The sequence below is a fragment of the Paramormyrops kingsleyae genome, chromosome 14 (genome assembly GCF_048594095.1).
Source record: "Paramormyrops kingsleyae isolate MSU_618 chromosome 14, PKINGS_0.4, whole genome shotgun sequence".
Lineage (NCBI taxonomy): Eukaryota > Metazoa > Chordata > Actinopteri > Osteoglossiformes > Mormyridae > Paramormyrops > Paramormyrops kingsleyae.
In genome coordinates this window covers 16,916,355-17,031,123 of record NC_132810.1, presented here as the reverse complement: position 1 = coordinate 17,031,123, position 114,769 = coordinate 16,916,355, and the positions used below count along the sequence as shown (strand labels likewise).

The 114,769-nt window shown below is 52.1% G+C and overlaps 1 protein-coding gene across 3 annotated transcripts; it reads right to left on the bottom strand.

Annotated features, from left to right (window-relative positions):
* Positions 1–29,707: 29,707 nt before the first annotated feature.
* mdga1 (MAM domain containing glycosylphosphatidylinositol anchor 1) lies at positions 29,708–113,064 on the bottom strand. 3 transcript variants are annotated; one of them, XM_023793121.2, is made up of 18 exons: positions 112,040–113,063; positions 110,715–110,804; positions 93,742–93,881; positions 85,233–85,407; positions 71,206–71,402; positions 70,047–70,179; positions 65,080–65,349; positions 62,861–63,190; positions 60,799–61,095; positions 58,546–58,815; positions 57,198–57,346; positions 54,610–54,784; positions 53,989–54,012; positions 53,247–53,399; positions 52,734–52,895; positions 43,417–43,547; positions 37,686–37,794; positions 29,708–33,237 (listed from the first exon to the last, which is right to left on the bottom strand). In XM_023793121.2, the coding sequence occupies exons 2-18, from the start codon at positions 110,779–110,781 to the stop codon at positions 33,143–33,145; spliced, it is 2,877 nt and encodes a 958-aa protein (XP_023648889.2). In that variant the 5' UTR covers positions 110,782–110,804; positions 112,040–113,063; the 3' UTR covers positions 29,708–33,142. The 3 variants fall into 3 exon arrangements, with proteins under 3 accessions (XP_023648889.2, XP_072554820.1, XP_023648898.2); XM_072698719.1 differs by lacking the exon at positions 112,040–113,063 and adding an exon at positions 111,517–111,597; XM_023793130.2 differs by lacking the exon at positions 53,989–54,012 and having other exon boundaries at positions 112,040–113,064.
* Between the last annotated feature and the right edge of the window lie 1,705 nt (positions 113,065–114,769).

Sequence of the window (114,769 nt, the reverse complement as noted above, 5' to 3'; positions counted from 1 at the left end):
CCAGAGTGCCTCCTCCCTTGTCACTCAACGATTCAAAACATATCATTGGTTAATGATAAGGTCACCTCATCTACATGAATTATGGTCCCTTTTATGCCCCTCACCTTAAAAAAAATCTTAAAATCGCCCTTGATAAGCAGGCTTGTCCACAGCATCCACCAGCACGGTGATTCATGGAATCTCCATTCGTTGACGCGACGGCATCCCCCCGCAGAGAGAGACTGTGGGATCTGGACTTGATCATCCGATCAAATACCATCTGTCCAAGATTATCATTGCTGTTTCAATGTTTTTTTTTGTCTCAGAGAGGGGAGCTCATTTTTTTAATTCTCTGACAATGGCCGAGTCCTTCCTGGCTTGGTAATCTTTTAATGACACTAATCGTGTCATTTTTCTAAGCATTCAGGTTGGAATTCGCCCTGAAAAGTTACAGGTTTAAAGAGCTAAAGCAGCCTGACATCTCAAAGCCAGAGGCAAAAAGTAATTATATTCACAGGACAAAATATCCTATGTCAGATATTGGCAGCATTTCCTGTTTCTACTGTCAGTTTCTTGACTCGTGTCTGATGGAATTGACTGCTTACCTGGAAATATCTCCATGGAAACGCTTTACTATTTTCGGATGTATAATAAATTCTAAAAAAGTCACCTGAAATACTAGTGCGATTAAGTATTAAAGAATTTTTATGGAAATCATAGAGATTAAATTTTTATATAATTTTAAAAAGAACATGCAATCTTATCATATTTACCTGTGATTCTTGAGCTCTAAATGCTATATATGATTTTTGAAGTTGGTCTCCTGATAATTTATATCAATTTAGAAATATAATGTTTTCATATCCCCTTATATAAATTCTCTGATCGACACACATCACCATTATTCAAACCGACTGCCCATGCTGCTATTCAGAGGATATCCACCTCACCGCCCTAAAATGGGTGTGACAATAAGGACTTCCAGAGGTCGAGGTCACCTTCTTATCAGCCAATCACCTTGGAGCTTGGACTGATGTCGGATTGCAAATCAGCCAGTAAAAAGTTGCGATGCTAAAAAAAAAATTATCCTGTAGGCCGTATCTCTGCTGGAATGCGTGGATGAGATATTATAGTGAGGAAGCGGGCCTCGGTACAGCGTGACGCTGCCGGTCGCCATGGTTTCTGAGGCTGGAGCTGCCATGTTTCCGCACGGCCTTGCGTCGCCGACGTCGCCCCCGTTTTGAGAATCCGTGTCTGAGATGTGAACCATCGGAGCCCCACTCAGCCTCTCAGTGCCGCTTTTGTTCTTCCTTCTGAGGCACTTAATTCCCTCCTTGTTTCTCTCCCATTTACATTTGCTCGGTTTAATTTTATCTCCGCCGGCTTCTGCTTTGATTGCTATTTTCCATTCTCCCCCTACAAATGGCTTCTGACAAGACTCTCCAGAGCAGAACGAGTGGAATTTCAATGGCGGTTGGGGGACGGTGGGGGTGGGGGGCGAGCTTGGGATGCTGTTTTATCTGAGTCGCGCTGAGAGTCTCCACAATGTCAGCACACCTCCAGCATGGTCTCCTGACAAGCCAGGAAGCCTTTCATTCTCAGTGCCGACACCGAGCGATAAAACAGCCAATGTTTGCTCCGCTCCCAAACTGTGCGCTACTGGCATGGATCAGTACCGTCGCCCACCAGCGGGGGGTGCAGCTAAATTTCATGTTAATGGAAATGAAATGGTGGACCGCATGTAAGTGTGAGTTCTATAAAACCAGCTTTGGCATTGTGTTAAGCTGCTTTGATATCTGCCCCTGTAGGACCATGACATAACTCAAGATGACATAATTGCTAGTAAGATTATATAATGCAGGATATTTCAATGAGAAAAAAATGGATATAAAAGCAAAAAAATGATATATATACGGCTTTACTTGTAAATAAGTTGAAGAATATTTATATGCATACTGATAGAGTTAATGTACCCAAACAAAACAGCAGCGTGGCCTTATCAGACAGACATTTACATGACTTTGTATTTGTTGATTAATTTCAGTTTAAAATGCCCAGTTAAATAGCTTGCTGAAGTATCTCAGCGGTGTTTATTGAGCTATAAATACAGGTTTTAGGGCTAAACGATGACTTCTAAGGTACATAAACTCATTGTCCCTCCAGTCTCTGATACTGATGTGATTTGTACCTGCATGTGGCACTTGTGCGTTCAGAGTGACTTACATTGGAGGCTGTATCAGCAGGAATACTGCTTTGATCCCTTCTCTCTGGGTGGTATTAGACCCTCTTCCATGCAACATGAAGAACATGCTGTAGAAATATGAACTTAACATTTAATTACTCCTGTTTAAAAAAAAAAAAAAACAGCCCCACCTTTTCCATCATGCTTTTCATGCACCTTCCGCTGTTACGGCTCCCTGTTGTGTTTTTAAACCATCTCTAGCTTTTTAGATGGAATTAGGTAACAGACAACAACATAGTACGGAATAAATAACTTTTGCCTTAATATATATTTAAATGACTGTCAATTCGCTTTATGACGTTGCCTCTTTATTCGCGAGATGCAAAGTATTTTTACACTGTGTAGGAGGATAAAGTCGGCCTCTTAAAAAGTGTCTGTCGGGTCTGATTCACAAGCCAATTAATAAGCACCAAAAGCACCTCGCAGGTTTGATAGTTATTTGGCTTGTTTTTCTGACCGAAATGCTCTTTGATGATGTAAAGGGGCCAAGGTGTGGCTATTTTCAAATTGACTGTATCAGTACTGCAACAAAGACCTGATCGATATTAAACACCGTAGCTCACCCTTACTCATTTTATTACCTAAAGGGGAAAAAGCGGAAAACAAACCAGCAATCTGAAATGAGTTATTTTTAATGCAGCCTGGAATAATGAAACTGCTTATTTTACTTAGACAATCACTTTTATTTTCACTTCCCTGATTTCCTCCTTGACAGGAACACAGAGTGTTTCACATAACAATATGAAGAAAGACAAGATTTCACTTACTTGATTTCACTTGATTGGACGATACGCAGTAGCCCCGCCCACCTAGAACATAGAACCATAATTTAAGTTTAAGGCAGTATATAACTATATTAAGAAAACTACAAAGGAGTATTATTTGACTTTGTATGACTTAAGTCCTAATACAAATATTTTATAATACCTATTACAACTGTGCAGTATATTTAAAATTCTCAATATTGCTAGCAGGACTAAGTGTAGTACTATTTATACACTGTGTTTGAGTAGTGCTCCATTATATATAGCAAAAGCACCTAGAAAAACATACCAAAATGATAAATATTCTTTTTGATGGGTGGAAAAATATGAGAACACCTTCAAACAGGCAACTCAGCTCAAAGGTTTCCTCACAGCAACACGTGGAGCCTGCTATGGGACACCATTCCTCATACTCATATAAAAATCAGTATTTTTTAAAATTTTCCCTCCCCAGGAGATGGAGGGGTGGCGGTCCCCCGGCCACCGGGGCGAGAGGAGCGGGGAGCTGAGTGCATTCCATGCCCGCCGGAAAGGCTCAGCACCGGCGCAATCTTTCATCAACGCTAACGGCGCGACGCGGCGCGGCCCACGCACACAGGCCTGACGGCAGCCGCACGCACTCCCCGTTTTGATATATGATTCCCGACGCGCTGCTTGGGAATTCTGACAGGGCGTATCACTTCACAAGAAAGCGCTGTTTTGCAGAGGGAGAGAGAGAAAGAGAGAGACCGAGAGAGAGAGCGAGAGAGAGAGAGAGGGGGACAGGGAGGTGGTGCTGACGGCCTTATGTTTATGGAGGAATCTGTCTGAGAGGTTCAATGTTTCCCACAATGTAGTCTAATTATCTCGGACTATCTCATGCCGCTGTGGGCCAAGGAGTGACGGATACAAGCTAATAGGTGTCTGGGAAGCCTGCAGTAATTCATATGTTATCTGCACTCCTCTATTCACTTTAAATTGCTCCAAGGCTTAAAGGGCTTAGTTAGTTCTCTCACCTGGGATTTGGGCAGAGTCTGATCTATTTATTGTACGATTTTGACTCAAAGTTTCACAAGAAGCCGGCTAATTAAACCACCTCCCCCCCGCCCCCACCCGCCCCCTCCCCACTGTCGTTCTTCCGTTTTTTTATTGCCCATGTTCCTTTGTGATGAAAATAACACCCAGACATTTGCAGAATTACCCGTTTTTTTTTTTTTCTTGCTGGTACTGTCGTTGTGGGAGGTGGGCTCTGGTTGGCCAACAGCATAGAGGGTAGTGGGGGGGGGGGGGGGGAACGTGTATCAGGGCTGTCAAGTATGGTTAGCTGGAAGGCTGGTGTTTGACACATTAAACACCCAGGAGATGACACTAATGAACTCTGATTACACCAGTACACAGGAGCCGGTCCAAGCATTCCCTATTCCTCTTGTTCTGTTTCGCAGTTGGCAATAGCAAATCTTCTACGCAACCCAACCTTAAATTTGACAGAATTTGCAGAATCAACCTCATTAATGTGTACATCCATCCATCCATCCTCCAACTGCTTATCCTAGATGGTACTCGTGGGGTTCATTAATATGTACAGTATTTAATTAACTTTGCAACCAGCGTGGACATCTGTCAGGGTCGCAGACAGGCCAAAGGAGAGGTGCATCAAGGCGCCTGCTAGAGGAAGCGTTCTTGCCCCAGCCTCTGCCGCAAATCCACAGGCAGTCAGAAAGATCGATAAATACCGTGCACATCAGAGGACCTTAATTGGACGTGATGTTATGATCGGCTTTGAAAAGCGTAATACATATATAACTGTTTTTCTTGCATGAGCTCTGAGGTTTGAAAGTCTTCTGCCTCTATCAAAGTTTCAGAAGCGCAGATTAAACTGTTTTGTGGATATGCAGACCCCATATGAGCATTTCTACTCATGTCTCGCTGGGGAGACTTAGCTGCGGTGATTAATTCCCCTCATAGGGCTACTCGGTGTCTATCGTTTGCTGAGCTACAACCCCCCCGACCTTAGCTACCGCCGCGGCATGCCTCAGGACCGGAAAGGAGGCAGCCGGTACTGCCGTGTGCGCGGGTCTGCCCATCCAGATTAACCTGCTAACTGCTTAATGGGCCTCTGGAAACCCCAGGCAAACAGCCAGCACCGGTTTGAATGAAGGTATGAAGGTAAATACAGCCTGAACGAGCGGCCAGAGAACTTTCCAGGGGCTCTAGGGGCAACCTGTGTCTGATCTGCCCCTCCTATGTGCAACAGGAGCCTGCTGGAAGTGTTTACCTTCAGTTTGTTTACCTGGTGACATCGAAATGATGCCCATGAGCTTAAAGGGGACTAAGCTGGTTATAACACTGGGTAGCTTATCAACATTGTCCAGTCAGGGTGTAATTAACCCAATGAGAACTAACACAATAACACTGTGCAGTGTTAATGCTACTCAACACTGTCCAATCACTGCTTGGTTTAACCCAATGAGAACGAACATGTTAACACGGTGCCGTTTTCAATGCTGTTCTACACTGTCCAATAACTGTCTTGTTTAACCCAGTGAGAGGTCCAAATCATCCCCATCCCCCTAAACACACATGTTACTACCCCAAGACTGGTACGGACATGTTGCTACCATCCATGCTGAAATATATGCCCTTGATGAGATCCAACATATTAACACAGTGCAGTGTTAATGCTGCTCAATGCCCATCTCTGCTAAAAATGTGCCACTTTGTACGAGAACATTGTTGATTCGTCTTGAAACCTCTGCTGATGTGAGAATCCATGATAGATGGTGTTTGTGATTTTGCTGAATGCCTTATACTAAGTGGTTGGTGCCAGACTGTGATTGGATGCCCCGCAGTAAGCCCCCCCCCCCCCCCAGCACCTTTTCTCTCATCACTAGTACTGTCAAGAGTCACATGTCCATCAGTAAAACTCCAGCTAGTGTTTCAGCTTCAGTGGATTCTTGCCATTAAAAAAAAAAAAAAAAAACACATGGAAGAAACCATTTTACACATCGGGGGGGGGTCATGGCTTACGTTACCTCCACCATCAATCTTTTAATGGGGTCCTAAAGAAAACGTTGACTCTCAATGTCACCAACTCAGTCATTGTCACCATCGGCAGTGGAGAGGGACGCCCCCCAACCCTTCACCGGGCTCCCTGCCTTCACCAGAGTGATTAATTAGGTTTATCTCAATTAAACACTCAAAGACAACAAATGGCAGTTGCTATAATGAATAAAACAGCACGGAAAAAGGATTTGATCCCCTTGAAAACAAGTGGTGTCGTATAAATGGATTTTATGGGCTTTAATCTGGATCTTTTTGTTCAGAAATTTAAACACCTTTGTGCAGATGTTTGCAAAAAAATGCCCATGAAAAAGGCTGCTTGTGCAGGTGCTGGATTGGCTCTTGAGTTAATGAACTGCGCTGCGGCTCTGTGATCACAGTGGAGGTTTAACGTCGGAGGGGTTCACTCGAGCCGGGCTGTGAGGCAGGAGGCGCTGTGGAGCGTGGTGATGACGGAAGAGAGCAAGTGGGTGGAGTCACTCAGAGTGGGACCCAGGGATGCTCTGATTGTGCAAATCACTGCTAAGATTGACACCTGCATGCGCAACAAAGCTGCTGCCGGAATGGGGCTGATTTTGCCGTGAATTACCAACATCCCCTTGGCAGAAACAGTCTCTGTGGGGGTGCAAGCAGAGTTTCAAACCTGTTGCTTGGGGCACGTGGAGAGACAACCTCCGAATCCTCGACCTGCCCACCAATGTCTATCCATCCCTGAAAAATGACCCCAAGTGTCATCCGGTGAATTATATATGCAGCGTCGCCGCCACTGCACAGCTAAATCAATATATATTTATTGTTATTTACTGTTTTATGTTTCGGTTCTTTAACCTCGGAATGTGGGACAGGTAAAAACTGCTTAAGGTGTTCCCAGCTGCTCATTAACTAGCCATTAAAGATGGGAGCTGTCAGGTCAAGCCTAACTACAGTGAATTCCCGCAAGAAAATCCTCCATCCATCGTTTTCCGGAGCCTCAGCCTCCTGTCTGCCCTCTCGTTGAACACGTCCTGCCCCTCCGTGCCGGTCGGCTCCGCCCACACACAAACCATGTGACAACCCCTGGACCCTCACAGCCTCTCTCTGTTACCAAGGTCTTGGTGGCCCCTGGGTGTCCTTCTGAGCACTTCTGGGATATCTCCACCTGTTCGCCATGGCAAATGTGCCGTAGAAACCATTAACGATCCAGAACCATGGTACCACCTGGGAGTCCCTTCACGCTGCTGCATTTTTAAAAATGACAATCTGAGTGTGATTGTATCAGCAAGCCTTGGTACCAGAATCACATTGAAGGGTTTTAGAAAGTTTCTTAAATATTCCCAGAGTGTGGGGCTAGCATACTGGGTAGTGCTGTGGCCTCACAGCTCAAGCATCGGGGGTTTAAGTCCTGCCCTGGTGTGTAACTTGTGTCTTCAATATACATTACATTATTTTAGCAGACGCTTTTATCCAAAGCAACATACAACTGAGAAAGCAGGGCCAGGGATTAAGGGATGTGATCATGACCCCAACAGGGAAACCGCTCTACCAACCCTGGGATTTGAACCGACGACCTTTGCGATCACAGGTACAGCATGCTAACCTGTCCAGTCGCGCACCACCCCACATCCTGGCTCAGATTTTCTCTGGATGTTATATTTTACTCTGGTAACATAATGGTAATCTATGGTAACTAAAGTGACTGTACTGTGTAATTGTTTTTGAGTGCGTGCGCTCCCCACGATGGCGTACGAAAGGCTGCGGTTATGGAGCGAATTTGTTTTCCCGACATCAGCGGCGTCTCTGCTCTGCTCTCGGCTGAAAATGTGTCTTTTATCCAGCATCTATTATGCACCGAGTGTCTTTGCAGTCACTTCTAAATCACTACGGCGTCTCAGACCCCGCCAAGCATGACTCTTTCAGTGCTGAGACACACCGGAGGGAAATCTCCACAGCACATTAAGCGCGCAATCCTATTTTCTTGAAAAAAGGACATAATTTTGGAATAATAGGAAGAAACCACCGGTTTACAAACAGTGGGATCTGCGTGTCACTACAGAATTCAGGGTACCTGTATGAATATGTTATTACACACTACCTGTTATAAAAATGCATAAATTAAAAAAGTAAAATAAAAATTTTAAAATATGGAATACGACGGTGGCATTAAAAGTACTGCTTCAAAATAACAGTGCATGACAAAATCAAGAAGTTTTAGGATTTTTTGAACTTCCTTTTGACAACACAAGACGCCACAATCCTGCAGAATGAAATCGCAACTTCTTGTTTTTTTCAAAAGCTTCAGTTTGATTGGTCCATGAGAGCTCAGTCAAATGAGCGAATCAGATATAAGGCTTCTGCAGGTGCAGACAGAAGAAGCTCGACTTGGATAACCAAGTGAGATGCAACTTGGGGCCGCATTAGCTCATGCAGCGTGGCCTCCACATCGCAGCACTATGTGTCGACGGTCTTCGAGTTTTTCTACCGGAATCATGCTTATTTAACTGAAAAAAAACTATAATGAATCCATAAAACACATTCAATCTGTAAGTACTCAGTCCCCCAACAATACCAACTATCAAAATATTATTCAGAAAGCAGGTCTGCGGAATAATCTTTAGGGTAGTCAGTCAATGTTCTTTCCCTGTGAGATGCTGAAATTCTAATATTAAAAGTAAAACCCCAACTCCCACACTCGCATACCGGCAATCCTGAGACACTTTAGGTACGTATCAATTATCCAGAGGAACAGTGTGTTCCTATTTCCAAACACCGGCTGCCTGTCTAACGAAGCACTTGCCAGTCTTACCGAGAGCCAGATATTTGTAATGAAGGTGCAGGGACTCTCACCCCCTGGTAACTCTTCTTAACAGGACATTATTGAAGCAAACCAGAGAATGTTGTGGTGTCACCTGAGTCCATCGGAGTCATATTTACTTGTTTGGATTATTTAGATTTTTATGACATCGCTTCCTGAACTGCTGAGAGGATCCTCTTTTCCTGGCAAATAGACTGCGGAGAAAGGGGGGGGGGGGGTCGGGGGGGGGGTGGGCACTCCGTCATGCCAATCTCCCTGGAAAGCAGGGCCAATTCTAAGATTTTTTAAGATGGGGGGCATAAAAGGGGCCATAATCCATATAGAGGGGCCAACCTTATCATTAGCCAATGACATGTTTTGAATCAGTTGAGTGACAGGGGCGGGGCCACTATGAGGCCCAATCAGCTTTCAGCTGCCCCTGGGACCCTGCACCTATGTATATATATGCCCCAAATATCGCTTCACCTTGCCTCCCATGGACTCATCTGCTCTGGCTCCTCCCCGTTATCGTTGGTAAGCCTCAGAGGCAGCTGGCCACTCTACTGTTTCACATCCCTGGCAGTGGCACAAAATCAGCTGGATGACTAGCATGCGCCAGTGAACCTGTCACGGCCATCAGGGGGCGCCAGAGTCAGATACTCAAATTAACTTAAACCTTGGCACCCCCTGATCAGCCAGGCCATGGCATCAAAAGTGAGATCCAGAACCGGAGAATCCACACTGTAATGGGGGCTCAGAAATTGCTTCTATCTTGTGACATGTTCCCACATGCTCTTCTGCTGCCGTGGAAAGAGCTCCTCCAGATTCTCCGTTCCCATGTCTCTGTCACCCTCACTCGTGCCTCCAGGTCGATGACTTCCAGACGGCGAGGTCCTCTCCGACGGCGGGGTGACGCCCCCTTCCCATCCACATCACAGGGATTGCTGCGGGAGAGCAGAGGTAGACCAGACGCACGCGACGTGAAGAATCATCACCAGCTTTGTGTTCACGGTTGGCCATTTCAGGGATAACAGTGGGGGCTAGGGGTGGTGGGGGGACAACAGAAGACCAGCAGGCTTAGCCTGAAAAGAGCTGCCCTTTCAGCACAGGGGGGTAAAAACCACACGTGTAACTCTGTGCTGACGGTCTGTGTCCAAGACAGCAGGAGGCTCTGGTCTGGATTCACTGCCAGAAAGCGAAAGCACACACAGCCGTATAAACAGACAGCAGGAGTGGGGAACAGGTGGGGCGAATTACAGGGAAGGGGGACGGTCACCTGACTCACCCCCCAGAGATGGCTGACAGCCCCCCCCCCCCACCACCAGACTCATATAAACACACCATCTGTCCTCAGTTGCCTTTTCTTATGTTTTTTTACATATCGATCGCCGCTTTATGGACACGGAATATGGATAAAGTAAAAAAACGAAAGACCAAAGGGGAAGGTCAGAATGTAGACGGGGATCCACCATGATCCCTGAAAAAGCCCCGAAGCTCTATGAGTAACGGGGATCCACCCTGATCCCTGAAAAAACCCCGAAGCTCTACGAGTAACGGGAATCCACCCTGATCCCTGAAAAAGCCCCGAAGCCCTACGAGTAACATTACGCAGCTGCATTCGCCGCTGTAATTCTCCATATCGATATTCTGTGAAATGCTGAGGGTATAATGTAGTCACACCTCAAAAGGGAGGGGGAGTTCTGTCCACAATGGATCTCACTCATAAAAATACATATTTATTGTTTATGGGGGGAGTAAAAAACAAAAGATTGCCGTAAGCTCCTTAACGTGATGAATATGGGAGAGCTTTTGTTGTTTTGATTTTATCACGCTTCATCAATAATGGAGAAGGGTAAAAATAACTGATGTTCTGTCTATGGAGATGGAGATCATTGTGGTAGCACACACACACTCCAGTGTGATGCTAATGACTGCATTTTGCTTCTCTTTGTGTGTGTGTGTGTGTGTGTGTGTGTGAGCCTGCGGTGTCAGTCACGCGCAGTATCCTCTCAGACACCCCCCCCCCCCCCCACCACCACCACCACCCCTCCTTTGCTGCTCCCATAAGCGCCTGACTCGGTCACAGAACCAGAATTCACTCCTCGGTCTTCCGATACTCATGGCTGACACGCCTTCTCCAGCACACACGGGATATGAAACAATGCTGACTTCATCAAAAATTAATACATTTTCTAATCTAAAAACTGTCTGCTGTAACACCGACCATGACCCAATTAACATCGTGCCCTACAATATATATATAAAAAAGCTTTTCTATTCTATTGCTTTTGTCTACTTATACCAAGGATTAAGTGTGATATACTGTTTAGCTTCAGCTTTTGCTTAAAGACAGGATGAGCTTTTCACCGTTTTCATTCTATTTGTGAAGTCCCTTTTAAAAAGCCTTCAGTTTGGCTAAAGGTCGATGTAAAAGAGAAACGGTATCCATATTGCCCCTGCAGATTGTGTATATGCTGCCCAGCCTCTCGTCAGAATTCGCCTCACTGAAATCGCAGGCGCTCCCTGTTCAGCGGGAGACTCGTCGGTTAAGATTTAGACATAAACTCCAATTTGGTCTTGAGAGCAATTACAGTGCTTTCTAATGGCAAAACAAATGGTGAAGGAAGGTTAATGGGAAGGGAATTAAAAGCGAGATTGCTCTGATTAGTCGATCATATGGCAGCGCGGCACAGCGCTGATGGGGACTGGGGCTGCGTGTGCGTATGCAGAGCCGGCGATCGGGGTCTGCAGCTTGGGATGGATCAAAGCAAGCATGAGGAGGGTCGCAGTGGGACCACCCTGCTCCCTTTGAAGACATTGGGAAGGGAAAGGAGGGGGTCACGTCCAGGCAAACAGGCTGTCGGTAGCTTAGGGGCATCGGGGAGACCGAGTGGGAGGCAGGCCCATTCAAACAGGCCGGAGATGGGAAGGCAGCCCGAAGGAGGTGCCAAGTTGCTCATCCTGTTGCTGGGACATAGAGATCCGTAGGAACAAAACAAAGCCTGCTTTTTAATTAAGGGCTGACGGGCTTCACGGAATCCCCATGATACCACGAGGGAACATGAGCACAGACAGCTGTCCAGCCCACCATGTCAACCGTGGGCTTAAATTCATGTTTTCTTATACATCGATAATATCTAAAGGGCTTTGAAATGAAAACATGAAATGGTGATTTTTTTTTGTTGTCAAATTTTTAGATTTCAGATGTTGAAATACTGGGGTACTTTGCACTTATGTTTTTCCTCAAGAGCTGTAAACTATCATCAACACAAACATGAAACATTACATACAGAATTATGTGGGCAGCGGTACCTTTTTGTGTCTGGTGAAGGTCTGAATCTGAATTGCAGCTGTTTTTTTTTTTTTGATGGATCCTGAACGTTTACGACGCCAACAGACCCCCGCTGACCTGCGAGACGGGTAAGGCAGGGGGCCAGCGAAGACACCGCCTGTTTGCGGCGCGGTAATAAACTGGATGACCCATGAGTCACAGTTCCACTACGGCGCTGAGTGGCAAGTCCTGCCATAGCGCACGCCTCACGCCCATTGTGCTTTCTGATTGGACAGACAGACTGCTCCCCCCCAGCTGGGTAACAGGAAGGGGAGCAGGCTTTTTTTTAAACAGATGCAGGCTCGTGGTTGGCGGAAAAACCGGACCTGCAAATCAGGCTGGGGAACATATGATCCAGCTCCTGCCAGCCTCAGTCACCTTATCCTGTCCCTTAACCTCCCCCCTCCCCCAGCCCCCCAGCCACACACACATCATCGACCGCCACTGTCCTTCATTATCTCTCTCTTTTTCTTCTTATCTGCATTTCAGCTCGGGTCTGTTTGTTTATTTCAGAACCGGAGAAACGCGATGGCGACAGCGAGACAAGCGCCATTCCGAGAAAAGTACAGGAAGAATGAGAGAAACTTTAGTTAGAAAACAGTCCTGTCATTATGTGCTGCCACAGTCCATTTCTGCTTATCGGCTAAATCACAACGCTGCATGTCGGTGCTCTGTTTGGGTGGCGTGCTCTCTGCCTTTATTCCTGCATCACCACGGAAAATGTAATTACAAAGATGCAGATTTATGCAGAGACACATCAGGAACTATTTTATTTTGAGAGGCCGGGACCGGTAAACAGCCATCAATAGCTTAGACGTCACCTCAGTGAGGGAAAAGAGTGCGAGACTGAAAATGCCGGCCTGGGTATTAGAGCCTCAGCTTGAGTCTGTGGACCATCTCTGGAGAAAAATGTTCCTGAACCTGAATAACTAATAAAAATACAATTTCGCCAGAAAGGAAACCAGGGCCATCGATATACTGCATGAATATTAATACACCTTTATAGTATATTGACACGATGTTAAGAATAACCCTTAATGGCTGAAGTCTCTCAGCAGGTGACACCAGGACTACGGGAAGTGGTCAAACCAGGCATGAGATTCCCCGGAAAGGCACCCTGAAAACGGCACTGCAGATGGACACGTTTACAGATCCAGAACCATCCCTCAGTGACATATCGGCCTGCGACCCCTCCAGCACGAGGTACGATATACGGGGGGTATCTGTCATGCAAACCAAGCCCGGCTGTGCTATTTCCATGACCCGTCTCCTGCCATATCCTGCGGAGAGTGCCGACGTGTAACCGCTCAGCTATTTACGGCCGTATCGACACGGTAAATACACGGGGCAGAGCTCTGAACAGCGCTGGAGGCTCGGCTGCTAATTAATGTGCAAAGCCATGCTCGTTTTTAATGAAACCCAGACTGAGACCGTGATACAATGCTGCCAGTGAGCATAGAGGGACTCTTTACTGTCCTGAAGGCTTCAGCAGGAAATGAGACGGGAAAACAGGCATGTCCGACACGGAGCACACACACACACACACACACACACGTGTGCACGGTGCAAACACACACGCTGCCACGCAGTCTCCAATGCGCCTGACCTCCCGCGGCACCCTCGGATGTGACTGGGGGCTTCTACACCGCCAGACTCACACTGCCATCCACAATTAGCGTTAGAATCACACCTTAATTTCCATCAACGGCAAGTTTACCTGTTCACCTTTACTGATACTAAGACCATGTGTTTCCTACAGTATCAAAGCACATCATCAGTATTTACAGTATAAAAAACTCTTCTATAATATTTTATATTAATAAAGGAGGACTTTGTCCTTTGTTTAAAATGTGATTATGCTGCATTATATAATATAATAATACCAAGGTTTCAGGGTACACCTGATGCATTGTGTCAGCGCATTTTGTTACTGTAATGTGTGGTATTGTCAAGTTTGTGATTTATGACATAACAGCGTATTTATAAGGGCTAATTGCATCGCTGCATGCCCTCCTACCCTGCTTGCCATGCACCATTGCTGCTCTGTAAATGCAGGTTCGTAAAAATCGAGATCAGTACAGCAGCCACTCGTCAGAATCAGACCTGGTGGGGGCGTCATCTGTGCACACTCTCCAGGTGCCGAAGCCTCCCCCCCACTGCATCTTCACCCACCCTGCAGCGCTTCTGATGTGTTACTACGGTAACCCGCACCGCCCATGCATCCCGGGAAACGACCTTCTTTCCGGAACACTCTGTACGGACCGGGTTTCGAGCTGTGACACCGACGAGAGGTGACCGTTCCCTGTTTCTCCCCCTTCCGCACTCCTCCCAGGACCCCCGCCATCCCCACATGGATGGGATAGTAGTTATTCATCCATTTAGGGCTTATTTACCTTGTTCGTTACGAGGGCTGAAAATGTCAACGAGGACGCAGGGCATTGGAGTGCTGCCTTGTTTGCGAATTCGCAAATGTAAAATCGAGGTTAGGCCACTGCTTAAGAATAAGATCCGCTTTTTTATCTCCTCCTGGCCTTTGGTGAGTTACAGTGAGAGCTGACATTTGAGAAGGCGTGAGAAAGGTTAACACTGACTGGAAAGAGGCTCTCTTCTGTCTCTCTGACAATTAAAGCAGGAGAGTGTGTTCTGCTAGCAGCCACAATACGGCCTTCCCTCTTCCTGGCCTCATGTTAATAGGCCTCTTCTTCCTCTTCCTCGATTGTTAATAAATGATCAGAGAGGCAGGTTCCTGGCGGCAGTAAGGAGGAACGCTGGTGGAAGGTGGATGAAACCCGGACGTGGAGTGTGGCAGAGACCCCTGGGGACCCCCTTTTCAGTCAGCAGCAGAGTCTTCTCGTTAGTGGTGTGTCGAGGTTTAAGCATCTCCGAAATCTGCCTCCCCTGCCTTGAAATATCAAAGGCAGGCCGGGTGTAAACATGGCATGCAAATCAGCTCAGGTGCTAATCAAAAACGCAGGAAATGATCACAGAGACGTTCACCTGGTTGCATTTCTATCTCATCCTGTTTTTTAAGCATCACTTTATCATTTTTATAGTTTTATAAGGTCCCATTTTTGCGATTCCTCCAAATTCAAGGCTCTGCCCCAGAATTCAATACATGTAACTGTACAGTAGGCATTCCATCCATCCATCCATCCATCCATAACGGCAGCACAGGGGACACACGGCATTTCTATACTGTAGATGGAACACCAATCCATATCCATGTTATATTCATGGAGACTTTTCTGTCACCCGGAGAAGCTCTTTGTTACAATCTAGGTCGTTTCCACACCCGGCACCCACTTCCTGTCCCTCTCCCAGCTCCCAAATGCCACTTCCTCTCGCATCTCAGCGGGAAAATATTACTGACAGCCTGACATCTGCTGCCGCGTCTCTCGCGGCTGAGACACGCGTGGGAATCGGGTGATTCAGAGAGCAGCCTTCGCTACGGCCCTCTAACTTGCGTGGCCAGGGCCAGAGGGGATCCCCGTACTTCACATGGGATTACCCGACTGACAAGAGTGGGCATTAAGCCCCAGTCCAGAAAGAAAAAATGAATGGAGAGCTTTGGGTGGAGAGCTCTTACTTCCTTCACTTTGCCCCGTCGCAATCCGTCTACTAACTGAGTGAATTGGCTAGTTTATACTACTGTCCAATTACCGTGCGCTTTCCCTTAAAACTCCCCCGGAAAGTCGGGATTAAAGAGCAGCGAGGATAATAACTCAGACAGTGACCGCAAAAAAACAGACTTCATCAAAGCAAGAAACAAACTCACAGAATAATCAAAGCACAAAATTTCTGAACTGAAGTGTCAAGAAACCATCATAAATAAAAACAGAGGTGTGAGTACTCAGGTCAAGTCAGGAGAGTGAAAAGTAATTACTGAGAAAATCTTACGCGTTGTCTTTCTGATGTTGTTTCTCTTATAAGTATTGTGGGTGAGTATCTTCGTTGTGTTGGAGAAGCCAACCTTTAATCCAGTATCTTCATCTACTGTGGTGCTTAATCAAAGTATCTTCATTAAAAAATAAAAAAGAAGAGTTTCATCCATGCCCCAGGGATTTTTCTCAGTGGAAATGTTTCTCCCTGAAAAGTGAGTCTGTAAAAACATGGGCACCATTTGCTGAGTGGCGTCCATCTTGGCTAAAGCTCATCGCTCCTTGTGATCTGTTTATAGCTAAAATCATCAGTGTACTTTTATGATGAAGCAGATTAAAAACTGATGAGCATTAATTATGCAGAATCCCTTATGCTCAGACTTCCTTCCCACAATAAACAATAAAATGTGGCATCCATATTTATTATTGATGTGTTTTTCATACAGTATTTCTCTGTAAGATTTCTAGTAATTTCTGGGTGTGGTATATTATCCAGCTAAATACACGGCTCTTATCCAGGACTGAGTGAAACCATGAAAAGAAAACAGCTGTATCTCAGGAAAAACACGCAAACTCCACCTAAACTAGTGTTGTATCGAAGTTGCCGATCATTTGTATACACTATCATGTATAAAACGGATTCTCTCTTCTCATGGTATCGATTGTACAGCCTGCACTTCTGTTTGCTCTGACTAGCGAGGCGCTCAGCCTCCCAGTTCGCATGCCTCCGCCTGAGTGCAGTCTCACACGCGAGGTGTGACCACAATGACTAGTTCAGAGGTGTCGGGGCTTTCACCACCGCTCTTCATCGATAAATGGATATGCTCGGCCACACTGGCGTCTGAAAATACTTCGTGTGCCAAATGAAGACGGTAAACCACTGGATGTATGCAAGCCTGTATGCAAGCTGGGTATAATATTTACAAAGGGGACAAACATGGTTGGAGCAGAGATGTGATGTGCATTTTTTTCTATGGGTTAAAAACATTGTTGGAGTCGGGTAAACATTATTTCCACATTAAGATAACGTTCGGCAGTTATTTTACCTGTGGGTTGTGTTCCACTATATACAATCAGGTTGTGCTGAATAGTGTTATTTGGATACGTTTTACACTTAGAAGTGTTTGTGCTTTGAGATAGAAGATAAAGAAGGCATATAAAAGTAATGTACATCTGTTGTATTACACATTGTAACAATAATATAAAGTAGAATCTGATTTTAAGTAGTGTTTAATTATTTACTGCTCGTGAATATCTGGACCTCGCTGGTGGGAATGGATACCGACTAGATATAGTCGGGCTCACCACAACACAAGGCTCGGGCTCTGGAACCTGGGCTGGGTCTACTTATAGCCCCCCAGTTCGGGACCAGTGTGTTGGAGTTTACTCCAGTGCACGAGAGGGTCACCTCCCTTTGACTTTGAGTCAGCGGAAGGGCTCTGACTGTTGTCTGTGCATTTGCGCTGAGCACCAGTCCAGAGTATCCGGCCTACTTGGAGACGTTGGAGGAGGTGCTAGAAGGACTGCGGGACTTTAATACCCACGTGGGTAATGACGGTGAAACCTGGAAAGGTATTATTGGGAGAAATGGCCTACCCGACCGGAATCTGTCCTAACCATAACGAACACTGTGCTGGAACATAAAGGTGTTTATAAGTGAACTTGGCACCAGAGAGCACCCTAGGCCACATTGTGATGATTGTTTTTGTAATTGTATCATCGGATCTGCGTCTGCATGTTTCGGACAGTCGGGTAAAGAGAGGGACTGAGATGTCAAGTGATCACCACCTGGTGGTGAGTTGCATCCGACGGCGGGGAAAGACGCCGGATAGACCTGGTAAACCCAAACATATAATGAGATTGTGCTGGCAGGCTGAAGAAGGAGGCTTTCTGAACTTGGTTGGCTTGTGGGATTCCTGAAGCAGCTGGCAGGTACCAGCAGGCCAAGCGGGAAGCGGGTTTGGCAGTTACTGAAGCAAAAACTCAGGTGTGGGAGGAGTTTGGTGAGGCTATGGTGAAGGACTTTCGGTCAGCCTGAAAAAGGTTCTGGCAAACCGTCAGGTGACTTTGGATTGGGGGGGGGGGGGCTTTACCCATGCAGGGGATGGAGAACTATTGACCTCAGCTCAGGATATAGTCAGGTGGTGGAAAGAATACTTTGAGGATCTCCTGAATCCCACTGATACGCCTTCCTTAGAGGAAGTAGAGCTGGAAGATTTTGGGGGGGTGACTTCTCTAGGCCAGAGGTCACTGAAGAAGTCAAAAACCCCTTCAGTGGGTCACACTGCCAGCAGTAAGTCGGACTCTTTGGAGGTGGGTGTTGGACTCCGACAGGGCTGACCTTTGTCACTGATTCTGTTCATATTTTTATGAACAGGATTTCTAGGCATAGCAAAGGGGCAGAGGGGTTCTGGTTCAGGCGTCATCAGTCGGTGACCTGCAGTATGCACTGGGGCAGTTTGCAGCTGAGTGTGAGGCTGTCTGAGGTCACGGTTCTTGACCGGAAAAGGGTGGATTGCCCATTCTGGGTGGGGGATGAGATGCTGACCCAAGCGGAGGAGTTTAAGTACCTCGGGGTCTTGATAATGAGTGAGGGAAGAAGGAAGCGGATTACTGCCGAAGCTGTACCGTTCTGTCGTGGCGAAGAGGGAGCTCAACTGGAAGGCGAAGCTCTCAATTTTCCAGTCGATCTACGTCCTCCCCTCACCTATGGTCATGAGCTCTGTGTAGTGACCGAAAGAATGAGATCACGGATACAAGCAGTAGAAGTGAGTTTCTTCTGCAGGGCGTCTGGACTCAACCTTAGAGACAGGGTGAGGAACTCAGACATTGAGTAGGGGCTCAAAGTACAGCTGCTGCTCTTCCGCATCGAAAGGGGTCAGGAGAGAGCGAGCATCTATCTAGAGAGCCTCCTGGGGAGGTGCTTCGGGCATGTCCACCTGGGAGGAGGACCCGAGTGAGACCCAGGACTGAGAATGCCTTGCTATTCCCCTGGAGGAGCAGGAGGAGGCTGCAGGAGGCTCCTCTATTTTGAGATAAAGTGACATGAGTTTACAAAGAGTTTTCACTGCAAACAAAATTACAATTGAAATAGATTTTTCATTGAGTTACATTAAACCCTTAGTTTAGTATCGAAAATGGTATTGAATACTTTTCTCAGTATCGTATCGGAGCTTAAATTTTTTAAATCGCGACAACATTAACACAGACACACGCAGGGAGAGGAAAAGCAATCAAACACGCAACCCAAGAGGTGTCAGATCTCTATACTTGCCTCCAGACATTATATTAACCAGAACACACTAGATGGTGTTTTAAATCACATTCTAAGAAGGAGACATCTGTTTTAATATCTGCTTTAAAGCAATTTGAGAAAGTTTAGATATGATTTGAGTAGAAATGATAACTATCCACTCTTTGCTGTAGCCTTCTATTACAGCTCAGGAATGAGATGGTCAGCTCAAGTGTGATATGTATTCATTAGAGGCCCACTGCATGTGGATCAGCTTTTAAGGTGTTTGTTGTTGTATTTGATTCTGTCCTCATAAACCACAATGTTCTTTATCACAAAATATCAATAATTATCATTTTCGCCATTATCATTTTTGTCAGTGTGATGGATAGCACTGCACTGATATTTTTTTCTTACACATTGGAAGTATTGCGATAATTGCATCTCATTATGGCGCCATAAGTAACAAGTGTTCTCCTTTACATCAGCGATTTTGTTAAAAAGCCGTAGGTGTTAATTCCACCTAAGATTAATTAGTAATCGGGCCAGTCGTGACGAGAAGCGGCACACTCGCGGCATTGCAGGGAGCTGATTTTTCCCTGGAGAGGCTATTTGAGCTCAACACCTCTGAAATGAAAGCTCTTCCACACTGATCGATGGCCTCCGTTTTTGTCAGGGGACAGATTCCAGAAGCAGCAAACCCAGCGTCGATAAAACGGGGCCTCCCTTCCTCTCTGACCCCCAGCCTCATCGTGGGCACCTGGATCGAGCTTCTGCCCTCTGTAGAATCGCCACACCAACCAGGACGGCAACCAGCCGGTATAAGAACAGTCTCTCCCCCTCCGCAAGGAATAGCACCCCAATGGCTTAAAGGCACAGTTCACTTCGGTGGGCAGAGACACTCTTCCATCTGTCCTATTTCAGCCATTTCTCTTATTTATTTTTATTAATTTCATATCTTTATACTTTATCAGCTGCTCCCCTGAAGTAGATGACTTAGATGACTAACTACAAAACAATGCTCAGTAACACTTTACTTAAGGCCTTGTTTTTAGGAATTCATAAACACGTTCGTAACAAATAACGCATTCATAAAGCAATATAAAAAAACGGCTATAAATATTTATCAAAAGGCATAACACATTATAGCCATGTTTATTATGCATTATGAATGCTCTATGAAGCTCTGATCTATAATACACTATAGATACCTTTATAATGCAGTACAACGGCCAGTATAAAAAATTAAGGATGCTTTGTACTGCATTATAAAGGAACCTATAGTGTATTATAGATCAGAGCTTCATAGAGCATTCATAAAGCATAATAAACATGGCTATATTGTGTTATGCCTATTTTGAAATATTTATAGCCATGTTTATAATGCTTTATGAATGTATTACAATGCATTATGAATCTGTTTATAAATTACTAAAAACAATGCTCTTATAGAACAGCATCCCCCTTAGCGGCATCAGACTTGTTTACTTTGCCATCAGCTCAGACCTCTGACCATCTGTGTGCACAATACAATTGCACATTGCACGTGTTGTTTATACACTATATATAGATGCATGTTGTCTGTATTGTACCTGTGTCGATATCCAGTGTTGCACTATTTAAACTCACACAAGCCAGTGTTTATCTCCTACCTCTCATTTACGCCTCTCTGCTGTGTATCTTGTCTTGCATTTTTTCTGTCTGTCAATACCCTATGCCCTGCAGTTCCTCGTTAAATGTCTACTTTGGTGCCTTGTGAATGCCTTTGTTTTGTTTCGTGCTGTCTAATTGTGTTACAATATTATTATCCGGATTGTGTGAGGATTCCTATGCACTGATGTTCAAAAGGCAAATAAAGTCTGGAATGTTGAACTTGACTTCCTTCAAAGACCTTAACGCTCCTCATGTGGAGGTCCACCTTTCACCCATCGCGTCTGCGGCATGTCCGAGCTCCTCTGCATTTGCGGAGGAAATCGTCTCCGCATTACACATGCCGGCCACACATTTCCCACGTTTAGGCCTCCGGTGAGTATTACACTTTTCCAGTTCATTAGAAAAGTGATTTTTAGAGGGCTATGAATTAAAGATTTCTTTTTCATCTTTTCAGTCCTCCGCAAGGATTCACCCATGGCCGTGACTGAGTTCCTTGGCTCCTGATATGGTTCAGTCCAGGGGCATCGCGGAGTCCTTGCGGATTTAGCTGAAGAATCCGACGGCTTCATTCCGTGGCCTTGACAAAATTTCAAAAAGAGGAGAACCTGCCTCCCTGGGAGCCTGTGACCCTCTAAATGGGAAACACGCTGGTTTAAACACTAGTTTAATCTCATTGCTCTTTTGTGCTTTGGACATGGATGCCTGTGTTGTTGGGGACAGACCTGAAGGTGCTTTCGCTTAGGAAGAAAAGAATCCCAAAAAAGAAAGAGAAAGACAAAAAGACAAAAAGACAAAGGGATGGCAGGCACAGATATTTAAAAACCCACTGCTCTTGTGTCTATTGTTTCTTGGGGTGGGGGGGGGGGGCACAGATAGCCAGACCACAGAGGTGAGATGGTTACCTCTCCTTTCAGATGTCGACCTGTCCATCTTCCTGGTGCATCCCTTCATCTCCCTAGGCAACGCCTCACTTCCTGTGAGCTCCCCCCCTCCCACACCCCCCTCAAGCCCAAGGCCACCAGCGTCCGATCCGCCGGCACTGTTCTGACAGAATGGCAGTCATGAACCTTCATGCAGTTCCATTTCTAACCATTCTGTGGCTCACACTGACCTCTTATCCTCTCGCTGTCTCCTTGGACCCGTTTTCATGTTAGAAAAAGGTCATGTCCTGGTCTAAGGGGACATTATATAATATATATCTATATCTATATCTAATATATCTAGTCCCATGTAATCAAATTGATTAGTGATGGATGGAGATCACCCACCTTAAAATAAATAGTCCAGAGGTGCATCTCTGATTTAATGAGAGGTTTACGTTGCATGGGTTTGAGGCAGTGTCTCACAAACCATGATGGAGGTGGGTAGGTCTGGGGGGGGGGGGGGTCTCAGTGCTCCCAGCATTCATTAGAGTTCAGCTCTATCCATTGCGGTGCACTTTGTTAATGTATTTACAGACCTTGTGACATTCTGGATGAATCCATAGCAGCAGCTGGGTCATCTCACGATTAAGGGTCGTGTTTGTGTGAACTTGCAAGGTGACGGCCCCCCGTTCATTACGAGACGTGTAGCGCATGTATAGCGTGAGCAGCCGCCTCAGCTAGCGTGTGAAAACGCCTCACCAATAGCTGACCTGCTTTTGAGAGAGAAGCCAATTAAGCCCCTTTGGACGGACTGGCTGGCTAGTCGTGCGGCACTCTCTCACCCCAGCCACAGGAATAGCCTTCATGCTGGGGGAGGGCTGCTTTAATCACCTTTTTGTGAGGTCATTGTAATCTATGACTTTGCCCTCCGTGGCCCAGTTTTTAGCGCCTAGAAACCAGGTCTTTCCTCTTATCTTTGACTTAGGCGGTCAAGACACATTTCCACGTTTCCGGGAAGGAAATTTTCACGGTGAGAGTTTCACCAACACTACATGATCAGAGAGCTTTTCTGATTCATCACACCTGCATAATGTACAATGGGTAACGAGCTGTTCCTTCTGGTTCATTCTTTAACTTCCGGAAGAGTCCATCCTCATAAGTCTGGGAGTTAACGGTGATCCGACTTGGAAAAACTGTCTGCGAGAGTCGCGGTACCAACGCCCTGACGGACACGGGGAACACGGGGCACGTGAACGGCGTCGCGACAGCAGTCCGGGGAGCGGCTGCCGGTGACAGAGGATGAAACAAACAAGATGGATGCAGCGTGGTGATGTCTCAGGTGGTCCTGGTGACACACATACATATCACCCGACACAATGGGCCCCCGATAGATGACATGGCGGGGTGGGGGGGAGGTAGATGCCACCACACAGCCAGGGATGAGTAATAAATTGCCATGGGAACACAGCTCGAGTGGGGGGGCTTCGTGTTCGGGATCCCTAATTGTGATCTGCGGCCTCGCCGACTGGCCAGTGGAATCCGGAATTAAAACATCCGTCCTCGTTTCCCAGTCCGTCTCCCTCATCTGTCACATTATAGACACCAAGCGCAGTCCCCCCTGAATCCGTTCTGCCCCATTGGACGCATCCCAAGATGTCTGGCCTGCCCTGGAGATGTCAGCGGGTCCTCAGAGCAGAGGTGACCCTGAACGACAGGTAGCCCCAGAGACCAGAACCTCAAACAGCAAACAATTAAAGGCCGAGACGGAGACCCCCCCCGTAAGCCGGAGAGACTGATCCGACAGCAGGGGCTTCAATTAGGGACTGTTTGGCAACCGCTTCTGTTCAGAATCCCAACAGGGTCTCCCGTCTGGCTCTCAGCGGGGCAAACGATCCCACAGCCATTCATCCTTCTCATCCTGAAGTCTGGGGGAAACGGCAGGTCGTTAGGAGCGGCGAGAGAAATGAGAGGAGGCAGGCGAGAGGGCGGCAGCTTTGGCGAGGCACACCGGCGGACAGGCCGGCCCGCCCCAGGCCCAGCTTCCATTAACCGGACGCCCCCTGCAAGCCGGGCGCGTGTTAATGTGCATGCCGGACACGGAGGGCGTTAATAGTTGTGTTTTAAGCAGCACGTCGATGCTAACCGGCGCTCTGGAGCACTGTTAGAAACTCAATTCCTCCTCAATTTGGGAGCTTCAGCTCACCAGGCGCCACTAACCCAGCCTGTTAGCCGCATTTGTTGCCAAAATTGAGCCGCAGAGGGGGCTGCGGCTGGGCAGCGGGGGAGCGCAGCAGCACGCTTGAGATGCACAGCATGATGGTGGCGGCCCAGCGCAGTAAATCCACCTTAATAAAGTGCTGGGGGGAGTGAAGGCAAATCCGGACCCGCGCTGGTCTCGCACACACACACACACACACACACACACACATCTAAATGGGGACTTTCCATTCATTTCTATGGGGAAAAACCCTAATCCCAATCACAACAGATAATCTTAACCTTAAGCCTTAATCTTAACCATAAGGAACCAAACCAAATGCAAGTGTTTTGGCATTTTTACTTCTTTGATTTTGAAAATTGAGGTTATCCAAATGGGGACCTGAAAAATGTCCCCAAAAGTAAGGAAGTTTCAGGTTTTACCACACACACACACACACACACACACACACACACACGCACACACACACCGGCCAGTCTGAGGAGAGCAGTCAGCACAAGCGTGCAGTAGAATGTGTGCTGGCCCCCCCTCTAAATGCCACAGGACCCCTGGATTGCGATTCCCAGCCAGGCGTGCGGGTTCACTTCACACTGAAGTCCGTGCACCATCGTCTCCCTCTGTCCCTCCCCCCCCTCTGCCACGGAAGCCGCGGCTGACATTGTCCCGGGGTGAATGCGATTCGCCGTTATCAGCGGCGAGCGGCGGGCGGTGGGCAAACAGCAGCGTGCGGGGGCCGCCTTTATATCGCCTTATCTGCCGCGGGCCAGCCGGCCAGAATAATGTAAACACGCGGTAATTATGTACACACTGTGGTGAAGGGCAGCTTTGTCATACGGGTGGGAAACTTTGTCAAGTTTTAGGCAAATATGCAGCGGAACGTGTCTCTATTGAAGCTGACTCCAGCAAGAAGCATGTCCGTTACAGTAACCGGGGGGGGCCTGGCTGGACCCCACAGTCAAAGGGCCCAGTCATTAAATGGGCCGGTTTGGTGCGTCAGTACTGTCGGGGTGGGGCGACAGCCTGTAGAACCAGGCTGGTCCGGATTGGTGGGTCCACCCAGTGAAAACCAGAATCAATCACCATAAGTAAACTCAGTGTAACATTCAAATGTTAATGTTTTGGGAACTTTACATATTTTTTACCTTTGTTCACTTATTAAAAGACCTTTTTCTTATTAAATGTTAAAAGGCTAGCTTTGAACAGGGGTCAAAGGTCAAGCACGCTGATCTATTAATACGGCACCAGAGATTGACACTGGGGGACAGAGTAGAGGATGGGCCTGCTAGGCATGGAAGGGAAGGACGACAGGAAAAGGAAAAATGAACACATGAAAGATGAAACCAAGAGGAATGCCGACAGTCGGACGCAGATGAGGCGGTTGTGTTTAAACAGGCCAGGACTCGAAGCCTTGGTACATAGTCAACATTTTTTTTCTCACTTGGATGATGAAGTTTTAACAGTTATTCAGGTTCTGGTTGGTTGAGTGGGGGTGGGGGTGGGGGGTTTTAAAAAAAAAAACCTTATGAGACATTTATTATCATAATAATGCTCAGATTAATATGGTACCCAAGGCTGTCCTAATTCCTCTGTGCTTTTATTCAAAAGAGCTTTTTATCAACGAGATTCCCGTTGCAGGAACTTCGGGGTCTGCACAGCGGCGGAATTAATGCCGGACTGTTCTCTTAAGGACGCCTGGCGCTATATGATCTGTTTCATTAAGAGAAATTACAAACAAGCCGTAAAATATCGTTCAGCTTATCTTAATAATTATGCCGTCCATCCTAGAAATTAAGTGGATACATTTTAGGAGACTAAATAATGGATCGGTTGCCAGTTCCTGGGGAGGTTTGCAATCTGGTGTGTCCTGCGTTTTGGCAGTGAATATGAATATGAATGAGCATGAAACTCAGAGAAAGGGCTTCAATACACATTCAAATAAACATCCTCTGTTTTTTCTATCTAGCCGTCAGCACCGTTTATTATGCAAGATGATAAATGACGTCTTTATTAAGCTGGGTGTATGGGGAAGGGACCAGTAGCTTAATTTTTGTGACTGCAGCAGTTTCATTTCTCTGCGATCGTGCAGGAGAGGGGTGGATGCGAAGCGAGGCAGACCCAGAGCGGACCTGGAGCGGGGCGGATGCAGAGAGGGGCGGACGCGGAGAGGGGCGGACCCGGAGCGGACCTGGAGCGGGGCGGACGCGGAGAGGGGCGGACGCGGAGCGAGGCAGACCCAGAGCGGACCTGGAGCGGGGCGGACGCGGAGAGGGGCGGACCTGGAGCGGGGCGGACCCGGAGCGGGGCGGACGCGGAGAGGGGCGGACCCGGAGCGGGGCGGACCCGGAGCGGGGCGGACGCGGAGAGGGGCGGACCCGGAGCGGGGCGGACGCGGAGAGGGACGGACCCGGAGCGGGGCGGACCCGGAGCGGGGCGGACGCGGAGAGGGGCGGACCCGGAGCGGGGCGGACGCGGAGAGGGGCGGACGCGGAACGGGGCGGACCCGGAGCGGGGCGGACGCGGAGAGGGGCGGACGCGGAGCGGGGCGGACCCGGAGCGGGGCTCCCAGCATTGCATCAGGGTGGACGCTTTGGCCAAACAATGAACAAACTTTGTTTAAACAGATTTTTTGAGGATGACACCCAGTAAATGTAGTTAAAAACATTGGCTAATAAGAGTTTCAACGCCTGTGTTTTTTGCTCTGCAGATAGTTGCACTAGAGGGCGTTACCCTTCCGTCGGCCTGTTAAAGGAGTCCAAGTGAGCTTTCCAGGGCGCACCAACGCCAGAACATGGAAGGATGGATGGATGGATGCAGGTTCTTCTCCATGCAGGTAAAGCAGGGCACCGGGACCAGCACCCGACCCGACGGACCCGGCACTGACAGTGAAACGCCATGAGATCCTAATGGGGTCTTTAGGGAAAATTCACAAAAAAATAAAAAATACTGCAGATTCGCCTAAAACAGTAATTATTTGCCCTGTATCAGTGCCTCCTGAGCCTCCTCGGTTTGTGCATGTGTGTCGTGTGGCATCCCGACACCATTACGCTGGGAAAATCCGAACTGGACTGAGTGCTCCTGTAAAAGGCCCCTGTTTTCCCGTAAAAGGCCCCCGTTTTCCCACAGTCACCAGGACACCATTTGAATAAAAGATGCTGATATTAAACAGGGAAAAAAAACATTCAGACAGACATAAAGATTTATAGACATAGACAAGGCCCTCAGGAGGAAAACGCAATCGGGACGTATGACTCTGCCCATCTTCCAACCACTTACCCAGAGCAGGATTGTGAGGGGTGCAGGCAGCATGGGACACAAGGCAGGGGGACACCGTGGACGGGATACCAATCCATTCACAGGCACACAGTCAGAGGCCAGTTTATTAGGCACACCTACTCATTAAGCCAATCAGCTTGTTCCCGCAATCAGCCAATCACGTGGCTGCTGCAGCACGCAGACCGGAAGGAGCAGCTCCGTTAGCGTGAGGCTAAGCGTCGTATAACAAAGTGGCCACTGTGTGTGTCTATCAACTTTATCCTGCATCCCAGTTTAATGTATTTTGCTTGTGTTTTTTTTTTTTGCTCTGTACTTTTTTGGCTGTTTTTCTTAAGCGCATTAAAGAAAATAATGGTTTTACTCTGAGACTGAGAAAATTGCACCCACAAAACATCATCGCAATTATCATATCTGGCGGACTCCCAGGCACAATTACCACTCCAGTCATTATTTTCATTAAAGAATTTGCAGGAGAGTGATGCTATGGGTTTAAAAAACAGCACTGGCTGTAATTCTGTACTGGTCTCTGGGCCTGGGGACACGCAGAGTCATTATGATGCGCACTGAACGCCAACTTCCAGAGTTTTGCGCAGAAATAGACTGTAAGACTGCCATAACAATAATGGGGAAATTCCCCATTCCGAGGGACACATGCAGGCCACACAATCCAGGGGGGGGGCATTTTGGTACCTCTCCACCCCTGGCTCTTCGCAGTTGGGGTGTTGAACCACGACTTGCATCTCCACTGACCGTCCGCTGCTTTCCCACGATCCCCGATTTATGTCCCTGCCAGCGATTACCCAGAATGCCCCTGTTTCTTCCCCAGAAAGTTTCCCGTCGCCCGTGCCTCTAATCACTGTTGGATGAGGATCAGTCGGGAGCTCCCCTCTCTGCAAAAAGCCGATGTTCCAGAATATTCCCCCCTGCACAGGTGTCACACCACCTGCAGGAGAGGCCCAGTTTCAATGAGGCGCCTTCCCTTATGCGGAAGCGAGCCGCCGATCACCCTGCTGACAGACACGCGCCTCTGCGGCCTGCGAGGACCACTGGCTCCCTCCGGATAGGGCTGCTTCCTGTCTGTGTGGCTCAGGAGGTTAGGCCTCTGTGCATATCATCGGAAGGTTGTTGGTTCGACACTGAACCTTGCTTGCATTGGGCCCTTGAGCAAAGCCCTTAACCGCCTAAAAAACGCTCCAGGGTCACTGTGTAAATTCTCAGACCCCCACCTTTGTGTGTGTCTTTAAAAAGGAGAGTTAAGTGTAAGAGAACACATTCCAATTTAGCTGATCTCATTCTCGCACAAAAGGCAAATAAAGCTTCATTTCGTCTGTGCCTTCATCAGGGCTAAAAAACGGGTGAATGCAACATCCCTGACTGGAATCAGAGGTAATTGACGCCGGGGGAAGCCGTAAAGCACCGCGACTGTCGATTCAGGCCTTTAAAACTTAAACGAAAGCTTTCCATGCCATTAATTTTGGAAATTGGGATGAGATTTGGCAATTTTAATGCCGTTATTAAAATTTCAAGTGACCAACATTTGCTTTGTGGACGATTAAGCAAAACAGCAGCTAGAGTGGCCAGAACCTGGGAGTGTCCGCATCCAGCCAGAGTCCGACTCGCGGTTCCATCCCTCTGCTACCTCAAACATAACGTCCAGGCAGTTAATAACTTAATAAATTATCGTCATGGAAACAGGCACCATTTAGCAATAGCGGCTCTTTTTTTTTAAATGTCGATTTCCATATTTATTGAAAAAAAAAGATGAACATTAGATGAACCGAATAAAGGAGGCAGCGAGGTCCGATCGCCGTGCCGAGTTTCAGCAGGCTTGCGTAATGCGTACGATGGTTTCAGAACCGTGGCGGTAATTAAGGAGGGAACCAATCGGGGCGGAGCAGGTGCAGCTGGGTGCCTTCCCGCGAGGTCGGAGCCGTCGCGCCTTGGGCTCTCCCCCCCCCTGCTGGCAGAAGTGGGCCGGCTGGCATCCGCGTGTCGGCGGGATTGGCGGGTCTCACAGAGCCCACGCAGATGGCCAGCGGGCTGACCACGCCCACGTCCCCCCCCTCGGGAAGTGGGTGCCTCTCAGTCTCCTTGAACAAAGCCCGCTCCCCATGTAAACCTCCGCTCCAAAAACAGGGGAAGGCCCTGCGACCTACGATTCCGCCCCCGCGCATGCTCCGCCCCCGCGCATGCTCCGCACCCGCGCATGCTCCGCCCCCGCGCATGCTCCGCACCCGTGAAATCGTGAGGGCAAAACCTGCGACGCCGCACCTGAAGGCTGCAGATGGTCGACGCAGCAGCAGCGGCGTATGGAGACAGCGAGAGCCTGGCGACAGTCACCAGCATGTGGGACACCGTCAACATGGGATGGCCCCCGCCCCCCCGCCCCACAAAAGAATGAACCACCAAACACACACATCATGTTTTACAATTATTTATTTATACATTTTAAATTCATAGTTCAAATATATTTTTTCCTCTAAAATATTTCATTATGTGATATAGAGTATACACCATCCAGGACGATTGCGACATCCTCCGCAGGAACGTGTCACCTCAGGGGGGTTGGGGGGGCGGGGCTGCAGTGTGTGTGCGCAGGGGTGTACATCTAGCTGCACACGGGGGATTTGGAGGATGCCCACGATGTGGGGAGGGGGGGGCGTCTCAGGGGTCTGTGCATGTCTTGAGTGTGTGTGCCAGCTGGTTTAAACAGGTTCTGATCCGACGGGTTGTCCAAACCTTCGGGACAGAGTCTTCCAACCAAACAGTGCCACGCGTGTCATGTACGGTTAGGCGTAAAACATGCCGGGTGACGCGCAGGACTCCGACAGCGTGATTCTGGCATTCTGGAACGTCACACTCGGGTAGATCTGGACTGCTGGGGCGTGTCTGCCCCCCCTCCCGATCCTGCCGGGCTCGCCGAACGAGAGAGACCAGCCATCTGCGCTCGGAACAGGTTCTCCGGGGAACGCCGTCTGTGTCTGTGAGGAAACTGGGTGCCACGGCGACGACGGCGCGTTAAGCGGACGGCCCCCATCGGAGGCGTGGGGATTCCTGGTTAAAGTGCAGGGAAAAGGCCACGGAATTAGGTCTGACGCGAGCTCACGACTACTAAAGTGTAAAACGTGCCGATTGTGAGCCGAGATCTCGGCAGATGCGCCAACACACAAGAGGATTCGAGCTTGTTTGGTTTCCAGGAGAAATTATACTTATAAATTCTCACTTCCGGGGCCACATTGCTGATTTCGGTGGGCAACTTTCACCCAGGATTATAATGATATTTTAACATGATTATAGCCTAACATTAAAGAAGAATAAGGAAGCATAATTAATTATGCATGTTGATATTAAGGAATGGAAAGATTAATATTAAGCTAACAGTGATATTAATATTAAGCTAACAGCGCAGAGCAGTGCTTCTCGGGTGAGAACTCCGGGGTATGCATTGCTAATTCCCAGTTCATTCTCCCAGCATCTGCACCCTCGGCAGGGGGGGAGGGGGGTCACAGTCCACACCCATTATTCAAAAGTGCTTGTCTCGTCCCCTTACCCCGGAGGGGCCTGGAGTGTCACATGATACACATGGGCCACATGCCTTCTCCCCCCCCCCCCCCCCCCCATATCCAGGGGAGACAAGCATCTGCTTTGAAGCTAAAGACGTCAGCGATCTTGGTGGTCGACTCAGGAGGACACAGATCACAAAGCGCTCGAGACAGTGCAGGCTTTGATATTTTACCGAGGAGGTGAGGCTGAGGTCACTTCCTGTCGGCTTCCTGGCGGCATCGCACGACTGAGCCGAGCGGAATACGGATGTCCGCGGCCCGGCCAGGCGCTTCGCTCTTCCGAGATGCCAGTGAGAAAAACCTGCCGCTGCCCTGTGACTGACTCCGCCCACTGCTCCAGGTCACATGGGGGTGATGCGGGGAAGTCAAAGAGGAAGCACATGCGCGTACGCTGCCGCAAAGGACTCGTCACGTGACCGTGGGAAAGCAGACATACAGCCGATGAGTGACCTATGACCTATGGAGGCAGATCCGAGACGGGACGGCCGATTAACAACCCGCCTGATGCAGGGATCGAGATTAATAATGGGGGATGAAAAACACAATAACGAACAAGCTACCGTCAGCTTCTCTGGATATGTATCGGTTAAATAAATGCTTTTTACAAGCGAGGACAATTAAACTGCTCCAGACGACCATCTACATGTATTAAAGTCCTTATATGCGATATGTAATTTAATAGCTATATTACCAGGTAGGTTTAAAACACATACTTATCACGCCGCAGACACCAAGAAGCGTGAGCTGCATGAACCATCTGACTGACTTATGAAGATGCCGACTCAGAAAATCAACCATTCCTTCCCCAGTGTACGGTGCATGTCCGTAAAATACCTATGTGTGGTATATTATGCTATATAATGGTACAAAAGCTAGTGTATCTACTATATGCTTGTCGATAAGATGATTCGTTAAAAAGAATTATGGGTAATCATCGGCCCTGTCGGAGGTGTTCCTGGTCTTCTGCGATTCGAGCCCATTTGTGCACACGGCGGCGAGACGACCCCTCCCACGCTCACAGGAACGTGAGAAAGAGATGGTCCACACGTGACACCACGTTTAAGGATAGCACAGGTGATGTATATCTACTGCATAAGAAACGACTCAGACTTTTCCGGAATGAGACAATATATCCCTCCGTTTATGGCCTACAAATATGTACAGATAACTGAGGTGTGGAGAATGTTCAGTGAGACTCTCAGGCGACCCGTTTATGTGACGCGTCGTTGCTGATATGCTTCGGAGACATTACAGGGCTCTTCCCAGCAATGGCACTTTGGACATTCTGTTGGACCAGGATGTCACCAAGGTTCAGTGTTGACGACTGGGGCAGGCGGGGAGCCACAGGAAGTCCAAAGCGCAGCCCTTGGGTCTCCTGGTGGAACGGCAGGGGATGGCAGGGGCCAAGCGGCGAAGGGGGGGGGGGGGGGAGAAGAATCCGCGTCTTGGGCCTTGTGGGTGAGAGTTGCCCCCTCTCGCCCCCCTGGTTGTCCCCCATCTGCCCACGGCCCATTTACCCCCAAAAAAACAACACGCACCAGGTTTCCAGGCCAAAGGACGAAATACTGCAAGGTAAATAGGACAAAAAGTACCACAGAAAGAAAAAAGTATAAATTTGTGCTTATTCTGGTTCACTTTCGTGTTGCTGATTTTGTCCAGTTCATGTCTATCAGTGTCTATATCCTTATATTTTATATATAGATTAACGTATATTTACAATCCCATTGCGGTAACGCTATGCCAGACAGGAAGGGTCTCTGATGCTTCCCTCGCTCCTTCATCTTGTCCTGTTTGCTTTTTCCATCCCAATCTGACAGCTGCTTGCTGTCTACCTCGAAGGGGAGGGGGGTCCTTAGTCACAACGCCCCCCCCCCCCCCCCTTTGTCCTCTGGTCCTTCATCTTTGGTAAGATTGTTCGACACTTTGGTGTCTTGGGTGGGGGACAGGGGGCACGGGGGGAGGGGGGGCGCCCCCATGGGGAATGTCCAGGAAAAGGTGGAGAGGGGGTGGGATGAAGATGGAACTGATGAAAGAAAGGAGGGAGGAATTAAGTGATAACGTTTTTTCTTTTTCCATCTTTTTCGACGACTAACGGCGTGGAAGAAGCCAGGGGCCAGTGAGGATGAGGAGGGCGCATGGGCTTCAGCGCAGAGGGCAATGGGGCTGCAATGGGTCAGGATGATGGAAGAGAGTGGAGGGGTAGGACCGAGAGGAGGGGGCGTGGGGCAACAGGATGTCAGAGAATTGATAGGGAAACAGAGCAGGCGAGGCACCGGGTGTGCCGGGGGGGTGGGGTGGTGGTGGCAATCTTGGTCAACAGGGGCGCTGTTGTGCTCATCATCTGTAGAGCAGCAGGTAGGCAGAGAGTGTGCAGCCCAGCAGCTGCGCTGGTGACAGTGGCCATCGGTGTGAGGCTCCACCCAGCAGGACGGCTGGAACGGGAAAGAGGAACGAAGGTCAGGGAAGAACCGCAGCAAACGCAGGGAACGCGCCAACTATGCCCACTGAACTGCGACGCTGCGGTCTTCTCTGAATAAAAACGCCAAATGAAAGCAAAAAAAAAAAAAAGAATCTGTCACATTTCTTGCTTTAGAGCTGTTAAAATAATCAGAACCGATCACACGTGTTACGAAAATATATTTACATTGTTGTCGAGAGAACAAAGAGGAACGAAAGGCTTCGGAACAAATTAGCAATTAAAATGATATCACTGCGAAATCACTGCTGTCGCTTACACCGCGGGTCTCGGAGTGCCGCGGGGGCGCTGAGGCATTGCCGTTCGGGGTTAGGCAGCGTGGGGGCGCCCGCTGTGTTTGGGGGGCGGGGCGTTCCCAGCGGCCACCGCCCTGCCTGCTGTGTGTCACGCACTTCGCATTAGGAGTGTGTGCTGCCTGCAGACCAGTTTAATAAATAAAGGACAGATATTGTATCTGAGAGATCAATAGGCATTTATATCAAGGTTTTTTTCCCTTATGGCAGAAAATCAATGTATTCATAATAAAGCGTTTTTTCCCTTCCTTTTTAATAAAAACAAGTTAAGTGACTGGCCCCTCCCTCACCGCAGCTCTCTCAAGGGCCTTTGAAGGAGGCGGGAACTCGGAGGCAGTGGGGGGGCGGGCCTTCTACACGGGAGGCTGCCAAGCGAACCGGGGGACGCCGCTGAACAGCGGGACGAGGGGCCAGATGGTCCGGATCCGGTACCCGTGAGTTAATCAAAGCCACAGGTGACATGGTCCAAAGCTGGCGAACCCGCAGCCTTTGGATGACCCAGGGTGCGGAAATGCATTTTCACAGGGGATTAACCCTTCGAGTCCACCAGGCTTCACCCCCCCGCTTCCCGCTCCCTCCCCAACCTGTCCCTGGCTCACATCCTCTCCAGCTCGAGCCTGAAGATAAAATGCCGCTTGGCTGCCATCTTTTATGGTGGGGGGGCCCACAGCTCGCAGGATGAGCCCCAGGTCCAGGCCTGTCCCTGTTACCTGACAGATGGGTGCAAGAAACAGGCTCTGGTGGCAATGGGGGGGGGGGGAGTTTACAGACTGGGATGAGAACAGGATGTGCAAATAGGGCCCAGTTGGGGGGGGAAAGCGGGGAGACACTTGTCTGTACGGCCCCCGCAGGTGAACCCCCGGAAGAATGTTGTGGAGGGAGGGGGGCAAGAGGAGAACCAACAGAAATCCCAACCAAGTTGGGAGAAGAGTTGGGAATGCCAGGGAGAGGTAGCTGGAAACGGGGGGGCTGTGTGTCTCCTGGGTCCTGTAGCTGGGGGGGTCCAGATCTGCGTCCTTCTAAGCCCCTATAACAGAATCCTTACATGTGAGGATTCAGTTACACTTTGGACCGACAAACCACTACTGTAAAAATCTGTATTTTATTTTGGGAACAGGCTGCATTTGATCACATTTTTTCTTCAATCTATGATATTACCCTATAAGTGATGGAAATGACTCATATCAATATTAATACAGTAAATGGATGTAAAATGTTTAACAGCTGAACAGCGCCGACCCCGGCCGGGATAAGTGATCCTGGGAGATGGCTGGGGGGGTATTTCATTTAGCACCTCGTTCAGATGGACGTCATACAGATGTCAAATAAGCCGGTGACTCACCCCCTCCCCCCCAATCCGAGGAAAAGGGACAGTCACGTGACCAGGGATGAGGGCACGTGCGGACCAGGTCACATGACCGACGGGCCCTGCGAGGGGCGTCAGAGCCAGATCGCAAATTAGCATTCAGTGCCAGGACCCGGGGGGGGGCAAGGTTAATAACATTAATGATTCAAATGTGTCTTTCTGCTCCAGACGCGTACCAGTGCCCTTCATGAGTGCTCTCCCACACTCGGCAGCGAGCCGCTGTCACTGCCTTACCGCTGATGTAATGGTTGTATAACGATTCACTTGCAAACGCATCCTGGGCCCTCAGGGGCCCTCAGGCTGAGGATGAAGCCCACTGGGGGGGGGGGCGAACGTGGGCCGTGACACCCCATTGAAGCCTTTGCACTGCAATAATGAACATCGGGTCCAAACTCATATAGTTTGCATTATTTTTGTTACAGATCCAATCTAATTATCTTCTGGTAGAAGCCTTTTGGGGCAGCATGTGGCTCAGTGGGCTAAGCTTCACTGCCCGTGATCAGAAGGTTGTTGGTTTGCGCCCGGCCTCAGCAGAAGAGTCATGCCTGTGGGCCCATGAGCAAGGCTCTTAACGTGTCTTATACGTGTCTGCATGTCATGGAGAGCAAGATGAGGTAGGCAAGAAGAGAATTTTCCCACGGGGATCAATAGAGTGTCATTATTATTATTATTATTGACAAATACATCTGAAATAACACTGAATTCCATGTGTTTACTACCGGGGAGCAGAGATATAGAACCTAAACCAGCCCTGTCCTGGGTTCGAGGGTCGGGTGACTCTGGGGTCACAGTTAAGCTCTTAATCTGCCCTCTTCGCAGCAGCCATGACTCACATTTTTACCATCCTTACTACCCTACAATGAAGACCTCGGCCACCACAGGCTGACTGCCATCTGTGCAGCAACATCCAGGGAAGACCAGGAATACAGGGGCAAAGTTTTTGATCCCCAGCCAGCGAAAATAAACCACCACAGTCGCGATTCAACCGCAAAACGGAACCAGGTCGGGCTTGTCTCTGTTTTACCGAATGCCCCCTTTTCTAGAATGAAAAAGTGATTTCTATTTTACTCGACTGCTGACCTTATGAAGGGTTCATAACTTTCAGACAGATCAGACTGTTTGCACGAGTTATTTTTTGTACAGCTATTTGGAGCACTGTTAGTTGGCCACATATTTTTTTTTAGCGCAAACATAATACGGCTTCTGCCCGGAAGATTCTATTGTCGTTGTGGCTTTTGAACATGATCACTGTTTACGGAGACTGGCCCTTGACATTTGGGCTTGCTGACCATGGATACAGACGTTAAAACACACACACACACACACACACACACACACGTCGGGTATACCTATCCTTATGGGGCCCGCTCATTCACTTCCATGGAAAAATGCTAATGCTAACTATGACAACCTTAACCCCCACCCAGCCCTAACCATGACCATAAATAACCAAGCAAAATACAAGACTTTCTGCATTTTTAGTTTTTTCATAGCAGTCAGTTTTTCCTTATGGGGGCCAGGAAAACAGTCCCCATAAGGGGAAAAAAGACAGATATTTATCACGTTATAGGGACATTGTGCCCCCATAAGGATAGGTATACCCACACACACACACACACACACACTCTCTGCGGAAAATTTCCTTTGTGTTAAGACTCGCATGGCAAGCCGGTCAGTCTTAACAACAGAACCCATTACATCCTCAGACAGAGTACAGCCCCCCTCTCATGCCGCAGCCCGACACCCCACCGAGTGAGTCTGTTTGTCCCTGTGGCTGGCAGGGGGAGAGCAGTGTCCGTACGCTGTGCCTGGTGATGCCCACGTGCCATTATGGGCTGTAAGGGACGTCGCTCCCCATCTACCAGCCCGTGTGACCTGCTGTCGCTTTCATTTCAGCGTGTGATGTGCCCGTGTGAGTCTGTGTGTGTGCGCAGCATTTGCTGTGCCCGTGTGAGTCTGTGTGTGTGCGCAGCATTTGCTGTGCCCGGGTCTCCGTCGTTGTCGCAATACCTGCATCCCTGCCTCTAATTACCCATCGGTCCCGTTTATCTCGATGTGCATAAAGCGAGCCCCCCCCTCCCTGGCGAGTGCCCCCCCCCCCGTTTATGCCTGCATAAATAATGCAAAGTGTACTTTTTTGTATATCAGATGGGATGTACCAAAAGGTAATGGCCTGCTCTTAATATTTCATAATCTGTCTTTTTTCATTATGTTTTTATTTTGTGGTTGTCATGGACACCGGCTCCTGAAAGTAAACTGGGTGCAATCCGATTGGCTAATGAAGACCACACAATGCGCCGGGCGTCTGTCTGTCCACGTTCTAATCAGTGCCTGTGAGCAAACGCACCCCCACCGGGTGCCTCCGAGATTTCACCTAGCCCTCTTTCCTTTCCCTTGAGGCTAAGAGCTGCAAAGACATGCAGGGAGGTGTGGAAGTTCAAACGCATTCCTCCCACAATGCATCAGGAGAGAAGCTATTTTTCAAATGGCATCCTCTAGTGGGCAGTGTGCAGCCAGATCCACGGTCTTGCAGGCTCCTTGGATCATACCTTGTTCTCTTTATAGGGGGCCCTCCTGTGTGACAGCGCCTCCCTCTGGAGAGGAGGGACACAGCTGATATAGAGGCCAGGCTGTAGCTCTGTGTTTAGCTCCAGGTACCCCGTCCTCCCCGCTGCTCTCTCCTTTGCGCCCATCGCCTCCCTCCCACATGGACTGCGGAGAGTCATAGGGCAGGAAGCTCTGTACCTGTGTTAGAGACGGTGTTGTCCTGTTTGCACTTCCCCGTGGTGATGGACACGTCATCAATAGCGATGTCCCCTTCATAGCCGGTGCCCCGCACCCCCTCAAACACCACCTGCAGAGAAACCACAAAAAAAAAAATCACCATTCCAGAATTTTATGGTTGATCGTTTTTATAGTCGTTCTGTTTTGCTGGCAGACAGATAGCGTGAACTGACTTTAGCTAACCACACGGACCTGAGAGTCAATGCCTGCATGTTTTTCCTACACATTTTCCAGTGGGGAGATGGGGGTCATTATGTATCAGGCTAATTTGTCAATAGTCCCCATGAGAGTCATATGAACCACCTGAAACAGCAACATTGGTGCAGTAAATCCATAGCCAGGGGTTTACGGCCACATCTACCAGAAGGGGAGGGGTGGAGTCAGTGGGCTGGTGGGTGTGGTTTTTTCCTGTGCAGCTCCCGTTTTGATTGACAAGTTAATTACCCTGGCAACGGGGGCCGAAGCCCCATCCCACAGAGCTAATGAAATTCGAGCCCGCCGCTGCTCCCTGTGCATCCCTCCTCAGATGCCTGGTTTATACTCTCTTAATTGAAACATGGTGGTAGGAAAACATGAGGGGGTGGGGGGTGCACACCGCCTGCCTGACACAATCTGGCTGAGCTGGGGTACTCCTCCCAGACTACGCTAACCGGCTGGCCCACACGGGGGTTTATAAACAAGCTGTAAACTGGACGGGGAGCCGGGGGCCAGCTTAGTGCCGTGCCACTGTGGCGCTGAATCCATGAGGGCAGAACTGAAGCCACGCGGTAAATATCCAAGCGGGTAGACGGGCCGTCGCTAATAGAAACACAGTGAGGCGTCCCGGAAGATGCCTGAGGTGGTGAGAGAAAGGCAGGCCCCTTCAGAGCCGCCCCTTATCTCTCCACGTGGTTTAGCTTTAGCGCTGTGCTGCTCAGCTGTCTGGCTAAGCACGTTAGCCGCAGCTTAAGTAGTGTACAGAGGTTTCACTCAAACCTGTGGCCGTTGGAGCACATTGGACCCAGACGCCGAAGGACAAATACAGAAACAGGCTGAAGCCGGGTTTCCCTCCTCGACATTCTCAGGCCCCCCCATTAGCAAAGGGCCCCGATTAAGAGAGTAATGCGCTAATCCACTCCATCACCACTAAATTCAGCCCCCACCGGCATGCTCCTTGGAGGACGTGACCCCTTTCGGGTAAATAGGGAGGCTAAGGGTGACCCCAGTATGCTGGAGCCCAGGGGGCAGTTAGCAGGACCATGCTAGGGGAGACTGCAGATACCTCTGATAGACGGCCACGCTCGGGTGCGTCGTGGAGAGGCTTAATTCAATCTGTCTGCCAGCACCGCATGGCTGGGCACTGTACTAATTGGCGGTGTGCCTCTGCGGGCAGGCTCGGGCATGGGGGGCCAGCAGCGACGCAGCACTTTGTACTCCAAATTACAGGTGCTGCATAGTCTGCATATAAGCACTAAAGTTAGCATGAAGATAGATCCATGCGATAGACCCATGCGAATGACCACAGCTGAGCAACAAAACAATATTGCAAATATTTTTGCATGTGTGCGTGAGAGAGGCTGTGAGGCCTACAGTGAGCTCCCTACCAAGAGGGAGGAGCTCAGACTCAGGGGAAAGAATAACAGCAAGGCAGCAGACACACAAACCCACGCAAAATGAGACTGTGCCATCTACACTAGCTACCAAACACTAATCTGGAAGGGGACGGAGAGGAGGAACAGAAGGCTGGAGAGACTGAGGGTGGAGCGGAGGTCAGTGGAGGAGAGAAGGAGGAAAAGGAGAGAATGGGTGACAATGGGAGACACAAGGCATTAGCTGGTTTCCTCCAGCAGTCGATCAGGAGCGCTGCTCCCATCCCAGTTGCTGTTTTCACTGCCAGTACCACTGATTAGCCCCGGACCGCCGTCGTCGCTAATCGAAACACAGGAAGCCCTCACCGCGTCGTCGGCAGACGGAGGAGCCCTGTCAGTTGGCGGCCGGGCGGCAGAGGTACACCCTGGGTAGGTCCTCCAGTGCCTTCAGGGGCCTGATTACTTGGCAGCTTCTGGCCTCCCGTCACACCAGGTGCTTTCAGGATTCAGGTTTTCAAGCCAAAGTTTGCCTAATTTGTCGACAAGTGTCCGGATCCCTACGGTGCAATCACTCCCACCTCCTCAGGTGGGTGTGGGAATAACAGGCATCCTTCCCCCGCTGATGTGAGCTGATCGGGCCCCGCTGAAGGACAATCAAACTTTGACTTGACTCATGTGTGCTGTGGCTAATGCTGTGGATAATGCTATGGCTAATTCTGGGGCTAATACTGTGGCTAACCTTATGGCTAATGCTGGGGCTAATGCTGTGGCTAACCTTATGGCTAATCATGGGGCTAATGCTGTGGATAATGCTATGGCTAATCCTGGGGCTAATACTGTGGCTAACCTTATGGCTAATGCTGGGGCTAATGCTGTGGCTAACCTTATGGCTAATGTTGCTTTTTAGGTATGTGCACGAATTTACTTCGATCGTGGCTGTTCAGGCAGTTCAGTGACACAGTAGAAGCCTTTCAAGGTCGAGTATTCAGTTCCTGGGCTGTCACACAGCCCGCCAGCTCCACTTATGCCCATTGGTCCTACTTGGCCTTACCAAGTTGGGTGAGGGTTCTAACAGTAGATAAAAGCCCCCCACCACCCAGGCCTTGCCACCTCCTTGAAGGCCGTGCTCTGGTCCTAATGTTCAGCTTTAGCAAGGCAGCCCCACCACCCCACAGGGAGGAGAGTAATCGACAGACTCAAGGAGCCTTTGACCGTAAACCTCCCTCCCCCCATAAGAAAACCATCATGCAGCTCACTGCATAGGACAACCCCCCCCCCATCTCCCTCTGAGACGGCGAGCGTGGCATCCCTTGCAGGGCAGTCTATCAGCAGCTGAATAGTATTGACGGGGGGGAGCTGGTTGTTTTAGGTGGAGGGGGGGTTGCCATAGGAACAGCAGCACAGGGAAGGAGTACCCAGCGTCGAGTAATAAAGAGTAATCGTGCGTCGGCTGTTTGGGTTCCACACTGATTAATTCTCCTGCTCCGTCTGTGCCGCGGTGCCGTTAATCTCACGGAGCGCTTGCCGTCGATGAGCCCGTCGACCCCATGGCTACGGTGGCGGTAACATGGAGGACGCGGATGTGGTCGACTCGCTTTGGCAATGCAGGAGGTAGCGTAGGCCTGCTCCGATGCCGCCCGCCCTACCAACGCCGATCGATAGCCACGTAAATATGTGACTCCGTGTTGGGCGGGCCTGAAATCCACCCCCGGGCTTGGCGGCCCCCTTAGGAGGAGGATCCATCTTGCCCGTTAACATCGACTGGTGTAAACAGTCTCCCTGGACCACAAATGAGGAGGCTGTCTCCTTCTGCACGCGCTTCCCGGTGGTGGGGAACTTTCAGGTAACAGCCTGGCGCTCCACGAGGCCACCATTCAGCCTCAGGGAGGGTGATGGGTTCGAGAGCGGTGACGCAGTGCTGTAAGAGGGGCCCCACCCCTCTGCCAAAACAAGTGTGGGGTTAAATATTTAATGAGAGCTCCAAGGAATCAGGGACTTTTTAATGAAGCCTTCGGATTGGGCCGGGTGCCTGTCTGTTTTCGCCCCCCCAGGTCCGCCTGAGCCCAGTAACATCCAGGATGGCAAGGACTAGGGGTGGAGTCAGACCCCACAGGGTTAGGGGGCCATAAAGCCACCCGTGTCACCCCGGGTAATGGTGGCCGTGGCTTTCTGGGGTCGTTTAATGTGTCGTCTTAAAAAGAGAAAAAGAGAGAACCAGCCGGCGGAAACAGCAGCAGGATCTCTATGGAGGGCACCGTTACTGCGTGTTATTTTACATGTAGCAGCGAATCAGGCGGCCGGCTGGATACCGTGCACAAGCCAGCCGTATCCTTGGGAACCAAGGGGTAGTATGTGCCGAAATCACACTGAAAAGCAATAGTCGACTGTGAATCTATCTGACCCCCCCCCCCCCCACCCCCACCCAACCCCGCCGGGTTTAGATCTGAAACCACACTCTTTTTCGTGTAGTTGGCTTGTTAGACATTTTCTATTGGGAATTGTGGGAAAAAAAGAAAGTATTAGAAAAATGGGCGGGGGGGGGAGTCAGAGTGTGATGCTGGGAAGTGACAGAGGAGAGCTTTGGGGGGGGGGGGGGGCAGAAATGAGAGAAAGATGAGAGAGACTTAAATCGAGTCGGGAAATGGGAAACACGACCGTGTCCCAGCACATTCAGATCCACGGAGGGGGTCCCTGTAGCCAAGGCCGTCCAATTGAGAAGGAAAACAATACCCTGACTCCGGCCTGCAGGTGGGGACAGAGAGCAAGGTGGGGGGTGTGTAATCTTTGGTTCCTGACTCTAATCCTTCTGCAAGGTCATCGGTACGCTAAGGCGCGTTTGCGTTCTGGGTACCCCTGGCCTTTAATGCGCAAGCGGGCAGGAGCCGTGGTTCTGCAGCCTTATCTCCCTGCTTCCTACCTGCCTTCAGATCATTAAGTGTGTAAATCCGCCCTAACCACCCGTTTGAACGGCATCAAAGCGCTCAGAGAACCACTGATGCACATTTAGCAGCCGCACCGCTCACCAGTCACTCTGAAGTGCTTCATATCGCCTCAGCTTAATCAAAGGAGCATTAGCACCACCCCCCCACCCCCCCCAGACCTCCGGGGTGACACAGTCTCCCGGTTTGCCCCCAGAGTTCCGCGACGCCTTTGCTCTTTATCTGACTGCGCGCGTCCAAATTGAATTTGTCCTGCAGGGGTCGTGTGCCACTGCCAGAGGGGAGTATGTCAGTCGGAGCCAATGGCTCTGGGGGTTTCTCCGTCGGAATCTCCAGACCCCACCCCACTCCGACACCCCTCTTCCCACCCAGAAAGAAGGATTTCAGAGGCTGTCGGACCACCAGCTAAAAAATAAATCTCCCCAAAAAAAAAGAGAAAAGAAACAACGTATTTGAAGGGACTGGAGTACATCTATAAAAAATAAAGGACGAGACACACAGACTGGCAGGCAGACGGGGGGGGGGGGGGAGCAATGAGAGAGAGCGACGTGCTGACATAGCCAGCGTCGGGTTTTAATCACACGCCGACTGCGACACACACTTCACTCCTTTCGAAAAGCACAGTCACCTAAGGCTAATGCTTCTGATTGATCGGTCGAGTTACCCACCCCCCACACACCCCCCACCCAGTTTATTTTCTCCAATACCTCACATTGCCTAAATATTTAATGGGCATTCGAGCAGGCAGTATATAACCGGCAAAGCTGTCCATGAAAGTGTGATGAGCAAACAGCCGACCTTTACTCGGGGTTACTGGTGTTTAATGGTCGGGGGACGCTCTTCTCTGGCCAGAATCGCAACTCTCCGTCACGATCACCATCATTTTTATCACAGGGAAAGACTGTAGCATGATCATGGTCGTCCATAACAATTTACACTTGCTAAATAATTCAGACGCGCGGGTAATAAGTGACGAGCAGTGCAAGGTCAGGCATGCTGGGCTTTCAAAATTAAAGGTTTCTATCAGAGAGAAGAGTTAGCAGTTGCCCGGCCAGATGCCAATGTCTCAGGACCTACGTGCTATTTTTCCTTACGCACAAGAATAATCTCAGGTATGATTTCAGTGGGTCGTGGTAAAAACAGAGCTTGATCTTTCGGAGAGAAGTCGTCCAAGATGCCCAGTACCTGGAATGCTCCGCTGGGGTTCACCGGCACGTTGGCCTGCTTCCACTCTGGGCCCTGGTTCCCAGAGATGCTCCAGAGCAGCGTGTCCACCGTGGCGATACCCTTCACCCGCATCAGGATGTTGAGGGAGCCTGTGGAGGCAAGCAAGCCGAGGGACCCGTTAGTCGCTTAGTGGGTGTGGCTGTGGGCGGAACCCCCATCTCAGCCTGCCCACCTAAGCCATTGAAGGTATGTGGCCTTCTGCACATTGACTGGGTGTGGCCTGGAGTGCTACCCCATCTTAACCACGCCAACCTCTGTCCCTCAGCGGATGGGCAGTACCCTTATCTTATCTTATCCCCTCACATCTTGTGCTCGGTGAATGAACTTGGCCCAGCAATTTCCAACGCTGAGCTCTAGAAAGTGTGTGTGCGTGAGTGTGTGTGTCCCCAATCAATGGCCGCCTGCACATTCATAGTGGTGCCACTGGCACAATTTCAATGCTACATGCCTCCCTGGGATGGGGGGTTGGGGGGGGGGTCTTCCATTAACTAGGGGCCACATACGGGCATGTCAGCACAGTTCTCGAGCAGCCGTTGCCTCCATCGACCTTTAATGTAAGTGAGAAGCGTGCTGCTTTAAAAAAGCAGAGGCCTGCCAAGCCTCCCCGCTGCCCTGTGTACGTGTGCCAGCGCCGCCCCAGGGGTGGGGTGAGGAAAATCAATCCTACAGAGAGACATCAAAACCCCCTCGCTTCATGCCAAGGATTATGGGTATCTGTACTCTGTGGACCCTGTTTAATGCAGTAGGAAGGAACGTCTGAGTGAGGGATAAACGGAGAGGTATGGGAACCCATCAGACTTCCACGGGCAACAAGAACAGCCCCCCAACCCCCTTCCCCAGCTGGCTTCCCTGAAAGTACCCAGACATCAGAAAACCACCACGGCAAGGACCATGCACCCTCGGGAGGTTACGGTCCTGCTTGGCCCGATTTGTCACCCGGTTTTTCACTGGAACCTGCACCAAAGATCCACCCAGAGCCTCATAATCCATGAGCCATTCATTCCTGCCAGCTCAAAATGTCAGTTTTTACTTTCCTTATCAGAAAGTGGTTTCCGGTCTCCCTCTTTTGCCCCAAATCCCAAACACCCCGAAAGAGGACACCCCCATTGGGTGGGTGGGGTGGGTCATGTGCTTCTATAGAAACAGTGGGATTGTCCCAATCTTTCACGCCCTACAGAGCATCCTGGCAGTCAGAGTGTCCTCGGGGGGGGGGGGGGGGGGGGGGGGTCATTATTCATTATCACCCCCCCCCCAGCTGTCAGGAGGGGCATCCCATCCTGGGGGTGTGCTTCGCCTTCATTATTTCTCATATTTTCCCTTATTCATTTGGGCCAGGACCTTGACGCAGCGCAGTGCCAGTAAAGCTCCTACGCACGGCCTGGATTTCCGCCCAGCGAGACCAATTCCCCCCCCCCGAACTGGGGGGGGGGGGGGGCGTGTCAGCCATGGTGTTAGTGGGACAGCCACGCGGCGGAATGGGGCCACTGGGAATCGAATGTGATGAATGTGCGACCTCATTCCCTCTGCCAATAAGAGCGGGCGTGAGGTGCTCGGTCCTGGGTGCGAAGTCAGGGAGGGCAGAGGGCACAACCAATCACAGCCATCCGTCTGCCCTAATTCAGATTCAAGATTCAAGATTCAAAGAACTTTATTAATCCCAAAGGGAAATTGCTTTGTCTTGGTTATGCGGGTCACAGGCTGGGTGTGGGTCAGCAGTCTTGCCGAATGAGGCTTCCTCAATTGCCCTAAACTTCAATCTGGGCCTGCTGCACATTATTCCGGGGTCTGGGAAAAGATAACATCAATGGGGCCCCCATGATGCACAGAACCACCCCCCCACCCCACCCCGGCCTCAACCTGCTGAATACAGCGACAGCCAAGAGCTCAGAGAAACTGCCACACGACGCCACTGACTGGTAAAATTCAGCAAAAACCACTAAAAGCAGCAGCGAAAACAAAATTAGACGGTGCTCACTGCAGAGGGATGTGGCTGCTATCAGAGAAGGCCGGAGCCCCCCCCCCCCTCAGAGCAGAAGGCGGCAATAAGGCCCCAGTAACAAGGCAGGAAGTACCGCCCTGGATGCCAGCCATGGTGAGCCACCGGCAAATGACCCCATGGCCGATATTAAGGATGAGCTGTCATCTGGTTACTGCGAGGTTCTGATGGGCGCGGGGACAGTGTGGATGGAAGACAGCTGACAGGAATAAAGAGGAAAGGCTGGGGGCGGGGCAGAGCAGGCGGGGCTGGGGGGCGGGGCAGAGCAGGCGGGGCTGGGGGCGGGGCAGAGCAGGCACGGCGGCGGGCGGGGCACAGCAGGCACGGCTGGGGGCGGGGCAGAGCAGGCACGGCTGGGGGCGGGGCAGAGCAGGCACGGCTGGGGGCGGGGCACGTTTCAGTGGAGAGGGAGGGGCACCTGATCTGATCTGTCACCTTCATATTTTACCCTGAAATTTTCACTGCGGTGTTTGTCATTCACACTTACCCACGTATGTGACACTACTGTCAAAAGTGACTTCATATTTATTTACAGGCTTCAGATCTACAGAGCAGCTGGATAGTCTTATTACCTCGCCCTAAGGTACAACAGAATGGCCCTCCTGGGGTTCCCACCTTCACTTCAGAAAGGGCAGCGCTCGAGAATCCGCAGATGGATGAGGCATGCGGAATGGGGCGGGGGTGGGGCGGGGGGGGGGCAGTGGGAATGCGAACATCCAAAAGGAGAGACTCCCATTTCCACCATGACAGCCAGGGGGAACCGAATGTGATGAGATGACAAGGGGCCAGACCCCCCCACCCCTCCCGGTTACTCTCCACCGGGAGAAATGACAAAAAAAAACACAGAGTACAGCAGGAAAAATGAATCTGTCCATAAGATCAGAATAAGAAAAGCCCCCCCCCCCCCCCTCCAGGGTCTATTCACCTCGCAGGTTGTAAGCAGTTTACAGTTTATAGTCCGATCGTGTCACGGCCTGGGGGGGGTGGGGGACTGCATGGATGGCAGTCGTCTCAGACAGAGGTCAGTGTCAGAGTGGGGGGGCGGGGGAGGGGGCACCGTGTTAAGCCCCAACCTGATGCCCACCATGAACTGGGACCAGCAATTCTAAAAGACAGTTTTTATAACTTTCTGTTTGCCTAAGACTGTTTTTAAATAGCATTTAACTAATATTTTTTAAGTGGATTTCTGTGCAGAAGGAAATGAAATGACTTCTGTTTACTAAGTATTCATAATTAGATTTATGTACAATGGTTATGAACAAGTAATCACTGATTAATTTAATTAACGCTCCCTGCTTCATTCGTTTTAAATGGCTTAAGCAAAAATATTTACGAGCATCGCGTTAATTTAAACCTTTACAGTTATTACTAAGAACTATTTAGTTAAGACTGGAAGAGCAAGTATTTGGTAATAATGTTACACATAATGTGCTAAATGGTTCGTTCAGCTATTCACTCTATCAGGCCTAATTAATTAAGAACTCAGCTTCAGCAAAAACCAGAAAACACAGTGAGTGGTAAAGAGCAGAACTCTGAACGTAATAATTATTAAGGCAGGTATGACAGTATGTCATGAATCAGTAACGGGGCTCACATAAATGCATCAAGTTAATGCAATGTAATTGAAAAGCTATTACATTAATTTAATTGTACTGAAATTGCATTAATGTAATTGTAATGCAATTACATAAGTGTAATTGTGACTAGTAATTGTAATTTAAAACAAGTCACTCTGGATGGTAATTTTAGCTAAAAATACAAACAAGACACTGTAGTTTGTCTGTAGAACATAAGGTAATCATGTACATTCCCTTAAGTCTAAAGCTGGCGTAGAAACAGGTGGAATCTGGACAGTTTCAGGTGCGAATAAACCACAAACCAAAGCAGGTCAGGGGGCCGCCAGCGCCCCCTGTGTTGATTTCCGGAACTGCCTGCCCTCCTGACCGCATGGCCAGTCTTTGAGCAGGAGGAGCAGCAGGAGCAGCGGGAGCTGGAGAGGCCGTATGGGTAATGTGCACCACCTTCTCACCCTCGCTGGGACACCACCTGTCCATCCGAGCAAGACGACAGACGATAAACTACCCCCCCCCACCACGGCCCCCGCAAACAGTCAAGCGTTCCGTCTCCAGTTCCAGCTCCCCCGACCAAAACATCCATTTTTAAATGAAGTCCTCCTCTATTCATTTATTTCTCATCTCAAGGAGCAGCCATCAGGTTTTCTTCCTCCGCCCTGCTCTGCGCTGACAGGCCAACTAAGGGGATTGTTTTCTATTTCTCATTTTTTTTCAGAAGAAGAGGAGCGCTGTTTAAAGATTTATCGATCCAGCCGAGTAATGCGAACGCGTCTGTAAAAATGTCAGCGCGGGCAGGGGGCGGGGTGGGGTGGGGGGATGGCTCTATTAGCCATGTCCTATGTTGAGGACCTGGGCTCGAGGGACCAGGGACGCACCATCGCGCCAAATGGACAGACTGCCCCTCACCCGCTTCTCTACCCGCACATCCGGTCGCAGCTCAGGAGATCAAGTAAAGGTCAGATTCAGGCTGAAACCAAACAGTTACTCATCTAAGCGGCTGCTGGCGTGACAGTATTGTTTTAGCCCGCCCCGATGCACAGAACCGAGCGGCACCACCTTCGGCTAGGGAATCCGGGCCGACACACCCCGCGAACCGCTAGACAGGGCAAGTCCAGAAGCCTTGGGGATGCTATGTTGGAATGGCGGCGGACGGTCGCATCCGGAGAGTAGGACCACGGATCCGTTTCCCCGGAATCTGTCCCGACTCGTCACGGCTGCGTGTGATATCAGGTTCAGGGATTCGGACCAGTGGAACCACCATCTGCTGCTGCGAAGACACCCCGATCCATGGCACGTACGCCGACGCACACGCCAAAGTGCCACACGAGATGGCATCGCAGCGGATACTCGTCCCGGGCGGCATGGCGCTTGCGGTCTGCCACTTTGTGTCCTTTATCCTGCTGCACCAGGGTGGCCAGACGAGGGCCGGACAGATAGTCCTTGTCCCTCGTATCCAGGGGACTGGAGCCGCACGCCATCTTTCCCCCACGCCCCCATCACCCGTCATCCTCCTTTCCCAGACATACTGCGCTTGTCGACATGGCCGCACTTGCTGCCTTCTCTCCATCTATCCATCCATCCATCCATCCATCCATACCTCTACAGCCTCCCAAAACCCCTTCTACCCCCCCCACCTCTCTGCACTGCGGGTCTCACTCTATGTGCTCGCAGTCCTGCCCCACCCCCTCATCAGAGACCGTTCACTACTAAAATTTGCACACGGCTAGTGGAACATGTGGAGACGTCACATCCCCTCCAGAGGTACTGGGGGGTGTGTTTCCCTATGGGATCCTCGCAGGAAATCGATGGTTATTGCCCCCCCCCCCTTCAGCTCCTGGCAACTGCCCCTGTCATATTCTGTCCCCCCCCTCCAGACCCCTCTAATTTCTCTCTCCTTTCAAGAGGAGATTAGCAAAGGAACATCTCTGGCACCAAATTGCAGGAAAACATGGGAAAGGGGCTATTTATAAAGCAGCCAAGATTTTAGCACCTTTTTTGAATGGGTGAGGGGCACCAGTGACACACTATTAGCCCTCCCCCCATGCAGGAGTGATTAATGATGGGGATAAATGCCGTGATGATTCGCCACGGGTCCTGCGGTCGGCTCCCTGAGACACGGCGTCAAAATGTTGTTTCGAAATGAAGCTCATTAAATGTGGTTCAGTGTTTCCTGTGGAACTGGGGGGTGGAGGGGGGGCGCTATCTTTGTGTTTCTAATGGGATGAATGGATCCTGGCAGCTAGGTGGGGGGACGGGGTTGACTGAGGCTCTATTTAGGATGGCATCTGCGCCGGACACCACGACACCGGCCAAAGCTCTAGGTCGGACTGTTTTGATTGGCTAATATTAGCCTGTAGGATGGGGGGGTTTCCAGAAACCGAGGGATGCTGCGTTGCTATTGGAGCCAAAAAAAAAAAAAAAAACACGCCCCACCCTGAGTGCAACAGAAGTATGGTTTGCACACAGTTGCACCTGAAGCCTCCAGGTGAGCCAACACCTCCCAAAGCGGATGGGTGTCCCTACAGAGAGCAGCGCAGGCGTCACGCTCCTCCTCATGCTGGTGACACCAGGGAGAAAAACATCTTCATCCATCACGGTCTGCCCTTCGTTCTTTGGATCGCAATCAAGAACCGTCTCCCCGTCGAGCAGCGGGAATTCGATTAATGGCTTCTGCTTTTCAATTTTAATTTCTAATTAAGAATCTATGTCAACGCCGGGTCTGCTAAACAGTGGGAGCATTAATAAAACATTCACTTTAAAATAGGAGCCTGGGGCATGAGTTATCCTTAAGCTGAAAGCCCTTGCATTGTCTGTTCACTAGGTGAACTCCGGTTAGCGGCTAATGGCTAATAACTAACAGCCCACCAAGTCTTCTCCCGACCGATAGCTGACCGCTAAGCAAAAACCACTCTGTTGTCCCGTAGCCAGTGCCTATAGACAAACCTCTGTTGCTACCACCTTCTAGCTAATGGGTAAATGCTTAACCAGCCTCTGCTTCTAGCTAATACCCCATACAGGAAAACACTAATGCGAGTTTATCCCATTTGCCTGCTGAAATGGTAACTGTTGTAGCTAACACATGTTGGGAGACAAGGGGTGCTTGTTTTAATCCTAATGGGACCCATTGAAGTACTGCATAAAACGGAGGTTGAACCAGTCAGTGGCTGACAGCACATAATAATCTCTCCCAATCTGGCTTTTAAGTCCTCACTAGAACTGGTTTTGTACAAGGAGGTCTTGGAGGAACATTAGCGAGTAGCGACCATGCTAATGGGCTATCCTGACCAGCTAGGAAGCACAGGTGAGCCATCCCCATGGACACCGAAGGGGCATTTCAAAGGCGCAGAGACCCCTCTGACCAGCATCCACTGTGATAAATCATGCCGGGGGGGAGGGGGGTGGCATGGTAGACATGGATAGACTGCGTGGCAAGATCTATTAATTCAATAAAGGTGTCTGATAGCGAATGCAATGATGAACCGCCTCACAAATGACTGATTGCATCACAAGGTGCCGTAAATCACGGGACTCATACCCTGGCAGGCGGTGAGCGTGGGGGGGAGCTGCAGTGGGTTTGGGGATGCCAACGGGGTGGGGGGGAGGGCAGGTTGGCACCCCGAGCTGAGGCGGGGCATCTACGACCCTCAAAACAGCCTGAAAGCGGCGTAAGGACGTTTACTGCTCTGTGATTACCCCAGTAAACTGCATAGGAGGCAGGCAGAATGGGGAGACGGATGACAGGGCCGGCTGGCAGGATGTCGTCGGGACAGATGTACTGTGCTGGTCATGGGGTCGCCAGAGAGACTACCGCCCCCCCCCCGCCTAACAGAAACCGCCGTTTTTGGCACCTCGACACTCTTAATGACCACCTCTGACTCACCCACAGCCAATAACCCCCCCCCCCCCCAAGTTCCGGCACTCTCCACATGCCGCCCTGGCTGGGCCTTCGATTTTGAACCCATGGCCATTTTTGTATGTAGTACCCACTCATTTACGTGTGTGACGCATGCTCATTGTTTTGTGCAATGTGCGTTAATTTTCGTGTGCGATATGTGCTCATTTCCGCACGCATTGCGTTCATCTTCGCGTGCGATGCACGCTCATCTTCGTGTGCGATGCACGCTATCTTCGTGTGCGATGCACGCTCATTTTCAAGTGTGATGACTGTTCATTCAGGTGCAATTATTCTCCATTATTCACCTGTGATGTATAGTCATTTTCATGTGCGATGTGCACTTCGTATGCAATGCACGCTCATTTTCATGTGCGATAACCATTCATTTTCTGGTGCAATGCATGCTCATTTTCGTGTGTGATGTGTGGTCATTTTTCTGTGCAATGCATGCTCATTTTCATGTGAGATGCGTGGTCATTTTCATGTACGATGCGTGCCCATTTCCATGTGCAATGTGCGCTCATTTTCAGGTGCAATGTGCGCTCCATTTCGGGTGCTAAGCGCACTAACTTTCATGTGCGATGCGCAATCATTTTCATTGTGTGCGATGTGCACTCAATTTCGGGTGCCAAGCGCACTCGCGGTCATGTGCGATGCCCTCTTGCTCATTTTCACGTGCAATGTACACGCAAATTCATGTGTGATGCGTGCTCATTTCCATGTGCAATGTACTCATTTTCATCTGCGGTGCGTGCACATTTTCATTTGTGATGTGTGCTCATCTTTACGGGCAATGCATTCTCATTTTCATGTGCGATGCGTGGTCATTTTCGTGTGCAATAACTATTCATTTCCATGTGAGATGCGTGGTCATTTTCATGTGCGATGCCCACTCGCTCATTTTCACGTGCAATGCACACGCATTTTCACGTGTGATGCATGCTCATTTTCACCTGCAATGCGCACGCATTTTCATCGTGTGCGATGTGCACTCAATTTCGGGTGCCAAGCACACTGACTTTCATGTGCAATGCCCACTTGCTCATTTTCACGTGCAATGTACACGCATATTCACGTGTGATACGTGCTCATTTACATGTGCAATGTACTCATTTTCATCTGCGGTGCATGCACATTTTCATTTGTGATGTGTGCTCATCTTTGCGGGCAAAGCATGCTCATTTTCATGTGCGATGCGTGGTCATTTTCGTGTGCGATGCGTGCTCATTTTCATGTCCGATGTGCGTCCATTTTCGTGTGTGATGAGCACTCATTTCCATGTGCGGTGCCCACTCATTTTTGTGTGCGATGCACGCTGATTTTCCTGTGTGATGCACACTCATTTTCATATGCGGTGCGCGCTCATTTTCATGCCCAGCGGGATCGAAAAATAATAAACACGACACACACACACCCACAATAAAATGCAGCTTAATTTAACATTTAAAACATGTCTCCACTCTCTTGGCATAATTATGTAAAGATAATCAAGTAATTAAGAGGTGATTCAGATCAGGGGCCCTGCTGATATCACGGGGGGAGTCACACTGACTCAGAATAGAGACTGAGCAGGCGAGGAGCCTCATGACAGCCCCTTAGTGGGGTCACAGGGGACTCTCATGACAAATCACCATCACAGCTGAAAGCTTACATGTAGGGGTACCCAGCCCTTGTTCCCCTGGGTCTACGGTTCAGCTGATAGTAAGAGGATGGACCTGGTGTCATTACAATGATTGCAGAATTGCAGTGACAGCTGGGGGCGGGGCATAGCAGTGCCAAACAGTGACGGTCAGCTGCGTCAGCCACTCACCAATGTGCATGCCCTTCATGTGGTAGTAGAAGGAGATGCAATAGGGGACGCGGTTGGAGCCTGTGGCCCCCCGGGCCTGGGTGACGTTGAAGAGGGGGGACAGCAGGCGAGCTTTGTCCCCCGCAACCCTCGGCCGCGATGCCTCAATATACATGTAGTAACCTGCAGAGACATGGGGGGGGGAGTGGGGGGAGTAAGGGAGAAGAGTCGGGGACCATTACAACTTGCTGTAGCCAGTCCACCCCAGAAGGTAACTTGTATAAGAGGTTGTTAGTTAATAACCAACAAGCCACTTTTCTGGAAAATATGGATTTTTAAGTGTCGCTCTTTGAATTGAATTCCTTATTTGCATTAAGTTTTCAAAATAAAATGAGGCCATTTTAATTTCGCTTACAGATCCAGGTCTACTGCTTAACCATGCTAATGACATGCAAGGCACTTGGTGGGTGCAGGGGGAGGAGTTGGCATGCTGGGAATTTGGAAATGGGGAGGGGGGGAGGGCGCTTTCCGTGCCTTCCTTGGTGCCGCTCCTGTCTGTGTCTGGCCCAGTGTTGGCCGTGCGCTTGGGATTCTGGGTCAGGGCGTTCTGTCGGGTCCAGTCGAACGTGTCGCTCCGGTCCTGGGAGAAACCGCATATCCTGCTATCCTCGAAGCCGCAGACGTGATCTGCCGTGGGAGGTGCAGATGGGAGTCAAATAAAACAAGGAGATAAAGAAAAAGGGGGGGGGGGAGGAGAACAATGGAAAGATGGAAGGTGGTTTAGATCAAATGCCAGTGGAAGAGGAGCACTCGAGTCTGTGAAGCTGGAAGAGCCCAAAATCGATCTGTTTCTAAACCTCCATAGAAGGTCTCCATTATTCACCATTACATACTTTGGAAAGTGTTTACTATCAAAAGGCTGGTGGGTGATTGACACATTTAACTGGCTGCGGGTGGGTGACCTGACAGGGGGGCTATTGACGTACTTATCGACTGAGGTTCGGGGGTGGTTTCCCGTACCGGCGTGTGGCTTGCTCGCCGTAACACCCCTGTCACCCCCCCCACCCCCGCCACATCGTTTTACAGCCCCCCGTCAATTTGCACAGCGTAACGCCCGAATTGACGCCACTTTAATTTGACAGAATTGGCAGGGCTGCTTAGTCTCGATGCCAAGCAGATGAAAATAAACTCACACTGCACTGGCGGTTTGGGAGGTATGGAATGAGAGGAAAGGAGAGAGAGAGAGCGAGAGAGAGAGAGCGAGAGATTTACTCACCTGATGGTCTAAAGTAAGTGAAAGCTACAAAAAATTAAGATACAAAAAAAGAATGCAATTAGGAGCAGCACATTTGTCACACGCGAAAGTGAAAATGGTTCAGGCCGCGTGTGTCAGACAGACGCCCCCACGGCGAGCCGCTTCCCAGCATCCAACACACGTGTTTTCACACTCGAGACAAAACATCAACAACCGCGGATGACTGTATCCCCATGACGGATGGCTGCACCCACTCGCCACAGTCCCGGTCCATGCAGGGCCATTAGTGGCTCATCGGGACAGCAGTGTGAGGGAGGCGTGGCCATGTGAGCTGGCATAGGCAGGTTTACAATGGATTATGGGTAATTTGGCAAACAGAAGGGGAACACACAGGCCCATGCTGGGTGGGGTTACCGGCTCTCCGTTTATTAATGATCAGCCAGGTGGGTCCAGCTCTGGGGCATCACCTCTCAGAATCGATCGGTATTTTACGAATTTCAAAGCAGACACAAGATGGCTACCGTCTGTGAGAGCTCTATATGGGACAGAAAAGAGGCTAGTGGCTGATGTTTTGGTGGAGTGAGGAGATGGAGGCGTGGCCTGATGGGGGCGGGGTGGGGCGGGGTGGGGCGGGGCACTCACGCTCAGAGTACTGGATGGTGCGCGTGGCTGAGTCCCCCAGGCCGAACATGGTGATGGGCGTGAGGCGCACCTCGTAGTCAAGGGGAATGCGCAGGTCCGTCAGCACATAGGACAGCAGCACCCCTGGCTGAGGCTCCTTCACCTCCATCTGCCGCGACATCGCCACCCTGTTCATCTGCGGGGAGGTACAGACGGGGGACGCCGTCACAGCAGGGCCACAGTGGGAGGGGGTGAATGCAGCAGGGAATGGTGGCGGTAAACAGGGAGCGCGCTCCTTACTGCAGACACACCAAGGGCGTCGCCGGAGGCGCGGGGCGGCCCGGATCAGGGTTTATAGATAGCGCCGCGCCGTCCGCCACCCCCAGAAAGACCATCACGCCGCACGGCTGGGTGCCGAGGCCGCCCTCATCTACCCGTGTCGTCAGAGCGCGGTGTGGTGACGCCGTGTTTACACCCGAGATGGCACGCCCGGGTGTCGCCCCTTACGGCTCGTTTGATAGTCATCCTCACGTGTGTCAAGGCGAGTTGCCGTAGGGCCTCTTCAAAATGTCATCTTACTGCAGTGATGTGTCACCGTCGGCTGCTCGGTCTGTCTCCGCGGTTTGTGCCTTTTGTCTGGCTCGAACCTGAGCCCAGCCCGGGCTCGAGTGGCCCAGAGTGGCAGAGTCTGATAATGGCTCCCTTACTGACTGGCGTCTCTGTCGGGGGGGTTCAGACAGTAGCGTGAAACCTGACATTTACTGCATGAATTTATAGGCAGCTCTGTATGTCTGTATGTGCAGGAATGTGTGCGTGGGTGGGACACACTGCATTTCCCTGGGACACACTGCATTTCCCTGGGACACACTGCATTTCATGTATCTGTGTATTTCTGCATGTCCATACACACTATGGTCACACAATGTGTCTAAGTCACTGGTTTGTATTTATGTTTCGCACTCTCAGAGTGTGAGCTGAGTGTATAATCGTGTGAGTGTATAATTGCATGGGTGACACGTTGAGTCCACCCCCCAGGGCCCTGACTAAACACAGAAGTGTAAATCTGTCACCCTCATGGCTTTACGGTAATGAACTCAGGGGCTCACTTCACATACCATCCCTACAGAGTCCCTTCAGCGTGAAAATGCTGAAATCCAGAATATTCCATAGAGTAAAAGCCAGAGAGTGTGGCATCAGCCAGACACACACATGTGAAGCATGGCTTTAAGCCAAGAGACCCTGTTGTATAGTGAGGCCGGGGGGTGGGGGCAGGTGTGTGGACATTGGAATGTGTCCTGCTGGACTTGCCGGGCCTCATGAAAGAGGAGTGCATGACAGTCGCGGCCTTTTTTTTTGCGCTGTCGGCCTGGCCCAGACACGATGCCGTGCCATGAACCCCCCCCCACCCGTGCCTGATCTGCACACACGCAGACACACGCACATAAAGGAGGGATTTGCATGCGCTGCCGGCCTGCTCACCGCTGAGTCCCTGAGGAGAGCTACTTAGTGTACATTTCTAAGGAGGAGGAGATTAGCTGTTTAGCGGCGCACAAAGGAAGCGGCGCTAATCCCGCCCTCTCCGCTTAAACGGCGCCGGGCGTGCCATTCGCAGCACCGCGGCTGAACGGGCGACGACTGCATTCGCCCTGTATCACTGCCGCCCCCTGGCCAAACAATGCTGGAAGACACATAGAGCATCATGACCATTTGGATGGGATTGCTGGAGTCATCAACGCTGAGTATTACATTATAGAGATGCACCATGACACATAACACCTAACGTAAGATATTAAAATGCATTTTTAATGCAATATAAGGGAAATAAAATGGCTTGGATGCGCATCTTTTAATGGTGTGAGTGTGTGAGAGGACAAGCGTGAGGGTGAGTGGGAGGATCTGTGTATGAGGATGTGTGTGAAGATACGTGTGAGGACAATTGTGAAGATGAATGTGAAGACGTGTGAGGATGTGAGTGTGTCTATGAGGGTGTGTGTGAGAGGACAAATGTGTGGATGTGAGTGAGGACTGTGTGTGAGGATGAGTGAGAGGACAAGTGTGAGGACAAGTGTGAGAGGACAAGTGTGAGGATGTGAGTGTGAGGATGTGAGTGCGAGGATGTGAGTGCAAGGATGTGAGTGCGAGAATGTGAGTGCGAGGATGTGCGTGTGAGGATGTGCGTGAGAACATGTTGCATCAAGTTTAGTTATATGGTAAAAAAGAGCAGCTCATCCTCCATAATCAGTTACCGCGGGATGCTGGGGGGGGCAGGTGCAGGTCTGGGCTGTCAGGCGGACCTTGTTAATTCAATACAGGCGCCAATCGATGGACTGTCAGCCCCAAAAAGCCGCTGCCTCAGCCCTGGCTCCGATTTTGAGATGGCGGCTTGTTTATTATAACGGGTTTCGTCAGTGTGAACAGACGACGCGCGTGTGCATGCGTGCGTGTGTGTGTGTGTGTATTTACACACGTGAGGACGCCCCCTCAGGCCCCTGGGGGGGGGGGGGGCAGCTTATTACCTTGATCCCCCGTGCAACCCGCTGCACCCCGGGCATCCTCTGCATATTAATGCCGAACGAGGCCGCGGCCCGCAAAGAGAGCGCCCCCCCCACCTGCCGCACGTTGATCCAGTAGCCGAGGATGCGATCCACAGCGCGAGGCTCCTTCTGGGTCCACTGCAGGATGTAGGAGTAGTTGCTTCCCGGCAGGACGCGGATGGGGTTAGGCGTGTCGAAGTAGAATTCCGGGTTGTACGCCCTCGCTGTTGGGGGGGGAGGGGGATTCATTGAAGGGGAGCAATCAAGGTGCATATGTTTATATTTCTATATGTCTGTTTTGACTGCTATCATCCTGACGTACCTGCTGAGGATCTATCCATCGAGCCGCGGACGTGCTATAGCCTGCAGATAGCCGGAGTTTGTTTGCATGCATTTACACACAATATACAGAGGCTGCAAACACGACAGAGCATATTTGCATAACATGAGCCAAAAGAAAAACTATTAGCTGTGACCTAACTATGCATCCCTTAAGAAAATGAGCGGGCCGCATGCGGAACGCACAAGCCCCTCCAAACTCAATGCCTGCTATGCATATTAATGCCAGCCTTATTATATTGCGCGCAGTATACTCAGAAAAACTTTCTTTCACCAAGTTGAAATTCTTGGAACCGCCTGTAGGGGATGTGATGTTTAAGGTGCCAGGCTGTTTAATTAGGAAGCTGATGTTCAAATCCAGTCCTTGTGCTTAGCCCAATATGCTCTGTTAAGCATCCGCCAGATAGAGGCACTGCATGTCGCATTGCTGCAAAGGAGCGTGGCGCCCTGAGCGGTGGCGTGCAGCCCACAGAGGCCCCTCGCCGCAGGTCGCTGCCCCCCGACTCTCATTACCGTCACGCTTATAATGACTGCAGCCCATCTGCTTGTCACACAGAAAGCCACGTTATACAGGATCTGTCACATCCCCCAGAAATCCGCCGTTATTCCTGAGCAGTACAACAGCCGGGCCCTTCCCCGGATCTGGGTTACTGCCGGCAGCTTTCCAGGTGACAGTTCCCGAGCTGGCAGATTTCTACCTGCTGCCCTACTTCGCACAATCCCCGTCCTCCGTCACGAAGGGAGACCAAGCTCCTTGGCGCAGTCGCCGATCGTCAGGCGCTAATCGATCGCGCAGTGTGGAGCAGTGACCATAAATGCCGCTATGGCAACCAGCACAGAGCACTGGCCCGTTATCCACCGCTTACTCATCTGCTCCTGTGCAATACTCACCATCTTTGCGTTTTGTCTATAATGGCACATTTTTACAGTGCAGATCTGTACTTATTGCGCTTGCGCTTGCGGTAAGGTTTTCACGGCATAGTGCGACTGACTGCTCGCTGAGCGTATGACGGTAATCATGAGGGGTGGGGCCCCGTCGTCATAGAAACGATAGAAGGCGGGGTCACAGGGCGCGGACACTGACCGGACACGTTGAAGACGCAGGAGGAGACGCCGGCGCCGTTGCTGACCCGGCATTCGTAGGTGCCGTTGCTGGACGGGCTGAGGCGCTCGATGCGGAGCGTGGGCGGCTCCTGCGAGTCGGGCACAGTCGGCGGCAGCGGCCTGCCATTCATCAGCCAGGAGGCGCGAGCGATGCGGCTCGGGTTGGCCTTCACCACCGAGCAGCGCAGCGTCACCGGCTGATTGGTGGGCGAACGTACTTCCTGGTACGCCGGCTCCACGATTGGGGGGTCTGTGGGGGGGAGACCGTTTTTAAGGCGGGCCGTGGTTTCCATGGAAGCCATGGTGGGAGGGAGGTGGGCATGTAGGGCTGAAAATGGACGCGGTACAGTGTGGGGTTTTGTCGTCTCCCCCCCTCCCCCACAATGGTCATGGGGTAAAATTTTAGCCTGAATTGAGTTTTTTAGTTGTACGGGACACATGGTGCATAGGTGACTGATCGGACAAAAGCAGCTCGCTAATGTTAATCGAGCATAATTAACCTGTCAGACGCACGGTCCCGCTAATGACTGAGTACAGGTCATTAGCCAGAGAACGGCCACTTCAGCAACACGTGCCCGTGAAAACGCCGCGAGTCACAGCGCATTGCAGCCTGAAACGCGACTCGCGTCGGAGACACGTGATCCAGCGTTTAGCGCGTTAGCGATCCCCTCGTTAGGCGCGGAAACGCAATCATGCCATTTACAGGTTACGGGAAATGAGGGAAGGGATGCGGGGCTTCGCGCCTAATTCAGGCTCCGCATCTCGAACCTCCAAGCATGACGTGTGCAATTAGAGCCCAACCCATTCCGGATGGGTGGCGTCACATGATGTAAAGTCCCTGAAATACCATGGGCATTTAGCAGTAAAGCGGTGCTAATTAGACCGCCTGATTAGAAAGCACAGTGGCAAATGTGAGCCAATGGCAGCGGGCGACCCGGCCCTGACCCTGTTCCCCAGTGCAGAGGACGTGTTCACAACGAACGCGACTGACGAGCGGGAAATCGGGACAAAGAAACGGCGGGAAAGGAGGCCACTTCAGAAGGGAGGATTCAAGGCTGTGCAACATAAAGTGGGGTCTTGTTTTGGGGAGGGGGGTGATACTGTAACCATGGGGACGCTCATGTTTACAGGCTGAGCCAGTTAACCTGCATAAAATGATAAGCAACTTGGGGGGGGTAATCCCAAGCATGATAATGTAGCCTCAAATCCCACAACATCTATTAGGACAGAATAGACTGGGGGCCTCAGTCAACTGGCACTGATAGTGGATACTGCTATGTGTGTGTTATTATTAATCAGCCGTAAATTAAAGGAGGGGAGGATGGACTGCTGGGGGGGGGGGGGGGACAGGAAGATAGTTACAGAGGAGGGAGACGAGAAGAAAGGCACAGGCAGAGAGAGACAGAGGATAAAAGAGAGAGGGAAAGGGTGGCCTGTGGGGGAGCAATACTCCCAGAGTGAGGACTGGCTGATTGATGAGGATGAGAGTGGAGACGAGGTGGGGGGGGGGCATGGTGTTTCCAGGGGGGTGGAGGGAGGAGGGGCCGCTTCTGGCACACTTAATTATAGTGGCGGCCTAAAAAATGATAGTGTCCTTACTGCGTATAAATCAATACAGCTAAAAAGGAGAGAGAAAACAAACCCAGTGAAGAGATAAGTAAACAAGCACGGGGGCCACAGCAGCCATCGCTCATGGCCGGTGCCGGACCCCTCCGTCACCCCGGCAACGCTGAGCCCAGTGGCCACCTGGGCTGTAAATCAGGGCCAGTGTGGGACGGGCCGGGCTTTCAGATGCACACGCTGCCCGGGCTTTCAGATGCACACATGAGCCGGGCTTTCAAATGCATCGCATGGGCCGAGCTTTCAGATGCACGCATGAGCCGGGCTTTCAAATGCATCGCATGGGCCGAGCTTTCAGATGCACGCATGAGCCGGGCTTTCAAATGCATCGCATGGGCCGGGCTTTCAGATGCACGCATGGGCCTTCTCCAAGTCCATTGCAGAATAGTTTAGGGTTTAGAAATAGCACCCCTTAGGGGTGGGGTGGGGAACTGCCTGACGATCCTTCCTTGGCCTTATCAAATAATTTGGTGCTGAGCTATAGAAAAAGAAGGGTTTTATCTATAGGAAGGAGAGAAAATAACATATACATGGCCTGTCCAGTCCCTGGTCAACGTCATGGCCGCAGGTGAACCTCAAAACACCAGGGGGCAGCGGCGAGCCCCTCACTCACACTGCACGCTGAGCTGGACCTGTGCCTCGCGTCGCTTGATGTTCAGCCCATTGTATGGCGCTGTCTGGCAGCGGTACGTCCCCGAGAGATCACGTGTCACATTGCTGAGCCGCAGCCGACCATCCCGTGTCTCCGTCGCCCACTCGCCAGACGGCATAGGCAGGTCCTTGTCTGCGCGGGACCACAGCACCGGGGGGCGGGGCTTGCCGTCCACCAGGCACACCAGCTCCGCCCAGGCACCCTCCCGCGCTGTCACCACGGCACCACCAGAGGGCACCGACAGGATCGGGGGAGTCACTGTGAGACAGAGAGGGGGTTATTAATTATGGATGCTATTAATTCATCACTAATGAATTATTCAGCTTTGCTTTTCTTTTCTTTTAATGTTCGTCTGTATAAATGTTATACAATTTAAATATTTATTAAAAATGTATTTTCTGTTTACAGAATAGGTTTTGACGACTCTTTGTGTTTCCGTCTTATAAAGCACCTGGATTTTAACGTGGCTGAGTTGAGCCCGATTCCCAGGTTTGCAGAGCCGGAAAATAAACATCCACAGGCTTCATGGAGGAGACCCGACTCTCTCAAGGTGAGAGTCCATCCATCCATTTTCTTTACCTGCCAGGCAGGGAACCACTCAGGATGGGGCGCCAACCCATCGCAGGGCACACTCACATTTCATTCACTCACACACCTACGGGCAATTTGGTAACTTCACCAGTACCCAGAGGAAACCCCACGATGACACGGGGAGAACATGAAAACTCCACACTCATGGAAGCATGGTGGAGACTAGAACACTGGAGAAAGTGTGCGGCAGCAGTGCTAACCACTGGCCCACTGGAGACTAGATCACTGGACGAAGTGCTAACCACTGGCCCACTGGAGACTAGACCACTGGACGAAGTGCTAACCACTGGCCCACTGGAGACTAGACCACTGGACGAAGTGCTAACCACTGGCCCACTGGAGACTAGACCACTGGACGAAGTGCTAACCACTGGCCCACTGAGCTGCCCCTGATCGGGTGCATGAGGAGCAAATAAATGAAGGTGAGCGAGGGATGAGGAGAGAAAAGTGAGGACAAAGGGAGCGAAAAATCTTCAATCCAAGGATCTTCAAGGGCAGCACAGAGGAAGACCCACAGCAAGGAAGGCAGAGGCAGATGATCAGGAGGAACTCTGAGATAGCTGGGGGCCCAATCTCCTTAGCTGGCCCTTCTGTCACCTACATGCCAATCGTGGCTGTCAGCTTCCAAGGTGACCAGACCAGCAGCCCCCATATATCCCCCCCACCCACCCACCCCTGGCTCTCCTCAGTCTGGAAAGATCCGAATGGAGCGTTCCTGTGAGCGTTGGTGTATTCCTGGGTCATCCTCAGGGCTGCCCACTTACTGTACCCAGCTCCGAGGAAACCAATCAGAAGCGGTTCGTTTATATTTAATCGGCCCGTTCACCAATGTCAGCTTGCCGGAAGCTACCGGAATAGCAACAAAGTAGGCCACTGTCTAAGAGGCACGTCTATACCAGAATCCGGGAAGATCTTTCTTTCTCTGCCGCCCCATTTTCCCCGCATTATCTCGCAGACATCCTGCTGGCTTCACCGCGCCGCCGGGACACGGCGCTGTCTGGGAGGAGCGGCTGCAAAACAGCCCCACATGTAAACATTAGGGAGATGCCCGTCTGGTCCGTGTTTACGAGGTGTAAGCTCTGGGAATTACTATAAGGCGGCCGACAGACAATAAAACGATTGGATTTCGAGAAGGGGCATCAGGACCGGGGAAGGAGTTCAAGAAAAGATGGAGAGTCGATGCATAGCTTGGTAGATAATGAGACGAGTGCAAGGGGTGTCATCCGAACAAAACTGGGGGATGACTGGAAGGAGGGGGCGGATGGAGAGGGACGGGGGGGGGGGGGGGGGGGGGTGAGATGAGACCAGGAGGAGACAGCCTGCAAGGAGAGGGAGTCGGGGGGAGGGGGAATTCAGTGTCCTCTGCTGATTTTCAGGTGACAGAGGAGGGCAGGAGCAGGAGGAGCTGTGCAGGGGGGCGGGGGGGGCTCACCACTGCTTTGCGTGATGTTGACATCCACCCTGAGATCGGGCACGATGCTTCCCGGGAAGTTCGCCACGCAGGTGTAGGTGGCTTGGTCGCGAAACTTCATGTCGATGATCTCCAAGCTGCCGGTGCCCGGCGCCATGTCGGGGTCACTGCGCAGAATCACCAGGTTCTCCGACGGCAGGATGGGGACGCCGTTCTTGTACCAGGTGTAGTTGACCTTGTCCTGTGGCTGGGCGTCCACGTGGCAGGACAGCTTGAGGTCGCGGCCCATCTGGATGCTCTCGCTGTCCTTGTTGGAGTCCGGCGTGATTTGGAACGTCAGGTTCCTCATGTCTGGTGGGTGAAAAAGCGGCCATGGTTACCTGCATACTGGGCGACCGACCAACCAGCTGGCAGGCCGGTGCCATTCCCAACAATCCCCTTTCATTTTATATAGCATATTTCAGCAGCCGTACCACCTGCAGTTCAAACCGGGTAATCCATCTGAAGCTAAGCACGGGGGTGTTCAACAAAGCAGGATTTCGTGCTTAGCCGGATAAGTTGTTGGATTTATGGTAGTCTGGGCTAAATGCACTTCAACTTCATTCACTTAAATGTAGCTCAGACTACATTATTTGACAAGTTACCCAGTTAAACAAGAAATACGGCTTCATGAAACACCCCCCAGGTTTGGTCCTGGCCAGTACTTGGATGGGAGACCAACTAGGAAGACTGGGTTGCTGCCATCCTGTGGTCTGTGTGGGTCCCAATGCCCCAGTGCAGTGATGGGGACTAATATCTAACTGGTGAATTCTCTCCTGCCCCTTCACCACCTTAGCTACTGTGTGGTGAGCGTACTGGAGTAGAATGGCTGCCGTCGCATCACCCAGGTGGGGGCTACACAGTGGGGGTGGGTGAAGTGGCTCCGCATTGGTTCTGTAAAGCGCTTTGGGTGTCTTGAAAAGACATGTAATTGTAACATACATACATACTTAACATACTTACATATAAATGTAACATACATACATATAACTGTAAAATAAATACATAAAGCATCTGATTTTCACCCATCTCCTGGTTACACCCCTCCCCAATACCAGCCCCCCTCCGATGTACCCCAAAGCTCACCTGATGCCCTCTCTGACACCCCACCAGCACCCTTTCCGATGCTCCCCAATATCCCCCAATGCCGTCCGACACCCTCCTGCCACCCCCATCTCCCTCTTCAATGTCCCCTATGTCTTCTCTGATGCCCCCCAACACCCTCTCTGTTGCCCTTTGATACCCCCCCCCCCCACACATCCTCCCCCCCCCCAAACCCCCTCTCTGATGCACCCCTCCCATCTTTGCAGAGGGCACCGAGCCACCTGGCCGCACCTGGAAAATGGACACACGACCACAGTGGGCGACAGAACCCGATCCATCATGCTGTAATTAGGTCCTCCGCAGCAGTGAATAAGGATGATTAACAGGGATGGAAAGAGCTAGGGGTCACTCATAAAGGTCATGATGAAGTGAGCGAGCAGAGAGCGGGGTGTGGGAGCTGAGAGCGGGGTGTGGGAGCAGAGAGCGGGAACGGGGTGCAGGAGAGGAGAGTGGGAGTGGAGAGCAGGAGCAGGATGCAGGACCAGAGGGCAGAGGAGACAGTGGGAGCGGAGAGGAAGAGCAGAGGGAGAGCAGGGTGCGGGAGCAGAGAGCGGAGAGCGGGAGCAGGGTGCGGGAGCAGAGAGCGGGAGCAGAGAGCGGAGAGCGGGAGCAGGGTGCGGGAGCAGAGAGCGGGAGCAGGGTGTGGGAGCAGAGAGCGGGAGCAGGGTGCGGGAGCAGGGTGTGGGAGCAGAGAGCGGGAGCGGAGAGCGGGAGCAGGGTGCGGGAGCAGGGTGTGGGAGCAGAGAGCGGGAGCAGGGTGCGGGAGCAGGGTGTGGGAGCAGAGAGCGGGAGCGGAGAGCGGGAGCAGGGTGCGGGAGCAGAGAGCGGGAGCAGGGTGCGGGAGCAGGGTGTGGGAGCAGAGAGCGGGAGCGGAGAGCGGGAGCAGGGTGCAGGAGCAGGGTGCGGGAGAAGAGAGCGGGAGCAGAGAGTGGGAGCGGAGAGTGGCACCGGGACATGAGGTGGAGCGCAGGATCACGCAGCCTTTCCCTGTGATGCTATGCGATTAATTAGCGCCACCATTACACAAAATATGGGCCAAATGGTGTATGCAAGCAGACAAACACGCACGACACACTGAGAGGAAAACACACACGCACCTCTGACGACGAGGTTCACTGTCCTCTTGGCCGGGTTCCCCACTTTGTTGTAGGCGGCACAGTTGTAGAAGCCAGAGTCAGAAGCCTCGACGGAGCGCAGGGTGAGCGTGCCGCCATCGATGACTGCGCGCTGCGGGACGGACCCTGGTGTGCGTGACCATGTCACCGTGGGGGTGGGGTTTCCCGCTGTCACCTCACAGGACATCATCACGTCCTTCCCAGGGTCCAGCACCAGGGTCTCATTGACCGAGAGGCGCAGGGCCGGTGGGGCTGTGACAAACACACACATGCACAAACACAGGCATGCATGATGAGGCCACAGAAGCCCAAACATGGCGCCCTCCAGTGCCCAATGCAGGAATGGCGTGAGCTCAGGAATCGCCATGGAGATCATGAATAGTTCCGAAGCTTCCTGCGTCACCTTGGTAACGCCTCAGGTGACACAACAAACATGCTGTCTCACCTAAATGAATCTCCAGATGCATGATGGGAAGGTTTTAAAAATGACAGGATGCATCCCTGATGACATGCCCCCCCCCCCCCCCTCCAATTTACAGCATGTCTGCAGCCCTCGCATGTAATTGAATTTAATACCTCAGGGAGGTTTGTCAGATGAACCTGCAGCTGTATGCCGGTGACCTGCACGCATGTCCGACTTGCGACGTGCAGGGTGAGAGTGGGGTGCCAGGCAGCTAGGGGCCGGGGCCACTCGCTCTGCGCTGGCGGAGGAGAGCACCTCAGAGGTAGCGGGAACAATTGGGAAATAAAGGAAGAGGCACCGATCGTGGGGGGTGATTCGATTGACTGAAGTCGCGCGTCCTTGGTCTCGGTAGCGAGTCTTCGTTTTGTCTGATATCGACTGTTCCAGAAAACAATTCACCTAATAACAAATGCAGCTTTTTGTTTCATCTTTTCTTTTTTCAATGGGGCGCAGAATAATCCAGCAAGGCCAGTGTGATGGCGGAACATTCTGGAAAGTGAATCATGGGACAGGTGGGCAGCCGGGCTGAGTGATGCCCCCCCACGCCAACCCACCAGCAGATCAGCAAGCAGGATCTGGGACGGAAAACCTGTGATCGACCCCCCCGGCTGTCAGTCCAATTCATTACTCTTTGCGTCACCTTGGCAACGGCCCAGTGCCTGGACTCTGCTTACCATGTGATAATCCCATCCCAGGACCCCAAAAATAAGCCCTGATTCATTCAGGCCCCTCGTCTGAGGCTGCATAATCTTCATTTTGGCATGTTTCAATCACTCTGATGCACAGAGCCCCATCCTGCCTGCCCCCACCCGCACCCTCCACCTGTTCCCAGCCCTCCACTGTACACGGTCACACAGGAAGTGTCTCCGGAACATTCCATTCTAATGATTATTAGATAACGTCATTCACGAGAAGAAACAAACCACATCATGTGAGAAGGAGGGACATGCCGTGTCCAAGGCCACATCGTAGAGCTTTGGATCTCCACCTTCCCATAGAAAATTCTAGAAAGACTGACCTACCCCAACCTGCACTGGCGAGTCATCAGCTCTTTCCGTTCTGTCAAAGTCAAGCGCTCTGCCTGCCCGAAATCAGCCGGCACTGCGGCTATTAAGGGAACCTTTCTCCCATCATGTCGCGGGCCGATAGCATCTTGCCGAAAGCCAACGTCCCAGAATGCAAGGCCCCGTCTGCGGGGGCCGCGGCCGGGCGGGGGCCGCGGCCGGGCGGGGGCCGCGGCCGGCCGACAGGCCGCTTTGGGAAATAACGAGGGAGGCGGCAGGGACAGGCTAGTGAAAGGGCGAATGAGAATTCAATTTCTTCCCGTGGGAACCAGGGACCCTTGCAAAGGTTGGAGTCCAGCATAGAAAAACGGGAAAAAGTGTGAAGGAGCTGCACACACAGGCACACACAATAGGGGGGCTCTGTACATGCCCCCCTGCCCGGACCGGACCGGACCAGACCTTCCATCTGCACCCTGTTAATCAGCTCAGCATTGAAATGCTGGACACACAAAAATAGCAGCTTTTCCAGGACATAGATTAGTGTGCATTCAGCTGTCCCTTCACATCTTTCAGTAAATAAACCGATATTCTGCACATTCACTTCCTAACCTCCGTTGCTCTGACTGTAATAGAATAGATAATGAAGTACCAGAGGGTGCAAGGAACGAGTTAAAGGCAGGAGGACAGCTGATCTGTTCAGGCAATAATCAGAGGAATAAACGTCATTAGAGACACTAGTGGCCTAATGAGAGAATTCGACTGCTGCTGCGGCCGTATAGCACAAGGGGAGAAAAAACACAGCCATCTCAATTAAACAAGTACAACACAAAAAAACAAATCTAGTTATGGCAAATGAATGCGGCTACAGGCTCTGAGTGCGTGTCGATGGCGACGCGGAGGCGAGGATTACTAATGATTCACTCCTGACTTTCGGACTCTGTCTGGTGTATGGTTTTATTTATATGCTTTATTTATATACCACACAGTCTCAGCATCCCCCCCCCCCCTCCTGGGAGAGGGCCGTAATGCGAGGATCAGCACGCAATTCCTGCACCGTGGCCGGTTTGGGTGCTGGAGCCTCGCGGGGTTCCCGGCGACGCAGAGGGGTCGCGACAAAGCAAGCCTCCGCCCGGGAGAGCAGCCCGCGACGATTATGTCAGCCAATTAGGGCCGAGCGATCGCTCAGGGAACGCCAGCGGGGAGGAGGGTGCAGATTAGTGCCAACAAATGGTGCGTTTAGATGGCTTCTTAAGCAGCCGTTTATTAGCCGGCTCTCGCGAGCGCCATTAACCCCGAGATAAGTCGCCGGCGGTACGAGGAATGCCGCTTAGCGGGCGGCAGGCATCGCGCGGAGCAATCCTGCGGACAAGCGAGTCCCGTTTCTGGATCCGCGATTCTATACGGGCAAATCGTTACGTCGGAGCCGCCAGCACCGCTCAGTGCTCTCGAAATACGGGGGCATAAATTCCCCTCCCATCAGGATTATACCTGGCCCTGCTGATGGACCTGCCCCCCCCATGACATTATAAACAGAGGCTGTTATCGCCGTGCTGAAATGGCATTAAAATAACATGCCTGCCCAACGATAACCGCTATCTGACTACCCGCCTTGTAAACTTTTAACAAACAAATCTTCACATTTTCCCCCTTGTTTGTGGTTATTCATGTACCCCCCCCCCCCCCCCCATATAATAATGGCCAGGCTGGTGGGGGGGACGAGTGTAATGGGGCATATTGCAGATTTATCGAGAATTTCAGCAGGACGGGAACCCGCCGGCACTTTCCAATCCCGCACGCGCATTACAGTATAAGATCAATCTCTCTCTATTGTCCAAACTGTCTAAATCACATTTCTCTGGCCGCCGCACCGCGAGGAGGCTAATCTGACAGACTCACAATGCGGTTAGCAGGAGATTACAAATATACCGCTAGGACAGATCGGCGAGTGGGGGCCCCGGGGGGCCACGCTCGCTTAGCGTTAGCATTAGCGTGCTAACAGGGCCGCTAACAGTGGCCTCGGGTCCCACTGCGCGACTGCGGACCTGCCTCCTTCCTGTCTGCCGGTTGGTACGGTCAGGTTGGGGGGGGGGGGGCGGCTCAGGCCTAAAATCGATGGCCTTCATCAGCAACGTGCGTCTCCATAACAACCCAGATGCGCGGCAACAACGGAGTCATGCTAGCAGGTTCTGTGGGCCCAGACAAGTCCTCCAGACATGCGGTACCGGCAGGGAGCATCGACCTGGACAGAAAGGCGGCCTTTATTGATGGTGTGTAATACCAGCGTGAATTGATCGCCGGTAATGGGCGGGGGGGGGGGGGGGTGTTACTGCCCTGACATACTCTCCTTCCTTTTCCCACTCACATCCCTCCTTGTTCACCCCCGTGATCTACCCAGGAAGTGATGTCATCACCTAATCCGTATTCTCTTAGAGATGTGCTTCACACGTGCCAGATGGTTCCGCAAACTGTCCTGGTTTTTTGTGTCTAAAAACCAGGACTCTGGGATGGGGGGGATGGAAAACAGGCGTAGTGCATGTGGAACGTCCAGGTCCCCCATTATGTAGGACCTTCAGTGGGCCACACGCCTCCAGCTGGTGATGTGGCCGCTTTAGCATGCATTTCCCTTTTCATTTGGGGTCACTCGCAAATACCAGCATCTCCACAGCTCCGTCTCTTTCTTGGAGATGGGGTTTCGGTTGGGGGGGGGGGGGGGGGGCAGAGCTTCTCAAGGGTACGTCCACAGCCTCCTCTCAAAGCAACATGCGCCCTTCGAGGTCAGGCGACCGGTTTTTACTGGCATAATGCGGTCTGTTCACTTTCTAAGGGAAAATAAAAGATGGATGCTGGTGGACCAGGCTTTTGTGGACGTCCGTCTCACGTAAGCGGAGCTGAAGCTCTCCAGATGCTCCTCCTGGCCGGATTCATTAGCGCAATCCCAGCATCCCTCAAAGACGACGAACATCCCGCCCCCCCCCCCCCCATCTACTCCCTAATTTACTGGCGCCTGCGGTGATGAATTATGCATGAGTGTGACCCCTGACCCCCGCAGAACAGTCAGAAAGCTTTCAAAGCTGGCATTTATCTCAATTTGTACCATTAATCACGCCGCGCCAAGTCCGTGGGAAATATCGAGACGTAAAATGGATTAATAGAGTAATCCTGCAAAAGTGGCTTGCAAAACGGCCTCGTCGGAGTTGTGCAGTTGCGTGCAAATCCCAGAGGTGTCATTTCACCGGGGGGACACGCGTGCATTCTACATGACCTGACAGGTCTGTCAACGGCGGCAAAAGAGACACGGGAACTTAGAGACATTAACAAGAAGAGTGATTTGGGGGGGGGGTGGGCCAGAAAACACCATGGAGGAGAAAAACAGGGGAGGGACTGAGGGAGGAGGGACTGAGGGAGGAGGGTCGGTGGGGCAAGGGAAGGGTGTGAGGGGTAGGACCAAGAAACGAAAGGCAGCAACCCCAGGACCGACTCACAGGTGGCGCTGGTGAGCTGGAAGGTGACGAAGGTGTCTGGGATCTCGCAGACGTTGCGGACGGACACCTGGCAGGTGTAATTGGCAAAGTCCTGCGGCCTCAGGTTCTTCAGCTTCAGCACCTTGGTCTCGCCCTACAGAGTGGGGGGGGGGGCACGTCATGCAACTGCAAAACAGGCGTTTGTCCCAGTTCTGGAGGCTGCAAGGAGAGCTCCTCACGGCACAGGAAACGGGGCGCGAGAGCGAACGGACGAGGGAAAGAGGCGAAAAGCCAAACTCGAGGCTGCAACCCACAATGCACTGCACGGCGGGCGCTGGCTGATTGGTGGAGATTTCAGACAGTGATAACGAAGCCATTTCATCATTAAAGAGCAGATGAATGGATTTCATGTATGAAAATGGCTTTGGGTACGGGCATCAGTGAAATGAATAATCATCATTATTCTAATAAATTATAACATCACCGGTCCTCTCCCTCTGCAACTGGACATGGCTGTAATAATGGCTTCTGGATTATGGATTCATATTTCATCTCTCTGCATACCTGCCTCCCCGCATTACCGACTGACTTTCGTCGCTAATTCTTCAATCAGCCGTGACTCGTCAGAGCAGCACTCGTGTTAATTGAACCCAGGGAGGGTGCTCTATACACAGAGCGGGGGGGGGGGGAATCCTCATTGGCCAGCAAACACTGAAAGATGATTTCCCAGCACTCCCCAAACACATGTATGCGCACGCGCGCGCGCGCACACACACACACACACACACACACACACCTGTCCATACTTTAATGCGGTCAAATATGGTGTTTTTCATATTGAAAAGGAAACAATTTCCGAAACTGCGATGGAGATAGAATTTGCGAGTTAGTTGGTACGTAGGACATGACACACATTGTTTAGTTTCTGGGTTGGTGGTGATCAGATGTAAATCAGGCGCCCGCAAAGCCTGCTCCTTATTGAAGCATGAGATGCGGATCTTAATACCGGGACATGAGGAATGGCAAGTCCTATCGGCATGACATCCATTAGTGAAAATACAATTTAACTTTGTTGACTCTGTCGAAAATTCACTTAGAATTTGCTCAAAGCTTTAATGGAAGGAAGGCTAATTTTTCCTAACTGCGTAGAAACTGGGTGTGAGAGGCGGTGGGGGGGTACCTGGGTGTAGAGTGGCTCGTAGATGTCCACGCCGTTGTCCTTGCTCTGCTCGATGGGCTGGCTGCCCCTCTTCCAGATGAAGCGCGCTGGCGGATTGGAGTTGACCGTGCAACGCAGGAACACGGTCTTCTCCTGGTAGTAGCTACCACGCACATCGCTAATGGTCTGGTGCACGGTCAGCACGGGCTGGTCCAGGTCTGAAACACACACACACGTGGTCAACACGGGCTGGTCCGGGTCTGAAACACACACACACGTGGTCAACACGGGCTGGTCCAGGTCTGAAACACACACACACGTGGTCAGCACGGGCTGGTCCAGGTCTGAAACACACACACACGTGGTCAGCACGGACTAGTCCAGGTCTGAATCACACACACACATGGTCAGCACGGGCTGGTCCAGGTCTGAAACACACACACACGTGGTCAGCACGGGCTGGTCCAGGTCTGAAACACACACACACGTGGTCAGCACGGACTGGTCCAGGTCTGAATCACACACACACACGTGGACAGCACGGGCTGGTCCAGGTCTGAATCACACACACACGTGGACTGCACGGGCTGGTCCAGGTCTGAATCACACACACACGTGGACTGCACGGGCTGGTACAGGTCTGAATCACACACACACGTGGTCAGCACGGGCTGGTCCAGGTCTGAAACACACACACACGTGGTCAGCACGGGCTGGTCCAGGTCTGAAACACACACACACGTGGTCAGCACGGGCTGGTCCAGGTCTGAAACACACACACACGTGGTCAACACGGGCTGGTCCAGGTCTGAAACACACACACACGTGGTCAGCACGGGCTGGTCCAGGTCTGAAACACACACACGGTCAGCCAGACTGATTCAGGTCTGAATCACACACATAAATGCACTCATGCTGGTGTGACTTCGGGTGGCTGAACGTCTCCAGTTCCAGGGAGGGGGCGGGGGGGGCACCAGGCACCATATCCCCACCTGAGAAGCAGGTTGATGGACAGGCTTCTTTCACCTGTAGGCCAACAGGGCGGCAGCCTTCAGTATGAGCGGGGCAGAGGGAGGGGGAATGGCTGTACGGTTGTGCAGCATGCTGTGCATGTGTGTGTGTGTGTGTGTGTGTGTGTTTGTGTGTGTGTGTTTGTGTGTGTGTGAAGGTGCCTGAAGGGATGGCGCTGAGCTATGGGCATTCCGGCGGTGTCCTCCTCCCGACTCTCAGAAGCTGGAGTGAGCAGGTCCAGGATGGAAGCAGTGAGGATTCAGTGAAGAGACTATGAAAGTTTCATGTGTGTGTGTGTGTGTGTGTGTGAAGGACACAGCAAATCGATGGGGGAGGGGGGGTAACAATTCTGGAGGCTGTCTGAATTTTTGAGTTGGTCAAAAACAGTCACCTCAAACAAAACCACATGCAGCGATGACCCAGAATTCCATAGTTTAAGCCCCCCCCCCCATCCATGGGCTGTATGTGTCACGTCAGTCAGGAGGGCTAAAAGGACATGGCATGCCTAAAGACCAATTAACGGAAGTGTAGAAGGACCAGTTAATGGACAGGGCAGAATGGACAGCTGGACAGAGCCCGGATGGACAACTGGACAGAACCCGGATGGACAGCTGTGGCAGAGCCCGGATGGGCAACTGGACAGAACCCGGATGGACAGCTGTAGCAGAGCCCGGATGGGCAACTGGACAGAACCCGGATGGACAGTTGGACAGAGCCAGAATGGACAGTTGGACAGAGCCCGGATGGACAGCTGTGGCAGAGCCCGGATGGACAGCTGGACAGAACCCGGATGGACAGTTGGACAGAGCCCGGATGGACAGCTGGACAGAGCCAGAATGGACAGTTTGACAGAGCCTGGATGGACAGCTGTGGCAGAGCCCGGATGGACAGCTGGACAGAACCTGGATGGACAGTTGGACAGAGCCCGGATGGACAGCTGGACAGAGCCCGGATGGACAGCTGTGGCAGAGCCCGGATGGGCAACTGGACAGAGCCCGGATGGACAGCTGGACAGAGCCCGGATGGACAGCTGTGGCAGAGCCCGGATGGACAGCTGGACAGAACCCGGATGGACAGTTGGACAGAGCCCGGATGGACAGCTGGACAGAGCCAGAATGGACAGTTGGACAGAGCCCGGATGGACAGCTGGACAGAACCTGGATGGACAGTTGGACAGAGCCCGGATGGACAGCTGGACAGAGCCCGGATGGACAGCTGTGGCAGACCAGTGCCTCTCCCTGAAATCCAAACTCGAGACCAACATCTCAGGGACTGTCCTCTGCCTCAACCCCCCCACTGCAAAGTGCCCCCCCACCGTGCTCTATATGGCCAGGCCTAATTAGCTGATGACCAGGAGTGGGCCACGGCGCTCTTGTATAACACGTCGTGACCTTTGATGCGTCTAATCCCAGATGGAGGAAGCTTAGCGTCCAAATCCCCTTTGATTTCCAATAAACAAGCAATCTCTAATAGCTCTGCGAGAATAGAGCACCACTGCACTGGGCTGCTGGGGGTGGGGGGGCAGAAGGAAGTGAGAACACGCGAGACAGGAAGCGGGGGAGGGGAAGTGCTCAGGGCCGAGCTGTGTCCCAAATAGGTCTCTGTTGTGAAGATGTCTAATTAGGACTGGTTACATATATTTGTTATTTTTTCACTGTTTTACAGCATGCAGCATCCACACATCAAGAACTTTATTCCAATGTACCCCAGATGTTAAAAAAAAATTAAATAGCCTGTTAATAAGTGTTGCCACACGAGGCTGTTTCATTCCCACTTCAATTTACACAATACAGGAAGTGCATTACGGAGCGACACAAAGGACAGGAAACGGAGCAAGAAGCTGCTCTCTGATTGGGGGACAGGGTGGATGTGGCGTTGAGGGTGAGGGGGATTTAGCCACAGGCTGGGTGGTGGCTGGAGGAAGACAAGGAGCAGGACACGGGGACTTTGAGGCAGGGACCTGGATGGGACACAGACCTGGACGGGACACAGACCTAGACGGGACACAGTGATTTCCTGATGCACTGCAGTCCAAAGATGGGACTTTCAAGCCGCGAACCCCGGAGAACAGCAAAACAGCCATACCAAACCCCCCACCCCAAACCCCGGAGAACAGCAAAACAGCCATACCAACCACCCCGGAGAACAGCAAAACGGCCATACCGCCACACCCCCCCCACCCCAACCCCAGAAAACAGCAAAATGGCCATACCCCCCCCCCACCCCAGGTAAGTAAGGAAACTAGCTTGGTCACACGTTTGTGAACAACAAGCAGAAGTGACCCAAAGTGAGTGAAGACAAAGAAATGGACAGAAAGCATAAGAGAGTGTGTGTGTGAGAGAGAGAGAGAGAGAGAGAGAGAGAGAGAGAGAGAGAATAAGTGAGACAGAGAAGGAGAGAGAGTCATGAAGGGCTCTGATAAAACAGAAAGGAGGGGTTATATACAATAACTTAAAGACTGGAGAGAGGTGGGGGGCACGACACAGGGAGATAAGGCCGGGGGGCACATGCGTCACCCTGATTGGGGGGGGGGGGGCACGGGGATTCACTGTGTAGGTCTGTTCACCCTCAGAGCACTTTCTGTGGGACCATTAATCTGGAGAAAAACACATTGATCAGGCCAAGATGAAGAGTAGAGCTGGACGTGTGAGTGTAACACAAACAGAGGTCCCGCTAGATAGAGAGATGGATAGAGAGAGAAAGAAAGAGAGAGACAGAGAGAGAACAATGAGAGAAAGGGAGGAGATGTTCCAGGATTCACACAATAACAGAAGGAGTCTCTTTTTGATCCAAGCGGAGCCTCATTAATTATTGAAGACGCCGCACAGCTTTAAGGAGGCAGAACGCACACATGGCGGCCGTCCCGTCATAATGAGGGCGCCCTCCGAACTCGAAACAAGCGTGGGCTGGGGAGGCGCAGAGCCGAGGAGGCCCTGAGCCAGGGAGACGAGAAAGCGTGGAGCCGGGGAAGCACGAAGCCCAGGAGATGAGGAGGCGCAGAGCTGGGGAGGTGCCGAGCTAGGGAGATGAGGAGGAGCGGCACCAGGGAGCCAAGGAGGTGCCAAGCCAGGGAACTAAAGAGGTGTGGAACCGGGGAGATGCGGAGCTGAGGAGGCACTGATCTGGGGATGGGCAGAGCTGGGGAGGCACCGAACCAGGAAGACAAAGAGGAGTTGCAATAGGGAGACCAGTAGGTGCGGAGCCGGGGATATGCCAAGCCAGGGAGACATAAAGGCGTGAGCTGGGGAGGCACGGAGCCGAGATGAAGCGTAGCCGGGGAGGCTCAGAGTTGGCGAGGCGCCGAGGCAGGGAGACAAGGAGGCATGGACACAGATGAGGCACAGAGCCAAGGAGGCGTGATCGGGGGCCTGCCTTCTACTGTCTGCAGCCCAAGAAAAGACACAAAATCGCTGCTTGTTTGGGGGGAGAGCAGGGAGGGGACATGGTGGACGGTGTGGGGGGGGGGTGTGGAGCCGTCGAGGTGAGGGAGACGGACGGCACCTTGATCAACAGTTTAAGGTACCCCTGACAGACCTGGAACTGACCACACGAGACACTCAGAGCCACCGATTTACGTGAGCATGCTCACGCTAGGTTCAGAGTCCCTGCCGGGGGGGGAGGCAGACTTCCTGTAAGTCCTCATAAGCCACTCCAGCTGCCACTTTGGCCGCAGGAACCAAGCTGAGCTCCTGCTCTTCCAGGAGGTCAAACCTCAGAGGTGCTGGCCAGGGGCATCGATCCCACAGCTCACCGACCAGGACAAGACATGGAGCTGAAGGCTGCACCTGTTCGCTGCCTCTAGTGGTGGGAGGCTGTAAAATTGAGCTGAAGGCTCTTGCTTTGTTAGCTGGGGAGGCTCCACTGCATCCCTAGGCCAGCTGGCACATTAGGGTCCACCGTACACGGTGTGGCTACATATTCATGCACACGCACACGCAGGCAGACATGCACACGCGTGTGCCCCAGTCGGCAGCTGCCTTTAATTGCAGGCATAGACACTGAAACGCTGCTAACGACGTTCCCAGTTGAATCCCAGGAGTCCCATAAGCTCGCCGTTAGATGCCCTCTGTAGCAGCCCGGCTTATACACGGCTGGTCCGGAACCTTCTGGAACATTTCTTACCTGGGACCCCGCAAAGGCTGTAACACAGCCACATTTAATAATGCATGGAGCGTTCTCGTATGCTGGTGTGTGGCAGTATGGGGCCGCGCCGCCGCCTCAGCATCGCTTAAAGCTTCCCCTGCTTCTTTCTTCACCCCCCACCCCCCCAGCCACATGTGGGCCCCTGCCCTCAGTCCCTGGGTGCCCTGCGGGTTGCCGTGTTTAAAAAAAAAAATTTGTAGCTATCGATTAGCGCTGCGTTGCCAGGGAAAGCGCTGAGTAAGCCACTAGCCTGGGATGCCATTTGAAGCCCCCCCCCCACACACCTGTTTATTATCATTTTTCATTGGCTTATTTATTTATCCCCCCTGCCCCTGCATTTAATGATCCCAGGTTAACATCCAGCAGGGCAGGAGTTTATAATTCCCCCCCCACTCCGTCTCCACCCCCCGTCTCCCTCCTCCTCCTTCTCAGCTCCTTCCCAGGCACCAGGGCAGAGCTGAATTCCCCAGCAAAATGCATCCCCAGCAAAATGCATCCCCAGCAAAATGCATCCCCAGCAGATGCAGTGACAGCAGCCACTGCCCAGCCATGGCGCTAATGCCAACGGGCTGAAAAATCAGTGCCATTAGGAGCCGGCAGAAACGCATCAGCCATGCCGGGAGTCACGCGCACTAAGGGGGCGCCCTGCACTACGGAACATTCCGGGTCTCAGTCTACTCCCCATGTTGTCACGGCGCCCACAGAGCGAGATAAATCGTGTCCCCGGATGGCACCGATCACACCACACTTAAGATTCCTGACCTGGGACCACATTTTTCAGGGATGGTCGAACAATATCACGGGTCTGGGGAGGCTGGGCTATAGGACCCCCCCTTCCCCCCCCATCATCCCTATGTGATTTATGGTCTTCTGTAGTACAGAGAACGCAGTGTTCCCAAAGTGAAAAACAACCCAAACAGTGTAGGGGAACCAGTAGTCATTGATCTCCAAGCCCTTGAGGGCAACCCTACTGCCCCCCGAAGCCCCCTGCTGGCAATAGAATACATGTGCAGTTAAAGGCCCCCTGCTGGTCACAGCATGCGTGTGCAGGTCCCCAGGTGGCATCTGCAGCTCGTCTTTCTGGCGACCGTGTTGTGTGACTCACATGACCTGAAACGCGGCGTCTCCCCTCACGCGTCTGCTGCAGCCGTCCCCTGTGAGTCCAGAGAGGCGGAAAGGGGGCCGGTCCGTGGAGAGGAGCGGGGGGGGGGAGGACCCGCCACGCTTTGGGGAGCCAGCAGCCACGCTCTGACCGTGCTAGCAGATGGTGTCCGCCACCAAAACATCTGCTCTGCTCTCCAAAAAACCCAGCGGGGGCACCTATAACCCGGCACTGGCGAGGGGTGAGCAGAATGCGTACGTGTCCCAGCCAGCATCCCTGGGAGGGGCAGGAAGGAGCTTTTGGGCCACTCGTTCCCGGGAGGCCTTGTGGCAGGCAGCCGCCGATCCGGGCCCTGGAGCACAGAATGAGGCTCCTGGAGTGACGCAACGGCAGGGAGGGAGCTTGCGGGCGGCTAATTAGGACCCAGAATGACAGGAACTCATCTCTGTGCTCCTGAGTTTCTCTCTTTTCGCAGATCTGAGCTGATGACAGGGTCCGATCCGAGCTGGTCGCTGGTGGGGGGGCCCCTACGGCTCCGTTCCGAAAGGTCTCGCAGATCCTTCTTCCATCAGTGAACCTCAACAGGGTTTGAAGGCCATTCTTTCCCAAGTAATAAAGCTATTCATACAGTGTGGAGGAGCCAGGTCCTTGGCCCCCCGAAGCCCCCTGCTGGTGACAGAGTATATGTCCGGGTAAACTGGCCCTTCCCATTCCGCTGCATTTTTCCCCCCTAGTTAAACCAAAAGCTGGCACATTGGTGTGGGAAATGCCAGGCCAATCCGTCCATCCATCCATCCTCAGCCCACTAGGGGGCGCTGGCTCATCACCATGTGGGACACTCAGCTGTGTCAGCCTGTGGCCCTTCTCAGGGGCCAATGACGTTCGGCACTAACCTGCACGCCCAGCAAACTCGCTGCTTAGTAAGCTGCCATGCCCCCCCAATTCAGCACTTTTCCCCAAACACCACACTGGCGCGCAGTAACTAAGCACAGAGTCCTGGGCACATTCCTCGCTCTCCGGTGTGTGTGACCTTGACATTTCAAACCTTTGAACGGTGGCTCTTTGGTCACCGTAAACCGAACGGGAAAAATCGATCGACAACTTTCAGGTGCTGACCTTAAGCGTCACGAGTGGCTCTTCGCGAAGCAAAAAACGTCTGTACGATTAATGGGGGATTAATTACCACCCGCCATTATAAGATCTGCACTATTACTGCCCTAAAGAGGCAAGGATGAGGACTTCCAAAAGGTTTCTGGGAGATGCATTTAAACGAACACGTGCGGAGCCGACAATCAACCCCCCACGATGGAAAATCCAACAGGACTGTCCAGAATCGGACAGAATCATTACAGCAAGGTCGCCGTAGCAACAGAGAGATGCCTGTCAGCCCGGCGTAATCCGAGAGGCTGTACGATTGGGAGGATCCCTCGCTGACTTTGAGTGGGCGTTACCTGAGCCCATCGACTTTCTGATTCGGATCAAGTTGGGTCTGAACCGGCTGGCGGTTGAGGGGGGGTAATGACCCTTGGGGTGTCTGTTATACTTTCAGCCTACCTGCTAATCCATATACAGCAAACAAAGAATAAACTCAACCTGCTGTCGGATTACATCTGCCTCAAGACTCAGAGCCGTAAAGTTTATAAAGTTTATGGGTAAAATGAGACGGCAACACAAGCCTCAGCCAGAACCACATCCTGCGAGAAGGACACAGGAGCGTACGGACGGCATGCGTTTCCTGAAGCAAGAGGGCAGTGGAAAGTACGGGGGGGGGTCTGTGATTAGGCTGGCCAGCTAAACCTGGGGGGGTGGAAGGCGAGCAGGCAGCCAGGCAGATGTCTATCCTCCCCCCCCCACACAGCGACAGTCTCTAAAAAGCACAGAGGCTGTTTTTGATCAGTCTGCTCAGCAACGCCTGTCAGTGCAGGTGACCTGACAGGTCTGTATCGCGTTCCCCGAGTAATTATACAAGCACACAAAAGCGCGCCCAAGTAACCATGAGTGAGGGGTTGCTGTCCTGATCCTTGGGTCAGTAGGTAGCCAGGGAACTAGTTAAGGAGATAAACAGGCATAGTAAGCACTGCCAGCTCGGGTCACCCAGCCATGGTTAACGTTAATCCGTCCGGTAAATAAACAGGCCGGTGTTAAACGGCAGGCCGGACGCCATCCAACGTTCCACACGGCCACGGCCCGGGGGCCAAGAATAGGCGCAGCAGACGGCGGAGTCACGAGCCAAGGCCTGCGCTCCGGGCCGGAACTGCGCCACCGACGGGCTGCCCGCCCGAGCCGGGTAGAACATCTATGCGCGGTTCTGCCGATTAAAGGGCCGAAAACGTTCCTGGCTCCGATCCACATGGGTGTTCCTGACAGCAGCTCCACATCTGCAAGCTGGAAGTTTCGCCGGGACCGGCGGTTCAGCGGAAAAGAACAGGAATGTTCCCGGCTCAGCGGGGGGAGGAAGAATTAAAGGACTGCTTAGTATCTTGTGGCCCTTTCACCACAAAACACCGGACCTCAGTGTGACACAGGCGTGAAAACCATCAGCTCGAGGAGATCTTGCAGCGTTACGATAACCAGGTATCAAATGATCTGGGGGCTAAGACCCTCCCCACTGGCTGACATGTGACACTCCACCCCAGGATCTTGGTCCCTACTTTACTGGCGCAGTTCAGTTCCCAAGCTCTACAGTGGGATGAGCTTCCCAGCCTTTAATGATCAAGGACCAGCTCACATTGCACAGAAACATCACCGGCCGAGGGCGGGGTGGGGCTGAGGGCGGGGTCGAGGGTGGGGTGGGGCTGAAGGCGGGGCCGAGGGCGGGGCCGAGGGCGGGGTGGGGCTGAGGGCGGGGCCAGCAGCAGGGCCAGATTTAACCGCTTCCATTGTTTTTCAGATGTGATCAGGACGTAAAAACATCAGGGGCTGGGGTAAAAGGCAAGGCTTGAAAATAAATCTTTTGTTTCTGGGAATTCAACCCCACCGCAAACTGCCAGCACTGGCTCCCAGTGTACACAGCCTGTGAGTCACGTCCCGCCGATGGCTGATTAAAAATGAGTCCAGTGAAGTTGGCCACGTCGAGCTGCCATTGTTTGCATTGCTTTCTGGCCCCAACTCTAACACGCCCTAATTGACCCCCCACCCCCTTGCAGAAATGAGGCGTGTAGTATGGGAATCGCATTGCTGTTTTGCTCCAGTATGCAGACACCCCCCTCCCCCCCCCCCCCCTTTGCGGTCCGGTGAGTCTCGTGGCGCCGTCCTAAGCCCGGCGAGGTGCTTAATCACCGTGTTTGCTTGTTTGCATTTGTATAAATCAGCCTGACATTTCCGGACAAGGGGTCCGTTTATCACGCTCACAATCGGGCGCCCCGGCAGGGGGGCACCTAATCACTGGAGCGGGACATGGCTCATAAGGGAGTTTCCACAGCTTTGGGGGGGGGGCTGTAGGCAGTGAGACACACGGACCAGCAGAAAGGTCACTGCAGACGGTACTCAACTTATATGTTCAACAGCGCCCCCTAGGAGCAGCATGTGGAAGGGGGGTCAGGCTTTTTCTCTTTTCTCCAGCTAAACATAATGATCCGTACCAAAGCTCGCATCTGTGGAGGGGGGGGGGGGGGCTTTGTTATTAGCATGCGACTGGCATTCTGCTCATCAGGGGTCCTGCGTCATCGGGGTGCACACAGGGCCTTTTGTTTGGGGGGGAGGGGGGGCGAGAGCACACTAGGAGAAGGGGTCCTTTAGGGGAAGGGGTCCCACAGGGGGAAGGTGTCCTTTAGGGGAAGGGGTCCTACATAACGGTCCCACAGGAAGAAGGGGTCCTTTAGGGGAAGGGGACCTTTAGGGGTCCCACAGGAAGAAGGTGTCCTTTAGGGGAAGGGGGCCTTTAGGGGTCCCACAGGAAGAAGGGGGCCTTTAGGGGTCCCACATGAAGAAGGGGTTGTTTAGGGGTCCCAACGGGGGAAAGTGGTTTTATTGTTGATAATTACGGTTAGCTTCTTTATTCACAGTCTGTCATTATTTTTCATGATTTTTACTGACCATTTTACCTGGTTTTGTAAAGGAGACCAGCGGAGGATGAAAGGCCCCTGGACAGTGTCACACTCACCCTCGCCCACTGAGACAGGACTCTGCCTTCCAGACTTCGACCTTTCATCCACTCCCGCAGCCACTTGGCCCGAGGGTACAACAGCAGGATCCTGCCAGGACTAGCTTTAAATACCGACCACCTCGCATCTATCATTCAGCTCAGACCCTCCCCTCTGCTGAAGGTGAACGGTAGGCGAGTCCAGAGGTCATGTGACCGTGTGACTGAGAATCCCAGGGTGCGAAGCGGCTCAAAATCGAACTTTGAAATGAAAGTCAAAGTCGTCTGCTGGAAGACACTGGAACTGAAACGTCGAATTAAGTTGCTACTAGATCCTGGCTTTAGAATCATCAGAGGAAAGGATAAATGAGGCGATTATCCCAGCTGAAGATGACAGAAAAGCCGATTCCTCATTCAGGAGTAATCTGGCCCTGCCTCTTAACCACAACGCCACCTGCAGCCAGATACACCGCATTACAACTGCTAACCACTAATGCGCGCCGGCATTTAATCACAGAGCGTGAAATGTAGAATTCAAAGAGGGGCCCAGCCGGGGCGGTGGGGAAAATCAGGCATTTATCATCATTTATCTTCACAGAAATGTAACATGTGCCTTTTAGCTCTTACTGTGTTTTCCAGAAAGGAGAAAACAGGCCAGATGCTAAACCACTTCTGAGTCCGGGAACCATTTCATCTCTAACACAGAAATGAGTTAAATTCACTGGACACAACTGTGCAAAACCACCATCCTTTTCACGCTTTCTGTTGGCACACAATCCTTCTTGTTAATAAGCACCTGTGCAGCCTGAGCACCAAGGGCGTGCAAACGCTCACTGCCAAATCCTAACAAATTAAAACTGCCCACACTTTCTGCCTAGTTTAAAAACCTGAACTTCATATTAATGGACAGGGAAGTCCCCTATTTCACTGACACACAGCCAGAAATAGTCAACGCTATTAATAAATGCTTTGCTAAAATCCAAATTGTGGAATGACTAATAATTTGAGACCTGCTTCAAGGATTAGAATAATAATTGGATTTCATTTCACAATTCGCTGCCGTTCTTCACGAGCGCGTCCTCATCATGGTGACTAATATGTATTTTATCATAAGAAAATAATTTCCCACAAATGTACCCTATCAATAAAGATGAATTTGCAGTAATTTTGTTTAAATGGGCGTCTCGATTTTTTTTTTTAGTTGTTCATTTGTTCGTTGAGTTTTTGCTTCAGGATTTAAGGCGATGGAACACTGAGGCTTTTACCCTGTTCTCCTGCCTTACGGTATGGTACACCACAGGGTTTTCAGCCGTGACCTGCATGAAGAAGTGCATCTTTTCAGTCACACGAGGGTTCTCATGGGGCCCTGTTGCCATGCCTTTGAGCTCACTTCCTGTGTTTAGTCTGTTTCCTGTGTTCCACCCACCTCATGTGCTCCGCCCACTTCCGGTCCCCACCCTCTTACAATGCTCCACCCACTTCTGGTCCCCACCCTCTTACAATGCTCCACCCACTTCATGTGCTTCGCCCACTTCTGGTCCCCACCCTCTTCCAATGCTCCGCCCACTTCTGGTCCCCACCCTCTTCCAATGCTCCACCCACTTCATGTGCTCCGCCCACTTCTGGTCCCTGCCTTCTTCCAGTGCTCCACCCACTTCCTGTGCGTTGCTGGCTACGGGGTCGGCGCAGAGCATTAGGTCTCTGAACCAAGTCCATCCTGACTGTAGAGGTGCTGTTCCACCATGCCCAGCAGTTCCCCACTGTCCCCCCCAGGGGTCAACTGTCCACTTGGGTCCACCCGGGGGTGGGGGTGTGGGTGGAGGGTTGGGGCAGGGTGTATGGGAAAGGTGCAAAATCGGTGTGAAGCATTGACTACTAATCTACCATCCATGCATGTTTATATCACGGTCCTATTGGCACTTTTAACCCCCCTGTAGGAAGACAGAACCCCTCTTCCCCCGGTCTGGGTACGAAATGTGTGCAAAAACACTGGGCCGAGAGCCACCTATGCTGTATGTGCTATCGGATTGGGTTCACGCGACAACCCCCTGCCTCACCACAATCACTGAGACTCGCCGTGCCCCCCGATCCCCCCTCCTCCGGTTTCCATGCAAACAAACATTAGCCCCGCCTGACCATCACTGAGGCTTAACATGTGGAGCTTATTTAATAAGTCAAACAAGGGGAATAAATTAACCATACAAAAGAGGTCTTTGTTTCAGAAAGACCATTTCAAATTACAGACGCTAAATAGCTTATTCATCTACATGCCTCCTCATTAGGGGAAACAGAATTCCACCCCCCCCCCCCCCCCATCAACACCCTATTTTTCCCGCTTTTGGCCACACAGTAACGGGTCGGCGTCAAGAAAGGTTTTGTTCAGCCTACAAAGCCAGCCTGTTTCTTTCAGAAGCCTCACAAAGCCGACGGGTACCCCTCTCCACAGCGCTGTGCGGGGGGGGGCGGCTCTAATTACTCCAGCGCCGAAGTTGACCAGGGAGCACGCTCGGAGCGAGCGGCGGAGAAAATTGAACAAGCCGTTCCCGTCAGTATCGTTTAGGCTCAAGCGGCGTCTTGCTTGTCCACTACACGGTTTCTGGGCTGGGGGAGCCTGGTTTGGATACAGCACCCCCCCCCCCACCCCCGCTAAACCAGAGCCACCAGGTGTGGCAGCCCTGCCTCCTCCTCCCGTGCAGTGTCGGCAGAACATTCCGGGTGGACCTGCCCCCCCCCCCCCTAATTATCGCCCAAAGTGACTTTCAGGCGGGGCGTCACGCTTGCTGTTATCTTACCCTCCCACGCGGTTCTCGGGGTTCGATACTGCGGTCAGGAGGACACTGGCTCAGCCGGGGGGGTGGATCCCAGGGACAGACATGGCGTGGGGGGAGGCCGCTCTGTACCCCAGGCTGTCCAGCTATATTTCAGTGCCCCCCATTCACCACAGTTGCCTGTCCCTGTCCTTTACAAAACTGAAGTGATTAGCACTGACGATGTGTGCCCCTCCCCAGCTAAAAGCACTGCCGCTGGCCAGGACGCTGCTTAGTCACATTCAATGCACGCGGTGTGGGGGGGGGGGTGTTTGGCTTTAAAAACCCAGTTCACACCCTCTCCAAACAAAGGTGGTGTTTAATCTCTCAGTACCCGGGCAATACGAGGTTTGCATCTGCCTACGTCTCAACGGAACACCCCCGGGGCCCTTTGCTGGGGCCCCGTATCGACAGGAGGGCCCCCGCTCTGTGTCACCGCCCTGGGTAGGCTAAAGGCTAATCTCTCTTTTGTCTCTGTGCCACAGAAGCAAGGTAGATGACTGTGCCAAGGGCAGCTCATTAACAGCTACATGTTTGCAGAGTGATGAAGCCTGGAGTGTTTATGCTGTGGGGGGTGGGGGTGGGGGGGGTGGCAGCTGAGACCCCAGAGGCCTGGCCCCCAGCTCCCTGGGACAGTGGGGCAGTGGGACAATGGTGATGGACAGCACACAGGGCCACCCAGGTCTGCCCTCCCGCTTCCGATCCACCCACTTCCTGGCCCGTCCTCCCCAGGAGTATCCGTCAGCCCCCCACCCACGCCCGGTATCCCGGAGGACCTTGAGAGAACATAGATCCTGAAACACCAGGGGCGCAGATACTCCTGGGAAGTACGTGGTCTCCTGTCATTTTCACAGAACATTCCGGAATGTCGGGAAGTGGGGGGGGCGGTGGGAGTGCGACTTACACTGTACATCTACGCGGATGGACTTGATGGCAGCCACACCGACCCCGTTCTCGGCCTTGCAGTAATATCGTCCGCCCTGCACCCTCTGGATCCGCTGGATACGCAGCGTCTCGTTGAAGATGGACGTCTCCTGGAACTTGTCCGAGGCGCTGCCTGCTGTCTTGGTCCATCGTACCTGTGGGGGGGGGGGGGCAGAATATGCCGTTGGATACCTGTGATACCGTCGAGCACCCGCGGGAGGCGCTGTCTGAACACGCAAGGGCCCGACGGCAGGGTCGAGACATTAACGCTGGATGTCGGGATCCTTCGTGGCGCGGCTGCGGCTGCGGCTGATTGGCCGGGAATAGAGTTAGCATCTAGGCACCGGCGTTAATGAAGACTCGTTAGCCTGTCAGAAGTGAAGCCCTGGAAGTGATGAAGTGCGCTTCATTAAGGTAAGGTCAGTGCTAATAAAGGCGGGCTTCGCTATCCGTGCTGGCCAGCGTGGGGGCGGGAGGGGGGGCGGGAGGGAGAGGGCTGCATTCTCCAGGATTATTGGATTACCTGGTTTGTGTAACTGGTGCCTGATTCAGTCGAGTTTGTTTGCTGCCGGATTTAGGACCAGCTGCCTCGCATCGATCCGCCCAGGCGGGGGTGGGGGGGGGGGTGGGGGAATTAAGTGCTGCTTGTCAATTGCTCCTGACTCCCTCCTGAGAGGACCGAGAATGGGGGGGCATAGAGAGGACCCTTGGGCTGACGTGGCAGGCACTGTGGTGCTATGGGACCGGAGTTTAGGGGAGGACGAACACCAGGGCAGGACAAAAATGGCCTCCTGTCATTTAGACCAGCACTCAGTTGCCACTGAGCTCAGCCATAACTGGTACGCTGCTGGTTTGAATCCCCAGACTGCCGCTACACCCAACTCAGCCGTGACGCATATGCTGCTGGTTTGAATCCCGGGGTTGCCGTTACATCCAGTACAGCTGTGACCGGTACACTGCTGGTTTAATTCCCGCGGCTGTTGCTTGTCTGGTACCAGATTCATACGCTGCTGCTTCCTGTAATTAAAACGAACTGCTTCGGTGAATATGCAGTATGCACGAGCAGTGTCCTGCTGGTGCAGCTCCAGAAGTGGGTGGTTTCCATGACAACGTCAATAACAGAAATTAGTAAATGAAAACATCTGGAAAACAGCTAAATGAAAACATCTGGTTCTGTCACCGCACTGGGTTTCGAATCCGAATAACACGGCCAGGGAGAACCTAGCAGCCCTCATAAAGTCTCCACGAAAGAAGCAGTGATTTCACTGCCTCAGTGAGGAGTATTACTAACTCACACCTCTGTGGTTGGGGGTTTGAGTCCCACCTCTGCTCTGTGATGTTGAGGATAGAATTAGCAGGTGTCCTCCTGTGTGTGTGGATTACACCGAGAGAACCAAATGTCCCCCACAATAAAAACCTGATATTTTGACATTGTGGGGACCATTTTTCAGGTCCCCACAAAGAGCTGTGAATGCAATCAAAAAACGAAAAATGCCAAAAGTCTTGTATTTTGCTTGGTTACTTATGGTTAAGGTTAGGGCTAGGTAGGATTTAAGGTTGTCATTGCAGAGATAGAAGTGAATGGAGAGTCCCCACTAAACACGGAATACACATGCTGAGTGGGACTGAGCTCAAGCAGCAGACACAATATCCATTTCTCCCGATCGCATTGGGGCAGACCTGGACATCGACTGAGAACCTTTCGGCAGCCTGAGTCTCAGAGCTAGCGAGCAGAAACCCGCACAGAAACCTGCACAAACCTCCCGCTCTCAGCAGCGAGAAGGCAGAATCGGGGTGGGGGGGCTGGGGTGTCCTTCCACAGCTGCAGTGCCGTCATTAACTCCTTCATGGCCCGCGGGCCCGTTCTGGGAACGGCTCACCCCAACACCCCAGCTTTCTCCGCCATGGACAGGACTGCGGCGAGCGGCTGGGATGGATTTATGCGCCGCTAATTAATAATTGATGATTTGCTGCATATTTACTCACAGAAACACCTACTCCCTGTCCGCGGATCCCGGAGAAAGACGCCCTGTCACTCACACACACGCACACATGTGTGCCGCTAATCACCCATTCGCTCATGCATATATTCTATCGCTGCATATTTCATCACATTAATACTTTATTTACTAGCGCATGTTTGGCCCCGCAATTCAGGCCACGATCACATTCGTTACGGGATTCGGGGGGGACGAGCCATAACGGGCCCCACTCTGATGCCTGCTATTACGTCGTCCTGCTCCTAGGCATCCCTGGGATGCATGCCGTCGCCACGGTTACCTCAGCCGAGTTCCTGCCATGATGCCTGGGGTCAGACAGTCGGAGGTGGAATGAGGTGAGGATGTGGGCGAGACTAGGGGGGGGACAGCAAGGCAAGCGGTCGGGGCAGTGGGGGCTCCGTCCAGCGGCATTCAGGTGCTCACCCCTGGGGACAGGAGGTGAGGTCCCCTTCAGCTGAGGCCACGCCCCCAGCAAACCGCCGCTCATGCAAATCACGGAAAATATGGAATCACATGGTGCGGAATCCAGAGAAACACCATAAAGAGTGGCGTCCGTTACAGACACACCAAAACGCACTCTCTGATCTATTTATCTGTACAAATATGACTATATCACACATACAGTGTTTTATGTGTCAAAACAACAACGATGGAGGAATGTGGGGGAGAGACAGTCTCCCCCAGCTGGGAGTCCAATCGCAGGCGATGGGTCCCGGACGGCTGCATCGCCGCGTGTCATGTGCACACGCTGCCACGTGACCTGAAGACGCCCTCAGCGTGTCATTATTTCACCACCCCTGTGGCAGGGGTCTGGGTGGGGGCGGGGTATTTTTAAAGCATTCCCCATTTTCGGTTGTTTTTTAATCCCCTTCTGAGAATATGTGGCAACGTGCTGGAAACCCGCTATAAGGTGTAAGATCATGGCACTCAGTCTCTCTCCAACTATCTATCTATCTATCTCAGACTTCTTTATCCTACATGAGATAATGAGACTGAAGGTTGCATCTATGAGACATTAAACGATTTAATTTTTATTTTTTTTGCAAATCTCCTACATCAGTGATAAGATCTCATGCTCTCAGCGGCAGTGGTGCCACACCATCATGGTAGCGGCACCCAGTGCGTCTCCGTGGCGATTCCTGCCCGGCGTTTCAGGCCGGACTGCGCCTTTGGCAGCTGGCAAATCGCACCAACCGGTGAGAAGAGAATCAGGAGCGGGGAGCCTCGGGGTTTTCCGGTGAATCACCGACGGGGGTTCGAGGCCTTGCGTGTATGATGGAGGGCGGCGGGGGGGGGGGGGGGTTCTCCATGTAGATCATCATCCCTGACCGTCATCCTGAGCGAAGCTAGAATGAACTCACTGCAGCAATAACCATTTTCATTAACAGTCTGTGGAAAAAGTATCACCCCAGAATTACAGTGAAGGAGACAGACATTAAGTTAGTAATGGCCACCCCCCAGGCTCTGAGCTGATGTGATTTATAAGAGCAGTTACAGGGAGGAGCAGCTGACCGATGGGGGGGGGGGGGGGGGGGGGGTCCAGACACACCACCAGCTTAAGGTCTAAGGTAACAGAGTCTGTATCTCAGTCAGGGAAGCCAGAGGTGCTCCAAGACCCCCCACCCCCCCCACACCCCCCACCCCGTGTTGCGTCCAGGTGAAGGACTCTCTGCGATGTTTTCCGGAATCTACAGGTAAATTTTTCACCGTTGCGAAAGACTCGACTGACCGCAGTTATGCCGTAACCAGCCCGCTTGGGGCTCAAGTCCGATAAGGAAAGGGGACTGAGGGTGATGTCAGCGGCGAGCTGGACCCCCCAGGAAGACGGGCTGTGTTTACGCTGCCGGCTTAGCCTGCAGGCTAACGGGCCTTTTAGCTGCACTGTAGCTAATCCGATTGACGTTACTCCTGTACAATATGATGTGATTGTATACCGAGTGCCGACCACTTGACCATTTCAGACTTTTTATAGTAACAGGCCGGGAAAATTAGGTGTTTCATGTAGAGGCGGCACAGAGGAATTTTCTAGTCGCTCTTACAGGGGGATCAGCTGTGTTGCCACGGCAGCAGGCCAGCAAGGGCAGGCCGGGAGATGGGCGGCAGCCTGGACCAGCTTTACGCTGCCCCCACCCTCTCAGCTCCCCCCGCTTCTCCGCTCACATCTAAAAAAAAAACCCTCCCTCCCTGCTTCCTCACCTCACTCTGTACAAAGATAGATAAATAAATAAATAGAAAAATCAAAAAAGCTTTGTGACTCGCTAGCAAGAGTCCCAAGCAGCGGGGAGCAGGCCGTGGCCAGGGAGGGGGGCCAGCCGGTCTGTTTTGGGTGGATGTGTCCCAGCGGATGCCTGGCTGACGATCTGGCTTTTACGGTGCCCCCCCCCAGTGCAGTGAGGTGGCTCACTGTCATTTTAATTCTCCCTCACATATGCTCACCTTCCTCAGCCATTGCCCCCCCCATCTGAAACATTAGGTGGCTTTATCTCTGCAATTTTACAGGTCACCGCACCCCCGCCTCCCCCCCCCCCCCCACAAATTCAGGTTTTTATTAATCTCACACAGGCTCAGCAGATCTCCATCCCTCATCCTAGGCTTCAGACTCCCCCCCCCACCCCGCTTCTGTGAGGGGTCACACGCTGACCTTGTTTACATCTCGGCCCAGAGCTGTCCTCACTTCTCCGAGATCATGCTCGCCATCCGATCCAGCCCCTCCACCCCAGGTCCATCGATTCACATACACTCACCCCTCAAGGATGGTAACCGGACCTCCCCCCCCTCCCCATTACCAATGACACCGATATCACCTCAACACCCCTGACTTTCTTCCCTGTACCATCCAAACAAGCCAGGCCTCAAGGTTAAATCGACCGGAGCCATGAATTAGTAATGGGGGGCCGGGAGATCGCTTTCTGAAAAGCCATTTAGTGTCGTATTGTGTTACTGAGGGTCCAAGCGGCAGACGGCAGCAATCTGGCAGTGCAGCTATCGGACAGCGTGATTCAGCGCATTCCGGCTGCGGCTGCCCCTTCTGCGCAATGCCAGCGCACCCCTCACCCTGACTTCAACCACTCTACTTTCTGCACTCGCCCCCCCCCCCCCCCCCCCTTCAGCGGTCGTGCGATGGTTCACGGTCACGTCGGTAGGTCACCGGGTGCTGGCGGACAGAGAGCGTTCCCGTCTCTCTGACGTTCCGGGCCCCCGAAGTTTATTTCCGTGACGGGAGTAAACACAGCCATGCGATCGAAGGCAGCCGGATTCCCGCCGGTTACCCGCAGCTGCCGTCCACCGCAGTCCCCTCCAGAGCCTCCGCATGGCGCTACGGAGCCACTTTGGACAAAGGAATGTGTTACATGGCCGGTTTAGGCTCAAACATCATTCTGCAGAAGTAAGATAATAAGTAGCTGGCGGTTTGGACTGAGGGGCGGGGGGGTGTGGGGGGGCGGACTGGAAATCACGTGACTGCCCACGCTATTGGAGAGGGGGCATCATCCCACAATGAATCTTGTAAATGCTGCAGGTTTAACTGGAGCTATTCATTTAACCAGATATCCCATCTGTGGCTCAGGAATGGTCAGGAATTTAATGGACACCAAAAAACCCCTGGAAGAGACACTAGAACACGGTGAAATACTGGAACATTCCGGAGCATTCTCTCTTAGTCTGTTTCCCATCGCCCCCACCACGGTTACGACCCCACACACTGGGTGAATTAAACTGCTTTTGACTTGATATACGAGTTTTGCACTTTGTCCCAGAATGGGGAAAAAAAGCAATGATTCGATTCTGCTCTCTTCTGTATGGATTACTGCGGAGACCCGTTTCAATCCAATCTGCTAGAGCCAAGGTAAACAATCACTCTTGATAAAGGACTGCATAAATCCTCAATCAGCCTCATTCTCTGTAAAGCACCTTTGATTATGGAGGCTCACACCACCGAATTGGATCCTCCTGAAGAATGGGGCAAGGGATAAGCATCACGGTGTCGCGACAAGGCCGTCCGGTGCGCGGGTCATGCCGACCTCCAGAGGGCACCGCATCCCGCTCGTTACGCAGCATGCTTAATTAACCCAGGTGAGAAGTGACAGAGCGGATGGGTCCAACTGGATTATAGAGTAGCCGTACAGAGAGGTGATGGTAAACAGTATCTGGAAGCTGGGCTATGCTTGCAGTGTGCAGCTAGGGGGCGCCCACTGCGTGGCGTCAACCCGCACATGTGTCTGCACATCTGTCAGCACGTCTCACCATCCTTCCAGAAACCACAGGAGATCGATGGGAAAGGTGCAGCGCTGCGATCGGACGGGTCCGGGGGGACTGAGGTATTAATCAGAGACCCGCTTTCTTGGACGGCTGCATAGCAACACTGCAGGTCCAGGGGGTGGGGGGGGGGGTCAGGTGGTAACATAGTATCCCCACTGGGACGCAGCAAGAGCACTGCAGAAACCTGACATCATCGCCCCACCCACTGCGACAGTGCAAGTAGCCACGTCGACTACGTGACGTGTCCGGCGGGCCGCTGAAGACCACCGCGGGTGGGTTTAATCCTCCTTGAACCCCAGGCCAAACTGCCACATCGCCAAGGGCATCAAGGTACCTCCTGCGCTCTCAGAACTGCAGGCAAGCTATATGTCTAGCATGCAATGACCGAAGGGAACCACTGGGGGGCGCCATTCAGATGGAGAGTGTTCAAACACATCAGAGCTGGGTACAGAACTATAGAACAGACCACAGGTCTGTCCCAGACACAGTAGAGATATATGTGTGTGTGTGGGGGGGGGGGGGGTTGGAGTAGTCTGAATGCTGAAGTCGAGTGATGGGGGAGGGGGGCAGGGGGCAGGTGCTCTGCCAGGCTCCCATGACAACACTTCTTCAAGCAGTGCCAACTCAAGGAGAATCTGAATGGGAGGGGGGGTTCGGTCACCATGGCGCCCTGTTACCCTGTCCTGTTCACCACCCCCCCCCCCCCCAGCCAAATCCCAGGCATCACATTCCTCAGCCTCGACAATGATCCCCAAAAGCCTCCAGCGAGCAGAAACACAGACATGCGACATGCATGGTTGCGCACACAGCGTACACACGCTCACGCTCACGCTCACGCACCCACGGGGTGACACAGCGAGCCCCGTCCAGCCGACATCATTTACCCGCCGCCTGTGAGTGAGAAAGAAGGCGGCTTTAGCTGCTCGTGTCCCCACACCTGTCCTATGAATACATTCATGAAGGATTAAAGGTGAAGCCAGAGCTGCTACGAGAGGGTCACCCGCACAATGAGTGAGCATTTCCTCCACAGACAGGGGCTGTTACCTCTCCAAACCTCCCTAAAGAGCGTGCACTACAGAGTGTATGCAGTGTATATAGTGTGCACACTACAGAGTACCAAGTACAGTGTAAATGCTATGGTGCGCATGCTATAGAGTATAAGGTACAGTGTATATGTTACAGAGTGTATGCTACAGTGTGCACACTACAGAGTATAAAGTTCAGTGCATATGCTATTGTGTGCACACTGCAGAATATACACTTCCTGTCCGCTGTCCCAATGACCCCCCCCCCCACCACCAATGACCCAACACCCCCACCCTCTACTCTTGCCGTCACATTGAGCGCATCAGTGAGATAGTCCTGACACGAGCAGCATTTAATACCTGAAATAATGCAGCATGCTCATAGAAAAGGGCGCCACCTGCAGGTGGGGGCAGGGTTTCACCTCAAATACAAATTTTATGTTCCACGGCACTTTTCTTTATTCCCATTCTTTAATACGAAGTTGTCCTTCCCCATTGCTGCCTGGATTTCCCTTACCATCACTGGCGTGCGCCCATCGCACTGTATCAGTGATTTAGCCATGCCAGATAACCTAACTGCACTTCTGGATCATAGGTGGAAACTGACATGGCTGGGAAACAGGGTGTGACGCCCAACCCTGCAGGCCTGCAGCGACCGCGTTATTCCCAAACCAAGGCGCCACCCCAAGGTAAAGGTTTAAAGCAAAAAAGAGCCAGCACTGGTTTAGAAAACATGCCCTTTTAACCTCCCACGCAGAGTAACTCTACTCTCTGGATGCAGAGCCAGTCCAGGAGAAAGTGGCATGTTAGTGTGAGTCTCATTAAACCTCTCCGACGGAGCTGGAAAGGTGTGAGAACGCCACACAGCAGCAACGTCAATTGGAATAGGGTCAGAAACATAATTAAAAACCAGCTTAACGCCATGTAAAGTTATTCAGGAAGAATTGGGGTTTAAACAAGCCGTGCAATGTCACGTAGGGCGTGAAGCTTGAGCCCCTCGCCTTCTCGCACGCCCCCCCCCCCGGGTCTCCGTGACAGCGAGACGCCGACAAGATCCTCACCTCCGGTTTCCATAGCGATAATGGCTTGGAAGTATCCCGTGGCACCGCCGGCTGCTCGCCCTGCAGTAGGGGGCGCTGTGCGTACCTGTCAGGACCTCCTCTGCCCCTGCCCCATGGCCCTCAGCGGGATGGCCCCGGGGACATACCTGTGGCTTGGGGTGGCCCTTCACCAGGCACTGCAGCACCAGGGTGTCACCCTCGCGGATGGTGTAGATCCTGTCGTTGATGTTGTCCTCCTTCACCAAGCAGGCCTGCCCTGAGTGGACGATCTGAGCGTTGGAGGGGGCTGGGGTGAGGAGAAGGGGGAACACTCCATTAAGCTTAAAGATAAGTCAGGCTAGTACCTCTATTGCAGACACTCTCGTACGATTAAATTAACAGAATTTACATTTTCAATTTAACCGTTTATGCGGGAGGCGGCTGGCAGAGGTAAATAAGGATATGGAAGAGGCAGTGAGGGAGTTCCCTGGTCAGCAGAGAGCTGCAGCTTTCACGTTCTCACATCCTGTCTGTGCGACAATGTACATTTACCTGCACGTAGAAAATTCAACTGTCAACGGCAAATCTAAGCTCAGTGGAAGTGCATCTGCTGAGAGCCAGTCCAGCAAATCCAGCAAGGAGAATCTACAGACCGTCTCTGCCGACGGATGGGCGTCTGATGAGCGCCATGCCCGCTGTCCTGCTACCTGCACCGGGATATTCCCGAGCCCGTTATACAGACCCCACATCACAGACCGCCACATTCCCATTGGCTGAGCCCGCCGCCACGGCGATGCAGATCAGTGAAAGGAGGGCAGGCATGTCTCCGGTGTAGCAGGCTAATCCCACTGGTCACCTTTGCCAGCAGCAGTGAGGCCCTGATCACGCAACTACAGCTGGACTGCAGGAGGAAACTGGGGCATCCTGGGAAAATCCACAAGAGCATGGGGATTATATACATGTACAGGCTGAGGGTTGACTCAGACCCGCAACCAAGCCGCTGTTATGAGAGCGCACTGTACCAGAGCAAAGCAGATAGGCACGCTTTAACAAAACAGCAAAACAGCCCTGAAAATGCATGCAAACAAAACATTATTCATCTCCATCTGTGGCACAGTAAGTGTCAGCTTTCCTCCTCATGGGGGGGCTGGGGGGGTCTGAAAGATACACAGGGCAGAGGCCCAAAATCTCTCACATGCTCGAGTCATGGATACAGCCACAATCAGGTGTCTGAAGGCTCTTTAAATAACAGCGCTCACTGAGGTGTGGATTCTCCTGTTTTAGGATGGGAAGTTTTGTCTCAGAGAAAATTAGAGGGAAAATGACATCTTCCAAACTGTGGGAATATCACGTCTGATTTACCCCAGCAGGTGCCCACAGACAGAGTGACAGGAAATGAGGTAACCCAGTCAGCGATTGGCAGATGGCGATTATGTCACCGACGTCGCTTTGAACCGTCGTTTCTCTGGTCGCCAGCGAAACACGCCGTACAGACAGGACCCCTCACTCCCCACCCTCTCTCCCTCACTCCCTCTCTCTCTCCCTCCCTCCCTCCCTCTCTCTCCCCAGCACCCGCATTCCAAACAGAGTGCTCTTTTTGCCCGTGTGCCGGCACGGTAATCAAAGCACGAGTCTGGGCCGTTATTAACATTCTGCGGGAGCAGGCGGCCGCCGCCCTAACCAGCACAGGTCAGCCGCGGTGTGCGACACTCCAGCGGCGGAGCGCGGAGCCCATTATTATTGTAATTCACTGGGAGGCAGACACCTGTAGCCACGACGGCCTGTCGCCCTGCACAGCTGTGGTCGTCACCGAGGCAATTAGGCACTTTACCCCACTGGGAGGGACACCACTGATCTGTAAGTGACAAATCAAGCAGCACAGAGGAAGGAACTGGGACTGGGGAGGACATGGGGGGATCTGGGGGATTGTGGGTAAATGGGGTGCGTAAGGACTTGGGGAGGGGGAGCTGGCAGAGGGAGAAGATGAAGCAGTGTAGGGACAAGACGGTGACAAAGTGTGAAGAGGGATGGTGCCATGATTATCGATCCGCGGGGAGCCGTCGGGTCGGGAACATCAGGAGCCCGCAGGAAGTGACACGGCGCGTTAACGAGCGGAACACGCGCCACTAACAGAGGCCGCTCCCCGGCACATAAATTACACTCTCGTTAGAGCTCGTTAGCGCATTAGCACACTTGGAGAGGTTCTCCCCCGGCAGGACTTATGGCGTGAGTACCACCCCCACCCCCCGGCAGCGGCTGGGCGTATCGATCACATGACACATGAGGTCAAGAGGTCAGCAGAGCCACAGAGTGAGAGTCGAGTCTCCGAGCTGGAGAGTGCCCCCCCCCCCCCATTCTCTGGGGGGTTCCGTCGGCGCGTCTGGGCGCCCGAGCACCCAGCGATCACTGCTTATCTGGTATTCTGGGTGCGCAGAGCAAGACTCGTCATTCCAGTTCCGAGCCTCTCAGCGTAGTGATAATTCTGTTTGATCCTGCATGCACATGTGACGCCTCTTCCACCCGGCGCACCCTCCATAACTCGGGGCGGTGGGGGGAGAGATTTGGCGGGAACTTTGTGAGGGTCAGCATGGATCCAGTGGAGTGCTCTGGGACCTCATGGGAGGGTGGGGGGGGGGGAAGGCAAGCCAATCCGGGCCTGAGAGCAGCCATGACTCATTAACGGGTACAGAAGTGACCCCCTCTTCTCGGAGGTGCCTGGCACAGTGTCTGTCTCACACCATCGCAGAGAGGCGGCGAGACAGCGGTACAGGGGGGCGCGGGCTGGGGGTCACGGGGGGGTTTAAACCTTCTAAAACATTTCTGATGTAACAACCAGGGACAGTGACCCGGTGGAGAGGAACGGCTCCCCAGCCGCATTTACATTTCTGTCTGCCTCGCCTTCCCCATCATGCCACTCCCCCCCGCCCCCCCGCACGCCCTGCATCGCATGTGTGTCTCCGCATTTTAAACAGTGAACAGAATAAAATGACATTTTTTTGGAAAAGTCGTGCTTCGCTTCTGCAAGAACTGGGAGAAAGATGACAGAGGATGTGTGAGTGACGTTGAGCGTCAGAGGCAGGTGGAGGGGGTTTGACCGCGGCTCTCTGAGCCCCTCCCGTTAAGCGCGGGGGCGTCGGGATCAACGGCGGGTTCCATTAACACACTCCTCTTTGACGGACCCTCTGGGCTCAAAACCCCCCAACTCAGCCTGTTGGGGGACAAACAGCTGACAGCCTAGTTGGCATTACACGGTTCCCCCCCCCCCCAATGGAGGAGCGCCCTCTAGGGGTGAGACAGCCACTCTGTTCATTAACCAGCTGTCATCCTTCGCTAATGTGGTCGCTGATCCAAATCAGTGGCTTCCATGGACTTTGGACGCACTGGATGTGCTGTATCCCAGATACGCTGCATCGCAAACACACTGCATCCCAGATACGCTGCATTGCAATCACACTGCATCCCAGACAAGCTTCTGCAGCTGACACTGGCACACTGACATGCTAGCGATTTCGGCAGACGATGTAATTAACCTGTTTTCCCATCGGGAGCCGTACAATGCGAGCGTGAGCGACCGGCAGGAATCATGCCAGGCGTCGATGAGAATGAACACGCAGCTCAAAGGACCACTGTGCCACCATGTCACTGTGCCACCATGTCACTGTGTCACCATGTCACTGTGTCACCTACCCGAGCCACAGGGATGCACATCAGTCATGTGACCGGTGCAGTAGGAGGGTAATTAATGCCCCTAGAATCAGTCATGGGATATGGCCCCCCTGACCCTGGGGTGTCCTCTGGTGGGGGGGTGGGGGGGTTGAGTCAGCAAGGTCACCTGGAGAGAATCCGAACTTGTGATCTGAACTTGGCAACAGCTTTTCCCAGTTCTGCCATCTTTGCCCGAAGCCATCCGCAGCTCAGCAACATAGCCTGCCCTCCAGCCCCCGCATGCCCGCAACCTCCACTGCTACCCGCCACAGAAGGCGAAAAAACGGGACCAGGAGGGCACCCCCGGCTAGGCCCCGTGCCCCCACCGCAGGGGCCCTGCCTGGGAATCTTGGAAGCTGAAAGCGGCAGGCCTATAAAGAAAACGTCTGGGGGGGGGGGGGGGCATATGGAAGATTCCAGAATCTTTGGACCTGGCTAACCAGGGTCTAGCTTGACCGAGACAGATCGCCACCACCTTCCAGCACGGCCAGCATCCCCGACTTCGCAGTCGCTTCCCAGGTTACAGGACATATCCCTTGGAATATGGTGACCTGGGCTTCCCCCAGTGCCCACAAACCGCATCCTCTGCTAATCCTTAACGAGGAAAGCCTTTAAATTAATATCCATCGTTTGATCCGCTTCCTGAAGAGCAGGGATTACAGTGTCATATGACGGGGCACTTGCGGTCTTACCGTACACACAGATGGGTCTGGCTGGGGTTTTGGTCAGCCAGATTTGGCAGACACGCAGCCGTAGCGCGTTTGCCGCCTTTCCGGCACGGTCATTCCCGGCCTGGGATCTTCACCCCCTCTTTAGGGTGGTCATGCCTCACCTCCTCTCATTTTCAAGCATGTTTCAGCTCACAGATGCACATTCATGTGAAATGACCTTTGTGAGAATTGAAGTGGGAGAGATTACCGTGTTTAATCTCGTTTCCTATCGGCTACCTTGGTCCATCAGTCTGGATTGACAGCACGTTAGTCCCACCCACTGTACACGTCAAAGCCTCGATTCACCAATAGCCATGAACGCCCAAAGATGCCACAATCTGTAGCAAAACTGGTTCAAGCAACATGCAAGAGACAGGCGGTCCCAGTCATCTTCCTGACAAAACCCTGCCGCAAGGCATTCTGGGCCAGACAAAGTGGTAAGACCGTGTAAGGAGGGAGACAGGCAGAATTTTAAAAATGGAGAGAAATTAACAGAAGACTAGGGAATGAGAGAACGAGGGAGGAGGGGAAGGGACACCAGGACGAGACAGGAGCCCAGGGGGTGACAGGAGAGGATTTGATTGTATTTAAGATCACGGCTGTAATCTGACTGAGCAAATCTCGCTCAGCCCCCCCCCCCCGTTCACCTGTGTGTTTGGCAAATAAGGGGGGGGGGGGGGGGGCAACAGTCAGAGCACCAGAGTAGAGACAGGCTGCAGAAGCAGATAAATGGGGGGGGGGTCACCCTGGAATATGTCTCAGTGTGTCTGAACATGCAGGCGTGCGGCAGGCTTCCGAAAGCGTGTCGATTCAGGACTAACGCACCACTGCGTCACCCTGACAAAGCCTCCTCAAAAAGCACATGGTGAAGGAGGGGCGTGTCTGAGACACCTGGGAGCGCACCAACCCCCCCCCCCCCCCCCCGAGTCCGTCAGTGACCCTCCCCCATGCAAAGGGCCCCAGTCCACTTTATTGGAGTCCGGCTAGTATTTTATTAATGCATTATAAATATTAAGAAGAGTTGTAATAAATTAAATATGACATTAATAACGCTTTTATATTATATATCAATTAGTAAAATGGTGCCACACGGGAGACGCCCCTGAGCAGGGGTTTGGATGTTTACTGGGAGCTCACTTAATGGGTCAGCTTTGTCACTGTCCCCAGACTGGTGCAGCCTGCAGGTCCCATTGGTGTTAGAGTGTGACCAGTATTCCCCATTTGGGGGTGTCCAGGGGGGTACTGGGCTGCCATGCCCCTGAACGGAAGCACTCGGCTTCTCTGCCAGGCGACTTTCCTGGCATCTGTCACCTGGCCCAGCTACGACCGGCGTTGGGGAGAGACCCCGGCTACGCGCGGCCTCGGGGGGAGAGACCCCGGCTACGCGCGGCCTCGGGGAGAGACCCCAGCTACGCCCGGCCTCGGGGAGAGACCCCAGCTACGCCCGGCAATGAGGTATGTGTTTGTATATCTGAGGGAATTGTCAGTACTGATATTTACTCAGGCACCCACAAACACACACACACAGGAGCGAATACGTACAAATATTCTGAGATAGCGTGGGGGGAAAGGTCTCATCTGTGACACTGGGACACAGCTCGTGATGGGGGGGGGGGGGGGTGATGAAATTGCAGCTGAAGGCTAAAGTGGCTGCAAGCACAGGGCAGTGTCTGCAGAAGTATAAGCCAGGCAGATCCAATTCACACCCCCCTCCCCATCGCACCCAGTTGACCTGCAGTCAAAGAGACCCGCAGGAGCCAGGACACAAGGTACAGCAGCCTGTTCCCTGGCGGGACTCTGGCCCCTGGTGGGAATCTCCTGGTTGAGAGCGCGTGCTGACATTCCAGCTTCCATCGAGGGGTAGCTTAAAAGGGGGAAAGCCGCCTCCCACAGCCCCCCCATGCATCTCCCTGATGGATCCTGACAGGACAGCGGCGCGTGTCTGTCCCGGGCGCGTGCCGCCACCGGCACTCTCGTAATAACGCGCTCTGGAGTGCGTTTGTGAGGAGTGCATATTAACAAGCAATAAAATACGCGGGTCAGAGCCCAATTCCTGGCAATTACCGGCGGGAAAATAGAGCCGGGAGTCGGAATACATTATGACAATAATGCTTGCTGAGGTTTGGCCGCTCAGAGCTCCCCCCCCGGTTGGCACAGTGATTCACAAGCCACACCCCCCCTTTCGTTTTAATCATACTTATAGACAGGCATTTCTGCTTATGCCTGTCCCTTGTGTGTTTTGGGTCTCTGACTTGCTTTGAAGTCTTGGCAGTCCTCCTCTATCTGAGCTTTAACTTTCAGTATTAGTGTTCTTCCAAACAGGGCACTTAGACGCAATCCCACCCCCCACCCCGGACCCCCCTGCGCCTCGCCCCTGTCCCCCGCAGAGCTCTGATTGATAGGATGCAGATGTGAGTTCGCCGTGGGGGCGAGATATGTGGCTCCTCGTTATGTTAAGTTATTATAGCGAAAGCTCACATTTACGCAGCAATACAGAGTGGTATGAGGCAGCAGAGCTTCATTCGGGGGGGGCAGGAAGTCATGTGACCCCTGGGGCCCACCGGCCATTGCCCCGGTTGCTGCGTTCAGCTCTCAACGCTCCAGCATGTTAAGTGGCTTTGCTCAGAGTGCTGAACCTTCGCTGACTGTGCCCCTGACCTCCTCTCCACCTCCCACTCTCCCTCCATCTCCCACTCCCTCCATCTCCCACTCCCTCCATCCCCGTCGCTCCCAGCACCTGTGTTGTCACCCTGGCTGTCACATTTCTTCCCGTCCCGTGGTCTCCCTGTTCCAGAATGCCGTTCCGCGTATGGATGGAATATCTCCATTTGGGGGGGGGGGGCAATGCTAGGGCCGACCTCGTTAATGCTGGAAGTAAAAGTTTGTGCTCAAAGTCTTTTCGAAAAAACTGAAGCTCCGTTCGGCAGCAGATGTCCTCTCAGTCTGCTCGTTCATCATGTTTGGATCTGAAGGGTCCAGCGTGGCGTTGCGTGTCCGAAAGTCTGCCGCGTCGTCTGCACAAAGAGGTCCAGACGAGAGGGAGGGTGACGGCAGGCGGGCTCCACGGCGCCATCTCTGTCCACTCCTCTCATTGCAACTCAAGTTGCCACAGCAACGGGCTTCCCAGGAAATAACTAGTGATGCGTCACGGTGTCTTGTCCTCGCCGCGGCTATCTCTGCCCACTCTACCGCCGTATTGGGGGCGCACCTTTCACGCATGCCGCCGTGTCTCTCGGAGGATCTCATGACCACACGGGTCATGTGTAATTAAACGGGCACTGATTACACCGCACTACACTAACCGCTAACAGTTTTGGTGACCAGTCCTTGTGGTAAAATTTTTCCCAACGCCCCGAAAGGGTTCAGCCTCCGTGATGGATTCACAGGGCTGTACGTGTTGTTGCACATGGCTGTTATGCATTCAGCTCTCCTTCCTACATGGGGCCAGGCAATAACTTCCTCAGTTTTTCTCCGGGGACTCAATCTCCCCACCCCCCTACTAGAGTGTGCTGGTACAGTGCCGTGCAGCAGCTCAATTGGAAAAACGTGACGTGCCAAATTAAACTTGACCCGATCGATGGATGGATGGAATTGAAATGCGCTCCAATGTAAATCCTGGCCGCGATGTGGGTTTAATGCCGGGGAAGACCCCCCTCATCTAGAATGGCGAGGGTGGGAGGGGGAGCAGGAGTGAGGGATTGTGAGAGGGAGGGGGGCTGGGGGGGGTGGGACAGAGCCATACCCGCTGTGTGTGAGCACAGCCTGGAATGACACCTACTCTGTCATATATTAATTACACAAGAACAGCACCTAAATAATTAAATACGCCCAATTAACTACGCTGAATGATTTACCAGCGGCGCGTGTTTGTCTGCGTAACATGATCGATAAGTACAGAGTTTAGCTAATGAAAGAACGAATCAAAGACTTTGGCCCAATCCCTGAGTGCAGAGGGTACAGAGAGAGAGAGAGAGAGAGTGTGTGTGTGTGTGTGTGTGTGTGTGAACCCATTTATGGCCACATCGACCACAAATCTGTGAAATGCACTAACCATGCGGTCATTAATGCGTCCACAGCGGTATTTTAAAGTTTATTTGCGCGTGAGCTGTAACCTCTGAGCACCTGCCCCTCCTAACGCCCCACGCAGCCCTGCTTTGGGCGGCGTCTCACGCACTGCATCCGCCCGTCTCGCGCACTGCATCCGCCCGTCTCACGCACTGCATCCGCCCATCTCACGCACTTCTTTTCAAAAAGACTCCTGAGCACCAACTTTTACTTCCAGGCTTTAAGAAGGACGGCCACCGCACTGGGCCACCCCTCCCAAAAAGGAGACGATGGCAGGAAAGTGAGGCATTCAGAGGGAGATATGAGGGCTGATGGGGGGGAATTAATCAGTACCCCCCCCCCACCAGTGAACCGCTGGAAGCCACGTTAGAGAAGTCCATTCATAAATAAATCAAATAATAAATAACAGCATCTGTGACGACAACGAGTGGGAGGAAACGAGATTTACGCCGCTGAACATTCTGGAAAAGGTGAATGGACATAACAGCCAGAGCCGATAACACTGATGTAGGAAAAAGGGATGGGGAGAGAGGGATGGAGAAAGAGGAATGGAGAGAGAGAAAGAGATGGGGAGGAGGGCAGGGGCACAGTCAGCGAAGGCTCAGCATTCTGAGCAAAGCCACTTAACACGCTGGAGCGCTGAGAGCTGAACGCAGCAACCGGGGCAATGGCCGGCGGGCCCCAGGGGTCACATGACTTCCTGCCCCCCCAGAATGAAGCTCTGCTGCCTCATACCACTCTGTATTGCTGCGTAAATGTGAGCTTTCGCTATAATAACTTAACAAAACAAGGAGCCACATATCTCGCCCGAACGGCGAACTCACATCCGCATCCTATCACTCAGAGCTCTGCGGGGGACAGGGGCGAGGCGCAGGCCCCCCAGGGCAGATCCGGGGTGAGGGGTGGGATTGCATGCAAGTACGCTGTTTATCAGAACACTAAGGCTGAAAGTTAAAGCAGAGTAGGGTGCCCTCAGTCTGGCTCCCCGCTCCACGGTCCAAACTGCTGCTGGATGTCAAGGTGTCCTTGTTTTGAGAGTCATGCCACTGGTCATCCTACCAGCACGTCAGAGACCCCCCCACACCCCCATGTCATGAGTGTGTGGAGATGGAGGTCAGGAGCGAGTCCGTGACACAAGACTCTTTCTCTCTCTCAAGCACCACAAGGCCCGAGACGATAAACTATGAAAAGGCGGTTCTCTGTAAACACACAGAAGATACGCTTAAGCAGAAATAGGCATGTATAAATACCCTCGCCAGCACCGGGGGGGGGCGGGTTGTTTTTCCAAACACAGCTGTGAAACCAGGCCATGTGGCCCCCCTGAAACACTCACTCAAGTGACCCGGTCAGGTGACCAAGTAAAGAGAAATTAATCATGGGAATCGCCCCGGTTCCCAGTGGGACCGTCCCTGTCCCACGGCGCCCACGCCAACCACCAACCACGGCTGCTCACACCCTCCCCTGCCATGCGTGGGTCCGACTGGGGAGCGACAGGGCACCAGAAGCCAGGAACCCCTTTCCAAATTGAAACGCGTAGGCCTGGTACCTCTGCAGACATCTTGGTGCAGCCGGTCCACCAGCAAAGCGACCCGCGGGCTCTCCGGCTCTCAGAGAGGGATGTTTCCGTCAGAAGATCGATCCCCGGGCTCATGGTCCGGAATCAGCCTCATTACCACTGGAACGGGAACGATATCCCAGGCACTGGGCGACATTGGGGCCAACCCATCACCCCCACTGCTCCGTGGCAGCGTGTGACGGAGACACTTCACCCCAGGTGAGAAATCGAGAGGAAGATAATCTGGCGAGGGGGAAATAGAGGCGGCAAGGGGAGCTGCAGTGAGCGGTGGCTAATTAAACGCACGCTAAGTGAAAGTCATGCGAAAGCAGCCCAGGTTTGAGCCTGACTGGAAAGGGGCGTTGGCCAGTCCCACACACACGCACAAGCTGGCACCTTCCCCTCTTAGTCAGAGCGCATGATGACCTCCGCGGCTCGTTTTCTGCTTAAAAGAATTTTTTTAAATGCCGTAAGTTAACGAGTGTCTGACAGACATGATGTGATGGACCTCGCCTGGCCTCCGCTGCCCCGGTCTCATGTCAGCGGGTGCTCCAAAGTAAATGTCTGTGGAAGCCCCGCCTGCTCACGCTGTGACGCAGCTCGATTACCCAGCATTCCTTGCAGGGCCTTCTGAGGATGCTGCTTAACCAGCCAAGCGCCCACCATTGGCTATGAGAGGGACTGCTCTGAGCTGCAAAGCCAAACTGGGATAGGCCTCTGTCAGTATATATCAAATTCGGCCACTCTGTCCAGTACCCAGAATCCACTGGAACCAACCAGAATACTCTGGAATTGACAGAGTGTAGAATAGTGATGCTTTTTCAATGCCCATGAGGAAATTCTCTCTTTGTCTACCACATCTTGCTACACACATGCAGGGGCGAGCGAACGTGGGGGGGGGTCATGGCGCATGGTCAGTCAGCATGCGGCACCCCCTGGAGCAGGATGTTAAGAGCCTCACTCAGGGGCCACACACAGCCCCCATGTGTGAGCTCCATTCCCGGCCACTGACCTCACCATCGGGACCTGTCGGCCATTTTAGACGAGGGCCCCACCCTCAACCAAAACACCAGCATGAGGCTCTCACCCAGGGACTTGTGACTCCCCTTGTGATCGGCGTGTTCGCGGAATCAGGCTGCACACGCGCCGCAGAGAAAATACACACAACAATATTTAATCAAAGAAGGACTCTGTGCTGATCAATGGCAAGTGCTACCGGCCCCTAGCCAAGCAGGCGGGGGGGAGAGAAACGACACATATGCACACGCAAACACGCACACACACACACGCACACACACACACCGTCCCCACCGTGCCGCCCACATCAATGGCCCAATCAAGACAAGGATGCCCTCAAACTCCGCCTTTGTCTCCTGACTTTCCAAGAAAGCTTCTTGAAGGTTTGCATCCCCGAGCCGCGTGATGAGAGCCCATCGTAAAAGCCGAGCTCAAGAAGGACGTGGGACTCACTGGCCATAAATCAGCGTGTGAAACCAGCCGTAATAATGTAACTGAAAGGGGGGTGACGTCTAAACAGGTAACAGGCCGGGGGGGGGGGGCAGGTGATTTATGGCTTCTGGGGTGTGGTGGACACTGCCCCGCCCTCCCTGTCTCCCACCCTCTCTCCAGGCCCAGGTACCACATCGCTTTATTTATGACACCACTCCATCCTACCTGCAGGGGGCACTAAGGTCACATGTGAGTATGTAAGAGTTCCCGTATGCATAGGGTCAGACAGACACACATTTTTATTTGGCCAAAGAATGACGCACTAATAATAATTATCATTATTAATACCGCAAGCCCCCCCTGTTCCTACTCTAGCACTGGTCACTGTAAACATACGAGCCCATTTCCCATCACCACCCAGCCCCACTCCTGTGAACTGTGAAGGTCACATGACCTGCAGTCACATGACTTACAGCACCTCTCTGGGGAGCTCCAGGTTCCCCATCAGCCCCAAGCGTGGGGCGCTATGGTGCTGTCGTTTTGTAAACAAACACAATGACTTCAAAGGCCCATAGCATTTCGATTTGCCCCCCCCCCCCCCCCGGTCACAGCATGCTGCCCCGTCCTCACGCTGCATCGAATCTGAGGGCCTTTGGACAGGCAGCGGAGGGAGGCATCTCAAGAGAACGTGTGTCACCGCCAGGAGTCCCAAACCCTCAGATGCCCCCCCCCCCACCACACACAGCATCCCGGTTTCATGAGGGGTGGGGGGCGGGGGGGTTGACGGGGAGCATTAATTATTCAACTACCTTCAGAAACAGGTTGTGTTTACACTGCCGAGCTGCTGCAGGCGTTTCGGCAGGAGAAAGAGGGAAAAAAGGAGAAGGGAAGGAATGAGAGAGAGAGATGAGAGCAGCATGGATGACAGAGGGAAGACCAGAGACCGGAACAGAGAGGCGGCTGGGGGGTGAGCGAGGACAAGCCTGCACGCCGAGCGCCGCGACATCAACAAAAAGGCCGAGTAACAGCGGCCCCCCTCCTGTCTCTGCTCTCCTGAGTCACAGGAGGCACGGCTGAGTCACAGGAGGCACGGCTGAGTCACCCATCGCCCATGGACGGGACGTCAGCTCACATCCACATACGAGCTTTGCCCATCGAAACTGGTGACAGCAGTAGCTGTAATATAACAGTATCTTAAGATTATTGCGCGCGCGCACACACACACACACACACACACACACACACACACACACACAGAAACACACACAGACACACACACACAGACACACACAGAAACACACACAGACACACAGCACCACTGTCACCCCACAGGGTTCATCTACTCCACCACACTCATTTCTCCATTTTCACTTGGGCAGAAAAGCCAGCACTCCTGATTTAACCGTGAATCTCAGCCCGTTAAGCACAGCCGGGTCTCCAAGCCACAGGGGCGAGCCCAGCGTGACCTGTCCTGTGAGCTGGAAGGGACCGCCCCCCTTGCCTGTCACCCACGTCACATGGCCGAGTCACATAGCCGGTCAGTCGCAGCCAGAGTCCGCTTCCCAGAACCCCACAGATCACAGCTCGTAGGGGGATACAGGTCTGTCTGCAGCTACGTGGTGAAAAGAGGCCAAATCAACAAGGAAAGTTTTCGGGCCAGTGGTGGTTTGTGCCGGAAGTTTCTGAGTTAAGATCCTGCACCCCAGGCCAGAGACCAATATACCAGGCCTAACTGATCCAGCTGCTGATCCGAACACGAGGTCTGCATCAACCAGGTAACGAGGTCACCTTGGAGACCTGCTTCATTCTATCCTCCACCCAGCTGCTGGACAATTGCATCGAGGGATACCTAGATTGCGCCACGCAATGTCGACGTCCCGACCATCAGGTTTCACCCCCCCCCCCCCCCCCCCATGCATAAACTCAGACGCCCCAGCTGAGAGCTCCGGGACTTGGGACAGCATGCGATCACCGAATTCTGCTGCGTCGCATGGCCTGGGGCCAGGTGCTCGCCGAAATAAATGCCGGTCAGCCAAAAACCGTTCACTCTGACCCATGGGTTAATGGGCTTTCCGTATACTGTTAGACAGCCCCAGGAGGGAAGGTTAAATAAACCTGACTTGGGGGGGGGGGGGGGAGAACGAACAACAGGGGGCGACAGAGTGCTGGGGCAGGGGAATCATTCCGGGGAGATTGCCTGAACATTCTGGAAAATATCCGCAGCAGCGAGTCCTGGATGGCGACCGAGTCACCATTAAAGTACTGACAACAAGGGAGAGGCACTAAAAAGATATCACTGGTGAAATAACATTTAACTGCCAAGCGCAGGACAGGGAATATAACCTTTCATCCGCAGTATTTTCACAGTTCATCCAGTGCAGCGGCTCGGGACTCCAGCGCAATAAAGCGCCGGGCCGAGCGCCCGCCTGCAAGCAGCGCCGCGGCCCTCGGAGATGACGGGCCCTAATCACACCTGAATGAGCCATTTGGAAACTGCAAAGGATGCCGCTTGTTTTGGCCTCAAATCATTCCCGTTTCAGCCACCGGAGGGGAGAGTGGGGCAGAGTGCCGATAGCACTCATTTTACGATAAATAAAAGCTTGACATACAGCTCCATTTCCTGGGGAATGTTAAAGTATAACTAAAAAGCGCCCTCGTTTGTGGGCGTCCGGTAGCTGGCGGGTACAGACGGGGGCTCACGCCCGCGCGCCCTGCTCTGCGCTCTGCTTTATTCAGCTCTAACCGACTATAATTTAAAATAAGGACAAATCATTTCCTAAAGTAATTATTAAAACACTGGCAACAGCCCGATGCGCAAGATACAATCCTTGAGACTGTTGGTCTTTCCAGTAGGAGGGGTCCTAACTTTGTGAAGGTAGCTGTTTCCCCCACTGAGCAGACTGTGCCAAGGAGTACCGGAGACTCCTGGAGAGCGAAACCGCAGGCGATAATGGGTGACGGCAAGGATAACGACAGCCTGCTTAGGAAAAAAAGGGGGGGGGGGAGGAGAAACTACATCCGCCGTTATGCCGGTGAGCACCGGCTCTCCGGTTAGCGGCGCCCGGCGTCACAGCGGGGGACGCGCTCCTGCCGGCTGCAGACGCAGTTAAACCAGCGCCGGTGTGCAGATGCGACGTGTGTGTGTGTGTTTAGGAGAAAGGGCACCGGGAGATTTCCATTACTGACACCCCCGCCCCCGCACCCCCACAGCTGGCGATGAATTATGAATGCTATTAAAAAAGGGCAATATGCAGCATTGGAAATAAACTCAGACACTATACACGGAAAGAAAACAAACAAAAATGCTGACTTACACAGTAAACGCCACCGGGGTCCGGGCTGGCCGCACTAAGGGAGATCCCACATCCCACACTAATATAGATACACGTTTTACTGCCTTATGAAAGTTAACAATGACGAGCGCGTTTCCCCTTCTCTAGTACAGTGACAGCTTCATTGCGGTCCTGTTTTCCCTTACAATAATATAATAGCGCTACCCAGGATCTTGTCCAACCTTGCTCATCAGTTCTCACTTATAGAAGGCTCCAGGACCACGCCGGACAGTACCACATATACCATCATCCCAAACCAGTGGAGGAGAGAAGCGTGTACCGTCCCCGGGTTCTGCTTTGGGGGGATCAGACGCCCCCCATGGATCCCATCGCCTGCAGGTTACATCTGTTCGCTCGTTAATGATTTCCGGGGGTCCCGGGGGTATAACCGTGCTTTCTGGCTGCCAGCTGTCCGCGATGAACCTGCCCGGCAGTAAGAGGCTCTCTGGCGGTACACCGGCGTAGCAGGGCGGCGGACCCCCAGCAGACCGCACTCTGCGCACATCTGGCCCCGCCACGACCGCACCAGCATCGGGCCCGCTCGATTCCCTGTCTCATTCCTGACTGGCACGATAGGGGGACTCTAATGGATCATGAAGTGGACTTTTAACCGCATCTGCGCGGACGCGAAGCCAGAAGCACTCTCGAGTGAGACACTTTTACATAAATGCGTCTGAACAGACGGTTAACGTGTAAAGCTGCGAGCCGTGGGATGGAGGTCATATGCATCTGGATAAAGCGATAGCGATGACAGCTGAGGACGATTCATAGATCCAGGCGACATTAATGCCACCTTCAAGCACGGATTTCTAACGCTTGATCTTTCCACCGCATAACAAGATGCATTTTTTATTTTCTTGCTTTGGCGTCAGGTGACTTACAGCAGAGTGGGGGGCAGGGGACAAGGTAAAACCCACACCGGCATCGCCTCACCAAGACAGACTCTAACTAATCCGCCGGGGGGGGGGGTTCTGCGCTGATTATGCGTCAGCCAAATTAAACTTAAGTAGCAAATTATGTAGGCAAATTGCACGACACACGCCACAGGCTGGTGCCTCCGTTGCGGGGTGTAGCCTGACTGTGGCCTGGACCAAGAGGATTTTCGTAAAGACTAAAGCGGAAGTGTTGAAAAGGTCACTCGTCTGGACACATTTAGGACGCACATTTCCCTGGCAGATTATGACAAAGGAGGGGAGGGAGTGCTGTTTTTATATATTTTAGACGATATTACACCTGGCTCCCGTACAGAAACACCGCTATCACTGCGTCGCCCTGGTCGTTTAGAGCACTTAATGAAATGGCTCTATGGAGACTTTTATCACCGTAAGTGTTTCACATTGCCGTTTCACAGATGTTCAATCATTACCTGTTTAAAAACGATGATCTGGGAAGAGAAGCCCATCCACAACAGAAAATCAAAGCTGATGTATAAAGATGATTTTAGCTCCCTGCATTTAACAGTGAATTTATATTTTTCGCACTTGAAAATGACTCGTTTATTGTAGGGAATGTCTATCCGAGACATTGTCCCAGAGTGTCCCAGAGATAAATTACCATCACAGATAAGAAGGCATGAACTGTGCCTTTGCGTACCGCTGCATTCAGCTGCTTGCGCCTATGGGGGAGGCTAAAAGTCTCTGGTAAATGCTTTAAGCATAAATGCACGATTCTCTAGTCTCGTTTAATTCAATATACCCGCTTAGAAAATTAGCTACGGCAATTTGTTCCTTTGTTTGATTTCTCGGTCCAATCAAACCGAGAGGTTAACAGCAGAATAATCTAATAAAACCGAAATTACGCAACAATTATTTAGACGCTCTAAAGGTTTACTCACCCTCGTCAGCATATAGCTAATTAAAGTAACCTAAAGCGTGTGCTTTACGACATTTCTGTAGGTACAAATTCGTGGAAAAGTGGCAGATATTTAAGTTTATGTAGCAAAAAGTGTTTCACAGAATCCGGTTATCAAAATATCGCAATTATTATTATACAAACAATAAGAAGTAGCAGTAGTTGTAGTTGTTCCAGCGGTGTTGTTTTAATTAACTATGATTTTGTAAATCTGAGTATCGAAGTGGACAAAATACACCTTTTCCCTAAATAGAGGTGCCGTTCAGCCAACGATAACTCCAGCAATGACACGCATGACCTTTTAAAAACAACACAATTCTGCGTTTTAGGTAGTAAAACACCATGCGACTTATTCTTCTAACTGCTAAATCACATGCACTACCTTAAAAGACACCAGGTGGCATGTGATGCAGAAACCCAAACAAAATAAGCCGTATGAAATAACAATTTTCCAATACTTCAAAATTCCTTACCGTAGACTCCTTGCCCTCGTACGTAGGGATGAATGACAGAAAATAATAATATCCAGAAAATCTCCATCTTCAGCTCAAATCCGTCATAACCTGCAAAAATAGCCAAGACGAAAGCAGCGCTCAGTCCTCGTTTACTTCCAGGGGACGTTTTGGGGGTTCTGCTCGGGGCGCGCGGGTTCGCTCGTGTATGGGACGTATGCGCCGCGAGCCGGACTATCCTGGAAAACACGTGCGCCGGGGACCCTGTCCGGGAATAAACCGTGCGATGTGTCAGCCCAGGAGGCAGGCAGCAATCAATACGGAAACTCTGGATTATCGAAATGTTACCTGTCTGGTGGTCGTACTACTCTTAAGATTAATTAATTTATCAGTGGCAGCCACTGCATTGAGTTAATAAACGCTTAATTTTAAGTAAAGTATTTCAGGACAATAAAATACGTAACGTTTGGATATCTTCCATTAATATATGCAAAACGATATAATTTGTACAATTCGATCATTAGCGCCATTCCTACCATTTCAATTCATAAGTAATAAAATAATAATCAAATGTTTAACACGTCCCATTAGACCTAAACTAATTTAATCACTACATACGCCAGTTATCCTTAGTGTAAACGATAGGGAGACGTCACAAAATCCTTTCAAAATGTATTACTACAGGCAACACCTGTAAGCGAAATCTGAAATTTTTAAGTGCGTAAAATGGTGAAAACAGGTGCGCGCGCTCCTTGGGTGAGCATCAGCAAAGTGTGCATTGATGTGAGTGGCGCTCAGTACGAGAGTACAGCCTGTCACCTACCCTCGTCGGCACCAAAGGCGCGATCTAACCTTTCTTCTCAGCGATCCATGACCTTTATGTGGCTGACTGAACGTCACCACTTCTCCATACGAATTTGCTGAACTTTTCACCTTTTCTAGGCTTATTTAACGCGTGCTAAGGAAACCAGATTGATCAGAGGTCGGGGTGATGAACTCCGGATTAACGTGGTTTTACTCGTCGGTCCGACCCCATTTATAGCAAATACGTAGATTCTGCAGAGAACTTCTAAGGAAAAAAAAATATTTAGGGCTGTTGGTTCCAGTTCCGTGCGAATAATCGAATTGTAACAGATTTATATTAATATCCTGGTACACGGCGATTCGTTAATTTCACAGGTTAATACTAAATGCTTGGATAATTCTCAGTCCCTGTGTCTGTGCGTGCGCATCGGCGTACTTATTTGTATGGCAAATTATACTTATGCAGCAAGGATTTAATCTTTTCCCCATTTTTGTCCATCGGAGCTGCTGAGTAAAAGTATGTCGGCAATCGCTCCATTTACCTTGCCCCGGGGTAAAGCCGAACACCTCCCTCGGTCACCCCACGCCGTCGCGGTCCGTCCCCGCTGGCCGCTCCTGTCGTGGTGTCGCCGCTTAATCCCTCCAGAAGCCCCCCTCGCAAACCGCACAACGCGGGCGCATGAAAACTTGTGTATTTTTTCCCCGCCCTTATTTATCCTGCCTTGATTGTAGTGGTCTTTAGCGATCGGCCATAAAAAATGACAGTAATAATCCACCGCGGCTGCAGCCCGTAAAGAGGACCGCAACTTTCACAGCGCCGAAGCTGCTCCTTAATCCCATGAAGCGGCATCCACTCCACGGGGCAATCCTAATTACTGTTTCCCTTCTCCGGCGCCAATGACAAACACGTAGGCGCAGTTGCGTTTAAAATGCGTTTAAAAGACCTTCCTATTCGCTGCACTGGTTTTTATTTCGTGCGATATCCGTAAAATGTGCCTGCGTTGCCCCGCTTGCCAAGCAAATGGCAAAACTAAAAAAAAAGAAAAAGAAAAAAGGACCCAAAAATGATGTTAAAACAGAGTGCAGCTTTGAGAAAGCAGTGGCCCCGCTTGGTGGCGATGCGCCGGCGCCTTTTCCGCTCGCCCTGCCGGTGAGTGTGTGCGCGGACTGAGAAAGACGCCGCGTTATATCCCGCGGCAGGCGGGGGGGACGCCTGGCGAAGACGCGCTTCAGGTTGCCAAAGCCAGCGCTCCACTCGTGCGCGCTCCCGATCGCGGCTGAAGTTAAAGCGCGTCCCGTGATCACCGCATCGGCGCCGGGAGTGACCGAGAGACAGAGGAAGGGAGGGAGAGAGAGAGAGTGAAGAGGAGGGAATGAGCGACAGGGGTGCGCCAGGACCCGCTTTTAATTGTTTTTCTTTTTTATTATTTTTGGTCAGATTTTTGCTGCTGTGATTCCGATGGTGGAGACAGCCAATTAAACCTATCCAGCTGCAAACGGCTACTGCCTACAGAAGACTCGCCCCGGCTCCCCGCGGACCAATTAAATAAGAAAGAGGCCAGGAAAGAAAAGAGAAATCACAGTCATTCCGTCACCCCTCCTTCCCAGCTCCCTCTCCTCTCCCCTCACTACATCTCCCTCTCTGTCTGTCTGTCTCGATGTCTCGCATGCCGCCTCCGAAGACTTTTCACAAACTTTCTCCAGCCACCACAAGGCGGCGTATTTGAGCTAATTTCAATCCTTTTGTACCTGGCCCCGATGGTTTATTTATTCAAGAGACGCATTACTCCATTGCGAATTTTTAAATTATCGAACTGTAGAGAATGAAACGATGCGATGTAAAACGCATATTAATACGAAATGACAAATGCGCACAAGCAGCAGAGAATTTAATTCCCATCACTTATACCGTTTACTATCCGCAGCACCGATACATCGCAAGCTGCCTCCGCCGCTGGGTTTTACACGTGCACGTGCCAAGGCGGTGCTACATTCTCGGGGTGTTGGAGAAGATAGCGGAGTAGCTTTCACTGAACGCTGGCCATGACCATGAAGCTGTTGGAGAGGGACGAGTCTGGGATCCATCCAGGTTGTGTGGAGGAGTGTTCACGCTTGGAAAGAATTTGAGGGAGCACTGCTAGTATGGGGGGGGGGGGGGGTTCAAAGCCGGAAGAAGGACAAGTTGTCACGCCCTGCCATGCTTTCTGGGCACCACAAGTGAGGGCTGCAGGGCGGGACTGTGGAAAAAAACGAGACGGGATCAGGCGTGAGCCGCGCGCCTAAGGCTGGGTGGAGACAGGTGGGAAAATTGGTCACAGTTCAGTCTGATTTTTGGTGAGATGGAGTGGTGTGAGAGTGTGTGTGTGTGTGTGTTTGTGTTGGGGGGGAGGGAATATGTATGTATTAAACCGTGAGGACCAAATATAATAAAAACCTGTGATGTTTTACCTTGTGGGGACATTTTTGGTCCCCACAAGGATAACCTCAATTTTATAAAAATCTGTGGGGAAAAAAAACTAAAAATGGCAAAAGTCTTGTATTTTGTTTGGTTACTTATGGTTAAGCTTAGGGCTGGGTAGGTGTTAAGGTTGTCATTTTCGGGATTAGGGTTTTGCCCTCCCTCCTCTCTCTCTCTCTCTCTGTATGAATGTTAGCGTTAAAGAGCACGAACAAATGACGCGATATAGACCACTGAAAGTTGCGACGAGCTCCCTGATCCCCTCTGTCGAGAGGAATCTCTCCACCCGGAGGCGGGACAGCAGAGCGCAGCAGATCTGGGGACAAGTGTCACGTAGGGATCTTCTCAACTGAGAATTTCGGATGCCTGTTTCCCGTCCTGTCCCGCCCTCCCCACGCCATAGGAGCTTTAACGTAATGTCAGACTCTTTTAGGGAGCCATCAGTTGGTGTCAGCGTTTGTTTAAGTCCACTTATTTAGCGTCCCACAAACACGGACAGTGGTCCCGGGGGCGGCCGTTTCTGATGCCGAATTTTCACCCTTAAATGAATAAACCACATAAAATGTACGTATGGCTCATTCATAATGATAAGTCTGGACTCCAAACTCCGGGGGTGGGAGACGCCAGGACATTATCAGACACAGCAGTGGATCACCAAGCAGAGGAACATGCGCGGCGGAGGCTACACCCGGAATATTGATTATGCATTTTCTGCTTATGAATTACAATTACGCACAGACACTTCAGATGATGAATGTCGGGGCGAGAAACATAATACAGAAATGAAATGTCAACACCTAAAGCAAGACTGAGT

Bases quoted from the DNA above. Each gene is read 5' to 3' on its own strand.
- mdga1 (XM_023793121.2), bottom strand. From the start codon at position 110,781: ATGGAGATTTTCTGGATATTATTATTTTCTGTCATTCATCCCTACGTA. The intron at 53,400-53,988 runs GTGAGTAAATCT...CTCCCACGGCAG, and splicing joins CACTTACTTTAGACCATCAG to ATCACGTCTGCGGCTTCGAG. The intron at 33,238-37,685 runs GTACAGAGCTTC...TTCCCGTTCCAG, and splicing joins CAACACCGTCTCTAACACAG to CCGTCCTGCTGGGTGGAGCC.